Source organism: Saccostrea cucullata, unplaced genomic scaffold (assembly GCF_032062105.1).
Source record: "Saccostrea cucullata isolate Sc308-1 unplaced genomic scaffold, CSIRO_AGI_Scuc_v1 ctg1281, whole genome shotgun sequence".
Lineage (NCBI taxonomy): Eukaryota > Metazoa > Mollusca > Bivalvia > Ostreida > Ostreidae > Saccostrea > Saccostrea cuccullata.
This window is the reverse complement of record NW_026927343.1, coordinates 96,948-236,756: the sequence shown is the minus strand read 5'-3', so window position 1 is coordinate 236,756 and position 139,809 is coordinate 96,948. Positions and strand designations below refer to the sequence as shown.

The 139,809-nt window shown below is 34.7% G+C and overlaps 7 protein-coding genes and 2 long non-coding RNA genes across 12 annotated transcripts; 6 read left to right on the top strand and 3 right to left on the bottom strand.

The window, feature by feature from the left end:
* The first annotated feature begins 5,733 nt into the window (after positions 1 to 5,733).
* Positions 5,734 to 6,474, top strand: LOC134274154 (uncharacterized). The gene has a single exon (XM_062756409.1). It carries the CDS (start codon positions 5,734 to 5,736, stop codon positions 6,472 to 6,474), a length of 741 nt encoding a protein of 246 aa, XP_062612393.1.
* A 7,286-nt stretch (positions 6,475 to 13,760) lies between these two features.
* LOC134274149 (galactoside alpha-(1,2)-fucosyltransferase 2-like) lies at positions 13,761 to 14,725 on the top strand. The gene has a single exon (XM_062756402.1). It carries the CDS (start codon positions 13,855 to 13,857, stop codon positions 14,521 to 14,523), a length of 669 nt encoding a protein of 222 aa, XP_062612386.1. The 5' UTR covers positions 13,761 to 13,854; the 3' UTR covers positions 14,524 to 14,725.
* Positions 14,726 to 23,089: 8,364 nt separating this feature from the next.
* Positions 23,090 to 32,355, top strand: LOC134274148 (uncharacterized). 3 transcript variants are annotated; one of them, XR_009993556.1, is made up of 6 exons: positions 23,090 to 23,372; positions 24,296 to 24,384; positions 31,587 to 31,640; positions 31,770 to 31,878; positions 31,975 to 32,028; positions 32,245 to 32,355. It is a non-coding gene; the product is annotated as an uncharacterized LOC134274148 (long non-coding RNA). The 3 variants fall into 3 exon arrangements; XR_009993558.1 differs by having other exon boundaries at positions 31,975 to 32,074; positions 32,245 to 32,301; XR_009993557.1 differs by lacking the exon at positions 24,296 to 24,384 and having other exon boundaries at positions 23,090 to 23,197.
* A 4,882-nt stretch (positions 32,356 to 37,237) lies between these two features.
* Positions 37,238 to 85,665, top strand: LOC134274161 (uncharacterized). The gene is made up of 6 exons (XM_062756416.1): positions 37,238 to 38,055; positions 38,917 to 39,156; positions 70,985 to 71,482; positions 74,896 to 74,993; positions 83,215 to 84,420; positions 84,771 to 85,665. Exons 1-6 carry the CDS (start codon positions 37,572 to 37,574, stop codon positions 85,455 to 85,457), a joined length of 3,213 nt encoding a protein of 1,070 aa, XP_062612400.1. The 5' UTR covers positions 37,238 to 37,571; the 3' UTR covers positions 85,458 to 85,665.
* Positions 85,666 to 87,909: 2,244 nt separating this feature from the next.
* On the bottom strand, positions 87,910 to 93,322 carry LOC134274160 (dystroglycan 1-like). The gene is made up of 4 exons (XM_062756415.1): positions 93,238 to 93,322; positions 90,713 to 90,902; positions 90,298 to 90,490; positions 87,910 to 89,054 (listed from the first exon to the last, which is right to left on the bottom strand). The coding sequence occupies exons 2-4, from the start codon at positions 90,899 to 90,901 to the stop codon at positions 87,976 to 87,978; spliced, it is 1,461 nt and encodes a 486-aa protein (XP_062612399.1). The 5' UTR covers position 90,902; positions 93,238 to 93,322; the 3' UTR covers positions 87,910 to 87,975.
* Positions 93,323 to 95,440: 2,118 nt separating this feature from the next.
* LOC134274158 (pseudouridylate synthase RPUSD4, mitochondrial-like) lies at positions 95,441 to 102,389 on the bottom strand. Its single transcript, XM_062756411.1, is given in 10 exon segments — positions 95,441 to 95,606; positions 95,608 to 95,777; positions 96,437 to 96,585; positions 97,597 to 97,732; positions 98,420 to 98,513; positions 98,625 to 98,735; positions 99,679 to 99,805; positions 100,243 to 100,287; positions 100,428 to 100,729; positions 102,223 to 102,389. Coding segments are annotated over 10 exon segments (1,293 nt in total). The 5' UTR covers positions 102,225 to 102,389; the 3' UTR covers positions 95,441 to 95,449.
* Positions 102,279 to 105,869, top strand: LOC134274159 (18 kDa learning-associated protein of slug-like). Of its 2 annotated transcripts, none has more exons than XM_062756413.1 (4): positions 102,279 to 102,326; positions 104,373 to 104,522; positions 104,681 to 104,728; positions 105,077 to 105,869. In XM_062756413.1, exons 2-4 carry the CDS (start codon positions 104,375 to 104,377, stop codon positions 105,241 to 105,243), a joined length of 363 nt encoding a protein of 120 aa, XP_062612397.1. In that variant the 5' UTR covers positions 102,279 to 102,326; positions 104,373 to 104,374; the 3' UTR covers positions 105,244 to 105,869. The 2 variants fall into 2 exon arrangements, with proteins under 2 accessions (XP_062612397.1, XP_062612396.1); XM_062756412.1 differs by lacking the exon at positions 102,279 to 102,326 and adding an exon at positions 102,534 to 102,589.
* A 9,214-nt stretch (positions 105,870 to 115,083) lies between these two features.
* On the bottom strand, positions 115,084 to 133,083 carry LOC134274155 (actin-related protein 8-like). The gene is made up of 12 exons (XM_062756410.1): positions 132,965 to 133,083; positions 131,631 to 131,795; positions 130,774 to 130,884; positions 130,534 to 130,638; positions 130,202 to 130,375; positions 118,726 to 118,836; positions 118,187 to 118,302; positions 117,562 to 117,715; positions 117,105 to 117,329; positions 116,541 to 116,796; positions 115,876 to 116,039; positions 115,084 to 115,309 (listed from the first exon to the last, which is right to left on the bottom strand). Exons 1-12 carry the CDS (start codon positions 133,019 to 133,021, stop codon positions 115,166 to 115,168), a joined length of 1,782 nt encoding a protein of 593 aa, XP_062612394.1. The 5' UTR covers positions 133,022 to 133,083; the 3' UTR covers positions 115,084 to 115,165.
* On the top strand, positions 118,859 to 130,349 carry LOC134274157 (uncharacterized). The gene is made up of 3 exons (XR_009993559.1): positions 118,859 to 118,927; positions 129,341 to 129,373; positions 130,229 to 130,349. It is a non-coding gene; the product is annotated as an uncharacterized LOC134274157 (long non-coding RNA).
* Positions 133,084 to 139,809: the final 6,726 nt, after the last annotated feature.

Sequence of the window (139,809 nt, the reverse complement as noted above, 5' to 3'; positions counted from 1 at the left end):
TTTCATTTAATATAGTATGCAAAAAGGGTTAGAATGTACACAAGGGGAGGGACAAGCAAATAAAAGCAGTACTATTTAGATTACCAAACACTACCGAAAAAAAATCAAAGAGGATGATTTTATGAATTCATTCCAAAATGCACACAGCATAACTATATATGTTCATATGAGATGCTCTAGTGTCAAATGAATACACGCAGTATCGTCTATATCGTAAAAACGAGACATCTAATGTTTGAACTTATGTTATTATTATGTAAACAGAAAGTGCGAGTGCAAACAAATACAGTTTTATTATATCTTATCAAGGTCCCTATCCTACGATAACATGTCATTGAGTGAATAATAAACACGTATTTGAATCAAAAAGCTAACACTTAATGTTATCGACAACAAAATTAAACAATCTACTGATAAAGAATACTGTGCACAGTACCATCCTTATACTGTAATTGTATTACATATTAAAAGTAAACTTAAATATATATCTGCACTTCCATGCAAATCTACTAAACACTCTACATACAAATTTATCTGATCATAGCCCGCAGTAAAGATATTGTGGGATTTCGATGCATGAAACATATATGGAGATAACCAACAGTATTCCAGATCAAAGTCAATAATACAAATTATTATTTTTCTTTATTGTTCCAATTATCAGATTGGCTCAAACTGGATCACATGATCCAGTATAAAAAGTGTTACAGACTGGATGTTTCTATTTTAAAAATTTATAGACTTGCTGTTTCTAAAATTAGAAACGTTCTCTGTGAAGCCACAATAGTGCTGACGTCACAATAGTCTTTATAGACTGGATGTTTCTAAAAACAGATACTGCAGATGGTTTTCATTACTGTGACGTCATAATGCAATGACATAACAATGCCTTGTATGAGAAGGTACTGAGTATTATAAAGAAGGATTTTAAGACATTTCCTATTAACTGATAAAAAATAATAAAACAATTGTAGCCTTTTGATTCGGTACAATCCCTAGATATATAGACCTTAGAGAAAGCATATCGACCTCGCACTTCGTGCTCGGTCGATATGCTTCTCTAAGGTCTATATATCGAGGGATTGACCTCATCAAAAGGCTATAATTGTATAACAAAAAGGAGCAGAGTAACAAAGACCTCCAAAACATCAGAGGTGTGATCAGGTGCCATGTGATTAGTACGTACAGTACTGATAAATGCATGACTACATCATTGATATCCTTTAGCTTGACAGTAAGTGCATGTCCTATGTCTTAGAAATTTCAAGCAATTAAGAAATATTCAAAGCGAAATAATTCATCAATATATCCTCCCGATAAAGACTTTCTGTTTCAAACGGAAAGTAAACATTACGGGTTTGTTGGAAGTTCTGTACAATTAAAATTAAGCTCGTTTTACTAGCTCTGTTCTGGGGACACATATTTCAATGAGGTTAATATTTTAATTAGGTTATTAAAGGGCAAATATTTTGATGCCACCATGCGTTTGCAATATTTCAAGAAATAGAAAGAATTTTACAAGACACAATCATATGTAAAAATTAAATGTACCGTGTATGACATCTTGGCTCTACCGTGGGGTCTCCATTCCAGACCTATACGGGGGACTCAAATATCATTATCTTGAGAGACAGCTTCTTGATTATTACAATATTTGTATGATGCAGATATTTTTTTTATTTCTGCTACATGTATACGTCCACATTTAGAAAAAAAAAATTTCAAACTTGTGCATACATGTATTTTTTATCTTAATTGTGACCAACTGTGCCCCATAATTAAATATTTCTCCTTCAAAGTTTGGTTTGGGGGGCAAATATCGGTTATTACCGAATACAGTTCTTTATAGTTTAAACATATTTTATTGAGAAATTCAATCAGGATTGGGCAACAAGCAATGCCTATGTACACCTTCTCCTTGTATAAATGGTCAAGATAGAATAGTAGGTAATAATACATGAACATGATAATCAATAAAATTACAATGAAAAATAAAGATTCACAATCAAGTATTATTTATCAATATTATATCTCCAAAAAAATGACAACCCGTTCTTTGCAGTTCTTTAAAATCACCATCAAACTTTAAAGTTGGCACCTTACTAAAAACTGCCTGTTGACTAAGCATCGCCGTCTACATTTTTTAATAAGGTGGCATCTTTCGCCTATTTTCTAGAGGTCATTTAGAGGCCTGTTTGAGTCGACACTAAAAGTAATGTATCCATCAACTGTTAATTGATAAAACGTCGTCCATTATCAAAATCTTAATGTGAAGGCCACTGTTTTATATTTTCTTAAAGTATAAGGTATTTGAAAAAAAGTACCGATAAAAGGAATATTAAAACATGTCTGATGATCAAAGAGCAAAATTAAGGCCTATTGAAAATTCAACTGTTTATTAGAAGACCCTGTAATCCAAATACAAGAAAGATATTGTCAATGAAAAAAAATCCAAATTCTTTTAGTTATCAGTCCGATATTACTTGTGTGTAGAATCAAGGTGATCCAAATATACAAAAATGCACAGTTTACAGACTGTTGATTATGTCATCAATGCCCATGTGTTCAACATGTTTAAGGTAACGATACGATTTAATCACTCAAATACATGTTGTACTTCTTAGATAACGGATCAAATAGTATCATACATGCATTAACTAAAATCAATTTCGGACATGTTTATCTTGTTAAGGATTTATAAAAGATCCATTTACAACATACCAACCAAAAAACTCAGCGAGGTGCTTACATGCAATTGATATTTGAAGACAATTTTGACCAGAGTTTAAGCACCAATTTTAGGCAGTAGGAACAACGTTTCGATAAGTCTTTTAAATCTTTTACTTCAAATTTTATGTTATCTCTAATATGGCAGAAAAAAACCATCAGTGTCATTGCAATGAAATAAAGATAATTATTAAGTTTTTGGGTACTCTTATGAAGCAGAATTTATTTAAAACTTCTACATAAAAAAAGTCGTTACATAAATTGAAATAAAAACCTTCATTTTCACTAAAGTAGAGGAATCTCAAGAGGCGCTGATTTATTTGATTTATATGGGGAAGTTTTTAAAGACACGTTGAAGACGTAAATTGCAAACTAACAACTAAACTTAAAGCAAATTGTAATTTATTAGTTTCCGTTGTCAAATGATTTATGTGGAAATGCATCTAATAACCTGTATATTGTGCTGATGTCGAATGTTGATTTGATATGTAAGAGCCTTTCCTACCTTTAAGTATGCTAGTATGTGTGCACGCTATTGACATATAAGTTGATGCAGAAAATATAACAAGTGGATGAGTGTTGACATTTGTCAGATAGTCAATTGGTGTATTTTACTTTTACTTTGATGTGCCAGCATCTGTGTTATATTTATCAATTTTGACATCTTTCAACCTCCTGTCCCACAGTATCAATGACGAATTGTGAGTTTTACATTCAGCGTAGAGATAAAAGGTTGAACATTTTCCTGTCTTGAGAATTCTGCTTAAATCAATACCCTTTCAGTCTTCATCTTTAGAAATGTAGGAAGTGTGTGATAGTTTAGTATTACAGTAGAGTTTTATAGAACTTTTAGAAATTCATGAATAAAGATTGAAAACATGTTATGACAAGTTTTTTGAAAGACTAAATAACATCGTCACATGTTGTTGAAATTGCACGTATGATTACGTATTTTGTATTGTTTATGGACTTTTGATCTTGAATACTGTTTTAAATCTTCATATGTTTCATTACCATGATGTTATATTCATTGTGGTGGTAGGAGGAATATTATAATCTGTACCGGTGATTATTCGCTGTAAGAAGGTGGTATAAACCCATGGACCTAATGGAGTAATGGTTATGGTTATATACCCCCCCCCCCCCCACACACTTTAGAAAGTTTTTACATATGCACACAAACGTATATAGTAGAGTAAGGAAATATTAATAAAATAGGAGCTGTCAAATGACATTATGTGATCAAGATTCTCTGAAAGTTTCATCAAATTTCATTCTGTGGTATAAGAGAACTTGCTGATAAGAGATGGGAACCCCAAAGCGTAACAGACGGACGAACGGACATCCCTATTACTTTATACCTTCCCGCTTTTGAGGCGGGGGTATAAGTGATTGGAGAGGGGCGTGGATAACTTTTATTAGGCAAGGGGTCTGGGGGCCGCCTTAAGACCCCCATTGGGTCCAGGGGCCAAAGCCGCCGGAGGCTCGAGATCTGTTTTTTTGTGTATTTTTTTTAGAGTAAATTAAAACAATGCACAAATATATTTGTATCAATTGGTTAGTTATGTATGTTTGAATAATTTCGTATGCGAGAATTACCATTTTATTTACATTAATATTAGTCATGTCATACTAACTTATAAAAGTTTTAGGGAAGCGTGGGTGGCCTAGCTCTTCCCTTAAATCCGACAGAGAAATCTAGCATCAACTGTTCTAGCCAAAGTTAAAGTTTAATACTTTCTCGAGAAACTGGGTAGAAGAAGGATATGAATATAACGAACAGTGTTCAATCTCAAAGTCCATAAAACAATACAAAATAAGAACATAGCAAACAAAGACCTCCGAAACATCAGAGGTGGGATCACGTGCCATGGAGGAGTGAGCATCCCCTGTCGACCGGTCACACCAGCCGTGTGCTCCTTGTCATGATCAGGAAATAACGGAAAAAATCCGTTATCAATTCAGTGTATAAATAATGGACTAACAATTGGTATGAAAGGCGCCAGTCAGCATTTGACTCAATGATAAATTGTATTTGCTGACAAGGTCATTGTATCGACCATAGAACTTACGAAATAATGACTCTAAACGAGACTGTTGATATTCTTGTTTCATCAACCTGTTTGTCAATAATTTACCTCTTTTTAGAAATTGTTCATTCCAAGATCAAGGCCAAGAGGTCAAACATTTTGAACTGTTCACGGTAGCTCAGTCGGTAGAGCGCTCGCTCCGGGATCCGTGATCGGGAGGTCGTGAGTTCGTATCTCTGCCGCGACTGACCTAAGTCGATATAAATGTATGAAAATGGATAGCAACTGTTCCTTCGCCATGTGCTCGGCACTTTGAAGTGAAAGTTGCGGGTCCTTCGGATGAAACCTTAAAAACCGAAGCCCCGTGTTGTTACATTATTTTGCTAATTTTGTTATAAGAGTTATTGCCGTTTATTTGATTGATTGATTTTACATACACTTTGTTTGAGTATGCGCAAGGCGCCATTTTTGTGATTTCCGATCTACAGAATAGAGAGTGAAAAACGTGCTCATTGTCTTCTCGTCATTTCACTGGATCTTTGCATTCAGAAAACATAACATGGTGTCAGAATTTACAGAAGTCTCGTAAAAATGGATCTTACAGGCATACCTACGCCATCTATGGATTGGACATCGACAAATTTGGTCGATAGCTGGAAAAAATTCCAGCAGCACGTGCAACTGATATTTGATGGCCCCTTGAAAGAGAAAGATGAGACTGTTCAGATAAGTTATTTACTTATTTGGGTAGGCGACAAAGGTCGTGATGTGTATAATTTACGTGGACTCTGACGAACGACAAGAAAAAGCTCGACACTTACTACAAGCGTTTCAAGGCGTACGTGCAACCTAAGCTCAACCCTGTGTTTAGCAGATTCAAGTTCAATAACGAGGTTCAAGGTCAACAGTGGATTGAAAGTTTGTCACCAGAATCCGTTTGTTAGCTAAAGACTGTCAGTATCACGATGCAGATGAGATGATCCGTGATAGAATTGTGTTTGGGAAAAATTCTGCCAAGATTCGCGAAAAGCTTATCAATGAAGGTGACAAGCTTACTCTGGATAAAGCCATCCAAATCGCCCAGAACCACGAATACTCACAGGAGCAGCTTAAGTCGATGGGTACCACGTCACAGGAAGTTCACGCGGTTACATCTAGCCTACCGCCTGGAAATCGTGATTCCCACAAGACTTTCAAGACCGGAAATAGCACCAGTCAAACTGAACCGAAACGGTATAATGACGCAGCCGCAAGCCATGCATCCAGTAAACCTGTATGTCCGAACTGTGGATACAAACATACTAAAAAGGAAAAGTACCCTGCGTACGGAAAAACCTACAAGCTTTGCAATAAACGGAACCATTTCGCCAAAGTTTGCTGTAGCAAGAAAGTTCATGAAGTTCGCGAGCCGCATACAGCTGGAGCAGAATATCCTTTATACAGTCACAGTTCTAATGACAATTTTACTGATTTGTTTGTTGATTTTATCAGTGTAGTTCATGCTCTTAACAAATCTGATGCGCGATATGAACAAAATCAAGCATTTACACATGTTACAATAGGTCCAAATAATGTACCAGTCAAATGTAAGCTTGACACTGGCTCACACGTTAACTTTATACCAATATCTACTTATAAACAACTAGGTGTTGCTGATCAGTTGAGTCCGTCGTCTGATTTGTCTGGTTATGCTGGGTCACTAGTTAAGACAAAGTAGCTGTTAAGGTTGGGGACAAGATATTTCACACACAGTTTCATGTTGTTGACCCTGACAGTAGACATGCCCCACCTATCCTCGGACTCGCATCATGTATGAATATGGGACTGGTTAGGTTTGTTAATTCCTTGACAGTTAAGTCGACTTTAACAGACCCAATTGCAGCCAGTGTACTCGACAGAGAGACTGTCTTGACACATGCACAGTTGAGATTGAATACTGTTCGTTATCTCCATATCCTTCTTGACACAGTTTAAGGATATCTTTGAAGGATTAGATTATTCCCAGGGGAATGTACTATCCATATAGATCCCGATGCTATACCTGCTGTCCACCCCACTCGTAGAATACCACAGGCTTTGGGTGACAGAGTAAAAACTTAGTTAGACCGGATGGAGAAGTTACAGGTCATTGCTAAGGTCGACACCCCCACACGTTGGGTAAACTCCATGGTTGTTGTCGAGAAGCCGTCTGGAGCTTTACGAATCTGCTTTGACCCCTGGGATCTAAACAAGGTCATTCATCGACCCCATTACCCCTTGAAAACTCTCAATGACATTTTACCTGAGTTATCCGGTGCACGTTATTTCACCAAGCTTGATGCGCGCTCAGGTTATTGGACTATTAAGCTTGACGACGATTCGAGCTATCTTACCACTTTCAATACCCCCTATGGTGGGTATCGTTTCCTCAGATTGCCCTTTGGCCTGAAATCTGCACAGGATGAATTTCAGCGCAAGATTGACTACTGTTATGCAGGTCTCAAAGGTGTTGTTGCTATATTCGACGACATTCTTGTGTATGGGAAGACCCGTGCTGAGAACGATAGCAATTTTAAAGCCGCTCTTCAGCGCACAAGAGAAATGGGCATTAAGCTCAATGATGAGAAGCTTGAAGTAGGTCAGACACAAGTCGAGTACTTTGGTCACTTACTTTCTGCAGATGGCGTCAAGCCAGACCCTAACAAGGTCTCAGCTGTCAAAGACATGAAACCATCGGAAAATCGTAACGAACTCGAGACGGTACTGGGTATGGTAAACTACCTATCCAAATTTGCACCAAACTTGGCTGGCTGATACTACTAGCCCCATGCGACAATTGTTGTCAAAAAGGTCTGAATTTGTTTCGGGCCCAGCCCAAGAAGAGTCTTTTGCTAAGGTCAAGGACATAATCACAAGGTCACCAGGCCCAGTATTGGCCTATTTTGATCCTTGCAAAGATACTGTATTGCAAGTTGATGCCTCCAAATTTGGCTACTCTCTTACAAGAAGGCAAGCCTGTGTCTTATGCCTCTAAATTTCTTACCCCATCAGAAATTAACTACGCACAAATTGAAAAGGAAATGCTAGCTATTCTGTTTGGGTGTAAGCATTTTCATCATTATGTTTATGGGCGTGAGGTGTGCGTCCAAACAGACCACAAGCCATTAGTGTCTATTATGCAGAAGTCTATACTTACTGTCCCTGCCCGCTTACAGCGCATGATTCTGCAACTGCAGAGATACAACCTTAAGCTTGTTCATGTTCCAGGAAAACAGATTCCTGTAGCAGATACACTTTCTAGGTAGTACTTACCTCACACAATGCCAGAGCTCTCCAAGGGCATTCACTGAGGCCCAGGTACATTTGGTTCATAAAAACATACAGGTCAGTGACCGTCATCTAGAACAGATTAGGTTGTCTACAGAATCAGACCCTAAGTTTCAAACCTTAACCAAATTTATTTTGCAAGGTTGTCCAGACTTGCGCAGAGATTGCCCAGACCCCATTAAGGAATACTGGAACTTCCGAGATGAATTGTCAGTAGAGAATGTGATCATTATGAAGGGTCTTAGAATAGTTATTCCCCATGACCTCAGGACAGAGCTCTTGAAAATTTTACATGTGGGTCACATTGGTGTTGAAAAACTTCCTGAGACGAGCGCGTGACATAGTTTTCTGGCCAGGACTTACGAAGGACATTACAGACCTAATACTGAACTGTAATGTTTGTTTAGAATTTAGGAATTCCAACTCTAAGGAACCTTTGCAATCTCATGAAATTCCTTCATACCCATGGCAGACAATTGCCTCAGATCTCTCCCTATGGGATGACAAGGACTATGTTCTGTTTGTTGACTACTATAGTAGGTATTTTGAAGTCTTCAGATCTCAAAATGCAAAGAAGTCTTTGCAAGGTATGGTATACCTGAAAAGTTTGTCTCGGACAATGGTCCACAATATTCAAGTTATGAATTTGCTGATTTTTCCAAAGAGTGGAATTTTCAGCATGTCACTTCAAGCCCAAGATACCCTAGATCTAATGGTCTTGCTGAAAGGACAGTACAAACCATAAAGGACATTCTTACTAAGTGTAAGGCTGACCGACAAGACATTAATTTGGCCCTTCTGACATATAGGACTACTCCCTTGGACATGGGACTTTCCCCATCACAACTGTTGATGTCCAGAAGACTTAGGTGTCAAACATCCCTACTGTTCAGGAAAGCCTTTAGCCCTTTCATCATGACACAGACAAGATAAGGGTAAAGTTACAAGTCATTCATGACAAGTCAAAGGTCTACTATGATAGATCAGCTCGACCTCTGAAGCCTCTCAACTCGGGTGATTCAGTAAGGGTTCAGCTGAATGATAAAAAATGGACCCCAGCCATTATAATGCAACCACATGGGAATAGGTCATATTTGGTCAAGACACCTGCTGGTTCTTTGTATAGGCGCAACATGAGATTTCTCCATAAAACAAATGATGCTCCCCAGCCAGAAGAGCTTGCTCTTCCCCAGTATGATGTTTTCAAACATGAGCCTTTGCCAGATGATACCCCTAATATGAATTCTGGTAATGATGTGCAACATGGAGAAAATCCTGACAAAGGTAACTCACCTAAGCCCCCAGAGCAATCAAAGCCATATGTAACTAGGTCTGGAAGAGTTGTAAAACAAAAAATCATTCCTTCTATGTAATCAAATTGTCAATCAATTGTTACTTAAATCATCATATCAGTCTACATTATTTGCATATGTATGTCCATTAAACATGGTTTATATGTTCATTGTGAATCAGAATTTATATACAGATATGGACACTTATGATTTTCAATTTGACAGTGTTAAATGTAGTATGATGATTGTACATGAATCAAGTGACTTTGATTTTTTTGTTAAAACGGGAAATGTTAAATTATCTTGCTAATTGTGTGATAAGAGTTATTTCCCTTTGATTGTTTGATTTTACATACACTATGTTTGAGTATGCGCAAGGCGCCACTTTTGTGATTTCCGTTCTACAGAATAGAGAGTCAAAAAGCGTGCTCGTTGTCTTGTCGTCATTTCACTGGATCTTTGCATTCAGAAAACATAACAGGTGTTGGCACGATAAAGATCCCTCACTTCTCAATGGCCTTGAGTGCCGAGTAAAGATCAAAATTTGAAGCCTTTCAACGGCATACGGTGACGTCTCCATATGAGTGAAAAATTCTCGAGAGGGACGATAAACAATAAACAATCAATCAATCAAATATTTTGGTACAAAAGAAAGCTCTCGACACAAATATATATGTGAAGTATGAATGCCATAGCTCCAACCAATCAAAAGTTTTATGGACATGATTAAAGTTTTTTTGAAAAACAGACTGACGGACACATATGTGCACTACTTGAACTTTATAGGACTATTCCTGCGTATTGGAACCTCTTTAAAAAAATCATAATTCGAATTTTTGCTGTGTCCCAATCAGTCCATATCTGTTTATTTAGAATCATCGAAGAATTAATCAAATAGTGGATAAAATTTATTGCTCTCTCTCTTCTCGATGCAACAGTTATGATTAAAGTAGCCATGTAAATGGTGAATCATAAATATTCAATCAATTACGAGACTTTTCTTACATTTCTCTTTTACTTGTGATTTTTATTTCAATTTTTATTTATTTTTTTATGTTTTAATTTTGACGAAAGTTGAATAATTTGTTTGTGAAACACTGATGTCCCGTATGGCAACATAGCGAAGATCAAACTTTTCTTAATGCAAATTCAATATATTGGTATACCTAAATACAATTGTGAAACATGAAATAGGCCAAGGTTAAAGTACGAAAATTTTCAAGGTCAAGGTACTTGATATCCAATGAAGCTTTTACCACAAGCATTACTTTTGTGGAGTATGGTAGCCTTAGCACTAACCCTCTAAAAGTTATGGTCAAGGTTAAACATTTTAAAAGGTTGGTTTAACTCCAAGGTCAAAGAATTCTTGATATCAAATGAAAGGTTTTGTTACAAGGATTAAATATGTAAAGCATGGAAGCGGTAGTCCTAACTCTTTAAAAGTTATTTTCAAGGTCATACTCCAAGGCCAAAAGGTCAAAGTTTATGGTATCCAATAAAGGGATTTTTAACAAGGATTTCATATGTGAAGTATAAAAGCACCAGCCCTTACTGTTCAAAAGTTATGGCAAAGGTTAAATAACTTTCATTAGTACGGACATCTAAAAGATCAGGGTCAAAAGGTCAAAGTAATTGGTATCCAAAGAAAGGTCTTAGCACAAAGAATATATACAATAAGTATAAAAGTCCTGGTATCTACTGTTCAAAAGATATAGCCAAAGTAAATTTCTTTGGAATTTTTATGTTAAGTGGGTCTAACACCAAGGTCAAAACAAATTTGGTGGTACCCAAAGAAAGGTATTGTCGCAAGGAATAAACATGTAAAATATGAACGTCATAGCTCCACTACATCAAATGTTATGGGCAACGTTAAAGTTTTTGCGGAAAAACAGATGTAGAGAGCTAGACAGACGGACGGACGCGGCAAAAACTATATACCCCCGAAAAGTCGTGTACGTCGGCATAAAAAGTTAAAATACCTATACCTCACAAAGATTATAACTTTCTAAACCTTAATTGCAACAATTAGAAACTTCCTACATTGTACATCAATTGAATTTTATAAAAATCATTTAACAAAATCAAACCAAGGTTTAAAAAACAATTCTTATCTTTACGCTACAAGATGCTGGTTTTTTTGACATCATACTTCAGTGTTTTGTACCATGAAATCTATATTTTTATTTCCTTTGTCATCATTTTCCATGTTGGTTGGTTGTTATTTATATTTACACCAAAAGGAAAACAGAGTCATTACTTTTGCTTCACAAACTCCTCTGATACAGAAACCCCGATTAGTGGGTGATTTACCTGAATATAAGGAGTTATATCAGTTCCTTTGTGTCCAGATAAAAATGTATTGAATTCAAGACTGCACAGATATTCACTTACTACAATATCATCTGACAAAATTTTGGTGTAATGTTCTTCAATGGGAATCAGGTGTTTTGGACAGGAAATGAATAATGAGGCTTTTGCGGAAATTATCAAAATATCTCCTGAGTACGTAGAGGAATAGAACTCAATTTGTTGATATACTCTCAGCGTCAAAAAATTATCTCCTCTAGACAATACAGCATAATTTTAAGCAATTAAGTCGAATAGTAAAAGTAAGCTATATATTAATTTCGAATACCTTAACAGTTAAAGGTATATATCAACTTCATGTTAATTATAATAATTAAGATGAAGTCAATATATTGCAGCTCGCCTGAGTGGTGAGTACAGTAAATTTAGTGTTTGATATACTGTAAAACGAGAATATTTGGCGCACTACTAATTTTAGCGCCTTTGGCACAAGAGCCCCTGAGCGCTAAAATTTATTGTGCGCTAAAGGATTTCTAAATATCATTTTTTTTGTGTGTGTTCAAAGCTTTTACATAAGTACATGTAAACCGGAACGCGCGCTTTCGTAATGTCGAAGGGACATTGGAATTTTTATACACACTAGTTCTGCACATGTTCGGAAGACAGAAAGTTCTGCCAAATTATAATTTAATTAATAAAACTATTGTTACCCCGGTAGTTGTTACATGATTATTATCATTAGGACCTTCAAAGTTTGGCTTCTCGGCGTGTCAATCATCAATAGCCTCGAGGTAAAGAATGCAATCAAGCATGGCGATTGAGCTTGCAGACAATATCTAATTAGGATTACCGTTTTATCGAAGTAATTTTCTGTCGATGCATGTATTGTTTTTATATGATTTTAAATGAGTAAATACTCCATTTCTTTTAATAGAAAATAGAAATAAAATTAATAATTAACATTGTGCCACGTCCATGTGATAGCAACACGTACCGTGGTAAAGTTAACGAATATTTACTGATGTACGGGAGTACTAATGTGTTTCCGTGCTTGACTAACCAAAAGGTCAAATACGGGTGTGGATAAAAACAAAACAAAACAAAATATCAAATTTATATATTTTACTGACAAGTGCAAGCGCTAAAATATATTTGCGCTAATGCATTCCCACTTGCGTTTGCGCTAAAATTTGTATGCGCCAAATTTTCTCGTTTTACAGTATCCGAATGTAGTGTTTGTAGGAAACAAATTCAATGCTAAAACATTGCCATTTTGATTACATTTGATTCGTTTACTTAATGTATGAGGCTTTTGTTAATAAAAAACCGTCACTGATCTTTTTCCCCGCTTTAGTTTACATTTAGAAAATACCGAAAAAGCAAAATATGTTTAAAATGAAGATTTAGCAGTCATTTTTGCTGTAGATAATTCCAATATAATGATCAACCACTCCCCTCAAGTTCCATTGAAGGAAGAGTCATCTAAATTAAATAAGGTCAACAGAGGTCACAGGAATCTCTGTGTACAAATTGATCACCAAGGTCTGATGTAAAATATACAAATTCTCTTTTTTTCCTCCCTGATCTTGCTATTGCAACACTGCATGCAAAGGGTAAAAAAAAAAAAAAAAACATTTTTGACTCTTTATAGCCTGACTGCTTTTGGATAATTTTCTTATCTATAGAGTGACAACAAACACAGTTATAATATATGCGTTTCGACATAACTTACACATTTACAAAAGACTTTGTTGTGACTTTAAACTTTTTTTCTAGCTATTCATTATACTTGATATCAATTCCAGTTTCATAGTTTGATAATTTTGTTCTCGATGCTTTATTTGCTTTCAATTTTGAACAAAAAATGGAACAATGAAACGAGATACCACCGGAAAATATCAGGGTCATACATCGTATATCAAACTTTATTTTGATCGGTATTTATTTATTTCAAGAATGTTTGACACATCTTTGTAACAGATCAAGAGCATGCAGCGATAACCTAATCTTACTCAAATAAATAGGAGATTCAGTGCATTGAATTTTTACTACTCTTTACTTCTTTTTGCAGAAAGAGGATGCCTTCGATTGCTGCTTTGGTGATCATTTCCAAATTACTTTCCATAAATAGAATACCACATCAACGTTTGCCGAAAGCTTGTATAGGTTTCCGTGGAAAACTAGGGAACCTGATGTTTCAGTACGCTTTTCTATACAGTGTTTCTAAATCTAAAGGATTGTATCCTTTAATCTCCGAAAACTTTGAGCTCGGCGATGTTTTCAAAATTAATAAAACGACGTTGAAACAAATGGGTGAAGAAAGCGGTGCTTGTGATAACACCCCGATCTATTCCGAGAAATGGGCTTGTTCATTCGATGACCAACTTATAAATGTGCCAATATTTCAGGGTGCTAAATTTAATGGGTATTTCCAGTCCTGGAAATACTGGATCCAGCATGAAAACGGTCTTCGTCAGACATTTAAATTCCAAGATAAAATAACAGAGAGAGCCAGGAAGCAGCTAGCAGACATCATAGGAACATCAGGGTTTACTTGTTGTTCCAAATATTTCACGCTAGTGGGAGTGCAAGTAAGACGTGGGGACTACACCTCTAAACCTGTGAATGACTACGGTCAAATAACTCCTAATGCTAGCTATTATGAAAACGCAATGGATTACTTTGAAAATTTGTATCCAAACGTTTTATTCATCGTGGCGTCGAATGACCTCATGTGGACCAAGGACGCGTTTAAGAACAAAACAAATGTGCACATATCATTGGGTAATTCTGGAATGGAGGATATGGCGCTGTTGTCCTTAATAAACCACACGATTATATCCGTGGGGACCTTCGGATGATGGGTGGCGTGGTTGACAGGGGAAACAACTCTGTATTATAAACCCGTATTTGCCCCGGGTTTGAGGTTTGCAAAAGACTTTAATAATGACGTCAGTAGTTTTATCTATCTGGGGTGGATACCAATGGATTGAACTTCGTGAAACTTTAGCGACAACTTTACATGTTATTAAAATTGCATAATAATGTTGTATGTTCGACATATCTTTTTAACTTTCTTTGAACAGCGTTCCATTGTTTGCAAATAAATTTATTATTTCATTTTTCCCCCCTAAAGTTATGTTTTTATAAAAACTGTGTTTGTAAAACAAGAAAAGAAAACTGCTGAATCATTAGTTATGAGGCCAGGTCTTCCAACAATCTATTGGGATTCCCATGGGTACGAATTGCGCGCCGTTATTAGCAGACATATTTTTGTATTCATATGAAGCAGAATTTGTGCAAAAAAGGGATGCTTATTCCTCTACGGCATCTAATCCCATTTTTGATGTTTTTGGGGTCCGTGTTTGTTCTGCTCCTATATTGTATTGTTTTATGGACTTTTGATCTTGAATACTGTTCGTTATTTCCATATGTTTCATTTAATATAGTATGCAAAAAGGGTTAGAATGTACACAAGGGGAGGGACAAGCAAATAAAACCAGTACTTTTTAGATTACCAAACACTACCAATAAAAATTAAAAGAGGATGATTTTAAAAATCAAGATTAATGCATTTTGAATTCATTCAAAAATGCACACAGCATTACTATAATATATTATATGTTCACATGAAATGCTCTAGTGTCAAATGAATACACGCAGTATCGTCTATATCGTAAAAACGAGACATCTAATGTTTGAACTTATGTTATTATTATGTAATCAGAAAGTGCGAGTGCAATCAAATACAGTTTTATTTATCTTATCAAGGTCCCTATCCTACGATAACATGAGTGAATAATAAACACGCATTTGAATCAGAAAGCTAACACTTATATAATGTTACCGCCAACAAAATTAAACAATCTACTGATAAGAAATACTGTGCACAGTACCATCCTTATACTGTCATTGTATTGCATATTCAAAATAAAGTTAATATATATCTGCACTTCCATGCAAACCTGCTAAACACTCTACGTACAAATTTATCTGATCAAAGCACGCAATAAAGATATTGTAGGATTTAAATGCATGAAACATATATGGAGATAACCAACAGTATTCCAGATCAAAGTCAATAATACAATACAAAAAGGAGCAGAGTAAACACGGACCTCCAAAACATCAGAGGTGATATCAGATGCCATGTGATTATTACAGTCCTGATAATTGCATGACTACATCATTGATATTCTTTAGCTTGACAGTAAGTGTATGTCCTATGTCTTAGAAATTTCAGATTTTGGTATATAATACAGAGTTATAATTAAAATATTTCAAGCAATTAAAAAAATTCAAAGCGAAATTATTTATCAATACGTTCTCCCGATAAAGACTTTCTGTTTCAAACGGAAAGTAAACATTACGCTTTTGTTGGAAGTTCTGTACAATTAAGCTCGTTTTACTCTGTTCTGGGGATACACATTTCAATAATAAGGTTATCAAAGGGCAAATACATGTAACTTGATGCCACCATGCGTTTGCAATATGTCAAGAAATAGAAAGAATTTTACAAGACACAATCATGTTTAAAAATTAAATATACCGTGTATGAAATCTTGGCTCTACCATGGGGTCTCCATTCCAGACCTATACGGGAAACTCAAATATCATTATCTTGATAGACAGATTCCTGATTATTACAATATATGTATGATGCAGATTTTTCTTTTATTTTATTTCTGCTATACGTCCACTTTCAGAAAAAATGGAATTTCAAAAATGAGCATATTTTTTATCTTGTGACCAACTGTGCCTCACCCCTGATTTTTAAACCATGGATCCCTTTTACAAATTAAAAAAAATTGTGAGAGAGCTTATTAAATGCAAATTATTATCCTAAAAAAGAAGGTCGGGGACAAAAGTTTATGAAATGAACGATTTATTACCGTCTTTACGTTTACAACTGTAAATGAAAGATTGATCGGTATAAAAACTAATTGTGAAAATAAATTTCATTTTTGTAAGTCGAATAAGTTTGGATTAAAATACGATATTCAGTAGATGTTGGGGTATTACTACATATTCTTTTACATGTTCTATAGGAAACATTGACGACATAAAAGATGAAGCCGTCTCATTTATCAAACATTTAAGTTGTCATTATTAGGACACAAATAAAACAAACTCTGTTGTGATTTCGTTTATTTCACTGGGATCCTATGGCGACTAATTTTTTTTTTTAATGTTTAAGGCTTTTGAAAAAAAATACTGCTAAAGGAATATTAAAATAAAGTGGAAGATAAAATAGCAAAATTAAGGCCTTTGCCATGGAAAATCCAACTGATTGTTCGAAAACCTTGCAATTCAATTGATACAAAGATGTTGTCAATGAAAAAATCCAGAATCCTTTAAATATTAACCTGATATTACTTGTGTGTAGAATCAGAGTGATCCAAATATTCAAAAATGCACAGTTTACTGACTGTTGATTATGTCATCAATATCCCTGTGTTTAAGGTAACGACATGAGTTTATCACACGAATCCATGTTGTACTTCTTAGATAACGGATCAAATAGTATTATACATGTATTAACTAAAATCAATTTCTAACATTTTTTTTTTATCTTGTTACAGATTTATAACAGATCCATTTACAACATAACAACCAAAAATCTCAGCGAGGTGTTTGCATGCAATTTATATTTTAAGATAACTTAGACCAGAGTTTGAGCACCAATTTAAGGCCCGGCAAAACGTTTTGAAAAGTCGTTTCAAACTTTTAATTATACTTCAGTTTTTTCTGATACACAGTAAATGCAATGGTATCAAAATATAAAGTTTTTCGTACCCTAATGAAGCAGAATTTATTCATACCTTCTATATAAAAAAAATTGTTACATGAATTGATAACCTTCATTTTCACTCAACTTAAAATGAAAGAATCTAAATAGGGCTGATATATCTGATTTATGTTGGGAAGTTTTTAAGCACGAACAAGACGTTTATTGCAAATTGACAACTGAATTGAATGGAAAATGTGAATAACTACTTCCTGTTGTCAATTATTTCATGTGACAATACACTTAATTACCTATTATAAACTGTGTTGATGTGTCACGGTTGACTCAATAAGTCAATATGCAAGAGGCTTTCCTACGTTTAAATACTTGTTTTCAAGCTATTGACATATAAGTTGATACAGAAAAATATACATGTGTAACATTATTACATACCGTATAAGTAGAAATTTTAGCGAGGATTTAATTTTGGCATTATTAGCGAGGGTGCTGACATCGCTAAAATTGACTATCGCTAAAAATTAATTGCGTGTTATTTGTGATAGCGTCTTTAGTTAGCACTTTAAAATCGCTAAAATTACTTCTCGCTAAAAATAAAATACCAGATTTTAAGTAGAAATCGCTAAATTTGCGTCTCGCTAAAATTTCCACTTTTACGGTATATAATCGCAGAAGCTTACTTAAGTCAGCTAATAAAGATTAAAATGATATATTTTGTTTAAGTGTTTGTATATATAAAACAAATATGCATAAATATAAATGTCTGTCTATAAGCAGCAAACTACTAAGTAATAGAGATATTAACTAATGCTATTCTATGTGGATTTGAATATCAATACATAAGGTAAATAACAATAAATATTACCAGTACTGAAAGTTTCAATTTCGGGTGACAATGAAGACGGAGGCGAGGGTATCAGCACTGAAATAATTAATTTCGATAGAATTGGTTCATACAGGGATAGGGGTCTATCTTAGCATTAAGGGAATAGGTTTTTGTTATTTAGAACTACTAGCATTGGGACTATACGGGACAAGACAGAATCTTTATGTAAGGGCTTGTTTGGTTCAGAAGTTACTTGTGGACACTTACATGTACCATTACCAATACCCAGGATTCACGTTGATTTGTAAGGAGGGTGAGTGTTCTTCAGTGTTGACATTGTTGAGTTTGTACAAACGTCCAAATTGGACAATTTGTACAAATTAGTAGAAATAAAAAAATACATGTGTACATTATATTACAATAGGAAAGATCAAGGTTGCTGACTATAGCGATATACAAGGTAGAAAGAAAGAACTAGGTTGCTAACGGAGTTTTATGAAGAGACTTACTTTTACATTCGACAGTTGACTTTTACATTTTAGTAATTGGAGTTTGTCACTGTTTAAATTGTAGAAGTCAGTCGTCGATTGTAAAAGTAAGTCTCTTCATAAAACTCTAACAGTATGTATAGACAGGGCACTCTGTTCTCCTACGCAACTGCCTGTTAAACCATCCTGCAATATCCTCGAGGAAACGAAAATTCAAGTTATGTAAACTTGGCCCATCAAAATGAGATCGCTTGAGAATGATCTAGCACCTAGTAGAAAAAGGTATAGGTCATATGGACTGAGACCGGAAAGTTCGGCATTTAATATAATGTCAAAGTCTTCACTCATTGTATCCCACCATACTTCGCGGATGGCGGTGTGCCCAAGCAGGTTGTAGATATGTGCTCAAAAATGTTCCTGAAGTTTCCTTCGCAGAAGGGACAAGGTTCTGGAGGATAGTCTGAAAGAGACCATAGCTTGGCAATAAATTTACAAATTTCTATTTCGTGGATGTTGCTTGGAATTTCCCAGATAGTTTGCGGAATTTCCCTGCCGTTGTTGTATTGAAAAGAAGAAAGGATGGTTCTGAGTACATCCGTTGAAGTCTTGATTCCAGATGTACGTTGGTGACTTCTGCTTTAACACATCTTTTCCACAGGTATTTTGGGGGGAAGTAACCATCTTGTAAGTATATAAGGAGGTACTGATGGAGGTCATACTTATAAAAAGAGCCATGACGTCATTGATCAAGCCATAATGTTTAAGTTCGGGAGACTGTAAGGAAGAAAAAGCCGGTGGAGAAAAATCTGTTCAGTTAGAGTTTTGGTATTCAGTTCACACAATCGGCCGAAAAAATGCAGTTTTCTTTTGTCAATTTCATACGAAATCGGAAGAAGTCCAAGTAAGGATTCACAGATATCAGATCTAGTGTCTTTTGGTAGACCAACAGCATGCTGAAAGGTGCTAAGGGTTTGCAGATCTCTTTGATGTAAGTTGGACCAAAGTTCACATCCGTACAAAGTCGAAGGGAGTACAATTCTGGTGTAAAGCTGTGATATGGTGACTGGGTTAAGATGTTCTTGTATTTGGAGGGCAAAGTATGCCTGTCGTCCTTTCCTGCATGCATTTTCAATTTTCTCGGTATGGATGAGTTTGGATTGAAGAAGAATTCCTAAATGGTTATAGGTTTTAGATATATAGACAGAGTCTGGACCAAGAAACCATACTGGGGACTCGTAATAATTGGTAGATGTTTTGGAAAATCAAAGAACACTTGACTTGTCTGACAACATTGAACTTATATCTCCAATTTTTAGAATAGTCATAAGCTGTGGAGAGAATGATTTGGGTAGCTGCAGGATATAACCCTAGACAGGAAATGTCATCTGCAAGGGCAGGATTAGAACTTGTAATGCTGTAGATACCCATATTGGGACATTTATCTTGAATGTCTAGAAGTAGATCATTTAATAAAAACCAAATAAAGAAATGTCAAGAGTACCCCTCCTTGACGAAATCTCTACATACTGGAAGCATGTTCGAATTAACGTTATTTACCACAACAGAACAGGTAGTTTTTCGTATTGAAGTCCAAAGAGTCCAAAGCCTACCAGGTACTCCCAGGCGGTGCAGCTTAAGACATAAGACCATGTCGCCACACTGTGTCAAATGCTTTCTGGGTATCCAAGAAAGCAACGCATGCCGGATTACCAAGTTTTATATTGTGATATATAGTTTCTTGGAGGTTGAAAGATGCAGTGAGGCAGCCGAGCTTCTGCTGGAATCCCTGTTGTTGTGTGTTTGGAAAATGAATAGCGGATAGAACATGAGATTTTATCCTGCCTAATAACAATTTTTCAAAAAATCTTAAGAAGGCATGGAAGTAAGGCTATTGGTCTATAACTGTCTGGGGATTTCCGTGGTTTGTTGCTTCCCTCGTGTATAGGGACAATAATGTCTTTTTCTCAGGAGTCTGGGATTTGACCAGTTTTTATGATAGAGTTAAAAAGGTGCCGTATACACAGTTTAAGTTCTAAGCCTCCGTAGACAATATGTTTGTTCTGAATTATGTCTAACCCAGAAGCTTTTCTGTTTTTTAACTCACTTATGATTATGGAAATTTCGTCAATGGTGACATCTCCGCCTGGGAAAAATTTTTCAGTTAGAACTTTGGTAGTTGTTTTCAGATTGTTGTAAGAATTTTCAATAAATTGGAAGAAGTCAGAGTTAAAGGTTCCGTCATCCTGTGGGTTGTGTATACGTTCAAAGTGATGTGCGAAACAGTTGGCTATATCCTTTGGGTTTGAGTATGTAACACCATCAAGTTCTATTTCAGGATTTATTCGAGAGCTACGAGGTCTTTGACGTTTGATGAACTTCCAGAATAATTGCACATCACACTATGAGGCTTCGTCAATGTCCTTAATTAAATACTTTGGTTTGGAAACCGTCGTGCGCACATTGAAGCTCTTTACGATTTAAAGTACCTTTTGGCGCGCTTGTTGCTAGCGCTAGTCCACATTCCTTGAATACGCATGCTCGGCTTCACGGTCGTGCATTCTGGGAAAACTACTATAGATAGACCGTACGATAACAATTTCGTTGTATCATGTTTTAGCATTAAATAACTGCATTGTGTAGCTTACACTTAAAAGATAACTACATATTTGTAATACTTCAAATTTTACGGGTTTTTCTCTGATGGAAAAGCCCGGGTCATTATCTGATTGTCCTAAACAAAGACAAGGGAGGTTTTTTTTTACGTCTAATTACCACCAAAGATAATTCGGCCAATCTTACATCTTACATATCCCAAAAACAAGAATTTACACTGAAAATAACGAATAAATCCATTATTCGTAAAAAAAAATCATTATGTGTATGGTTTTAAACCTAACATTTCTTAATTGACAAAGACGACCCAAAGAACCATGCAACTACTTCGCATCTTCACATTCGGAACTTTGGATTTCTTTATACAACATACACTTTGAGGTAATTTCTAGATTCCTTTTAACTCCCCTGTATTTTCTTTGCTACATTGCCAAGAAAGTCTATTCTAAATCCAGCTAAGACAATGCCTCAATCGACATCTTCTCCATATTATATAGAGTCTCCCCTTCTCCAGTAAAGGTCATAAATGTTTCGTTGCGTAAAAACTCCAATAGGTCAACAACCCCCCCCCACCCCCCCCCCCCCCCGACCCGTTTCTTTACCTATGTGTCTATAAAATACACTTCACAAAACAACTCCCCTGTATTTTCTTTGCTATATTGCCAAGAAAGTCTATTCTAAATCCAGCTAAGACAATGCCTCAATCGACATCTTCTCCATATTATATAGAGTCTCCCCCTCTCCAGTAAAGGTCATAAATGTTTCGTTGCGTAAAAACTCCAATAGGTCAACCCCCCCCCCCCCACCACCACCCGTTTCTTTACCTATGTGTCTATACAATACACTGCACAAAACAATTATAATTTTATCACTCTCCAGCCGCGATAAAACTTAAAGAATTCAGCAAAATAAATCACTTGATCACGGATCCTCCTTTCTGTGTTTAAAAATTGCTACGGCGCTAGCTCACCTATCTTTTTTAAAAGATAATCTTGTAGTTCCTATAGGATTCGTGGCCCATACCACGTTGTCGACCTTCACTCATCCAAATCCTGCGTTTCTCACGTTCTCCGTCATGAAATTGTTTAACTTTTGGGGTTCATTCTGGTTTAAGTTTTTTTTATATTTAGACACAGGTATAAACTGGGATGCAGCATTGTGTAACAGACAGTTGAGATCAGAACAAAAAATATCAATATATCATTACCACAATCAAATTTCAAAACCTTCTTGGGAGGAAGGAAAAAATAAAACAAAATCTTCAAACAAACGTGTATTTACTCATTTAAATTTGTCACTTTGAATGATAGAATAGACTCATAGAGGGTTCAAATATTGTCTATTTCTATGGAATGTATAGGTTTTTTTTTTTGGGGGGGGGGGGGGATGTTAAAAGTAAAAGCAAACCGAGACAGAAACTGTTCATCTTGTTTTTTTTTAATAAGTTTTTTTAAGAGTGCCAATATCTCCGAAACCTACGCGTGCTGGTGACGTTTAACGTACTTTTACTTCGAGTAGCCTAATGTTAGTGTAAAAAATGTACTGAAAGAAGTTAATTGGAACTTAATAATCCCCCCTTCCGAATAAAAAAAATGTCTTTTTTTCGCTAGTCAGGATCTTTTCAGACGCTCGACTGACTGTCTCCGTAAATCTCCCACCAGCAGAGATAGGAGATTTACGGAGACAGCCGAGCGTCTGGTTGAATGAGACCTACTTCAGAAATTATTTATGGCGCAATCGGTGAGCCATATATGTGAGCCACTGGTAGCACTACTTTAAGAAACCGAAAGTTGCCACCGAAAGTCGAAGGAAGAACTGATTGCTGGCTTTTGCAACTCAGAAAGGCAAAATCCAAGTAAAAGGTAAGAAAATGTTGATATACAAGTGATGGAATGGAGAGTTTTCTCTACTTAAGGAATGACACGACAATAAAATTGTGAATGAGGAAGTAGTTGACGCCATTTTAGGAATATTCAACTTAAGAACAAGGTGAAGGGTGTGTGAAGCCGTTTTAAAAAATAACAAGAATGGATATGGGTTACCCCATATCCAAAGATATTCGACTTTTAGATTTAATATGTTTAACAGTGTTTAATGACGTTTATAAAAATAAAACTGCACTGTCTAGTTATAGTTATAGAACTTGTGTAAATTTCGTGAGTCAGTAGCATTACGGTCACCCAGTCTCCTAACCGTGCTAACAAACAGTACACATACCTATGTCCGCAAGACCAGTTAGCCTTGGTCTATACACACGTGCGATGGAGTTGTCAAACGGACTCCCGCTCACAGAGAAGTTACGATGGCAGACAGAACTTTTTTTCATAATTAGATCACATGAATACAAATTCTGATTCATAAAAATTAAACGATTGTCAGTTTAGAAATCCCCCGGCCAGTTCGGGTTTTGTTACACATTTCATACGTACTCTCCCTATGTGTAGTTTGTCTACACACGTGCAGGAATCAGCTCAGGGATTGAAAATTCCGTCATTTAACATTCTACACACAGAATGATTATTTTTTTTCTCTTAAAGGAAACTTTATGATAATTAACGAACAATTAACATGATTTTACTACAGTTGTTGATATAGTATAATCAATTCATCAGTGAAAAAATATCAAACGAAGAATGACCTAGATATTCTCTGTTATCAAACATGTTTAAAAAAAAGCTGAGGAGGGAGCGAGCGTAGGAATATCAACATTTTTTATTTGCATTTAGGGGGGAAAGTTATCTTTGGAGGAAAAATTAACATTAATTTTGGTTTCTTTTACGTATGATATACACAACATTATTTTTATCATGAACAATTATATTGTAATATCTACTTATTAATGATGGAACTATTTTCGTCGGAACGATTTGTGTGAGTCGCCGCTGAATACAGTAATATATCTTGCATTAATAGTATGCACTGATCGAATATATTAAAAAAAAACAAACCAGAAAAGGTAGAAAGAATCTGAAAAATTATTGACAGAGTAGAGACTGAGATCACTCGGCATTAATTCGCCTTGCGAACAGATTGGGACCACCCAAAAAGGGTATGATAGCCCGTTTGAGTAATATAATTATTTTTTCTATAACAATTTATTTTGTTTGTATTCTCGCCTCTGATTGGTTAATATCTAAAAAGGAACACAAATTATTTCTGTATAACCTAGTTTGGTGTAGGGACACACCTAGTTAGAATAATCTTACCAGGTCCAGCACAATACCTCGATAAAGGTATACAGCTTGATAACGCTTTTTCTTATCAGTAAATTCACCCATGCATGTAAAGTACTCAAACACAAACAAATCAGCAGAAAAACGTGTCGTGTGAGGAGACGTTATTTTATGCTTTTGTTTTTGATACCAGAGTGTTTTTCATGCACGAGTAGACACACTGACAAAAACTCAGAACTCGACTTTCAGCATGTTCAGTAATTAAGTTTTAAAGAATTTTTTTGAATTTTCATTTACATAAAATACCTTCATCAAGGTATTTTAAATACCTTGATAAAGCTATATAGCTTTATCAAGCTGTATATACCTTTATCGGGGTATTGTGCTGGACCTGCTTACTGTGTCTTGGGACAAGCCCTTGCCACGTACAGTTAGAATTCCTACCAATACTCATAATGTAGCAAATAATTGCAGAATCGCTCCGAAACGATTTTGAAGGATACATATGGATTTGCTCTGAAAATAACTTATAAATTAATTGTAACAAATATTTTTGAGATTTTTTATGCCTTTTATCCCAAAAAGTAATGCATAAAAAGACGAAATTTCAACAAATTTTCTCAACGATTTTTCTCACTTCAAATTTACCTGCCATGTTTACATTCAGAACTCTCGGGATTGTTCGTAGTAAATACACTAGTGCGAGTTATTGCCCATGTTTACTTTGCTACATTGTGAATACACGGAACAAATTCTATAGTTTAACCGGGTCGATAGGACATTTATCATTTTAACGATAGAACATTCTGTTTAGGACACATCCCCTTGACAACCAGCTGAATCATCTTTATCTATGCAATCCTCTCATTCCAGTCATTGTGATTCATGGAAAATTCCAGATTTAATAAATGTACCTTTAACTTCAGACAGTAACAATCTTACAACGTACATGTAAACAAACAACATTGCTGCTAGGTCTTTGTATCAGTTTTCACCTCCCCTCGCTTCCCATCATTTCTGTTACTACGGTTGTATTATTGAGCGGCAAATTTGAACTCAAATTAAGCAACAAAACTTTACACCCATAGTTGTTTAATGCATGATTTTAAAATTAAATTATAAGGACTGAATGACTCTAATTCTTGGCCAAATTATTCTAATATAACCTGGTTTGGATCAGTTTATGCTGTCTTATAATGCACTTTGCGGATTACAAAACAACGTAAACTGATCCTAACCGGGTTATACTCAAATAATTTGCAGACATGCCTACCCTTCCGCTTTTGGCGTAATTCATCAACTTTTTACTACAAAATTTTGCTATCACGCCACTTATATTAATTTTACGCTTTCGATATTTTGGTTTAAAATCCATTATGAACGTCTAAATTTAGAATTTAAGTACGACTTGTTGAAATGAAATGATAAGTTCTAATAAAAGTATATAATAAAGGACGGGTTCAATAGCATACGTAATATACTACTACCTAGTAGTCACATGTAAACTGGTATTGCTAAGATTCGGAAGAAGACGAGAAGGTAACTACAGTTTACGTTAACTATTGCAATAAGTACTGCCATTTTTAAACAATTAAAGAATGCCCCGTTTGTTTTTGTATACTAACCTGCTTATGCAAAAATCCAGCTATTTTAACATTGATTAGAACAAGATAGAGAAATGTGAGTGTTAAAAAATACAAGAGGCCCACGGGCCTTATAGGTCACCTGAGTATCATGCGACAACTTTCCAACTATTGAATTTGATTCATGTTTTAAACTAGAGGCCATGAAATTCACAATTTTGAAAGAGGCACCATTGCTTATCATAATTATACACTCAGCATGTTTATTTTGGTTACTTAAAACCCAGAGGCAGATCAGAGTAAGAGAAAATGCATTTCAACTTTTAGTGAATTTCAGAGCCCCTGGGTCAGGGCTTCTTGTGTTAGGGCGGGTCCACAGTTGAGCTCCCCATCCTACAGGAACCAGTGACCCTGGGGCCACATCTTTCAAAATTTTGGAAATTTTTAAAATTTTCTTTCATCATGCTGTTGATTAATACCAAAGTGCAGACTTCAAAGCATTAAATCATTTCAGACTATGTTACCCCTACCCCTACCCCCCACCCCCCAACCAAAGTATCTCTGTCCCAGGGGACAGGAAATTAACCATTTTTGGAAGAAGCAGATTTTTTTTTCATAAATATATACTAAGATCATTGGTATTATACCCAATAACAAAGGAAATGATTTTCAAAGAATTCAAGCATTTTCACTATATACAATGTAAACATTAGAGCCTCCCCCCCCCCTCCCCCCAACACAAGAATTTCTAACCCAGGGACCCTGAAATTCAAAAATCTCAAAGAGGCATCCTTCCCATACATGCCAACTTTCCCGATTTTTTCGGGAGTCTACCGATTTTTAACCCTCTCTACTGCTTGTCTACCGATTAACTTTTTTTTCCCCATTTCTACCGATTTTTCGAAAATCCGGAATTTTTACCGATTCGCTTTGAATAATACAGTATTTCCGTGTGCAGAAACATGGCTGTTTCAATGTTTATCGGTAGGATATCTGTTTATTGCCGCTGATAACAGGTAATCAACTAGGTGTCAACTGTGCTACCAGTCATTACAGAGGTTTTTATTGCTCCTGAACCTCATTAACAGTGTATTTTAACCGAGACAATTATGCCAGATGTGGAAATTTTAGAAATACACACGACACTGGATACAAACTGACAAACTTGTGAGAGTTCACACTTTACAGCAAACTTCGACAATATACGTATAAACCGTTTTTAAAAGGTGTTCAAGTTTTGGAATATTGCATTCCTCATTAAATTATGATCTACTTCATGGAAAAGACACTGCCAAAAATCCAACATGGAAAAAATGTGCCTGCAAGTGAAAACCATTAGGACTGCCCAGAGTGATCAAAATAAAAAAGAAAGGAAAAGACCATGCCTTTTGCAGACTTTGATTGAAAAGTTAAAATGACTTAATATTCCCTCTGATTAAAAAAAATAATTTAACAATATTTGTATAACAGTAACCTTATAAACTTTGTAATTTACCAACACACAATGAACAGTTCAGCTTATTTGTAAAGTTTAACATCCTTATTTATGTACTAATATGTTATCTTTGAGTATCACATTCTTCAAGAAAGAGGGTATATTTATCTTAATATGAAATAAATTTGAATAAAATTGCTTTTTTAAAATTATAAATGATATATAATAAATATATATTTAAATGATATAAATATTGTATTTGTGCTTTTCTTTAAGTTGATAGAGAAGAAAACACTTTTTGAAGTAGTAATAATACATGATAATATAATTAATGTAGTACTAGATTGATAATTTAGAAAAAACAACCTTCAAAAAGTTATTTCACGACAAAACGCCGCGAATTAGGAACTTTAAAAAATGTCGTTACGCGCAATCTCCCCCAAGAAAATTTTCAAAAGTTGGCATGTATGCCTTCCTCCTCATAACTATGTACATAGTTCATTGGTTAAATACTCAGGTGCAGAAAAGAAGAGTTTTAAAGAATTTATGCATTTTCACTATATATTCAAAAAAGCCCCGCCCTAACACCAGAACCCCCAACCCAGGGGTCATGAAATTCACAATATTGGAAGAGGTAGCCTTATTCAACATAACAATGTACTTGGTTAGTTTATTTAATAATCAGGAGCAAAGAAGAAGATTTTCAAAAGAAATAATTCATTTTTTACAAAATAATCTATGTAGCCCCGCCCTACCACTAGAACCCCTGACCCTGGGGCCATGAAATTTCACAATTTTGGAAGAGGCAGTCTTATTCAACATAGCCATAAACTTGGTTAGTTTATTTAATGCTCATGAACAGAGAAGAAGAATTTCAAAGAATTTTTGCATTTTCACTATATAATCTATATAGCCCCATCCTACCACTAGAACCCCTGACCCTGGGGCCAATAAATTCACAATTTGAGAAGAGGCAGTCTTATTCAATATAACTATGCACTTGGTTAGTTTATTTTAAATGCTCACAAACAGAAAAGAAGAATTTCAAAGAATTTGTGCATTTTCACTATATAATCTATATAGCCCCACCCTACCACTAGAACCCCTGGCCCTGGGGCCATGAAATTCACAATTTTGGAAAAGCGGTCATTTTCAACTTACCTATGCACTTGGTTAGTTAGGGCCCCGCAAGGATTTGCGGGTGCCCTATAGTAATCACTCTGTCTGTCCGTCTGTCCGTCTGTCATTCGTCCGTCCACAAATTTTCTGTTTTTTCCTAATAACTTTTTTTATGGTTGCCCGATTAAGATCAAATTTGGTATGGTAGTTCAATAGGCAGAAAGACATATTTTGATGCTAAGTTTGTTTCTCTATGTCCCCTGGTTTGGAGCTGGGGTGGTGGGGTATATTCCTTAACTTTATATAAGAATGCTTTGGCAAAGAGAGATAACTGCTGAAGATGTTTCCATTGTAAGCTTTCCTCCTGAAGAAAATCCAAAGCATTATCTTTATCTGTCACATTGAGATTAATTACCACCTCTGTCTGCAAATGAAGTTTGTTTTGAAGTTCAGTCAATTTGGAATGCTGTGAACACTCTGAAATGTGGATTTAGATATAAATGTTTATACTTTATTTTGGTTAAAATACCTACACAATGAGTTATGATTTCATTCTAATATTAATACTGAAAAAGTTCTTATTGTAACTTTAGAAGAAAATGATGAGAGAGGTACAATTAATCCCTTGGGATTAATTATCTAGCCTGCTGAAGAAAATTTAGTAGGCCTATCTTTATCTGTCATTTTAAGATTAATGAAAACCTTTGTCTGCAACTGCTGTTTGTTTTGAAGTTAAGGTCAAGCCTTCATGACACATGTATTTGCATTCTTTGAAGACTGGCATTTTATATAACACTAACACAAACTTCATTATTGTTTATATATACATTCAATGTTAGGTTGTTCTTTACTGCCTAATGTAAATATACAAGGATATTATTTGCAGGTTTTGGGATATTCAGGAATTATGTTGAAAATTTTAAGAATACAGTTGCTGTTTGCTTATTTCTTCATATATTTTTTAATCATTCCGTAAGCTGCATCCTTATAATTCCACCCCATGGCGGGGCCCTTGCTGACTGGTCAGTTTTCTGGTTTATTTAATGCCCACAAACAGAAAAGAAGAATTTGAAAGAAATAATGCATTTTCACTGTATAACCTGTTTAGCCCCACCCTAGCACTAGAACCCCTGACCCTGGGGTCATGAATTTCACAATTTTGGTAGAGGACTCAATGCTGATTACTATCATACCAACAGTTTAACTGCTTGATGTCCAGGAGTAAAGAAGAAGATTTTTAAAGTTTGCACTAATTTTAGTGGTTTTTGCCCCACCCCCCAGGCCCAAGTGGGGCAGGGACTATGAAATTCACAATTTTTGTTCCCCTTCACACATAAATGCTATATGCCAAATTTGGTTGAAATTGGTTCAGTGGTTTCAGAGAAGAAGCTAAAAATGTTCAAATGTTAACGAACGACGCACGACGAACGACGACGGACGAAAACAGATAGCAATAGGTCACCTGAGTTTACTCAGGTGACCTAAAAATACAATGTTATAGTGGGCGACTTGTGTAAACATGCAAACTCGAGCCTTCAATTAAGTGATTTGATACAAATTGACCAAATGCTTCATTTAGGGTGTATGGTTGAATTGATTGATTGATTGTATACTGTTTTAACATCCCTCTCAAGAATATTTCACTGATGTGGAGACGTCACCATTGCCGGTGAAGGGCTGCAAATTTAGGCCTATGCTCGGCACTTACGGCCTTTGAGCAGGGAGGGATCTTTATCATGCCACACCTGCTGTGACACGAGGCCTTGGTTTATACTGTCTCATCCGAAGGACCACCCCATTTAGTCGCTTTTTACAACAAGCAAGGGGATACTGAGGACCTATTCTAACCCGGATCCCCATGGGCCAGTTGAATTGAGTGTGATATGGTATGCTGGTATTTTACAACATTTTTGCCAATAGAGACTCGAAAAAGAAAAGTTTATGCCAGCTTATTAATGTACAAATTTGGTTGTTTTGAAAGAAAATAAAGTATTATAGTAAACAACAAAATAAAGTATTATAGTAAACAACAAAATAGGAATATTAACATTATTGATTACGCTTTTACCTTGGAAATTCCACCAAAAATGTACTTACACCCTTTCAACATGTTCAATGAAAAGGGTAGGCAGGTCTGAATTTGGCCAATAATTAGAGTCATTCCTAAAATATTTGAAGTTAATTATGTATATATATCTAGAAATGGGCAAAAAATTAGAGCTACTCTCTAAGTCAGAGTATTACAATGTTTAGGCATGCCAGGCAGGTTTTAAGATTAAATTCTGTGATCTAAATCATTGCACATTAGTCTCCTAAACCTTTAGAAGACAAACTCAATGAAATGATAATAATTCAATTCAAAATTATAATAATACTTTTGTTATGTATGAGCCTATGAGGAAAGGAGAAATGCATGAAGAAAATATATGGCTGAACCCGGGGACCCTACATTACTAGTCAGGTGCTCTACCACTGAGCTACTCAGGCCAATATCCATGATCCGTATAGTCCAAACTGCTACAGTTATATTTGTATAAATCTGTCAAGTAGAGCTACAATCTCTTCAGAGGCTTCTGATTCCCATCGTACCTTTAGAGAAGTGACTAATCTATTACTCTTTGATACCAAAAAGTTTTCACATGCAAAATAAGTTGCAACTATTTTAACAAGTTCAAAATGATAGTAATTGTAATCTTGACAGAAAATACCCCCCCCCCCCCCCCCCGACTCAAAATTCAAACCATTAATAACAGACATATATATGATGACCACAGTTAGGGGTCTGTTTACCTTCATGTGCATGTGTAAGCAAAATGAAACACAGTTAAGCAATGTGGTACATGGGGCCTCTTGTAATACTTGAGTACCAATGCACCGGTAAATGTACTTTTTATGGTATTGTGCAAAGCCTGCATCTCAAATATAAATCTTTTTTATACAGAGTCCTAATGATTTGCTGCATGCCTGTGTAAAAGAAGAAACCACCACCATACAGGTAACTCAGTAATAGTTTATTATAAAAAATATATATAGTTAACTGAATATGTTATATAGATAATAAAAGAAAATAATGTTTATGTTCATGCTGAAAAGTAACAATTAAACCCTTTGTTTTTCTTTACAGACAAATCACAGAGACAAGACAATTTAACTGCAAAGAGAGGGATATCAGTACACCTTTAGAGAGGGGGACAATTTAACTGTATACAGAGGATATCAGTGTGGTATATTAGGTACATCTTTAGATGATATTTTATTTTGAGGTGTATGCAAAGTCATTACAAATAAAAATCTATTTTCACTTTTTCAATAACAATGTTTTTATATAGATTCCTAATGATTTGCTGCATGACTGTTTAAAGGAAGATGTCTCCATCATGCAGGTTCCTTGTTTCACTCACTTTAAGAAAATGCCCAATTTATTTATAAGTAATTTCATGTATATATACGTAAACTAAGTATTTGTAAACAAATATTCACAGAGAAAATAAAAAAATATGGGGAAATATTTTTTTTAATTCAATCAAGTTACTATAGCTAAAGAAATGTTTACCTTCATGCTGAAATGTAATGAAGACTTTGTTTTTTCTGCCTTACAGACGTGTCAGAGACAGAACAATTCAACTGTGAGCAGAGCGATACTGGTGTTGTATAAGGTACATTTGTTTTAAGTACTTTGAAATTCTTATTAGAATACTACAAAGTTCTTGCGGGTATAGGAATCACATTTTTAACTCTTCCGAGCCTTCATGACTCAAGTGAACAGAAGGCTCAAGTCAGCTTTTCTGATCACATTTTCTCCGTAGTCTGTCTGGCGTCCGTTTGTCTGTAAACTTTTCACATTTTCGACTTTTTCTCAAGAACTACAAGGCCAATTTTAACCAAACATGGTACAAAGCATCCTTGGGTAAAGGAGTTTAAATTTTATCACTGAAGGACCAAGGGGAGATAATCAATAAATGATAAAAATAGAGTGAGGTCTTCTTCTTAAGAACCACTTGGCCAGAAAAGCTGAATCTTGTGTGGAAGCATCCTTGGATAGTGTAGATTTGAAATTGTTCAAATCATAACCCCTGGGGGTAGGGTGGGGCCACTATTTGGAATCCAAGTTTTACATTGACATATATAGGCAAAATCTTTAAAAATTTTCTTAGGCTTAAAAAAAAAAATATGTTTGATTTCTGTAACATTCCCAAAAAATTAAGGGTCGGTAGGTCGGAAATTCTTATATTTACAGTGGAGACCCAACATGGCATCCAAAATGGCTGCCTAGCAGCAGAAAACGAACTTCAGAAAGTTGTAGGGGGAAATTGTTGTTATAATAATGATTACTCTTTATAACTAAGGTAAATGTAAACTAGGTTGACATATTTTATGTCTCAAGTTAAGCTACAAGCTCATTTTCTTTTTTTGATAAATGGAATCAGCTGATTGATGAAACGAAGTTTTGCCATTTGTCAGAAAAAAAAAGTCCACCGGGGGGTAATTTGAATGGGTCGGTCAGGTTACAAGAAGCAAACATATATTTTTTTTAGGCCTTGTCAAGAACCATTTGGTTTAAAAAGCTGAAACTTATATGGAAGCATCCTGGGGTAGTGTAAATTCTAAATTGTTCAAATCATGACCCCAAGGGATAGGGCGGGGCTGCAATAGGAAATCCAAGTTTTACATTGAAATACATAGGAAAAATCTTCTTAAGAACTACTGTGCCAGAAAATCTTAAACTTATGTGGAAGTATCTTGGGGTAGTGTAGATTCTTAATTGTACAAACCATGACCCTTGGGGGTAGAGCTGTGCCACAATAGGGAATCCAAGTTTTATATTGAAATATATAGGAAAAATCTTTAAAATCTTCTTCTCAAGAACTACAGGGCCTGAAATGCTGAAACTTGTATGAAAGTATCTTTCGACTTTGGGTAGTGTAAATTTTAAATTGTACAAACCATGAACCCTTGGGATTGGGGGGGGGGGGGCGGTAATAGGCAATACAATTTTACATTGATATATAGTAAAAATCTTCTCAAGAATCATTGGGCTAAAAAAGCTGAAACTGATGTGAAAGCATCCTTAGGTAGTGAGATTCTAAATTGTTTAAATCAAGACACCTTGGGGTAGGATGAGGTCACAATAGGTATTACAAGAGGGGGGCATCTGGTAAAAAAGAGCAATGGCCAGATGTACTCAGGTGAGCGTTGAGGCCCATGGGCTTCTTGTTTGATCAAGTTTTGTAAGGTGTCCGTCTGTTTTTTTTTTTTAATTTCCAAGAACGGTGCTGCCATGGTTACTAAAAATAGAAATTTCTTTGAAATATTTCCAAAATACAATCCTCCTACAGTTTTGATCTGATTTGAATATAACTTGGCACGTGAGTAGATTAAAAAGTTCATAAATGCACAAAAAAGCAGCCACACATATTTAAAACTGCGATTGAGTCTGTCAAATAAATATTATTCTTAAGCCTTAAATGAAAAAATAAGTTGAAATAATTATATATAGGATCTTCCATGGTTTGTGGTGGTAGATTCTTTTTATCACATATTTTTGTTCACTATAAATGTGTATTCTGTCTTTCTTTCTAATTCAAAGTTCCTTTTCGGTTACCTTGGACCAAATAATGTAATAAATAATATAAGGCTGTATGAAATAGTTCATACAAAAATGAAAGAAAATATTTCAGCGCTTATTTTTTTCAATTTATGAATGAAAACTTAAGATATATCAAATAAAGTGAAATGTGACAAAGTAAGTCATTCTCTCCATCATATACATGTATTTGTTTATTAAATTTTACATTACGTCACACGGCGTAGGAGTACTGTATGATAGTGTTGATACGAAAACAATATCACATAAAAATCACATCCAACTACAAATCATGTGAGATTCTTTTTATCCAATGTTTTTTACACCACTAACAATGTTTGACACTGTTTATATAGAGGACTCCATTTCATTAAAATAATTATTGTCATTTTACATGTGTTAATACATGTTTCAAAATCTTTACACCAATTTTCACTCAACGCAATATTCTTTGGGATACCGATCCTGATGTATTTTCATAATATTTAAATATCAGTTTGTGTGGTAACTGAATACATGTAAAAGCTCATGAACACATATACATGATAAAAAGAGTATAATTTGAGTCTGGTCCATAACTTTGAGTATAGCATTCAATAAAAAGAAATCAAAATTTTGTGAGCTGGCTCAGCTTGCTCTTTATATATTATTATTAAGGTCTTCCGTTTCAGACGGAAGACCTTATAGTGATTCTACTGTTTCTTCTTTTTCTTTTTCTTTTTCTTCTTATTTTTTTTTCCCTTTTTGTTTTTGACGATTTCTCAGAGATGCCTGGACAGATTCTCATGAAATTTTCAGAGATGAAAGAAAGTAAAAATATCCTTCAAATGCAGTTTTCAGTTTTTCAAAAGTCACTTCCGGTCGTCAGATATGTCCGATTTCCGCTTTTTTCAGAAAAGTTTTGTCCGAGTCATATCTCAGAAACAGTAAGAGATTAAGACACCAAACTTATATGAGTAATAGATCTTGATAAGTAGGCAAAACCAATTGGGTTAAGATTGTCCGCCGTCACTTCCGGTCGTCACAGGAAGTGATCAAAGAAATCGAAAATTTGAACTTTTTCTTTTTTGAAAGTTTTTTGCATCACCTTATAGCATTTTATTTTTTGTTTCGAAATATGTCAGTCCCACCGGAAACAAAAACGACAACTTCCGGTTATAAGAGAAAAACTGCATAATTTAAGTATTTTTCTTTCCCATAAATATTTTTTATATTATATAGTATTTGTAATCATTTTTGGATATGTTATTTAGACTGCAATTGTCTACTAGTACGTCAAATATTTTTGTAAAATTCACTTCCGGTCGCGTGATTTCCTGTCCTCAAAATGAAAAGTTATCATACCTAGATCTCGTAAACGGTAAAAGATGAAGACACCAAACTTTTACAAGTGATAGATCTTGATGAGTAGGCAAAAGCAGTTGGAATAAGATTGTCCGCCGTCACTTCCGGTTGTCACAGGAAGTGATCAAATAAATTTTAAAAAACCAACTTTTCTTTATGGAAACTTTTTTGCATCACATTATAGCATCTAATTTGAAATTTCGAAATATGTCAGTCCCATTGGAAACAAAAACGACAACTTCCGGTTATTAAAGAAAAACTACATAATTTGTGTATATTTCTTTCCTATTAATATTTTTTGTAGATAAAGCATTTGTAATGATTTTTGGATATGTTATTCAGACTGCAACTGTCTACAGTAACGTAAAATATCTTTGTAAAATTCACTTCCGGTTGCGTGATTTCCTGTCCTCAAAACGAAAATTTATCATAGATAGATCTCGTAAACGGTAAAAGATTAAGACACCAAACTTATAAGAGTGATAGATCTTGCTGAGTAGGCAAATTCATTTGGGTTAACATTGTCCGCCGTTACTTCCGTTTGTCACAGGAAGTGAACAAATAAATAAAAAATTTCTGCTTCCGACGTCACTTCCGGTCGTCACAGAAAGTGATTAAAAAATTGAAAATGTTCTATATAAATGTTATTAAGACTATAATATTGTCTAAAGTAACGTCGAGAATCGAATCTTAGTAAGTTACACCTCCGGCTGTTTGTTTTCCAGAAATCATTTAAAATAATATATGCCTTTTTACATAGATAAAAGCTCATTCATGCACATAAATAGAGGAGAACGGAAGACCTTCTTTGTTGCTGTAGCAACAAGAGTTTCTAGTATATTTATATTGTTATCATCATTTTATTATGTGTTAAACACAAAGCTAGCTATATATGTAGTGTACATGTTAAGAGTGTCATAATGACCTTTTATCTCTTTACAGAATACTTACCAACAAGAACACATATCCTATATACACTGGACACCAAAGGAAATCAGTATAGTAAACATTTTTATCATGTTGCTTTATAAGTTACATGAATGTTATATACATGTACTGTATCATGTGTTATTATATTAATATAATCTTTAATTATTTGACAGAAATAATAGAAAATTACACACAGTGAAATTTTGGTTTATTGAATGTGTTTAAACAGTTGTGAGATTTGTAATTCATTTTAATAATATGACAGTATTAAAATGTTAATTCTGATACATATACGTGATGATACAATGTAAAATATTGTTTTTTAGCAGATTTCTGTCCATTAATATAGAGGCCTCCACATCACCTTGCCTACAGCCGGTAGGACCTAAGGATTCTACATGTGTGTACAGGTAAATGTATAACATGATGTTTATCTATGATTTAAAATGACATAATTGTAATGACCTAAATAATTTAAAAGGAGACAATTTATGATATAAATAGGATTGTTTACAAAATATTTTAAAGGAATCTGTAAGAGAACTTAACAGTTAGTTTCATAAATTATGTAAAGAGAAAATCATTACACAGAATGTGAAGATGGAAATATTATTAAGATTGCATGACCAATGTAATTTACAGAGAAATCTCCCTGACTGAATGAAATCAACATTGGATTCTGAAAACACAGGAAAAAGAAATAGAAGTCTGGTGTCAGTGATGTTTAGACTGGTGTTACAAAAATCTGTCACATTGTCTGGTGTTGGTCAGTGTTATCACATTACCCACGTGTCAACAGACCGGGCCTGGATCAGTGATAGAGAAGGCAATCTCATCTTAACAAACACGAGAGGTGACATACTAGATCATGTGACGGATTTATATAAATATAGTGGTGGAGTACATACTGTGACTCGTGATAATGATGTGATTTATATAGACAGTGACCATAACATCATTAAACTGTCTACAGATAAAGTAAAGACCATAGTGATACCCTATAACACATCACCATGGACACCATGGAGTGTCTACAGCTCCCCCTCCACTGGAGACCTGCTGGTCGGGATGTATAATACTGATACAGTGACAGGCCAGGTAAACCGTTACACCAACACAGGAGAACACATACAGACCATACAGCACGACAACACAGGTCAGGGACTGTATAGATATCCTATATACATCACAGAGAACTGCAATGGAGATGTTATTGTGTCTGACTTCCTCCATGATGCTGTAGTGGTGACAGACAGAAGAGGGAGACATCGCTTCTCCTACACTGGTTCTCCATCAGGATCAGGACTAGAACCACGTGGAATCTGTACTGATGCGCTGTCACACATCCTGCTGTGTGATTATAAAACCCACACAGTACATATCATTGACCAGGACGGTCTCATTCTGACACAGATAGAGACCAAACAACACGGGATAGTCGTACCGTACGGCCTGAGTTATGATTGTGATACACAGCTTCTCTGGGTTGGATCATACAACAACAACACAGTAAACATTTACAGACTTATCTATGAAGGGGATGATCAGACTAGTAAGTTAATTTACTGTATATTAATTAATTGTTAAAACAAAGTAATAAATAAAACAAGGTGAATACTGAATATTAATGAGGGTCTGGACATCAACATGATCAATTAAGTCTTTGTTGTTTGTATTTTTTTTACCATGTTTACTTTTGATTGAGATATTTTAAACAAAATGTTGATTGTATAAAAAATATAAATAAACAGATTATCAGGTACATTATCCTGATTATGTTGATGTATAATTATTTATGAATAATTAACCAATTGCAATAAAATTTGCCAATATCAGATTGAGTCAGGAATTACATAAAAAGAGAGCTTAACTTGATCAAGTGTAACAATAGGAATACCAATAGGAATTACTTGAGATGTAATAATGCTGTTCCTGTTAGCTCTGAACCAACGTATAAAAATCCTCCCAATGTGATTTAAAAAAGTTTTTTGTTTATTCAGAGAATGTTTTAGTGAGTTGAGTGAGGTGAAAGTCTGAAAGAATCATTGAGTGATTGCTTAATAAAATCCGCAATGATTATATAAATGTACCAGTATACTGTTAATTGAAGTGTGGAAATAAAAAAAAAGGAGGGGGGGGGGGGGGGTTAGTAGACTTGTTGATTCCAGTAAGTCCCCAGTATAACAGACTGATGGTAAAGATTTCATATTCAAAACCTTTTCTTAGAAACAAATGATTATCTTATACTTTTCTCTACATAAAAGTTAAGGAAAAGGATGATCTTCTATTAAATAACCTTAATATTTAAAACATGATTTAGTTATTTTTGATTATTTAGTCTGGTTGGTTTTTGAAAAAACGGGGGCAGGGGTAATCTAATTATGATAAGTATATATGACTTTATTGTTTTCAGGTGCAAGCAATGATGATTTGGATACGGTTTATATGGATGAGTTGAAGAAGTTTCTGAGGAAGGAGAAGACAACTGTTTCCCATGCCAGAGGAATACTTGTTGGATGTGCTGAGGCTGGAAAAACAACGCTACTGAAGCGATTAAGAGGTCAAAGTCAAAATATCAGTGAAGTTACAGAGTCCACCAGGGGACTGGAAGTCCATCAACATCTCTTTATTGTTAGAGACGGAATTCTGGAAGGTTAGAAAGTATTTCTAATGAATACATATAGGGTAGATAGACAGAATTTCAATTTGGCTGTGCAACAGCCTATCCAGCTTATGATTTTTAAAATTATGATTATGTATGAAATATGAAAAATGGAAAACACTTATGAAAGGGAGATTACTCTCAAAACATTATTACTCTTTAAATTCTGTTGAAGAGTTATCTTTCCTTTTTCCTTTTATACAATGAATAAAACCAATCAATGGCAAAAATCTCCTATAAATCAATAATTTACATCTTATGTACATATGATGTTACCTGAATATAATTGATAATTCAGAATTTTTTCTTTATAAATAGATTTATCATATTTTCAGCTCACCTGAGCCGAAGGCTCAAGTGAGCTTTTCTGATCAAAATTTGTCCGTTGTCTGTCGTTGTTGTTGTCGTTGTTGTCGTCGTAAACTTTTCACATTTTCATCTTCTTCTAAAGAACCACTGGACCAATTTCAACCAACTTGGCACAAAGTATCCTTGGGGGAAGGGGATCCAAGTTTGTTCAAATGAAGGGCCACACCCTTATTCAAGGGGAGATAATTGGGAATTAATGAAAATTTGGAGGCATATTTTAAAAATCTTCTTCTCAAGAACCACTGTGCCAGGAAAGATGAAACTTATGGAGAATCATTCTCAGGTAGTGTAGATTCAAGTTTGTTCAAATTATGACCCCTTGGGGGTAGGGCGGGGCCAAAATGGCTGACCAAAGTTTTATATAGAAATATATAAGAAAATTCTTTAAAAATCTTCTTCTCAAGAATGACAAAGCCATAATTCATCATATTTATATGGAAGCATGCTCAGGTAGTGTAGATTCAAGTTTGTTCAAATCATGACCCCCGGGGGTAGGGCGGGGCCAAAATGGCCGACCAAGGTTTTTACATAGAAATATATAGGAAAATTCTTTAAAAATCTTCTTCTCAAGAATGACAAAGCCATTATTCATCATATTTATATGGAAGCATGCTCAGGTAGTGTAGATTCAACTTTGTTCAAATCATGACCCCCGGGGGTATGGCGGGGCCAAAATGGCCGACCAATGTTTTACAAAGAAATATATAGGAAAATTCTTTAAAAATCTTCTTCTCAAGAATGACAAAGCCATAATGCATCATATACAAATATGGAAGCATGCTCAGGTAGTGTAGGTTCAAGTTTGTTCAAATCATGCCCCCCCCCCCCCCCCCCCCCCCCCCCCCCCCGGATAGGGCGGGGCAAAAATGGCCGACCAAAGTTTTACATAGAAATATATAAGAAAATTCTTTGAACATTTTCTTCTCAAGAATGACAAAGCCATAATTCACCATATTTATATGGAAGCATGCTCAAGTAGTTTAGATTCAAATTTGTTCAAATCATGACCCCCAGGGGTAGGGCGGGGTCAAAATGGCCGACCAAATTTTTTAAGGATATATCAGATATATATAGGAAAGTTTTTTAAAAATTATTTTCGAAAAAATAGCAAATCCATGACTGGTCATGGGACTACTTTTGGATTTAAACTTTACAATAAAAAGCCATTTTCTACTTTTTCCTACCTTTAGTGCTCAGGTGAGCGATGTGGCCCATGGGCCTCTTGTTGTTTATTTTTATCTTTATCAGAATAAATCTACAAATGCCCATATACCTATTTACATGTTATACAAATAGTATTAGGTGGATTCAAAGATTTTTACAAAGGAATCCATATGCATGTAGAAAAAAGAAAGAACAAAACAAAAAAAAAAAACATGATTTTCAAGGAATATATATACATTGTACATCTAGCCAGGTTATTAGAAATTTTAAAAACAAATAATAGAAACAATACACAAAATCAGTCCTTTTATTTAGAATTATCCTTAGATAGTGGTTGATTAAGGAAGGCCCATACTTTTATGGACCTGGTTTTAATTTTATACACCAATATGAAATTCTGATTTTTACTTGTCCATTGAAATAAAATCTTTTTGGCTGATTCAAAATGATTAAGCAAGTATATCTTTGTTTATTATAGCCTTATTGTACATACAAAGCATTAATATACCTTGTTTATGGAAATTAACACTGCACAACATGTTTGTTCATAGAATCTATATGTCATCTGGTACATACACAGGCACAAAACTCTTTATTGCTTTTATGGACCTAAAGCTTTTTAAGGTCTTCCGTTTCCAACGGAAGTCCTTCTACTGATTCTGTTGGTAAAGATTATTATTCTTTTTTAGCTCACCTGAGCCGAAGGCTCAAGTGAGCTTTTCTGATCAAAATTTGTCCGTTGTCTGTCGTCGTCGTCGTCGGTGTTGTCGGCGTCGTCGGTGTCGGCGTAAACTTTTCACATTTTCATCTTCTTCTCAAGAACCACTGGGCCAATTTCAACCAAACTTGGCACAAAGTATCTTTGGGTGAAGGGAAATCAAGTTTGTTCAAATGAAGGGCCACGCCCCCTTCCAAGGGGAGATAATTATGAATTTGTGAAAAATTTATGGCATTTTTAAAAAATCTTCTTCTCCAGAACAGCTGGGCCAGGAAAGATGAAACTCATGTGGAAGCATCCTCAGGTAGTGTAGATTCAAGTTTGTTCAAATCATGACCCACGGGGCAAGGGTGGGGCCAAAATGGCCGACCCTAGTTTTACATAGGAATATATAGGAAAAAATCTTTAAAAATCTTCTTCTCCAGTACCACTTGGCCAGGAAAGATGAAACTCATGTGGAATCATCCTCAGGTAGTGTGGATTCAAGTTTGTTCAAATCATGACCCCCGGGGCTAGGGTGGGGCCAAAATGGCCGACCCAAGTTTTACATAGGAATATATAGGAAAAATCTTTAAAAATCTTTTTCTCCAGAACCACTGGGCCAGGAAAGATGAAACTCATGTGGAATCATCCTCAGGTAAAGCAGATTTAAGTTTGTTCAAATCATGACCCCCCGGGGCAAAGGTGGGGCCAAATGGCCGACCCAAGTTTTACATAGGAATATATATAGGGAAAATCTTTAAAAATCTTCTTCTCCAGAACCACTGGACCAGGAAAGATGAAACTCATGTGGAATCATCCTCAGGTAGTGTAGATTCAAATTTGTTCAAATCATGACCTCCGGGGCAAGGGTGGGGCCAAAATGGCCAACCCGTTTCAGGGCTCTCTATTCTCTATATCTGAGGCCGATATTCGGCCCCGTTCCCAATGCAAAAAAGGTACCTTTTTTCCCAAAAGAAAGGTGTAAATTTCCCAATTTCCATAGCAAAATATTTAATTAAAAAATAAAAGTCCATGAAACTTAATCGAAAAAAAACCCCAAACTCAATAAACTTGCAAATGAAAGTGAAACTGTACTACTATTTTAATAGTTTGTGTACTACTACTTTAATAGTTAGCGCTAAATGCATTCTTAAACTGGTTCAGGGAACCAGGTTATTGTTTTTTACAAAAATAAGTACTAACTATGAAAGCAGAGTATCTTGTCATGTAGTTTCAACAAAAAAATCATATTGGTTTCAAAAATAGACATTTCATTTAAACATTAGTAAGCTGCACCTAGAAACATACGATCACAATTTGTCCGTTGTCTGTCGTTGTTGTCGTCGTCGTTGTCGTCGTCGTCGTCGTTGTAAACTTTTCACATTTTCATCTTCTTCTCAAGAACCACTGGACCAATTTCAACCAAACTTGCCATAAAGTATCCTTAGGTGATGGGGATTCAGGTTTGTTCAAATGAAGGGCCATACCCTCTTTCAAGGGGAGATAATTAAGAATTAGTGAAAAATTAATGGTGTATTTTAAAAATCTTCTTCTCAAGAACCACTTGGCCAGGAAAGATGAAACTCATAGTGAAGTATCCTCAGGTGGTGTAGACTCAAATTTGTTCAAATCATGACCCCTGGGGCAAGGGTGGGGCCGTAATGGATGAGTAAATTTTACTTAAGAATCCATCATAAAACCTTAAAAATTTCAAAATCTTCTTCTCCAGATCCCATAAGCAACAGAGCTGTGTTTAGTAACATTAATATGCAAGCAATCCTCTGTAGTGCGCATTCAATTTTGTCTAACTTATGGCCGTACGAAATTATATCAACATATTAGGTTTACCTTTGTTTATTTTTTTTTCGATCGGGCGCGGTGTACCAAATAAATGAAAACGAGGCTTCAGCCATTTTTCATGTGGACGGCGAAGAAGTACTTGAAGTTTGGTGTTATACAGTCTGAAACAAAAGTATTCATTGCTGATTGTTATTTTCATTATGTAAGGTTTGAAGAGTAAATGATTTTGCTGAATAAATACAACCTTGCGTATATTTGTTCATGTAGCATTAATTTGTTATATGCAGTGTTTAGGCACATACTGCGCAGTTGAAGTTTCTCGGAGAAAAGTCACACGGAGAAAAACAAGTCCATTTAGATACTGCTACATTTTACTAGTATAAAAGAAGATTGAGAAGATGATCTTTTTTAAAATTTACTTAGTAGATTGAAGCGTAATAGTTTGTCATTGCATAATACAAATAGACGAATTTTACATTCATAAGAGTTAACTCCCGTTGTCGGCGTAACACTACTTTTCCCTCTGTCTTTGTCATTTGTAAGTTAGGCCACTTGTTAATATTTTTAATCTTCAAATGTTATTTGACAATTTTGATCTGTACCTGTATTGCAAGAGTATGTTTACATGTAAATTATGAACATATTCATACAGATTTTATTACTAAGATACTGTCCTATAAAGTTGGTAAGGTTATAAAGGGAAAACAGTGTCTACCCCGGTTGACCCCGGATGGTCCCAACAAAGGGGATTAATTTTTGTAAATGTGAAAGTCATCAACAGGGACAAGACTTGCATATAGGTACACCTGTCATCAGGACGTGTTTACAAAGGATAACTTATTGTTAGTAAAAGTAGCAGTACATATAAAATACATGGTTTCTGTCTTGAAATATAAGCGATATTTGGGCGAGGGTAAGAAAACATGATAGAGGGCGTGCTTGCCGAGCCCTCTTACGTTTTCGACCCGAGCCCAAATGTTGCTTATATTTCAAGACAGAAACCATGTATTTTGTTAATCCTGCAACAAAATTTTACATTTGAGCGTCCAAAACAAGCTAATTCCGACAGATTTAGGCACATCTCTGCAGTTGAAACTATGATGCCATGGCGTAAACACTGCAGTATACGTGACGTCACAATGCTTTTGAATGTCGGAATACATGAACGAGGCTTTATTAGGGCAGTGACTGGATAAAGCTTTGGTTTTAAATATTAGGTTACCTTTATTAGGTCAATGCAAGGGGTGGTTGCAGGATAAAAAGTGTTTAAGTTTGCAGAAAGAAAACTCATACATAAATCGTGATTTTGTGTCAATCCCGGAGATGAGGAAGGAATATCACCTACACAGGTTCCCGAGTAACAATTGGCTAAAATAAAGCTTAGTAGTGTGTTTAAAATGATTTTAAAAAAAGACAACAGTAGAATAAAAAGACTATAGATTTACATGCAGTGCATTATTGTTTGATGGGCATTTTTCATAAAAAAAAAAAATTAAAAGGAAGGTTTTATTTTCATACCATATATGATTTTACTATTCTGCCTTTTACAAAGCACTTGTTCTTTGTTTTATATTGTACATTGTACTTGTTTTTGTTTTTTTACATGTAAAGTGCTTTAGGGCAATTACATTATTAGATAAGGTGCTATATAAAAGTAGAATAATGATGATGTGGTATATTGGTATATATAATTAGCAGTCTGATTCAAGTTCTAGAGATGGGAAATGAGAAAAAAAAAATAGAATCAAATATCGGTAATAATCTGCTGTGCATAATTGTTTAATAATGAACTATAATCGAAATTTTTAAATTCAAATAAACACAGAAAAGTTAAACTTAATCTTAAATGTTTGTTAATTTTTCTTTTAATAATTGAAAGTTGGAAATAGTATTTTGTTAACTTTAAACAACATTATATATGTATATATGTATGTATATATATCATGATGTATTGAATCAGAATGGGAATTAATATTTTTGAAAAATTGCATTCAATGGGTATATTACTGATATTAGTCCCATCTTTCATTAGTATGACTACATGTATTAATTTTTTGGGATTACAAGGTTTAAAAGTAGTTATCCAGAAATAAGACTTGTATTTTTCACAAATGTGTTTGACGGTGTGACCATTTGGGCGAGCGCAGTTGTACCTTAAAAATACCATTGATTCAGAAATGTTGATCTGCCACTTCAAATCTCAAGTGTGTGAGACATCTAGATTATGTCACACGAGAGATTGTCAGGGTTAACGGAAACAGCCAAGCGTCTAGTTGAAACTAATAGACCTAGTCGAAAGACATTGATGAGTTATTATTTCTTTTTAAGATTTCTATATACTGGAAGTCTTTTATGCCTTATGTTATAATTTATTTGTGCAAAGAGTATTGGGTAGCAAAGGAATTTTGGGAAGGTGTCACAACATATGCTTGACATATGCACAGATTTAATTCCAAATTTCCTCTGTTCTTACACATTAGTCTGTTGAGCTTGCTTTGCGACCCTTGCTGCACTCACTATAATTACATTTACAGATTGTCTAGACTAATAATGTTTTCTTTTGTATTAAAACCTTGCACTGGCTTGCAGTATTGTCCATTTCCTGTTATTAGACTGACCCCATATTCAATCCTAGCAGTATAAAATTTAATACAGAATAAAGTGTTCATTTAGGACCTAAATCGAACTTCATACATTTAAACAAGAGTCAAAATATTTACCCTAAATAGCAAAGTAATAAACATATTTTTATGCAAATTTTTGATATTGTTTTTGTCCAACTGTTTGTCTGTTTATCTGTTTGTCTGTTGTCAACTTTAAATTCGCCAAAACTTTTGAACCGTATTTGAGATAGAGACTTCATATTTGGTATGCATACTCCTAAATAAAGTTCTTTCAAATGGATTTCAAGGTCAATGACCTTGTACACTTGACTGTGACCTATATGCAAAAAATAGCTTTTTCCACTGTTTGCCATAACTTTTGAACCATACCAGATAGGGACTTTTATTTAGTATGCATACTCCTCTAATAAAGTTCTTTCAAATGACATCAAGGTCAATGACCTTGTGACTTTGACTGTGACCTATATACTAAAAATAGCTTTTTCAACTGATTTTATAACTTTTTAACCATAAGAGATAGAAACTTCATTTTTAGTATGCATACTCCACTGAGAAAGTTCCTTCAAATGACATCAAGGCCAATGACCTTGTGACCTACGGTATATGCTAAAAATAGCTTTTTCCACTTTTTGAACCATAGGAGATAGGGACTTCATATGTAGTATGCATACTCCACTAATGAAGTTCTTTCAATCAACACCAAGGTTAATGACCATGTGACCTTGACTGTGACCTATATGCTAAAAATAGCTTTTTCCACTTTTTGCCATAACTTTTGAACCATAGGAGATAGGGACTTCATATTTAGTATGCATACCCCACTAATTAAGTTCTTACAAACAACACAAAGGTCAATGACCTTGTGACCTTGACTGTGACCTTTATACTAAAAATAGCTTTTTCGAAATTTGTTGACGCCAGGTGTAATGTTTCACAAACACATCTTGTTCATTATTGAAGACTTCCAACTTTCTGAGTGGTTGACTATAAAAACAAAAAATTAGCATATTTTACAGCGATATTTGAACGAGTTTGCACATGGGTGATAAGTAAAGACAAGATCACCTGTGGATTTCCGACGATGATGTACACACAGTTCTTGATAAACAAGATAAAAAAATTCTATAAAACTTAATGAAATACCACAATGGTTATTTATTTAATATGGATTATTGCACAAAAATTATGCCAGTAAATGTTGTATACATTTATATGGTACATATAATTTCTGGAAATGTGTGACACATGTTCAAGGTAAGTCTTGAGTGAAAATGGTTTACAAATTGCATGTAACTTGCGCCTCTCTTAAAATGATTGATTGATTGTTATTTAACAACCCTCTAAATTTTTCACTCATATGAGATGCCACCACTTGCAGGTGGAGATTTACAAATTTTGTCCTATGCTTGGCACTCAGGGCCATTGAGAGTAGTGAGGGATCTTTTTCATTCCTGCACTTACAGAGAAATAAGACCTCTGTTTATTCGGTCTTGTCCAAAGGACCAGTGTCCACATTCCACAGTGGGATTCAACCAGCGAACTAAGGATAAACTCCCTAGTTTGTGCCTCTAGAGCAGACGCTTGTACCACTGCGCAACATGAGTGACCTCTTTGAATGAATGTTGTCATATGTTTTGCATGTAATTTTGAATTTAACTTTCAGGTTTTAAATTTTTTTAACTTTCTGCTTTTTAAAATTTGATTTGTGCTTCAAACTTAAATTAAGTATATATTTTTAAAAGTATCTGCATTGTAGTTTCCAACAACTGCTCTCTAATCTGAAAGTGTCAGTGATGGCAGCATTATTAATTTGGGAATGAACATTGTTCTATATTTTGTAGATCAGAGAATGCCTAGGAAGAAGAGCTGGAAGAAAGCTGCGGTAAAGAAGAACGCATGTAAGGCAGATGTGGGTGACAAGTACCCCACAGATGTTGGCCACGTCCAACTGTCTGTGCCTCTGGGTGTAGGCCACGTCCTAACACCTATGACATCTGTACCGGCAGGGGTGATCTCTACCACCCCTGTGACAGTGGTCTCTGCGGCTCTCCCTGAGACCACTTTGACTCAAATTTTGCCTCTGGCTCAAACTATGCCTCAAATGTTGCCTCTGGCTCAAACTGTACCTCAAATGTTGCCTCTGGCTCAAACTATGCCTCAAGTGTTGCCTCTGGCTCAAACTATGCCTCAAACGATTACTCAGAATTCATCTCAGTTGCTTACTCAGAATATCTCTCAGATTACAACCCAGAATATTACTCCGTTTACAATGAACAATATACCAAATGAAACAACACATGCACTGCAAGGTAATTGTATGCATCAGAATTTAGATAATCTGGTGTTTGGATCTTTCCATCAGGGAAGCATGAGGTTTTCGTCATTTTCAAGAGGTAATCAGTGTACATGCAATTCACTTATGATGTTGTCAAATTCATATGAAAATTTTTCATTTACTAGTTCCTTTTTAGATCAGACTCTGCTCAAGGGAGATAATTTGTACAACACAGTTGTGAAGAATCTTCAGAGTGCTGGAAAACTTAAAAGTAGATTACTGATGTTTGATGAATTACCAATTCATATTGATTCTGGTGAAAATCACCACATGGTTGATAAGTTTGATACATTGTTTGGCTTATTAGTTACAGATGATAAGAACAATCAAATTCAAACTCTACATGAATGTCTGCGACAGGCATTGGGGTTATCTAGGTATGTATTAATAATGATTGGCTCAATATGTTCAGCACTGTACAAAGATTCAGACAATGATTTTTATTTTTTTGACTCACATTCTCATGGGGAAAATGGTTTGTCTGCATGTGATGGAAAGTCTCTGATGAGACACAGTTGCTGCTTAGATGATTTGTTAGGATTTTTGTATGCTATGTATGAAAGTATGCACATTGAATTTGCAACTGAATTTGAAGTGATGCCTGTTGCATTTCGAACACTTATTCATAGCTTCCCTAGTAATAATCAAAGTACACATCAATATTGTAGATTAGATCAGTTAACAACAAATGCTCTCACAAACAAACAGTCTACTGGTACCAATACTGGTCACTTAAAAACAACAGCGTTAAAGAAAGATAAAAAGGATTACATGAGAGAATATATGAGAAACAAGAGACAAAATCCAGAGTTTAAAAGCAAGGAAATGATCAGTATGAGAAACAAGAGACAAGATCCAGAGTTTAAAGACAAGGAAAGAGACAGTAAGAGAAACAAACGACAGGATGCAGAGTTTAAAGTCAAGGAAAGGGACAGTAAGAGGAACAAGAGACAAGATGCAGAGTTTAAAGGAAAAGAGAGGGACAGTCAAGAGACAAGATCAAGAGTTTAAAGTCAAGGAAAGGGACAGTAAGAGAAATAAGAGACAGGATCCAGAGTTTAAAGACAAGGAAAGGGACAGTAAGAGAAACAAGAGACAGGATCCAGAGTTTAAAGACAACGAAAGAGACCGTATGCGAAACAAACGACAAGATGCAGAGTTTAAAGGAAAAGAGAGGGACAGTAAGAGAAACAAGAGACAAGATCCAGAGTTTAAAGTCAAGGAAAGGGACAGTAAAAGAGACAAAAGACAAAATCCAGTGTTTAAAGACAAGGAAAGGGACAGTAAAAGAAACAAGAGACAGGATACAGAGTTTAAAGTCAACGAAAGAGACCGTATGAGAAACAAACGGCAAGATGTAAAGTTTAAAGGAAAAGAGAGGGACAGTATGAGAAACAAGAGACAAGATACAGAGTTTAAAGACAAGGAAAGGGACAGTAAGAGAATTAAAAGGCAAGAAGAAGAGTATAGGCATGATGAGCAAAAAAAGGATTTAAAAAAGAAAAAAGAAATGAGACAAAATCCTACCCAGTTAGACAAAGAGAGATTGAAGATGAAAGAAAAGAGAAAAAATGAAGAGTTTAGATCATCAGAAAACATTGCTGCAAAACAATCAAAAGCACACTCACGGGGGAATTTGGACTATATTGAAACTGAAAAACAAAGATACAGAAAAAGTAAATTTGGAGTTGATGCAATTGAGTGTGTTGACAATTTTCACAACAATGTAAGATTGGGTCCTGTGTTTGTATGCACATGTTGCCAACAGACATGGTTTCATGAAAGTGTTTCAAATGTAGATAATGTTTTGTTGGATGCTGAAATCAAAAGGAAGTATTTTACTAATACAAAGTCTGTAAACGGGCATGAATGGATATGCAACACATGTAATTCAAGTTTAAAAGAAAGTCGAACTCCAAAACTCTCTATTGCAAATGGAATGATATGGATTCAAAAACCAAGTGAATTGAATCTGTTACCATTGGAAGAAAGACTTGTATCCTTAAGAATTCCTTTCATGCAGATAAGAGAATTACCAAGAGGAGGGCAGTATTCTGTAAAAGGAAATGTTGTAAATGTGCCAGTTGACATTCAACCAACAATCAATAGTCTTCCCAGGAGACTTGATGAAAATATTACAATACCTGTGAAGTTAAAAAGAAAACTATCTTTTCAGCACTCTTATTGTCATGAAAATATCCGACCTACAAAGGTTCTGATAGCTTTACATTGGTTAATGAAAAACAGTGAATTTTATCAGAATTCAAACATAAATGTAGATGACAACTGGTTCCATGAGGTCACCAATTCCGCAAACGAATTAATGAGAGAGTTTATAGAGGGTCACACCAATGAAGATTCAGCAATGCTTGACCAATCAGATGAATCAGACTCTGATGAATTCTGTGAAGTTGATAGCAGTGGTAAGGATGGAAATTGTGATACTCTACTAGACAGTGACTCATATGATATGAATCAGATCTTCACATTTGCTCCAGGAGAGGGACAACGTCCACTTAGTTTGTATCAAGATCAAATGGCTGAGTATTTGTCATTTCCAACAATATTTTGTGGTAAAGGAAGAGTAGAAAATGATCAGCGTCAAGTACCTGTTTCATATGCTGATATTGCCAAGTGGGAATTACGAAGTGTTGATAGACGTGCTGCACAGTCGGTACCAAATTTGTTTTTCAAATTGAAAAAGATTCAACTAAAACAGGTAACAGACAAATGCAATTTAGCTCTAAGGAAGTGCAAAACAAAGGGGAAAACCTTTACTGCAAATGAAATAAGAAATCCTGATCAAATTAACAGCATTGTCAGACACAATGAGGGATTTTATGTTTTCAAACAGTTGAGAAATTCTCCTCCTTATCTTGAAACAAGAAAGAAAGATGTTTTTGCAATGATACGACAGCTTGGTCTACCAACTTGGTTTATGTCCTTTTCTGCTGCAGATACACGTTGGAATGATCTGATCAGAGCACTAGGAATTTTAAACGATGACAAACAGTACACAGATTCTGAAATTGAGAGCATGACATGGACTGAAAAGTCAAAGTTAGTTCAGAAAGACCCAATTACATGTACAAGGTATTTTGATCATCGTTTTCGGACTTTTTTAAATACTGTGCTTAAGAGTGATCATCATCCTATTGGCAAGATACAAGACTTTTTCTATAGAGTTGAATTTCAACAAAGGGGATCACCACATGTTCACATGATTGTTTGGATTGAAAATGCTCCAAAATACTTAGAAAATGATAACAAGGAAATTGTTGCATTTGTTGACAGCTACTTGAAGTGTGAAAGGAATACAGAAGACAATTTGACAGAATTGCAAGTACATAAACACTCGCAAACATGCAAAAAGAAAGGAAAGGCTGTTTGTAGATTTGGATTTCCACTTCCACCACTCCAAGCTACTAGAATATTGGAACCTTTGGACAGTGACATTGAGAAATACAAGAAAATGTATAAGACTATGCAAGACAAAGTGAATGACTTAAAAAATGGATGTGACATAAGCTGCACTTTCCAAGACTTTTTGCAGAATGTACTACAGCTATCTGAAGATGATTATATAAAATGCATCAGAAGTTCTTTGAGAACACCCAAGGTATTTTTAAAACGTAAACCATGTGACTTGAGAGTGAATGCTTACAACAGTACTCTTCTTCATGCATGGGCAGCAAACATTGATATTCAGTATGTTTTGGATCCCTATGCTTGTGCAATGTACATTGTCTCATACATAAGTAAATCCCAAAGGGGCATGAGTGATCTGCTGAGTAGAGCTGCAAAAGAAGCAAGAGAGGGCAATCTTGACATTAAAAGACAAGTTAGACACATTGGAAATCAATTTCTTAACAGTGTTGAAGTTGGAGCACAAGAAGCAGCATATCTAGTTTTGCAAATGCCCCTTACAAAAGCATCAAGAGATGTAATGTTCATAAACACATCTCCAGTTGATGACCGTGTAATACTTGTCAAACCTGATTCAGAACTCGAAAAGTTGAATGCTAATTCCACAGACATAGAATGCAGTAACATAGTCAAAAGATATGCAAAACGTCCAAAACAACTTGAAAACTGGTGTTTAGCTGACTATGTGTCACAGTTAGATGTTGTTTTTCCAAAGGAAAGTAGAACTGAGCTGTCTGAAATGGAAACAAATGATGATGACAGGTACCAGTCAGAAAATGAAGAAAGTGGAACTGATACTGAGGATGAATTTAAAGATGACAGCACATTAGTTGTTTTGAGAAATGGAATTAAAATTAAGCGTAGAAAAACACCAAGAGTTATAAGATATGTGCGTTATAGCCTAAAGACAAACCCAGAAAATTACTATAGAGAAAAACTAATGCTCTTCACTCCATGGCGAAATGAATGTTCTGATCTTTTGTGTGGACATCAGAGCTTTGAGCAGTCATTTAACCAGAAAATTTTTTTCGTAGCTCAGAAAATCAAACAGTATGAACACAATGCTGATATGCTTGAGCAGGCAGAACAGATGGCACATGATGATTTGACAGAAGCATATGATGAATTAGCTCCTGGTGCTCAACAAACTGATGCAGATGATGAATATGAAGGAAATGTTGATTCTGAAACATTTGTTCACTTTAATCCAGAAAGACCAATTGAACAGAGAGAGTATGATATAGGAAGTGATGTTGGAATTCCATCAACAAGACAACTGAATGAGCAGAGTTCTGTTAGATTACCTGATGATGAGTATTTAAAGCTTGTAGCCAGTTTAAATTTGAAGCAACGTGAATTCTTCAATCATGTTATGCAATGGATCAAGTCTAAAAAGGAACCTATTCATGCATATCTGTCAGGAGGTGCAGGAGTTGGGAAGTCGGTGTTAATCAGAGCACTTTATCAAGCTTTACATCGGTATTTATGTGCTAAGGAGGGTGAAAATCCAGATGATATACGAATTCTTCTTTGTGCATTCACTGGTAAAGCCGCATTTAACATCGGTGGTCAAACAATTGCTTCTGCATTTCACCAGAAAATTAACCAAAGGCAGCAAAATATGCATTGTGATGAACTCAACACATTTAGAACTAAATATAGAAATTTGTCAGTAGTCATCATAGATGAAATTTCAATGGTTGGCAATGCAAAGTTGGAATTTATCAATGACAGACTTCAGCTTCTTACTGGTTTGAAGAGGCCATTTGGAGACATTAGTATTATTGCTGTTGGAGATTTCTTTCAACTTAAACCAATCATGGATGGCTGGATTTTTCAAGATTTAAAACAAAATGCCCAAGCACTTGCATGTAATCTTTGGAAAGAAAACTTCACCTTATTTGAGTTAGATGAAGTAATGCGACAAAAGGATGATTTAGAATTTGCTCAGCTTTTGAACCGTCTTCGTCACAATGAGATGACTTCTGAGGACTTGGATATAATTCACAGGTGCATCATTGCTGAAAATAGTCCAAATTATCCAAACAATGCTCCCCATCTTTTCACAATGAATGCGAAAGTAGATGAATATAACAATAAACTTATAGAGCAACTTCCTGGTGAAAAAGTCATTGTAAAAGCTGTTGACAGTGTCCTCCAAGACCACAGTAAGACTGTGAAAGACCGACTACTCAGATCATTGCAAAATCAAGATGATGTAAGCAAAACTGCAAATCTCATGACAAGACTAACTCTAGCCATTGGAATGATATATGATATTACAGTTAATATTGATGTTACTGATGGCTTGACAAATGGTTCATCATGTACTGTATTTCTTGTTGAAAACAGATTACCTGGTGTATCAAGGCCAAGTATAGTGTGGGTGAAGTTTTTAGATTCTGCAGTAGGGAGAATTGCTCGACAGAAATACAGACATCTTTTCCATGATGATGTTATGGATGATTGGACACCAATATTTGACTGTCAGCGATCTTTTGTTTTCAATTCAACTACATATCAAAGAATACAGTTTCCTTTAAGACCAGCTGCTGGTAAGACAATTCATAAGGCACAGGGCTGCACTGTTGATGAAATTGTAGTAGATTTGTCTCAGTCAAGGATAAGGAAAACACCCCACATTCATTATGTAGCTCTTAGTAGAGTTAGATCTGTTGACAAGTTGCATATTCTGAATTTCAATGAGCAAGCATTAACTGTTGATGAAAAAGTTGTAGAAGAAATGGAAAGAATGAGGAAGGAAGCACCTCTAAAACTGTGTTATCTTCCATTGTACAAAACAGAGCAGAACAAACTAAAAATTATGTTTCATAATGCAAGATCTCTTCACAAACATTTCAATGAAATTAAAAATGAACCCAATGTTGTAGCATCAGATGTTATTGGTTTTTCAGAAACAAGATTAACCATCAACGATGAACAGAATTTTATGATGGAAGGTTACTTGACTTTGTTCAATCATGAAAAGAGAAGTGACAGCAATCGTCCTTATCATGGAACAGCATTATACGTTAAACAAGACCATTTGATGACATGTATCTCAAAATTCAGCAACACTTTGCTTGAATTCATCATAGCTTTAATAAATTTCAGAGACCTTGGAGAAGTGCAAATAGTTGTTTTATACAAGTTCCCAGCATGTTCTTTTAAAGAATTTGAACGTGAAGTTATGTTGCACTTAAAACCTTTTGTAGACACAGAGAAAAAATTCATAATTCTTGGAGATTTCAATTTTGATTTGTTTACAGGTCACAAAGAATTTCTGAACTTTATGAATTTGAATTTAAAATGCACACAATTGGTAAAAAAGGTAACTCATGATTCAGGTTCACAACTTGATTTGATTTTCACAAACTTCCCTCATTGTGAAACTGATGTGATTGAGGCATATTGGTCAGACCATAAAATGATTTACTGTACATATACTTTATAAATTTGATATAAGGGACGCATGAGAACTTATTTGGGGGAGATATATCATCTTGTCCCCTCTCCCACCTACCAATGTGCCAGTGTCACTTAGTGACATTTGGTACATTGATTACTGTATACAGGGTTATATTCGCCCTGGCTGTGTTATTTTCAGCCTTTCACACAATTTTGCAACATTTTAAATTCTCCCCAGTCACAGTTTTATTGAAGAAATCATACTGTGTTCTTTAAATTTACCCCGTTTTAAATTTGTCTATACCTTTAGCAGTGGGAAAAATAAAATGGGGCGAATATTTCCCTGTATACAGTATCTTATAGGCACCAATTACTTGATGCAAAATCTTTGTTTTAGGCATTTGTATACTTTAAACTGTTTTTTGTATGCATGCATGGAATAGCCAATAAAATTTGCAAACAACTCATTAATGATCACAAAACAATTGTACTAAACAGGAATCCTTCATTATGACTTTTTATTGTGGATTAATTTTCAACAGACAATTAATAAATGTACAAAATAATTGAATGTTGCATATTAAGGAAAATTCATGTACCATCAATGACAATTATTCATGTAAAAAAAAAGTGATGATCATTTTAACATGTTATGTGTCAATTAATATTTATATAAATTATGAATATACTGTATTGATGTTTGTGAGTTAGTTTTACCCTATACTGTTTAGATTCTTTTCTCTAATGATGCATGAATATCATGAACTTGATATTTGGAATATACATGAAATATTTTACATGAAATTTATGAGATTATATGAATTGTTTACAAAGTTTAATCTAAAGAAATTAATGAGAAGTGCTATATAATGATTGGAGTTGTACTAGAAATATACACTTCGTTGCATCAAGTAATTGGTATCTTTGATATACATTCAACACTGTATTCTATAGTTTTATGAAGTAAATTCACGAATATTATCTGTTCATGAAAAAATTGCTGTATATAAATATTGTAAGTTTATTAATGTTACTCATGTCTTGTGTCATTTAGTCCCTGCACAACAATACTGGAGTACATGAGAGTATAAACTTTTACAGTGTATATATGAATTAATATTTTTTCCAGAGCAAATGTAATAAAACAATTTCAGTATCAATATTCTTATCATACATGTAATCCAAGTCTTCATGTAATTTATCATATATGTAATCCAAGTCTTCATGTAATTACTTTATAATCAAGCTTATGCAGTATTCTAGATATCACAATTGTTAAGGCTTTAAACAAGCTGACCAATAAATGCAACAAAAAATGAAATACTTGCAAGTGTTTATACAGATCTCCCAGAAATTAGATTACTGATCATGACCATCCAGCATACTTACTGATTTTTGTTTAGAATGACTTAAATGTTTATATTTGTAGATGAAATGGAATTTGATACATGAATTTTGAAAGCACAGCTCTGTTAGAGATTTTTTTTATGCATATCATTTACATCATTTTGTTTTGAAATAATGTTCATTGTATATATGAAAATTTGTGTTGAAATATTTTGACTTGATTATTTATCTTTTTTGATTTTTGTCTTAAAATGTTTAAGTTAATTGTATTTTTGTATTTCAAAACATTCAGAAATTGCTGTAAACATTAAATTTTACTAGCTTTAGTTACCTGTGTAGAATAGGAAAGCAATAACCTGCATAATCAGAGAGAAACTCCAGTTACCTCTATATTAATTGAATCATTTCATTTTCTCCAGCATTGAGATATTTAATATGTGACCACCATTATAAAATAATCTAATGAGAATCGACTATATATTAAAAACTTATACCCAGGTAAGTATGAAAAGAGGGGGTCAATGGACAGCCCGTAAAGGGAGGTAAACCTACCTCTTTATAACATTACAATTTTTCCTATAAAAGAGAGGGAAAAAAAGGTGGATCACTATAACTTCTCATGACTGGTCTTTAAAATCAAAATTATTGATTTCAAAAAGATGGTAATCATTCCATTTTGGAATATTACCATCAAGTTTAGGTAATCTGATTCCTGCAGGTACTGCAAGTAAATGTTACTTATTAAAAATCCTTAAAAATTAATAGTTGATATTCAAAGTCAGAGTCTGTTGACCATCATATAATTATTCACTTTTGGTTGCAATCTTTGCAGTTTTTGCTTTCGTTATGTATAGGAAAGATTCACTATTAAGTGAACTTAAACATAAATACAGTGTATTTCGTATTTTCCAAATGATTACTTTGATGTAATGAACTCTCCTCTAAACAAATGTTTTCACTGTTTACAATTTGCACCCATGTTTACATGTAATGTTATTTTGCATTTCTGTCACAAAATTGTTGCAATATTGCATATTTGATACTGTATGCATATATCTCTGTTGAAGTCTTATGAAATTTAGATAGTTGATTGTTATTAATGCTTCTAGTTTTTATTATATTATCTACTAATTGTCTGATAAATTTTTACTAAATCTGTTGAATTTTTTTAAAGAAATAAAAGTAAAATCTTACTCACATTTTCTGTTTTTATTATAACTATCATAGCTAATGTTACATCCCCCAAAAAGGAGAGAAATGTTATTGTTCAATAAAAGCATATTAGAGTTCAGAGTTGACGGTACAAGTGTTATATTCTGCAAAAAAACTGAGATTAACTTCTTTATGACTAAATTGATAATGAGGTAGGCATTAAGCACTGGTTGAAAAGAAAGCCATTCTTGGCAATTTTATGCTTACATCAAGGCTCAAGCCTAATTAAAGTAAATGAATAAAAAGAGGAAGTCCGTACTCTAACATCTACATGCATAATTCTTGCAAGTAAAGGTCTTTCACTCAGGTGAGCGATGTGGCCCCTGGGCCTCTTGTTCATGCCAGCACTTACTGCGACACGGGGCCTCGGTTTAAACAGTCTCATCCGAAGGACCGGTTTCCACGTCCCACAGTGGGACTCGAACCCGCGAGGTAAGGATTGACTCCTTACTTTGCAACTCTAGAGCAGACGCTCTAACCACTGCGCCACGCAGGCGACGACAAAGCTAATGTACTTTTATAAATAGCCTACGTACCCATGTTTGTTCTGTTTAACTGTTTATTCAAAACCAGAAAGCAATATTTGAGGATTTTTTTTTAATGAATTTTGGTAATCCAACTTTTCCCAAAATGAGGATAATTTTCCCAATTTGAATGGCCCCGGCCCCAGTCCCAAAAAGTGGTGTGAGAGCCCTGTGTTTTACATAGGAATATATAAGAAAAATCTTTAAAAATCTTCTTCTCAAGAACCACTAGGATAGGAAAGATAAAACGAATGTGGAATCATCCTCAGGTAGTGTAGATTCAAGTTTGTTCAAATCATGACCCCTGGGGCAAGGGTGGGGCCAAAATGGCCGACCCAAGTTTTTCAAAGGAATATATAGGAAAAATCTTTAAAAATCTTCTTCTCAAGAACCGCTTGGCCAGGAGAGATGAAACTAATGTGGAATCATCTTCAGGTAGTGTAGATTCAAGTTTGTTCAAATCATGATCCCCGGGGCTAGGGTGGGGCCGAAATGGCCGACCCTAGTTTTACATAGGAATATATAGGGAAAATCTTTAAAAATCTTCTTCTCAAGAACCACTGGGCCAGGAGAGATGAAACTAATGTGGAATCATCCTCAGGTAGTGTAGATTCAAGTTTGTTCAAATCATGACCCCTGGGGCAAGGGTGGGGCCAAAATGGCCGACCCAAGTTTTACAAAGGAATATATAGGAAAAATCTTTAAAAATCTTCTTCTCAAGAACCACTGGGCCAGGAGAGATGAAACTAATGTGGAATCATCCTCAGGTAGTGTAGATTAAAATTTGTTCAAATTATGATCTCCGGGGCTAGGGTGGGGCCAAAATGGCAGACCCAAGTTTTACATAGGGATATATAGGGAAACCTTTTAAAATCTTCTTTTCAAGTACTTCAAAGCTATGATTTGTGATATTTATATGGAATCATCCTCAGGTAGTGTAGATTCAAGTTTGTTCAAATGATGGAACGCCTGGAAGGGGGGGGGGGGGGGTGTGGAGTACATTCAAGTCTGATGTGCTCAGGTGAGCGCTGTGGCCCCTGGGCCTCTTGTTTTCTCCTGCTTCCTAGACCGCAACTTTGAGGTCTCACATCTCGCTCATTTCTCAACGGATTTCGCTCAAAGGACAAGATAGGATAAGAACAGTATTTGGCCCCCGATTGGGGGTCTCTTTCAGAATGATGCAACAGTTTATCCATGAAAACCTGTTTTTACCCCTGCCACAAAATGAGTGTTGGTTTTAAGATTTAAGAAATACAGGGGTCACAGTGAGGTCAGGAAATAGGTCAATTTTTTAAATTTCTCATTTTTATGCATTTTTTCACTAATTTTAAAGCACATTTTCTTTCGGAAAACATAGAGCACACGATTGCCTATCTACTAAATTTATATATTTTATACACTGATATTAGATGCAGCATATATGTAAAAATCTCAGATAGGCAAGCGTGTGCTCTATGTTTTCCGAAGAGAAATGTATCCCAAATATGATAAAATTCCACCAGAATTGAGGAAATTTGGGAAAATGCCCAATTTCTGCACCCTCTAGTGGCTGCCAAGTAGGCTTTGAATCAAAATTAGTGCTTGTCTTGGAGTAACCATCATTTTAACTTCTTAACTACAAACTATCATCGTTTTACCAGTGTTCTAATTCTTATATCAAATAAGGGGCCAGATTCGGTTGCTACCCTATCTTCTCCTTTTCAGACGTTATAGACGTTGATAAACTCTATCAGAATGATGTCTAAAATTACAAAAATCCACTTCCGGTTTTGAGTTATTTCCCTTTAAACAAAAATTTTTAGGCTTTCGTTTCGAGATAAAGGCTCAGAGACGGCTAAAGCTGGAGCAGAAATTCTACTGATTTTAGATAATAGAAGGATTGAAGTTGTGCACATCGGTTTTTGTTTTTCGATTTCTGTATTCAAAATGACGCTATAAAGGGGTCAAAAATTAGATCGCTTAAAAGAACCAAAAATTACTCATATTTTCTTTTAATCTTCAAAACTAAAAATATTTTTTTAAAATATATAGAACATAATTTGTGCAGAATTAGAAGATCTTTCAAATGATATGTCGAAAAAAGGGCTGACCCCTAAATTAAGGGACCTAGAGGGGCCAAATGTTTTTTCCAGATATCTCATAAAGTATTGAGAATTGGTTATGCATCAAAGAAGCAAAGTTGTTCAAAATATCAAGCTTTATCCATTGGGGTCGTCAAAATACGTCTGGCGACGTCACTTCCGGTCGAACCGGAAGTAGTCAGAAAATGCATATTTTTGCCGTTTTTGACAGGTTTTTGGGTAACATACGGAAGCGTATTGCTGCCACTTGAAAAAAAAAATATTGTAAGTCGTACGTACGACATAATAAGTCGTACGTACGGCATAATAAGTCGTACGTACGACATAGTAAGTCGCACGTACGAGAAACTAAGTCGTACGAACGATATACTATGTCGTACGTACGACATAATAAGTCGTACGTACGACATAATAAGTCGTACAAACGACATAATAAGTCGTACGTACGACATAATATTAAGTCGTACGAACGACATAATAAGTCGTACGTACAACATAATAAGTCGTACGAACGAGATAATAAGTCGTACGAACGAGATAATAAGTCGTACAAACGAGATACTATGTCGTACGTACGACATAATAAGTCGTACGTACGACATACTAAGTCGTACGAACGAGATACTATGTCGTACGTACGACATAGTAAGTCGTACGTACGACATAATAAGTCATACAAACGAGATACTAAGTCGTACGTACGACATAATAAGTCGTACGTACGAGATACTAAGTCGTACGAACGAGATACTATGTCGTACGTACGAGATACTATGTCGTACGTACGAGATACTATGTCGTACGTACGACATAATAAGTCGTACGAACGAGATACTAAGTCGTACGTACGACATAATAAGTCGTACGTACGACATAAGAAGTCGTACGTACGACATAATAAGTCGTACGTACGACATAATAAGTCGTACGAACGAGATACTAAGTCGTACGTACGACATACTAAGTCGTACGAACGAGATAATATGTCGTACATACGAGATACTCAGAACGTAGCTGCAGCTTTATGGTTTTGTATTTTAGTCTTTGATCATATATTAAATGCAAATAATAGGCAATCTATGGCGCAAGATTTGAACGCACTTTTGGGAAGAATTTTCACACTTTCCAGCATTGGTCAATCCCTAATTCTAAACACATTTTTTAACCAATATGTTTGTTTTATCAACCTTCTAGCCCTTTATATTCGCTTCTACAGGCAATAAACTCGCTTGATTTGAATTGTCTGTTGGATTACAGAAAATTCAAATCAAGCATGTTTATCACCTCTGCCCGATTCGAACTTGGGATTTTACATTGTTTATTTCATATTTATCTGCAAAACTGTTTATTACAATTCATAAATTATAGACTAGGAAGGATAAAGATGTTATTCAATATGATATATTTATTCTACCCGTGACCCTGCATATTTTCAAAGCCTTATTAATTTCGGGTTTAAAATGGCATGATCAAGAGTAAATGGCTATTAAGGATATCGTCTAGAAAGTCTGAAAGAGTGTTTAAATGTAGAGAGAAATTATAAATTACTTTTATAACAACAAGTTGCGAGTGGTATAATGTCTTTGGCACGTCAGTTAGTCCGTCAGTCCTTTTTTTTATTTCTTTATTTTTTTATAAGCATAATTATTCTTAAACAGCTGCATAAAATTTCATGAAAAATTGTAGATAATTAGGACACAATGTATAGATATGCATATTCCTAAAACAGGCAGGTAGCAATATTATTGTTTAAATTTTGCATTGAAAGGCCGGGTGCCCCTTCCCCCACTTTGTGATACAGTAAAGTGAAATAAGGGTAATGTACATGTAGTATTATATGGGGGAAAATTGTACTGAAAGAAGTTGGAACTTTAAAAAGACCCCCCCCCCCTCCCCAAAATAATATTTTCTTGTTAGGGCAATTTTTTACTTGTCAACTTTTTCAGGTAAGTTTTTTTTTATCTGGCTGCCCCCTTTCCCCTTTCAAAAACGATGCTATGTCACTGCAAGAAATCTTAATTTCTTTATTTTTCTGGGTGAGCACTTTGTATGCGCAACCCTGCTTAAGAGGGCGAGGGGGGGGGGGGGGGGTGTCGTGGCCATTTTAGACAATATTGCTCTCCTTTAGAAGAAGAGCTCCATATGAAAATGATCAAATTTAACAGCTGAAATAAATCAATTTTTTTCTTATCATATTATAGTTTACGGCTTATTTATTTGATAAAGAAACATTTCATGTATACAATGTATATAATAATTTTAGGGTGGCAACTTTGCTTAAAGTCATTTAAAATCTAAATAGCATGCTTTCTGTTACGGCCCCGGGTCTTCAAGCTGATCATATACGTAAAACCTGTTAGAAAAATTTTATCTTCGCTTAATAGATAAATAATCTTCTTAAAATCAAATCTAGAAGATATTCTGTCCCTCACATCATGATCATTTACTACTTCTGCGATTTCATTTTAATTTATTCGTTTGGAAACTTTTCCGAGATTAAATGTATTAGATTATTCACGCATTTATTGTTTTTGTTTGTTTGTTTGTTTGTTTTTTTTTGGGGGGGGGGTGGGGGGGTGGATACTATAGGATCAACCGCATGTCATTCATGTTTTGTGTTTTTTTCTGTTTTTTTTTTTGGTGGGGGGGGGGGGGGGGGGGGGCGTTTGTGTGTGACTCCTTCATCGTGAGGAAGAATGAATAATTCTTGTCCTCAAACAGTGAATGCTTACACTGTGGGATAATTTTTAGAGAATAATATTTCTGGTCTACATTCTCATAAATGTCGTTTATCTCTAAAGAAAAATAAATCATTTATAGAGGAAAATGAAGTGAAATATACAAGTTTGTTTTTATAGAAGTAAACGTGTGCCACCAGGTGATTCGAACCAGGCCACAGTAAAAATGTTGAATGTCAGTCTCAAAACATCCGAGCTTTTCTAATTAAAAGGACATTAAACATAAATATAAACCATATAATTAAAGAAATATTTTTCATTTTCGGGATTTTTGTACTTTTCACCCACATCGGTACCCCCTGAAAAGCTTAATAAATTTATAATATTCTTTCGATAAAAACGTATCAAATTATCAGATTCTTTGAGGGGTGGAGGGGGGCTGCTTTGGATAGGACTTCTTAGTCAAAGTGTAAAATTGACTTTTTTTTAACTGTTAAATAGATTGAAGTTACATGTGTATATGAAATTTAGGTTGTTCCGTTTTAGTAATCAAAAGCACAACTATTGGCACACCCGTCTACTCATGATATTATAAAGAAAACCCGAATAACTACATATTATATCGTATAAGTAACATAAACACATGGCTACAAGGGGTTTATGTTATCTCGTTCGTACGACTTAGTATCTCGTACGTACGACTTAGTATCTCGTACGTACGACTTAGTATCTCGTTCGTACGACTTATTATGTCGTACGTACGACATAGTATCTCGTTCATACGACTTAGTATCTCGTTCGTACGACTTATTATGTCGTACGTACGACATAGTATCTCGTTCATACGACTTAGTATCTCGTACGTACGACTTATTATGTCGTACGTACGACATAGTATCTCGTTCGTACGACTTATTATGTCGTACGTACGACTTAGTATCTCGTTCGTACGACTTAGTATCTCGTTCGTACGACTTATTATGTCGTACGTACGACTTAGTATGTCGTACGTACGACATAGTATCTCGTTCGTACGACTTAGTATGTCGTACGTACGACTTATTATGTCGTTTGTACGACTTAATATTATCTCGTACGTACGACTTATTATGTCGTTCGTACGACTTATTATGTCGTACGTACGACTTATTATGTCGTACGTACGACTTAGTATGTCGTATGTACGACAAAGTATATCGTTCGTACGACTTAGTATCTCGTACGTACAACTTACTATGTCGTACGTACGACTTATTATGTCGTACGTACGACTTACAATATTTTTTTTTCAAGTGGCAGCAATACGCTTCCGTAGTAACATGTCTCACTAGAAGCTTAAATATTAATTTTCCGTCCGTCGTCGTCACTTCCGGTCAAACCGGAAGTACCAAAGTATGGCTTAATTTTGCTATACTTAACATTGATTTCGAGGATTAACCCATTTTTGGACTTCATTACTCAAACAGGACGGAAGACCTACTCGTTGCTTTGCAACGAGCTCAGCTCTAGTTTATTTTCTTTTTTTGAAGTAAACTTACTTGAGATTTATTTATATTGATTTTAAGTCTTATTTCATCCACTTGATTTTTCGTTTTTAAAATTTTTTTTCAATAAATAATTGAAAAAAATTGATATTCCAAAAAAAGGGGATTTTCATCTTCAAAAGACTGTTTTGTTAAGGATATACGATCCTCAGCCAGGAAGGATAACTCTTTAATTTACAATTTTATTCAGAAAGTCCCAAAATAAAGCTCGACATTTTTTCATGCAACAATTTTCATTTTATGCCTCTACGTATGATTCAATGTTCTTTAAAGTTTTAACAAACGGTATTAAAAAAATTGACATTTGTACCTCATAAAATTAAGTAAACCTTGCATATTTAAAAAAAAATCAAATTTCTTTTAATTTAGCCTTAGTTACCAATGTTTATAAGCGTGATTTGAAATTAGAAGTGATATACGGTGTTTTCTTTAAAAGGAGACACTTCATACACTATGCATTATGAAACGATGGAAGTAAGCAGGAGAAAGTAAAGTACTAAATAAGTGTAAAATTCATGCAATTTTCTTTAAAAGCCTGGATACCTATGGTTTTTATTCCTAAAATATATTTCTTGATCAATTATCAATTAAAAAATATGCAATAGGTAGTTCAAATCGCATTTCCTGAACAATTATTTTAAATTTACTAATTTTCCCTATATAATATGATTAAAATTAAAGATGAAGTTTAAAGAAACAACATGGGTAAATACATTTTTATTTGAGAATTTAGAAACATCTTTGTGAGCATTTTCAATTACTCACTGCCTAATTTCCAGAACCTGAGGATCGGATAACCTTAAAACTCTCTGGTCAATCATAATAATGTTTGTATTTTTGTTAACTTTTGGTATAATTATTAATAGTTTTAAAGAAAAATGGCATCTGAACAGTTTAGATTTTGAGAATTATAACAAAGATATTTTGAGATTTTTTTAAAGACATGGACAGATAGATTCAACATCAATTTGTTAATGTTTTGCAATAAAGATTTCAAATATTCTTTTAGGAAATAAATATTTTTGATTTTCATATGTTTAAACATAAATTTGATGTGATTTTGTGCCTAACTAAATAAAATATGATATCATACTTCTTTATGTTCCATTTTGACTGTTTTTTTTAGCTCACCTGAGCCAAAGGCTCAAGTGAGCTTTTCTGATCAAAATTTGTCTGTTGCCTGTCGTTGTCGTCGTTGTTGTTGTCGGCGTTGTCGTTGTAAACTTTTCACATTTTCATCTTCTTCTCAAGTAACCACTGGGCCAATTTCAACCAAACTTGCTACAAAGTATCCTGGGGTGAAGGGGATTCAAGTTTGTTCAAATGAAGGGCCACACCATTTTCCAAGGGGAGATAATCATGAATTAGAGAAAAAACTAGAAAGGATCTCGTTGCGAGCAACGAGAGGTCTTCCATCCGATTCTGGAAAGAAAAAAAAACTCGTAAAGTCGAGCTGAGAAGTGATTAAAAAATTTGGTCACAAATTGAATCCAGGTCGCCAGCGTGAAAATCCAATCCGCTTTTTCCCCTTTTATCCCCAAAGCGCTAACCATTACCCTATTGGGAGTACTGCTCTAAATGTACTTGTGTATACTTTTGCTACAGTACACCTGTCTAAGAATTATAAAAGACAGGCCATTATTCATAATTTCGCGCCAAACGCCACATTAAATCTTCGCGCCTTTTCATTGGACTGATCTATTAAATAGGTGTGATAGCTTCAATGAAATTAAGAAAAAAGAATGTTCTCATAGCCTACATTTCGAGGTTTAGAAAATATTTTTAACACATTGTACACATTCTATAGAAAAGTAACACAAAAGCAGTGAAATGACTATAATTTTAATTTTCTTTTATTTCCCGTCTCTGAAATGTACTATACCGATTAGTTATACTTTCATAAAAAGGTTGAAATGTTTCGCCGAAAAACATGCCTCGCTCTACGACAGTCAAGGAATCTGATACCATTTACTAGTATGTTCAGTAACTTGATTCAGATCTTTGAGAAAAGAATGTTAATATAAACTCCATTAGACGATCTTATTAAAATGGTTTTCTTATTTTTATCTTTTCTATTTGTTTAATATCACACAAGTGTGCATGGGAAAAACAGTGGTTATACGTTTTATACTTACTATATACATGCATCGATATTGTTTCTTGAAAAACTATAACTTATAACAATGATTTAAGATCTGTTTTTCCGTCTTGCAAAACAAATGATAATATAAGTATCTCTCATTTGCACATTTAGTCTTTTCTTTTTCTACTATGAGAACCAACCAAAACCAGTTACAGAAGACGTTTGAGAAGACCCTGGAATAAATCTTTCGTTTGACACAGAATTGTAACATAATTACTACGTGATCTATTAACGCGCAAACCATTAAGCTATTGGGAGCACTGCTCTAAATATACTTGTGTATACATTTCCAACAGTACACCTGTCTAAGAATTATAAAAGGCGGGCCACTATTGATAATTTCGCGCCAAACGCCACGAGTAAATATTCGCGCCTTTTCTTTGGACTGGGCTATTAAATAGGTTTGATAGTTTCAATGAAATTAGATAAATAAAACGTTCTTATCGCCTTCATTTTATTTCGACGTTAAGAAGGTATATTTAACACATTGTACACATTACATATCGTATCTAGCCCAGTGAAACTAAAGCAGTGAAACGGAAATTAAGTTTTAAGATTGACACGTAATTACAACGTACCACTACGTGAAAGTCCAAGTTGTTTTTTTGCATTTCATGTATCCTTATGTCAGAATGGTTTAATCAAACGCTCAGCTGCCTCCATAAGCCCCTACTCGCGAAATGGCGGAGTTGACAGAGGCAGACGCCATCTTGGACCCGCTTCAGATTTTCAAATATTAATATCTAGAGTTCAGATTAACCAATATTCAAACAATCCCAAATGAAAAAGAAATCTAACAAAATACTTTCAAAATATCTTCAAAACACTACCAAATCATACTTTTATATTTTCTTAGTATGTTTTGAAAGTGTTGCATTTAACGAAACATCAATGCTATACTTTACAGGATGGGGTGGCATGGTATTTTGTTAATGTTTCATTACAATGTTGGTGTTTTATTAATGTTTCATTACACTCTGCAGAATGAAATTGCATTTTGAAAGTGTTTCATTATACTTGTCTGCATCAAATTAATATTTTGTTAGCATTTCATTTGATTAACAGACATGTTAAGGGTTGACTTATCTAAGAGCAGTAAAATCTTCCAAGAACAACTTATCTATTTATATCCTGTGTTACTAGTTTTGCGCCAATTTTCAAACCACCAGCACTAGGTCAGAGAGAAACAAAGAGATTGGTGAAGGGACATGTAAAGTGTTAGTATATATATTGATCCCTGATTGGAAAAAGCAAAATCAGGATGAATCTGGATATAACAGAGGTATTTATTTATTGCATGACATAAAGTTCTTTTAAACTGGACTACAGTTACCAGGTAAACCTTCAATCTGTGAATGTGGATGTGTATATGGCCTGTTTTTATTGGGTTTTTGTTCATTTTAAGATTGATCGACCTTTAATCCATATACTACCCAGCTTAGATCAGTTTTAAGCACTGGGTTAAATGAATTATAATTATACTTGAAAATTCTGTGAAAATGTATGTGAATGGAGAAATGGTCAATGGATTGAGAATTATATCTCTTACACCAAAGGATTTCACTGCAGAGAATGATTGATATAAGAGAGTGATCATGAATCGAACTTGGTGTTTTTTAATGTTGGAATGGTGTGCTATTGTCTATTGAACAATAATGTCAAACCTGGAATTCAAAATACTGTGAAACAAGATGTTTATAATGTTTCAATATGAGACTGTGTTTAGATGTTTTCAAAGACTTGTGAATTTGCTAATTATAATTTTAAAAATTCAAATTTAGTGGTTTATTGATGATTTGTTACTTATGCTTTGTTAGTATTTTGTTAGAGTGTTTTGTTAGCCTCATTTGCTTGTGATTTTCTATACTAATGGAATACTATCAAAACACAGTGTTTTGTTAGTAGTTTGTTAGAGTGTTTCGTAAGTATTTTGTTACAGCGTTTTGTTAGTAGTTTGTTACAGTGTTTTCAAAGTAACTTGTTATAGTGTTTTGTTAGCTCATTTGCATGTGATTTGCTATACTATCAAAACACTTTCAAAACATATGTTTTGTAAGTAGTTTGTTATAGTATTTTGTTTCCCCCTTTTTTTCATTTAACTTATATAGTAAGCATCAATAGAAGGGTCTCTATTAATATTCCAAAAATAAATAAAAAATTTTTAAAAACAAAAAAGTTAGAAAATCCGATTTTTTCAATTCGCTTCTCCTAACGACAGGAAGTACCGACGACTCACAAAAAGTCGCGTCCTGGATAGTACATATCACGATCTATAATCCCTGAAAGTCTCATGTTGATATCTTTTACCGTTTTTGAGTTTAATCGTGGACAAAATGTCATTTTAATTTCAGAGAATTGACCGTAACTTGGCACCGAACGAGAGTTTCTATATTTTCTCTCAGATATACTAAATTCATGTTATAACACATCTGTCCTGGAAATTTCATGTAATTTCATCCAGTAGTCTTCGAGAAATCGCGTGCACAAAATTAGAAAGTCAAAAAAATAAGAATAATAATAATAATAATAATAAGAAACAATAGAATCACTATAAGGTCTTCCGTGAAGACGGAAGACCTTAATAATGGCATTATTAAAAATTCTTCTTCTCAAGAACCATTGGGCCAGGAAAGATGAAACTCATGTAGAATCATCTTCAGGTAGTGTAGATTCAAGTTTGTTCAAATCATGACCCCTGGGGGTAGGGTGGGGCCAACATGGCCGATCAAAGTTTTACATACTAGGAATATATAGGAAAAATCTTTAAAAATCTTCTTCTCAAGAACCATTGGGCCAGGAAAGATGAAACTCATGTGGAATCATCCTCAGATAGTGTAGATTCAAGTTTGTTCAAATCATGACCCCCGGGGTAGGGTGGGGCCAAAATGGCCGATCAAAGTTTTACATAGGAATATACAGGTGACTCTCGATGGCTCGAGCTCTGATCTCTCGAAGTTCTCGATCTCTCGAAGTGAACCTTCGGTCCCGTTTTTTTCTCTATATAACTAAGCAAATTTACTCCTGATCTCTCGAACTTCTATCTCTCGAAGTTCTCTATCTCTCGAACCAAAACATGGGTCCCGTTACACATATTTCATTGAATTTTACTCTCTATCTCTCGAAGTTTTGATTGCGGGTGTATACAAGCCAATCAAGCGTAAAATTGATGCAGCCTGAACTTACCTGGAAAACAGTGAACGCATGTGGCTTACTCTCTATATCTCGAAGTTTTGATTGCGTGTGTATACAGGCCAATCAAGCGTAAAATTGATGCAGCCTCATCTCACCTGGAAAACAGTGAACTCCTGGGGCTTGGCATTGAGGTGTTAATTGGGTGTTTACATAGATGACACTTCACCTGTGGGTAGTCCGTGTATTGATATAATTAATTGATTATTATTGGTAAATTATAAATTGTTTTTAAATTCAGTACTTATTTTGACTTGAACATGTTGAAAAGGAGACGATAATTTTTAGAAAATAATTTATATTCAAATCGATTAGTTCCCATAGACTATTAACTTTTATTAGAGTCGACATAATCCCAGTAGGTTTGGCAAATATTGCACAAGAAATTCTTTTCTGAAGGACTAAATACCGATTAAGAAAAATCTTGTGAACATTGGTGAACAGGTGAAGGACCCGATCAAGCCGCGAAATAGTCAAACCGACAATTGCAATTCGGATTTCATGTAATCATTAAATAAGATCAAATAAGAATTGAAACTTTAGGAATTGGTTTTATTTAGTCGAAGTACGATCATTGTTGTTGATATCAAGTAAATATTACCTGTAAAATACATAGAAAATGTGCAATGACTTTATTTACAAATACTCCCAGTATCTATAAAATTAGAACTTCGATGATCGGAACTGAAAATTCCGGATTTTATTTACTTTCTATCTCTCGAACCCTTCGATCTCTCAAACTTTTCTTGCAGTCCCTTGAACTTCGAGAGATTGAGAGTCATCTGTATAGGAGAAATCTTTAAAAATCTTTTTCTCAAGAACAACTGGGCCAGGAAAGATGAAACTCATGTGGAATCATTGTCAGGTAGTGTAAATTCAAGTTTGTTCATATCAAGACCCCCTGGAGAGTTGAAGTTCAAGCTCCCTCCCCCCCCCCCCCCCCCCAACACCCAGTAAACTTTCAGTTCTGATCTGATATGTGCTTTTTCCTAGCCAATTGCTCAGGTGAGCGATGTGGCCCCTGGGCCTCTTGTTAGAGGCATGTGCTCTGGGACATGTTGTAAGAGAATTGACCTTTTTATGGGTGTTTTAGTTAGTTTAAGACTTATTGAAGGTATTTAAATAAAAAAAAATATCAGTTTTACAGAAAATTCTAAAAGTACGGACCCACCTTAAATCATACTCCAGCCCCATGGGCCTCATGTTTTCCTAATAAAAAAAAAATGTTGAAATTAAATGTGTTTACAAACGGGAAATTATTTTTTTATTTAATAGTTGCTGATGAGGACTCGGCATTAAGGACATTCATAAGAATACACTCCGCAGATTTGAAACCAGACACCAGCAGTGGAGTTGACAGTTCTGATGATAATAAAGACAATTTGGAACAGAAAAATATAAATAAAGGCACGGAAGTAATTTATAGCCGAGAAGAAAAGGAAGAAGAGAATGTAGAAATACAAAGTTTGCCAAATGAAGACCCAGAAGAAGAATGCACTATAGAGAAAATGGCGGCTGTTCTCTCTTCAGAAGCACAAGCAGTGGTAAAAGATGAAATTTTTCAGAATATTTTGTCTGAAAAAGAAAAATTACCAACTGTCAGCATGCTTGATTTTGCTGGTCAATTAGCATATTATGCCTGTCACCAGATTTACGTCACACCAAAGGCTTTCTTTATCCTTGTGTTGGACATGACTAAGAAGTTTGAGGATGTTGTCAGTAAAGAGAAAGATAACCAAGAAGGATCAATCTTCTCAGTGTGGACTTACAAAGGTAAAAGTTGTTTAAACAATCATAGAATTCTATCGGGTAAACTCTTTGCTAGATAAAAAAAATAATTCTCGTACATATCTTGAGGCAGTTGGAAATTAGTGATCCATTAAAATGATTAAACAAGGGTTCAAATACATTGGTTTGCTATACATAATAAATTTTCTATTGAAATATACACTTTTAATCTCACCTGAGCAGAAGGCTCAAGTAAGCTTTTCTGATCAATTTTTGTCTGTCGTACATCTGTCCGTCTATTTTTAGTGCACCTGAGCCGAAGGCTCAAGTGAGCTTTTCTGACCACATTTTGTCCGTAGTCCGTCCGTTCGTCTGTCTGTAAACTTTTCACATTTTCAACTTCTTCTCAAGAACCACTAGACTAATTTTAACCAAACTAGGTGCAAAGCATCCTTGGGGGATGGGTAGTTTAAATTGTTAAAATAAAGGGCCAGGTCCCCTTCCAAGGGGAGATAATCAAGAAAAGACAAAAATAGGGTAGGATCATTAAAAAATCTTCTTCGTAAGAACCTCTGGACGAGGAAAGCTGAAACTTATTTGAAGCATCCTTGGGTAGTGTAGATTCTAAATTGTTCAAATCATGACCCCCGGGGGTAGGGCGGGGCCACAATAGGAAATCCAAATTTTACATAGAAATATATAGGAAAATCTTTCAAAAGTCTTCTTCTCGAGAACCATTAGGCCAGAAAAGCTGAAACATATACGGAAGCATCCTTGCGTAGTGTAGATTTTAAATTTTAAAATCATGACCCCTGGGGGTAGGGCGGGTTACAATAGGAAATCCAAGTTTACATAGAAATATATAGGAAAAATCTTTTAAAATCTTCTTCTCAAGAACCAGTGGGCCAGAAAAGCTGAAACTTATGTAGAAGCATCCTGGGATAGTGTAGATTCTAAATTGTAAAAATCATGACCCCCTGGAGTATGGCGGGGCCACAATAGGAAATCCAAGTTTTACATAGAAATATATAGGAAAAATCTTAAAAAATCTTCTTCTCAAGAACCAGGGGGCCGGAAAAGCTTAAAATAATATGGTAGCATCCTGGGGTAGAGAAGATACTAAATTGTAAAAATCATGATACCCGTGGGTAAGGGCGGGGCCACAATAGGGAATCCACGTTTTACATAGAAATATATAGGAGAAATCATTTATGAAACTCATGTGCAATCATCCTCAGGTACATGTAGTGTAGATAGATTGAAGTTTGTTCACATCATGACCCCAGGGGGTAGGGTGGGGTCAAAGTGGCATATCAAAGTTTTACATAGAAATATATGGGAAATTAAAAAATCTACTTCTCAAGAACCAGTGGGCCAGAAAAGCTGAAACTAATTTGGAAGTATCTTGGGGTAGTGAAGAATCTAAATTGTAAAAATCATTTCTCTGGGATTAGGGAGGGGCCACAATAGGAAATCCAAGTTTTACAAAGAAATATATAGGAAAAATCTTTAAATATCTTCTTCTCAAGAACTTTTTGGCCAGAAAAGCTAAAACTTATGTGAAGGCATCTTTGGGTAGTGTAGAATCTTAATTGTAAAAATCCTGACCCCCCGGGGTAGGACGGGGTCACAGTAGGAAATTCAAGTTTTACATAGACTGAAATACATAGGAACAATCTTTTAAAATCTTCTTAAGAACCAGTGGGCGAGGATAGCTGAAACATATGTGAAATCATCCTGGGGTAGTGCAGATTTTAATTTGTTAAAATCATGACCACCAAGGTAGGGCGGGGTCACACTAGGGAATCCGATTTTTATAGAAATATAAAGGAAAAATCTTCTTGTCAAGAACCAGAGGGCCAGGAAAGCTGAAACTTAGGTGGAAGCATCATTGGGTAGTGTAGATTCTAAATTATTAAAATCAAGACAGAAAGAGGGGGGGGGGGGTAAGGGACCACAATAGATATAAAAAGAGGGAAAATTTGGTAAAGAACTGCATCACAAAAGTTACTCAGGTGAGTGATGTGGCCCATGGGCCTCATGTTCTGTCTGTTTGTCAACTTTTCACGTTTTTAACTTCTAGTCAAGAACGGCTGAGCCAATTTTAACCAAACTTGGTACAAAGCATTCTTGGGTGAAGGGAATTTGAAATTATTAAAATGAAGGGCTGGGTCCTCTTCCAATGGGATATTATTAAGAAAATACAAAACTAAGGTGGGTTCTTGAAAAATAATCTTCTTCTCAAGAACCACTGTGCCAGAAAAGCAGAAACTTATGTGGAAGCATTTTGGGATAGTGTAGATTCTAAATCTTAAAAATAATTACCCCCAGGAGTAGGGCGGGATTACAATAGGGAATCAAAGTTTTATATAGAAATATATAGGATTTAAAAAAAATTCTTCTAAAGAACCACTGGGCCAGAAAAGCTAAAACGTATGAGAAAGGATTCTGGGGGTAGTGTAGATTCTAAATTGTACAAATTCTGACCCCCAGGGTTGGATGGGACGATAGTAAGGAGTCCAAGTTTCACATTGAAATATATACAAAATTTCTTTAAAAATCCTTTTCTCAAGATCAACTTGGCCAGAAAAGCTTAATCTTATGTGAAAGCATTCTGGGGTAGTGTAGATTCTAAATTATTCAATTCATGACCCCTGAGGTAGGAAGGGGCCATAATTTGGAATCGTAATAGGTTTTTAAAAAGGGGAATATCTGTTAAAAAGAAACAAACACCATGGTCAAAGCTACTCAGGTGAGCGATGAGGCCCATGGGCCTCTTGTTAGTTAAACTGGCTAATTTGACTTCTTTTTAAATAAATCTGATTTTTTACTGTTGTATTAAAATAAGCTATGAGAACATATTGCACTTCTTTAAAAGAAATACATTATACAAACTACCAGAATAATTAAAAGATTAACATTTATTTTGTTTTGACAGTTATTATCACATAGTAAGATAGGTAATTCAAGTACACAATTACAATTTATTTAGTAGAAAGAAGGCAAAATGTCAATATACAATGTACTAATGTATTGTGTTTTCGTCATTTAATAAACAGTAAAAGCCTGAAGTCTGAACTCCTGTCGTTTAGGAACTCAACAGTAGAGCTCCAGACTTATCAGAGACTGCTGGTTTTCTTTCCTTCAAATCTCAACAGGAAAATGTGTTCTGCTTAAAAAAAATGTGACACATGCTCTCTTTTACTGAAACAGGCGTTGAATAAATTCAAAGTATCTGAAGTGTACAAAAGCTATCCAATTTGTCACATCATTTTATTGTTCATTCTTCTTTGAAAAAATCTCTTTAAATCTCTTTAAAATCCTCCCCCTTTTTGCATTTCAATAAGACTTGGTATACAAGTAAACTTTTCTCAGGTACACTGAGTACACACCAGTAGAGCTTCAGTCTCATCAGAGAAACACTAGTTCCTAATTATAATGAAGTCGTTTTCTTGTAGATTACCTGAAGTTTTGGATAACCTCAATCAAGACATTTGGAGGCAAAAAGGCACCTTTGCTTCTTGTTGTTACACATACAGAAAGAAAATCTAGAGATGTAAGTATTTAGGCTATCATAATTTTATTTCATGTGATCTGAAAGCACTTGTGAAATCATTTTTCTTTTCATTATCAATTTTTATATCTCCATATTTTTTTTTGTGCAAATTTCAAGACAAGGCAGGGTTGTTTTTAAAAAGAGAGTTTTTATGTGTCCACATCCATAGCTTGAGGCCGCATAATATTTTTTCCTGTATGTTTGTCTGTGTCTGACTGTTGTCAACTTCAGCCTTTTCCATTATTTATAAATTGCGAGAGGTAGAAACTTCATATTTCTAATTTGATATGAATATTCAACTAAATACGCTCTTTCAAATGACCTTGACTTTGACCTTATGCTGAATATGTCTTTTTGAACCTGTGCTATAACTTTTGAACTTTATGAGATAGAGAATTCATGTTTTGTTAGCATACTCCACTTTTATGTAATATCGTGAGTACTAGGGGTTATCAAAAAGTTCATGGACTGAGGCTATAAAATCAGTACTTTGTAGTTTGAGCTTACAAAATTTATATGGAGCATAAAAAAACAAACAATAAAGAAATGTTGAAAATTTTAGCTTGATATGATTATTATTTCCCAAATTATTATAAAATAAAAACGACATTACATCATCACTCAGCGCCGTTGCCTTTTAAGTTTTATGACGTCCGACAACGTTTTTTTTTTCAATGTTTGTTTCTTCTACCTCGTACACTTATTTTGATGATATTCCCTGGAGCTGAGCTAGGACTTCAATCAGTTTTGTTTATATGACTTAACAATGCCATGAACATCGGCTTTCAATGCATATACTATTGCAAATGAATTTATACAATGGCGGAAATCCTTGCTTGATTGTGCCAGCATATTTTGCGTTTTGGAGTTTAAAATCTGCAAAACATGATCAATGTCATTTTTTGACGTGATTGATTTTTCACACCTTGACTACAAATTGACATAAAATGTGCATTCCTTTTCTCTCTGCATCTATTTTGGCAGTAAAAAACAAGGAATCTGGATGCATATTATTTCTCCTTAGCCAGTTTAAACATTTCCTAGGTGTATACCAGTTTTTATACACCCGTCTTAAGACGGGACGTATTATGTTATAGGCTTCGTGTCCGTCCGTCTGTTAGCTTTTTTGTTTCCGGCTCATAACTTTAATACTACTAGGCCTAGGATTATCAAACTTTGTCATCTTATGCGTCTTGGGTAGAAGGTGTGTCGCGCACAAAAAGTAGGTCGCTCTGACCTTTAATTAAGAAGTTATAGCCAAATATGGAAAAATCCTTTCCGGCCAATAACTAGAAAACCATAAGACCTACAATCATCAAACTTGGCCAGTTTATGCATCTTAGGAAAAAGGTATGTCGCGACCTATTTCAAGGTCACTGTTACCTTTAATTTAAGTGAATTTTTTTTTTTAAATTTGTCTTTTTACTATTCATTTACACATCCCAAATAATGTAAGAGTATTTCACTGTCCTTATTAAAAAAGTGTTAAATTAAGAAAATACTTATTTTTTTTAAGCATATACTTGACAGCAATCTATAACAAGTATAATGTATGTCAGGGAAATCCTAACTCTCCCATGAGTGTAATTATCAAGCACTGGTCAAGAAGAATTTTGATAGCAGAAAATTGCATGTCAAATTAGAGAGAAATTAATGGGTTTTGAGTGCAAGGAGCTTACTGACAGAGCATTGGTGTTATCTATATCCCTTGAGTATTGGGCAAATTGGTAAGCCTGTTTGATTAAAAATAGCTCTTGTTGACTAGCTTAAGTTTTAAAATGAATTTGATGAAAAGTAATTAAAACTAATTTGATATTGCATAATTATAGACTAATCTGATATTATGTAATATTATTAATTTAAAAACTAATTTCATTTTATGGGGTGGAATCAGCATGTCCATATGAATTACATATTAAAAACCTGTCGGACATTTAATCTCAACCAAAAAAATCTTTGAATATTTTGTATGTTTTAAAAAAAAAATTATAATGGATAGTGCAGACCCATTCATCTCTTGGTAGTAATGAGTAGACAAGCATCCAGTTAAAGATTAATTAATGAGTTCAACGTAGGAAGGCTAGCTGTCTCAGTCGCTCACCCTTTGGGGATTAGACAGAAGAACTGCTGGTCAGTTTATAACATATGTCATTTGATGGCCAGCCTTTTCTTTTCAAAATTAATTTGGTATAGATTAAGTTGTTAAGACTAATTTGATGATGGGCATTTGACAAGGTCTAACAAAACCAGCACAGAAATCTATCAGTGATGTAATATTTATTATAATAATTGATGCCTACATCACAGGGGATGGATAAAGATTTAAGGAATGGAAAAATCATCGGTATCTTAGAATCAAGGTTGATGTGATTTTCTTGCACCTAAACTGTTCAAGAAAATTGTATTTTTTTGACGGGTGTATCGTGCTGTGGCGCAGCACTTTATTTTCAGTGGCAAAACTTAATAGAATGTTGGGAAAGGAAACCCGCCCCTCCTTTTGACGTACGTCATTTTCAAGGCAACATTTGTTTGGATACTTCATGTAAAATTTACGATAACATTTCATAAAAATTCAAGAATGAGGTAAACATTTAAGATTTTATGGAACCATAGTGTCCAAACACATTCCTGAATTAACAGGATTTTTGGATGTCAAATCTTCATATCACAATAGTTTTTCTTAGTAACACTTAGGTCGAAAAAACGTCAGTTTCGAGGTTGCGCCGCATGCACATACCACTGCTTACAAACACATTACTTATTCATTAAAAAATAAAATTTATGATTTGTGATTTTTTTAATAGATAGAAAAGATGATGATAACTAGATATTTATAAATTCATTTATGTACCTAAGGCAGTTTTAATTTCTTGGCGCTAGTCCACGAACTTTTTGTTAGTCCTTCGTACTTCGCAGTTACCTAACTTACTACTGCTCTTTTGCGGGAGAGTCAATAAAGCTTGAATCTCATGACATTACTGTTGCACATGGCATATATAGTTTACAAAAGCAGTGCTCCAAGTTGCGACTAAAACGGTCGCATTTGCGACCCAAAAATTGGATTTGCGACTAGAAATTAAAACCAAGTCGCATTTTTGCGACTGAGAAAATTTGTGCTGGCAACGTCCATCTTTTAATGATCGGGATTAATATTTACGTTTTTAAGATTCTCTATCAAGACAACGTTTGAAGATAAATACTTTAACACATTTTAAAAAGCGTCTATAGACTTAGAACACATAATGTTATGACAGCATGCTGTAATAGTAAAGTTAGATAGAACCAGAAACGTTTCTGAGAGAATGGCATCCAAACATCGTAAACTTTCTAGAGTTTCCCTGACTTTGTTATGTGAGCATTTGGTCAATGGCTTGCTTATCACAATTAAGTGTTTTGGTGGCATTGATAACGACTGAGTTACGGTTAAGATACGTAGTTGTAAGTAAACAGGTAAACATGATAAACAACTGTCAAAGTTTTATTTTATTTAGATTAAACTCTAATTCTAGGATCAGATTACTTGTGTTCGTCTGTGTACATGTACTATACAAAGGGTGGTTGTATTTAATAAAAATTTATCCTTCAACCAGCAAAAGATTTCTAGTCACAGTAATTATTAATCTTTGATTTAATAAAAACATAACAGATGTGGAAGTTAGTTCATTGTTTTAATGGTGTTATTTACATGTTTTAATCATGGCGAGTGAAAAATTTGGTTATGGCGACCAGAAATTCTGAAATGGCGACCAAAAAAGAATTTTAGGTCGCCATTTAGCAACCTAAAAGTAAGTGTGACTTGTAGCACTGAAAAGTGAAAATCGAATGATTTGAAAAATTTCATGCTGAATGTACAATGCATTGCCAAGAATTGAATTTCAAACAGAAGGCTGTCAAATAAGGAAATATTATTTTATCAGCTTTAAATTGTTACGATTTTTAATGAAAATTTAATGAGAAGAGCCCGCATAGTTAAAAATGTCATTGAAATGTAACAAAGTGATCTAGGATAAACTCCTCTCAAAAATTAATTAAGATGGTTCAGCAATTGTTTAAGCTAAACATGGATATTTTACTTAATTTTATCTGTCCTTAAAAATTCTACAATTATCGTTGCACATTTGTCCCTATCCAACAGACGTTTCCTACCTCCACTGACAAAATTTCCAGTAAGTTAAGTTATTGTGGTATCAAATGTTAAAAGTTGATCAATGGACTTCAGTGACCTGGTGACCTTGACTTTGTTCAATTTATAATAAAAATAGCTTTTTTCAAACCTTTACCATAACTTTAACAATTGGTGATGGAAACTTCATATTTGGTATGCTTACTCCACTAATTAAGTGCTACCAAATGATTTCAAGGTCAATGACCTTGTGACTTTTACCTTTATGCTAAAAAAGCTTTTCTAACTTTGTTTCTGCTAGGCATGCACAAACACAGAATTCATGGCATGATTGTCTATCAACTTGTCTGTAAACAATGAATTTAGGAATGTACTCTAACAAATATCTATCTGATCTAAATCTGACTCTCTTTGACCCAATCAGTGACCATTTTAAAGTTTTTAGAATTTTTTGATTTTTTCGTAACTACAAAGCCTTTTCGAAACTTGTATGGGTAATTCATTTTGGGATGTTCACTACCAAATTTGCTAAAGATGATGGTATTATGTAGAATTTCTTGAAAAAAGAATAGCTTAAAAATAATTGAGCAATTTATTCCAATGAAAAACATAAAGGATGTAAGAATTAGTGGTTATATAAAATGAAAAAAAAAATTAAATTTATGTAATTTAAAGTTGTCTTATAAGAAAACCTCAGAGTAAATTTCGGCACATCAGAGTAGAGAAGATTGAAAATAATTATATCAAAGTTTTTGTTTGTTTGTTTGTTTTGTTTTGTTTTGTTTTGTTTTGTTTTTTTTTTGGGGGGGGGGGGGGGTTGGCATGTAAAAAAATATTTCCTTACCTTAATTTGTGCATTTGTAAATTCAACACTTCATTTATTTGAAAATCTGATATAAAGGGAATTCAGAACTACAGTAAGGCCATACCAATTTGTAACATAGTTCTTCGGATTTTCAAAAATAAAAAGTGAGGCGAGCGAGCGAAAATATTTTACAAATATTATTTTTTTTATTTCAGGTTTCAAAATTATGAGGCGAGCGAATATAATTAATATTAGTGGCAAAAATTTCTAAGTTCTTTTCTTTTTTCTATTATTTTTCTGGACAAGAATACATTTTCAATACACTCAAAAGACGTGAAAACTTGTCTTTCTTTTGTTTCTTGTAACATTGCAATTTTGACATAGTTTCATTTTTACAAATTTTCTGTTTAATTCTTTGCAGATTGTTAAGGTCATGTCAGGTTTTGAAATCACAATTCAGTTGCATTGCTTTTTGAATTTTATTTAATATTAATTGAACAAATATTGTCAATATTTCCTTAATCTTGTGTGTACTGTATTTTTCATATGTTGATGATGTTCTCTTTATCGTTTCATAAAACAAAGCTTCAAACATCCCCTCTGATTCCATATATATTGCTGTGTGTGCAACTACATGTACTTTGTACCCAATGTTTTTAACTATAGTACACAGGGGTATGCAATTAAAAAAAAAATCAAGTACTTTCCCATTGGCTAGTGGCAGCTTTCAAGTTACTAGCCCCAAGTAAAAAGTTAACCCATGCAAATAGAGGGGCAAAAATTAAATTAAATATTAATGCTGAGAAGAAATTAGTCAGGGTACTGAGGCCAATCTTTTTAAAAAAAAAAATTAAAGTTAAAAGTTTTAACTGTCAATATTAATCATGCATAAATTATTATGAAAAAAATTAAAATTAATTTAAATAAATAAATTATCATCCTTTTTCTGATCATTGCCCTAACTCATTTAGAATACGAAAATTAATTTAAATAAATAAATTATCTTCCCTTAATTTTTCTGATCATTGCCCTAACTCATTTAGAATACGATCAAATTCATTTTGTTTTCATCTTAAATCATTAAATTCACTGGAATTATTTTTTATGTGAGTCACAAAACACCTATCTTTCAGTTAATTGGGTGACCGTAAATAATTTAATGAGATATCTGCATGTATAAATTACCATAAATAGAAGAATAGAGGAAATTCGGATAAGGAAAAAACGATCGTTTTTGGAAGTAAATAAGTCAGATAGAACTATAAAACAGATAAGATTATGGAGATTTATTGACAATAGGAGCATGTTGTCTGGAAAATTTTAACTAGTTTGGAAATTTATATAAGAAAAATTAAGTGAAAATACCGATTGTGCTTGTCATGTATTGCGAGTGTACTTATAGTCATATTTTTTCCTAGCCCGATGGGCTAGGGCCTGCCTCCTCACCGAAAACAACTAGCCCGATCCCCCAAAATGGTAGTCCAGGGTGTTTGGAGATGCTAATTGCTCACCCCTGGTACATACGAACAGTTACAAAGGCATCTTGCAAAACTTCACAGACTGCTTCAAAGTACAAGAAAACTAACTAAATCCCGCGCATCTGTCATACAAATGCGTTTTGTGTAAAAAAAAAAATTGTATTCGGATATTTTTGGATGCGGGCGCGAATTTTATTTTTATAATATTATAATTTGGATTTGTTAAAAATAGAAGCGGCGAATCCGACGAACTATATCGTCATTTGAAATTGGTATGGCCTAAACACTGTTATCATCTCATGTACTAGGGGTTATCAAAAAGTTCGTGGACTGGCGCCATAAAATTAAAACCGCTATAGGTATATCAATGAATTTTTAAATATCTGGTTAGCATAATCTTTTCTATCTATAGAATAAACCGCAGATCATAAATTTAATTTTTAAATAAATCAGTAATGTTTTCGTAAGCTATGGTATGTCCAGGCGGCACAAGCTCGAATACGGCGTTTTTTTTTTTTACCGAAGCATAACTAAGAAAAACTCTTTTGATATGAACAATCTTATTAATACAGGTATATGTTGGGACACTATTGCTTTATAAAATATCAAGTTTTCAATTCATTCTGAAAGTTCTATTTTAATTTATTGTGAATTTGACATGAAGTGTCTAAACAAATAAGTCCTTGAAAATGATGTCAAAAGGGGGAGGGGTTTCATTTTCCAACATTCTTTAAAGTTTTGGCCCTGAAAAAAGTGGTATAGACCTAGGAAATGTTTAAACTAGCTATGGAGAAATTAAATGCATGCAGAGTACTTGTTTTTTAACGCAAAAGAGGTTCAGAGGAAAAAGGGATGCACAGTTAATGTCGATTCTTAGTCAAGGTGTGAAATGACGTTGCTCATATGTTGTAGATATTAAACTCCCAAAAGCAAAATATTCTGGCACAATCGAGCGAGGATCTCTCCCAATGTATCAATCCATTTGCAGTATTACATGCATTTAAAGCCACTGTTCTTGACATTGTAAAGTCATAAAAACAAGACGGGTTTAAGTCCTTAATCAACTCCAGGGAATCTCATCAAATTAAATGTATAAGGTAGATGAAGTGGACATTGAAAAACAATGACTTTGTGGGATGTCATGAAACTAAACGGCGACGGCGCCAGGTTACCATATAATGTCTTTTTTATTTTATCATATTTTAGCAAAAAATGAACGAATCAAGCTAAATAAAATTTTCAATATTTCTTTATTTTTTGTTGCTCTATGTCCCTTATAAATTTTGAAAGTACAAACTACATACTACTAATTTTATAGCCTTAGTCCACGAACTTTTTGATAACCCCTCGTATATAAGCCTATAATTGAATTCTGTTGTATTGATTGAAAAGAAAATATTATATTGAAAAAGAAAAGAAGAGATAACAAAAAGAAAAGAAAACATGCAAAAAAAATTTACATTTTACATTCCTTTAAAAATGATTGTAACAGCACCATCATGCACAATTAAGACAACAAACGATTGAATCCGATGCATGCACGATCTCTCCAGTTACACTAACCGTCACACAATTTCGTGAACGATCCTGCACAATTGGTTTGCCAACAGTAACTTTGAAACCTCTTAAACTGTACCTGGTGCGTCTAGCCATGCACATTTTGGTGATTTCACCTTTTAAAAATAAGTCTGTTTCTGAGTTAGTTAAAGTCATACCATGTCATACATGCATAAGTGTTATTAATAAGGAATGCTCATCATTCTAACATACTTTTGATGTCACCTTAACACTCAATTATTTTGTTATCCTTTTCAGGAAATAGAGAAGTATTTTGAGGAGTTTTGGAAAGCTGTACCAGACGAGGACAGAGATTGGTTAAGTGAGTCTCTGAATGATCGGGAATACTCTGTGGGTCTATTGGAACTTAATGAGAAAACAACGGAAACGCTGGAATCAATTAAAAAGTCTGTAGTCCAACTATTTGCCGATGAGGTCAATACAAAAATTGAAATGCCTTCTTCGTGGGCTCTTATGGAACAATTATTATATGAAGGAGGCTGGAAGGTTTTGTCCCTTGATGAAATAAGAAGGCTCAACTCATCCCTTCCTGAAGAATACCAAATTAAAAGTGATGAGGAAATGTCTAAGTTTTTGAAGTGTTTCCATGATAATGGGCTTCTTTTGTATTTCAAAGAAGGGAAATTAAGGGAACATGCAATACTGGACATTCAGTGGTTTGCTAATGCTTTCAGTAAGATAATCGCTGATGAAAACCACATCAATAAAGATTGTAAAAGGAGATTAATCAAAGAATGGAAATCCTTCAACAAAACGGGGGAACTCAAAGACAAAGTGGTAGATGCACTGTGGAAAGATGAACCTTCATACCTGGAACACAAAATTGAAATTATGTCTTACATGGAGAAGCTTCAAATGCTTGTATCTTTGGAGACTTCCGGTAACATGACATGGTATGTCCCAAGTATGAACAAAAAACAGTTTAAAGCTGACTTTTGCGAGGAAATGTGGGAATGCTCATCCATTTTGTGCTTCCGATTCACTTCCTTTGCCATGTTTGTGTTCTACAGACTGGTAGCATTTTGCATAAGTTCTCTTGGATGGAGTGTTGCTAAAGACGATGATAATGAAGGAGATTTATGTCTTTATCAAACAGCGGCAGTGTTTGATCACAAAGAACACACTGTTGTTGTAGGCATTTGTAACGATGATATTCAGTTGCAAGTGCTACGTCACAGCCGCTTAGCGGTAGACAAAGACGTATCAAATGAAATTGGAGACTGCATTGAACAGGCCTTAGGAAAATTGACGGAAATATTTCTTATGGAAAAAATATTCCATAGAGGATTCAAATGTCAAAACATTATTTGTAATGAGAAAGATATATCGTTTACCCTTGCTAGTGAGCTCTCCAAAATTAAGGCTGAAGAAACACAATGCAAGTGTCGAATTCAAGAGAAACATGTGATAAATGTACCAAGGACTCTTAGTTTCTGGGAAAAGGTAATCCTCTTTCTACCATTATACCCCCTCCCACCAGCCTTCACGAACAAATAGTTTACTAGTATCAGAGCACGCATGAAAGAATCACCTTATCTGTTCATTTGTATATTCGTGACAGGCCTTTAAGAAAATTTTGTTTCTCATTCTTTTAAGCTCAATAATATTATCTGAATAGCATTAAATTTAACATATTTTAAAACAAAAACAATTACGACGTCATCTGATCTATGTTAATTTATATCTTTATGATAAAATTTATTTATTTTATTTGGGAGCTTTTTTTTTCTCTTTGTAAAGACCTAAAATTTTATTTTAAGTTTGCTTAATAAATTCAGGTTCATTTTTTTCAGAAAGAGGCGAAAAATTCCAGCACTGGACAACTTCTGGCAGACCGATCTAGATTCGCAAAACTCGGAATGGCAACAAACGACGTGTTAAATCAAGCATATCGAGATGTGCTTGAGTGGGAAATACACCCTTCCCTTCTTTACAACAAAGTAAAGACATCATCAATTTATAAAACATTACGCTCAGATCAAGAAGATCTCTTGAAAAGAGCTATAAACTCTGGATATATGAATTTTGATATTTCATTAATCTATATGTTGATCAGGAACATTTGCTCAAAGATCCCTAAGCCAACAAAAGGAAAATGGGGAGGAAACAGTTTGCCTACAGCAGGAGAGATAAGGGTGGGTGATGATGTGGAGCGAATCAGGATAATCCGAAACTCTTTGACTGCACACGTGAGCTCAGCCTCCACCCCTCAGACAGAATTCGATGACACGTGGTTGATGATGTCAGATATCTGCCAAAGATTGGAAAACTTCACAAAGAAGAAGTATTCAGATAATCTTAATTTGATTAAAAAACTTACCTTAAAAGAAGAAGATGAAGACGCTATTATAGAAAAGGTTAAAATGGAAAGTCAGTATGAAATGGTGAAGACACTTATGTCAAATGTGCAAGACGTCGTGTCAGAAGTGCATGAAATCAAAAACATATTGAAGCCTGAAAGGAAAGATGCAGCAAATTGAACTTCTTAACTTCAGAATTCTTTGTACAATATTCAAAGTGAAACTATATCAAATTTACAGTCTAAACAGATTGATTTTACATATTGGATATGATTCATGTAATTAAAATAATGTCGATACGATTTTTTTTTACAATATACAGGACATGGGGTTGTTGTAATTTAAGATAACTGTTTTTGAACCACTGTTAAAATGAGTTTTCATTCAAGTATTTTGTTTTGATGCATTAACACATGTTGCAAGGACAACTGGTTTAAATGTTGACTATACTTGAGCAAAATTTTGTTGAACCATTTTCAAGATATGGAGGTGTTTTGACAATATTTTAATGGCAACTTATTAAATATCTAAGTTTTCATGATTTTATTAGAATTTTTCATTCTTCAGTCTGTTTGACCAGTCGACAGGAGATGCTCATTCCTCCATGGCACTTGATCCCACTTCTGATGTTTTAGAGGTCTGTGTTTGTTCTGCTCCTGTTATGTATTGTTTTATGGACTTTGATATTAAATACTGTGCGTTATCTCCATATCCTTCTGTTTTAATTTTAACTTTAATTAAGTTACCTGAGTCACACAAGTAGACAATTGCTTTCAGTTTTCATCGTCTGTCGTGCATTATGGTAACATTTTAACATTTTCAGCATCTTGAACTTTTAACTTATAAAAATCATGTGCTTTCTTTGTTTTCACAGGAATTAATGTTGTAGCTATTGCAGAAAAAATGCATATTAAACAGCGAAAGCGGGTTATTTTTTCTATAATAGCAGCAATATTAATTTTCGTACTAACAAACTTTTAAAGATATTTTATTGTAGCTCACCTAAACGAAGCCTGGGGTCCCAGGAAGCCCTACATTAGTCAGAAATGCATGCAAGATGCTTCTGATGTGTTGTTGTGTCATTGTATCAGACAAGGTTTCAGATGCTGCAATTCTAGCTGCAGATTTGTAGCGTTATGGTTTTGACCACAACGCTACAGATTTTGGGGGAGAATTTCTCCACTTCAAGCATTGGTCAATCAACTACCTTTCACTCCCTAATTCTAGACACAATATGTAGCCAGTATGTATATTTTATCCACCTCCCAACCATTTATGATGTCTCTACAGGCAATGAACTTGCTTGAAGTGAATTTTCAGCAATCTTACAAATAATTTTAATCAAGCGAGTTTATCACTTGTAGAGACGACTATAAAGGGTTGGGAGATAGAAAAAGTAAACAGATTAGATTAAATAATGTGCCTAGGATTTATCATTAAATATAAAACAAAATGTAAGAAAGGTCGCTTTTAAGAGAAACATTATGTATACATGGTAATGGGTGTAATGTATTTCTACTATTTCAGAGCATAGATGTATTAAAATCACAGTTTTGTACATTCTGCGTGTATTATATTAAAGTTATACATAACGCAATACAGTTAAAATATATAATATATATATATATTGCAATTTGAAATCTTTGGCCAATACCTAGCTCTATTATTTATCAGCAATGAAACTGAATAATGATGCTTAGTACATGTATTTAAAAAGTGTGACACAATAGAAAAGAAGAATAAAATTTCAGTTTAACACTGCCAGTGAAGCAGCTAGAAAGTATACAGGCTTCACTGCATATTTTGATGACATATTCTATGCAAATTTTAAATATCCTAGTACAAATTATGGGAGATGCATAGTCACTCAATATTCATCATCGCCATGGTATATTTAAGGAATCACTGTCTAGTTAGGAGAGTATGCCAGGGCATCAACAATAGTGGGAAACATGGGATAATTTGCATAACGGGCGAAGCCCGTTATGCTAAAATTATCCCATGTTTCCCACTATTGTTGATGTCCCTGGCATACTCTCAAAACTAAACAGTGATTCCTTATATTTCCATTTCATTGTGAAATAAAATTGTAGACTTAGACATTAAGAATGTAGACTTATCGATTTAAATTACACGAGGACGTCCATGCCAATTTCAATAGTCCTCACACACTGACGTCAAACACAAAGGCAGCCGCACAAGATTTACATGCATATTTGGCCTCCTTAGCGTCAGACACAGAGACAGATGCGCACGAGATTTGCAAGCGTATTAGGCCTCCTTAGCTGCTGACCTATCGACCTGCCTTATTTACATTCCGACAGAATTATCAGGAAATCAACTCCGCTTACTTTCAAAGGGTTATTATAGAGAAAAAATTTAGAAATGGAAATATTATCACATTATTACATCATATATTCCACATATCCACACTTCACATAAAGTCAAGCTACCACATTCTCTAGGTTTTCCCTCCTAGCATAACTAATCAACAAAGCTTGTAAATGACAAGAGTTTTGCTTAATAATTCAACAAATTTAACAATGGCATTTAAAATAAATTTAAGCTTGGTCGTTGTCTTATCATCAACATTACTGGTGATTATTGCTTAATCATAGGCATAGGCATGAAATGGCTGGATATTAAATAAGCATTATCAGACCCTTGAAGCAGGCGTTGACTTTGTATTGAGTTAGCGTTACCAGTATTGATGATTATTGGTGTAGGGAGGGGGTACCCTATAGACAGGAGGTGGTATTGTACTGAGTGGGTTGTAGTCGGGGGTGGAGGGAAGTGACCTTTGATCGATGAGGTCCACCTCAGATGAAGGTAACTCGTCATCACGTGACAAAATGGTCGGGTTCCTGGGACAAAGAGAGGGGTCCTCCACGGGGACTTCAGTCTGAAAAATGACGGGTCTCCTCTCCTCCAGAAACGTGGGCTTCTCTGAGTGGAGTAAGTACAGCTTCCTCCTCCTTGTACAACAGACATATACAATGACGATCATCACAAGGAGGACAGAGAGTAGGATTATAACAGGGAGCACAATCTCAAACCAAAGGTTGATGTCTGATTTAAATGGAATCAATGGAATATCTGTGGCTTCTTCCACTTGTGAATGATTTTGAATGAAATTTTCAAATTTTGAGATCCTGAACCCTGGCAGAAAGAAGCATAAAAATTCTCTGCTAAGTTCTCCTTTCTCATCTAAAATTTTGCTTCCCTCAGCAGAAATGATATCTATTGCTTCACTCTCTAGATCTTCCTTCATTAACAATACAAGTGAACAATTTTCTCTTTTAGTTATAAATATTTCTCTGCTGATGTTGAACCAGGTTTTAAGTTCCTCTACAAAAACATACAAGTTTTTCAGATCCTTTACAGGACAAATAGGGTCATCTGAAAAATCCACCACAAATCCATATTTGGCTCTGGTGTACACTTCATTAAATATCCCAGATACCTCAACTCCAACTGCATCATGGGTAGACTGTCCACAAGAATCATCTGCCACCACTAGTAACACTTCATTTCTCACAGCTGATTCATTCAAGACTAAGCCGTAAATCACCTGATCATCAGAATTAAATTGTACCCAATGGTTGCTAGGTAATGGATTGCCATAACCTGTTGTCATGGTAACAGTTAACTGTCTTGTGTCTCCATCCTCTGGATCAGAGAAATATTCCGGATCCAGCTTCGTGTGAAAAAGTTTGCCTGGCGTCAGAGAGATGTAGTCTATAGGTTTCCTCAGAGCAGGAGGCTCTCCACATAACCCTAAAACATTTAGATTTGATTTAGAGTGTTTTATATAATTTGTCTATACAGAAAGTATCATTGATGAGCAAAAGAATAACATAAACAAATAATCTTAGAGATATTATAAATTAGTTCCTTTGCAGAGTTTTGAAATGTCTGATAATAAAAGTATAATGAATAGTAAAATCAGTTCCATCACTTACTTTAATTGTGATGAGTTTTCTGTTTCATACATTTACATTTGGGCCAACGTCATGCCAGTAAATCACCATTCACACACATGATTTTTTATCCAAATCTTTATCTAACCATTCTTGTCATGCAACATGCAGAGACACTGTGACAAATCTACAATCAATATATACTAATCACGCTAAAATAAAAGTGTGTAGGCCACTTTTGCAGAACAATATTTCTGTATGTACTATATACTTATTGATTAATGACTGCTGCAGCCATGCAAATGTTTATCATAAAAATTCAACCTTTCTTAACTTTATGACGAGTTTTACACATATTTATCTTGTTATAACCATTTTCAATCAAGCTGGTGTAACAGTTAATAACTTTAAACAAGACAATGCCATTCAATGAGCCATATATTTCTTTCCTTTTGGAACACATTAAAAATTTCAAAATCTTTTTCACCATTTGGACATGAAGAGTAATTGCAGATATGTCAATTTAAGGAATAAAAGCATAATTCACTTTCAAAAGCACTAAATAAAAAGCTAGGTCATCTCTTAAAAAATGTTTGGTTGCCCTCTCCTGGCCGACTGGTTGAAATAGCAAGACTCGAAACTTTTTTTTAAGAATTTAAGGGGTACATTATTTTGTTTTTCATTTCCCGGATATTAGATTTTAAAAAAAAAAGTAACCATTGAAAATGAAATTTTCTTAGGAAAATAAATTTTCACCTGCTTACCTACTCAATGTTTTCATTCTTAATTCATTCAAAAGCAAACATACATTTTAAGTTGGCTCTACAGTTATTCAATAATTTCATTTAACTAACATTTGAAATCCTATGTACACAGGATAAGAGAAATATATTCCAAGTATACAAGAGACACCTACTATTAAGGGTAACTCATCATGAAGGAATAAGATTTAATCTTGAACATTGCAAAATATTTGTCAAGTAGCATGTTAGTCTGAACACTTCATATATTGTATATGATATCTCATTCATTAGAGGAACCAGCATTGTTAAATGTGGAGTATTTTTAGCTCATCAACAATGACATGTCTGTACCTGTACTTGTAGATTTCTTCTGTGTGATGTGAAGATAAATGTCTGTGTTTAACGTAGGACAATGTGTGGTGATGTTGGGGTCTGTAAAGTTCCGTAGTTCCTGTACAGCTACAGTGAGATGTTGTGTCCCAGGACGGGGGGACTTTATCTCAATGTGCCCGTCCTCTGTTACAGATACATCTGGATCTGAACTATTTATCTACAAAGTTAAATGCAATATCCTGTATGGTAAATTAAACCCCTATATCAATTCATATCTCTTAAAACATGCAATAGTTAAAGTTTTTGTACATCAGAGTCAATAAAAGATTTCCATACATTTCTAAGCTGTAAAAAATTCTAAAAATCAAGAACCATTTTGTCTGACTTAGAACTTTTGACTGATCTTGCCGTTTATGAATTAAGTACATGTATTTACTACCAGAGCAGTCTGGTATCCTGTAGGTAACAATATGGTGTAGTTTAACTGCTGGGTATCTTTATCCACTCGTTCCGTGAGATGAGCCTCTGCCCTAGACGGAGTTAATATTATGGTTTTCTGTTCCGTCTCTGATACACTGCTGATCAATACACACCCAAACACAGTCATGTAAATCACACAGAGGTTCATTCTAAAATTAAAAAAAAAAAAACATTTCTAACACTTATGTGTAATTTATAATTTCTATTATCAAGAAAATTCTTAAGAGTTAAGAGATACAGTAGAGTGTGTTTATAAAAAGGATGAGCAATTTTGTTTTCATTTATACATGTAATTCAATACAATAAATAATTTATTTGTAAACATGTTTTACTTCATATACAGTGGCTGGAACGTTATTGTTGACAACTTACACGAACGATCACGTTACACGAACGATTCCGCACGATTAACGCACGATTAAACCTGTTACACGAACGATCTTTCACGTTCACGATTCTACACGATCCTAAACGATTGTTAACGCAAACGCACGATTCTTCACTCAAAATAGTTCAAAATATTTAGGAATCAATATTTTCAAAACGAAATACGGCTTAATACTTATTTAAGATTTCAAACAATTATCAATATTATTTTATAGACTTTGAAAAAAAACGGAAATTGACATTTCTGTAACTAAATATATGAAAGACTTCATATTTTAGATTAAAAAAAATATTTCTAAGGTAATTCTCCGATCAAAGAGAACGGATTTTGTTCATTCTATTAGACGATGTACATGTATGTGGGTCATAGAATTTGAATGAATTTGATATCATGATATGCAGAAAGGGGGATACGATTGAACAAAAATGGCAGCATGGAATGACTTAAATTATAATTACAAATTTTATCCTTATGTTTCCAATGACTCAATGTCTGATAAACTTGCCAATTATTCAACTTTTTTATTTGCAGAAATTTTAAATTAATTAATTACAAATAGGCTCAATAGATAAACACAGATAATCAAAACTCCAGAAAATCATGCCGTGTCCACGTTTATTTGTCGACTAACTAGTTATGTAAGCATTGAGAAATGTTTATTTCTTTGTAAAAAAAAAAAATATTTATTTTCAGTGATTTGATTTCAAGATTATCTTGACCAAAATAAAAATTAAATAATAATTAAAATCAGATTCAAAAAGGCGTTAAAGATCTAAGTACGGTTTATCACAATATTGATCGCGCTATTTGACGAGAACTTAATATAGTACGACTTACTATATTGCTTGTCTACGGGCGATAATTAGTTCGTTCTGCATTCTATTATGTAAACTGCGCTTTTTCATTTTATTTGGATTTTAATTAATAAATTAAAAAAACAAACATGGGAAATGCTTATTTTACAAATAACATTCCGATAAAAACTTACAAAACGAAATTTGCACGATTCTAAATGCACGATCTCGCACGATTAAAAACGCACACGATTGAGTCTGATACACTAACGATCTTGCACGTTACACGAACGATCACTCACGATACACGAACGATTCTACATGATTGGTTTGTCAACAATAACGTTCCAGCCACTGTATTAATTAGTATCTTTCCCGATCATATTTAATAAATAAGAAGGATATAGTGACAGTAATGCATATACCAACCCTTTCTACCTTTAGTTAACTTACTGTTGTATAATCTCCCAAGCAGAATTGTAGTTTGTTCCTCTCTCAGATATCTCTGCAATTGGCTCACATCAAGATTTTTGATATAACGTATAAAAAGTAATATTTGCAGGATTGTTTCAAATTAACATTATTAAATTAATTGTTTTGGATTGATTTAGTAAATATCTATCTCAAAACTCAGATATATAAGTTTCTCGTGTTTATCACTGTGATATACGCGAGCCAACGACAGACTGAGGTGACTGTATGAGCAGATGGTAGGCAGTGCATGACTGTAGTAATGTAATACAGTTTATATTCACATGAATTCACTCGATAAATACATCTTTTCATAAGTCTGCTAAACGTAACAAATACCTCTCAATGGAAAACTAAATATTCTTCATAAAATATATTAGATTAGTTAATTGTCAATGTCAATGATAAATTATAAGCCTCCAAAAAATATAATTTTTATGATACTCACACATGCATGTACTGATCATGTCTTCTAGAATGGAATGAATCTAAATCTATTGATTAATCAAAAGGCTGTTTGAAATTAGAAATGATATCTCCAATTCCTGTTAGAGACCATAACTTTTATACTGCAGGTGCAACCCCATTTCAAGTTGAATGAAACCTCAGTGTGCCTAATACAGAGCATCACATGACAGAGAGATCATAGTCAGGGTGAGGATTGAAGACTGTGGTAGGCTAATGGTAAACATGACTAAGGCACAGGAGTCGACAGGTTATGTTTACCATGGGTTATTGATAAAACTGCCGAGAGTATCAGAAAATGTAGGTATTTTTTATTCACGCGTCTGGACTGTTTACGTATATTCAATCTCACGTTTACCAACTTACCTGTGTATTTTGAATGTCTCGTTATGCCTACTGCTTTGTTTGAAACAACTCAAGAAACAAAGAATAAAGTTTTCTTTGTCAGCATCAGCAGCCACCAACCGGAGATTATTAAGGGTAACTAAATTTAAAATGATGAAGGAGACAATTTAAAATTCCGGATAAATAGTTTGCATATTTAAACCATCTTCGCTAGCCAAAACCCTTCGTTTGCAAAGATGCATTTAAACAATTAACTTATAAATGGATTTAAATAAATGAATGTTTTTTAAGCGAAAGGGAAAATAAACGATATGTCCTCATTTGCCACCCCCTTTGCAATGCCTGTCATAATGCTACATGTACACATGGTACATGTATCCCCTAACTCAAAACATTGCCATGGGACCCTAGCCATAGTCGTCCAAAAGTTCAAGGGCTGACTGTAGAAAAATTAACAAGATATGTTTTTAAAACATGTACTCAAATATGCCCCCTTCCCCCAAATTAGAATTTTTTCCAAGTCCAAAGAGGCATAAAGTTCTCTGTCAAAAATGGTGCAATATTGTAACCCAAAATAGAACATCACTTAGATATTTGCTTGATGAATCTGTATACTAAATTTCATTTCAGTATGTGCAACCTCTCTGAAGAAAATGATCGTGAACTGCAAATAACTGAAATTTTTCTAAATCCAAGGGGCATAACTCTGTCAAAAATAGTGCAATCATACCCAAAACAGAACTTGGCCTAGATATTCATCTGATACACCTGTATACCGAATTTCATTTCAGTATGTGCAGCGGTTGTGAAGAAAATGAACGGAAACTAAATGGAACGACAGACAGCAGCAAAGCAATTAATATGCCCTCCCTTCTTTGAAGGGGGCAAATTTTTTTTTTTTCATTAACTCGAGAACTATTTATGCATCGTCACAAAGACACAAACCACGGCCAAAATGTATGATCTACTCCCATTCTGGCCATGGTTGAACAAGGAAAGAATTCTTCTTAATTCATTAAAATATTGACTAATGCAAGTAAAGCATAGTCGGATGATGAACTTTATCGCAACCTTTCAAAATCCAATCGCAGGATACGAAATATGTCTTATATACTGTTGATGTCAATTGTTATGATGGAAACAAAACTTGCCACTGACTGAATATGACGTCACAATAGAGAGGCGTAAATATTCAAGATTACGACACATTTTCTGATCAAGCAGCGATGGGTAGGAGAGAGCTACATGCGGACTCCAGACCGTGGTTTGAGACAATATACAATTATTGCTGTTTTTTGAGGTCAATACAATGATTTAGCCATCTGAGGAGTACAATATTCACCGAGCCCGAAGGGCGAGGTGAATATTGTACTTCGAAGATGGCTAAATCATTGTATTGACCGAAAAAACAGCAATAATTGTTTTATTATATGATTCACTGATAAAATAATACAGCTCATTACTTGTTTGCATTTAATTAATTAAGTCCTAGCCAAATACAAGAGAGAAGCAGAATTAAAATGTGAATAAACCTTACCAGTCGTATCAATTTGAAATGTTTTTTTTTTAATCAATTTTAGTTGCAAAAAAATGCAAAATGAGATGAAAAAAATATGTATCAGGTCAGTCTTTTTTATAGGATAGATTTTGAAAGGAAGCAGTATTATCAGGAAAAATGACTGCCAAAAAGTTAAAAAAAATTGTTGTTCAGTAAAAGTGTTGGAGGGGGGTCCCTGCATCCCCTCTTACCACCCTCACCCTAAAATATATATTCGTTTATGTTTTGTTCACATGAAAAAAAAAATCATAGTCGTTTAAATAGCTTTCCAAAACAATTTGCATCAATTTGGAATTTCCCAATCTATTTTTAGATCAATGTAGAGGAAATAAATCCTTGTATTGACCTGGAACGTCACGTGCAGGTCAATACAACGTAGTATTTTTCTAACATAGTTGGATCTCAGCCAATCAGAGAGATGGAAATTATTCGATCATATAATAATGCAATTTATGAGGCTTTAATTTAGTTGATTGATGCTTCTCAGTGATATACAAGTAAGCCCTAAAATCAAAGAGAACTCAATTGCCCAAGGGTCTGGTTATTTGATGCCCCCCTCCCCCCAAATCATATGATTGTCTCCTTACATAGTAGTACACCTTCAGAAAAACATAAACAACCGATAGTCACAGGTGACGTAATTAAAGGAACTACAAGACATTTTTCAAACAAATTTTATTCAAGAATCTTTTCATTCCGTTCAGTTAAATTTCCTTCCCATCCCTCAGTGTTAACTTTATCAGAGTTTCTCTCTTCCTTTGAAGGACCAGCTTTTTTGCTGACATAACTGAACCTTTCAGAAAATTCTGTCCTGGACCGTTGGTCTCTCACTATATTTAGTAACAAGGAAGAAGTCTGGTAATGGCGTCTGTATTGTGAACGGCTCCTTCTTGGCCTTTTTTAGATGGACTATGTCGACTGCGGACCTGTGGAGAAATGGGGGCAGGTTCTGTACATGGCCCTGATTGATTTCTAGATTCTGTAGGATTCCCTTTGACAGCTCCTGGAAAAAATAAACTTTGGTGTTTAATATGATTAGTATCTGACAACTAGGGATATTTGTCGACATACATGTAACTACAATGTACTACTAAGCCCCAACCAGTTTAATATGCATGTTCATATAATATTGATATTGACATCTTAAATTTTTGGACACCTCTTTTTCATTGTACAGAACTCAATACCTGAGGCCTGGGGGCCATAAAACTTAGACGAGCTCACTTTTGATCTCAGTCTCATATTCCACTATTGATTCCTTTAGAAAATGTGAGAATGAGATCAAAAGTGAGCTCATCTAAGTTCCAGGCCAGAATCTGGAATTTGTTTCAATATCATAACATTCTGCCCTCCCTTACATTAACAACCGTCTAGATACATACCTGGGGCCTGGGGATACATGCAGATGGAATTTGTTCTAATATTGTAACATTCTATCTCCCTCCCCCCAACACTACCGGCCCTCCAGATACATATCTAAGGCCTGGGGATACCAGCAGATAGAATTTGTTTTAATATCATGACATTCTGTCTCCCCCCCTACACTACCGGCCCTCCAGATACATACCTGAGGTCTTGGGATACCAGCTGATGGAATTTGTTTTAATATCATAACATTCTATCCTCCCCCCCCCCCACACTAACGGCCCTCCAGATACATACCTGAGGCCTGGGGATACCTGCAGATGGGATTTGTTTTAATATCATGATATTCTGTCTCCCCACCGTAACGGCCCTCCAGAAATACTCCTGGTCCCCCAACACCGGGGCGAACCGCTCACTGAGGTAGGCTGGGATCACGTGGTTTGTTGCTGTTCAGAGAAAGGTGTTACAGACCTGTCATTTTTCATGTGAAATGTTTGTCAAGGGCTTTCAAAAAGATTAGGCTATCTAAATTTAATTCTCTGGTTCTCAGGCCAATTTTCTCCAAAACAGATGCGGCAGGGCAGCATTTTATTTATCATTTTATTAGCAATAAAGTAGATGAGGGAGGTATTTTTTTAATTTAAATTTTCGAATTTTCTTTCACATAAAGTTATTTTTTTTAATCACAGATATACTTTCCATTTCTTGTCAAAATTTCTGCTTTATCCATTGCTTATCAGCGTGTAAACATCGTAGGTAATGTCCTCGAATGTATTTTCAAACGAAGTAGCCAAAATCTCATTGCAAATGACTACCGGAAGTGATATTTGAATACTAAACTACGAAACAAATTCGGTCGGAATTTTTTTTCCGGATTGGTCTACGCAATACCAACTTTTTATTTTATCAAAAATACAATAAAATTAGCAATGCGGCTACCTCAAAACGGATGCGCGCGGGCCTAAAACCAGAATTTCAATTCTATATGGCCTTAGAAAAGAAATATAGATTCAACTACACAGATCAATATTTATTTCTTCTTTTTCATAATAAATCAAAACAACATAACTTTATCTACGAAGGAAAACGTTTTAAAAACAGCATAGTTATATACAAATGTACCCATCTAACTAAAATTAGATGTTAGATATACCTGCATACTCACTACACTAACAACTAACAACATCCCATTGAGGTCAAATTCTATCAACAGATCAAACTGTCACCTGCAAAATAATCGTATATTCTTGTTCAGTGAGTAAGTCTAGAGCTATTCTGAATTTGACCTCTGACATCATCCTCTATGGGAATTTATTAGATTTTGGGGTAGCGAGTATGCGAGCGGATCTAACATCTTATTTTAATTACCAGGTAGATTGACAAATGTACAAGCAAAGTTACAGAAAATATCAATTATCAATATTCATTTTAAAAAGTTCTAGTAATAATTTACAGACCAGAGGTGACTGAGATCCTGACATGACTACTTCTGGCCCCCTTCTCCTCATTCCTCCCGATGACCTCCCCACACAAGGTCGTGCTGTATACCTGGCCTTTCTTCCGGTCGTTTTTACTGGGCTTACAGAAAACTGTCTGTAAAATCATAAGTAGGGAAACATGCAGTGTAAAACATCTGGACAGCGGGTATTACCGGGTATATGTCCTATACAGATTATGTGTAAATTGTGTGTTAACTTATCAACTCAAGGATCAAAATTTAAACTTGCTAATGGGGTGAAGTGCATTAACATCTTCAAAATATAGATTCAAAGAAATGTCATGAGAAGGTAAATGACAGTGTACATGACCCGTGTCAGGTACTGTAGATTCCTGAATATACACAAGAAATTTAGTATCTCATAATTTCGTGAGAAGCACCACTCCCTAGATAAAATTACTCTCTTTAATTTTTATGGTAAAATCTTTTGATCAATGGTCCACTTGAGAGTTATTGTTCTTGCGATTTAACATTTAAGAGCCAGTTTACTCTAATATGTACCCGCAAAAGTCAGCTAATCTACAATAATGGAGTACTTGTAAAGGGTAACTAAGTGATATACAGGTTTCTGTGACAGGTACATGTAACTGAGTGATTTTTTTGTACAAAGTAAACAAACTATATTTCTGTACAAGGTAAATAAGTGTTACACCTTTGGAAGGTAAATAAGTGTTTCACCTTTGGAAGGTAAATAAGTGTTATACCTGTGGAAGGTAAATGAGTGATATTTCTGTACAAGGTAAATAAGTGTTACACCTTTGGAAGGTAAATAAGTGTTATACCTGTGGCAGGTAAATGTCTTTATACTTCTCCTTGCTATAGTAAAGCTTCTCCTTTTCTTTTGAAAGCTTGTCAGGAATTCCCACACACAAGACACTGAAAAACATATCAATTAAAAATTGATAGGTTACTTACTCCCAGTAATAAAGAATCTGATTGGCAATGGTTACTTATTCCCAGTGATAAGAAATTTGATTGGCTACTTACTCCCAGTGTTGATAGGGAAGCTGATCCGTCACTTTTAAGCTGAAAAATCTTTTCCGCAGGTATTGGTTGTACTCCTCAGACTTTGTTAGAATAATGACACCACTACACATCCTGAAACACGTACATCATCAAAGAATCGCAATGCAAACTATTCACTTAATAAAATCATCATTACAATAAGAAGAAATATCAAGGTTACATGATTTCGTTTTAAAAGACACCAAAATGTGAAACCGGAGGGGAAATCCATATAAATTTAAAATAAATGCTACAAATCATTCGTCCGTCCTTTTGGAAATTGTCCGTCTGGAAGTCCCCGTCAGTCTGTCCATTAGCTTGGTTTTCCGCACTTTTTTTCTTGTTAAACGCTTGCAGATATTGAGCTGAATTTTGGTACATGAGTGTATCTTAATGAGTTACAGATCAAGTTTGAATTTCCTTTTGCTTCATTGATTTTTGACAGAACAATGGCATTTTGAATATTTTTCATTCCCACTTGGTTTTCCGCACTTTTTTTCTAAACGCTTGCAGATATTGAGCTGAATTTTGGTATGTGAGTGTATCTTAATGAGTTAAAGATCAAGTTTGAATTTCGTTACGCTTCATTGATTTTTGACATAATTATGGCATTTTGAATATTTTCGGACAAAAATATGAAGCGGGGAAAAGACGATGTATAAATGAGTTGAACTGGCGTCTTAATGTTTATTATTTTATTAGATTTAAGGAATTTACAACTTGAAAATCTTTCAGTTTAACCTTGGACATGACTTTTGCACATTAAAAAATGACATCCTGAAGAAAAAGGGGAACCCGGTAGGGGACATGTATTGCTTATGCAATACTCTCAGAATGCTTGTTGATTTTTAAAATAAGTGAATATTTGTCTACTGCTGTACATGCCATATACAGTATCACATTTTTGTAACTCAATTCTTGTCACTGAGTAATCACATCACATATTGACAAACATTCTCAGACTGATTTTAACTTTTTTTGGCGTATGATGAACAATCTAAACAAGACAAACACAGACAGTGGAGATCACACTCACCTGTCCACGGGGAGAGACACGTAGAGTTTGGAACAGAACAGACGCTTCGCCAGCTCCGGTAGCAGCCCGTCTAAGTTTACCACAGGTTCTGTCAGATCAGAGTTCCTCAGACTCTTTGGAGGGTTATCTGAATTCACATCAAACAGAGCTGGGTCATTGATATCTCTTAATCTCTATGTATTGATATGGAAACAAAGCAGAATGAATTACATTCCTTTGGGTAAATGCAGGATGATAGTAAAAATAACTTAGTATGAAAATGTTGGGCAAACAATTTGTACTTATTTAAATAATTTGATTTTTTTTTTTTTTTGCAAAAATGTCATGTAGTTCTAAGCTTAGATACTGTAACTGCAGAATCTGTTAAATAAAAGTCTGACAATTTAAAACAATAAAATTAAAGTAAACTACATTTTCATATTTAAGCACCTTTTTGTGCTTTTTTGTGTGCTTTTTTGTCAGAATACTTAATATGTATAAATTACTTTTTCATGCTAATGATTCAAATAAATGTATAGAAAATTTGGTTCTTAATTAAACCCTGATAACGCTAATGGTACTCACATGTCAGTGGCAATCCCATCGGTTTGTTGAAGGCAACCATATTTTCTAAATGAAATAAAACACACACAAATTTGATTTCATAATTAAATGTACAGAACATACAAGTTTATAAGAAAGAGATCAAGGCAAAGAAGTGATCCATCATACAGAGCTATAGATAACACTGTAAACACAGAGAGGCCTACCATCCTCGTATAAAATGTTGTTCATGAAGTGGTCCATTACGTAGAATGGGTCCTTGTTGTTCACCATTTGTTTGTTGAGGTTCAGTAGTTGCAGCAGCAGGTTGTCTTGGGGTGAGGACTTCTGGGTAAGGCGTGACTTCTGGGGCACCTGTTTTTCCTCCCTCACCTCTCCCCACCCCTGGTGCCTCAGCCTTCTCTGTGTAAATGATAAAGGACTGTTGTGTGTGATCGTTTTCTCCTGCTTCAGTAAATGACAGCAACCAAGGAGTCGGCAGGTCTTTCTGGATATTGAAGTCATTGTCCTAAAAAAAAAATTGTTATGGACTATAGTCAAAAATTCATGCCAGGCTCTATCTATGCTGTTGAACTGAAGTGATTCTTTAGAGGACAAGATAGGCAAATACCAATTTTTGATCCCCTAGCTAATTGAAGTTAGGTGTTAAATGATTGATATATTGTATATTTTTTAATTTCCCCCTTGTGAATTATTCACTCATATGGGCTGGAATTGTATGGAGAGGCCACCACTTGCAGGTGGAGAGCTACAATATTGTCCTATGCTCAGTACTCAGGGCAATTGAGCAGAAAGGAATCTTTTTCCTGCCAGCACTACTGTGACACAGTTTATACAGTCTCATCCGAAGGACCAGTCTCCACATACCACAGCAGAATTCGAACCTGCGACATAAAGATTGACTCCTTACTTTGCGACTCTAAAGCAGATGCTCTAACCACCGTGCCACGCAGGGTTATCTCGGTGAGATGTCATCTCACTGAGCTTACATGCGAGCTACTAATAGAAGTTTTAAATATATTTACATGTATTTTTCTATCTTCAATTTTTTTTAAACACAAATGCATACAGGTGTAGTTTTCAACTTATAGCGAGCGCAGCGAGCTCAATAGACTAACGTGTATGAACAGAGGAAATTCGGATTGAAATCTGTACATACGTCAGCGAAATTTCTCTGTTCCACATTCCCAGAATTCCTGCACTACCCAATGTCCTTTGCTTGAATAAATCAAAAATAGTAAAAAAATTAAAGGAACATTGTTTCTTACCGAAATCTTAACGAAATGATTTTGCCCTACCTTATTCAAAAAAATACCCCCATGCCACAACACCGGCCTTCACCTTGCCCTTCGGAAACGATACAAATGAGTTCACCGGAAACTTACGAATTTTGACGAAGTTATGTCGGTTGCTTCCGTGAAACTCCGATAAAACAGAGCAAAATCTTATATGAAAAGAACGATTTAATGCAATCTCTTTTCCATAAAACTAGCGTTTGCGTTCTAAGTCAACAGAACTTTTTATCTCATTCTGACGTCAGACTTTCGTCACTTCTACGGTTCGGGTATTTCCGATTTTGTCGGACATTTCCGAGGAGTTTGGAATCTCGATCCCGATGCTTGGGAAATGATTTCTTTTAATTGTTTTGTTTTATTCTTTTTGCTTTCTTTTTTTGAATGATAGACAGTACATGTGTAGGTTTCTGACAGTAAATGAACTGCGCTCGCCCCAACGGTCACACCGTAAAACATATTAAGTCATCAACTGTACTGTGGCCCTTTTAACTTATCTTACTATCTAAGCTCTGAAATTTAATGTATATTTTTTTTTAATTTAATCTTTAACATTGTTAAATGATTAAAATGTTATTTGTTATCATTGTTATCATGAATATCTTTATCAGATAAAATATACAATGTGGTGAAGCTTAAGTATTAGTCGTAAGATTTTTTTTTTTTGTAATGGAAAAAGTCACTAGCCACTTTTAATAGTTCCACTCACATGTTTTACCGTTTCAACTCTGTCCCCTCAATGTCAAAAAAGCGCTTGAAGTAGGTGTACAGGTGTCGCCTCGTTTCGACTTTAGACATATTTGGTTTATACAGGTACTTGGGCACAAAAACTAGACAGGGAGCCTGGGGCCGTCTTGAAGCCTCAGTTAGTCTAAGGTGAAACCCTATTGGCGGATATTATGTATTCTCTAACGTTAGAGGGCTAAACCCATAAATTTCTTAGGGGTGGGGTGGGGGTGAAGTTATATGGAAGCGAAACGACCCAGTAGTCAAAACAAACACACCAAAGACCAAGATATTTAACATAAACTTCCGGTGCATTGACAGACACGTGCATTACTTGAAAACAAAACCAGGTAATGTTAAGATTTTACATGAAGGGTTTGTTAAAAACTGAAATCATCACATGGTCAGCATGTAGCACAATATTTCACAATGCCTTGATTCAGCTACATTACATATAGTTTCACAGGCACCTGAATTTTTATCAGTAAGTCGCTAAATAAGCCAAATATCGAAAAATTCTACCCCCTCTATATATAGAATTTTTTGATATTTGGCTTATTTAGCGACTTACTGATAAAAATTCAAGTGCCTGTGATAGTTTGAAAAACTTTCATGAAAAAAATTCTTTAATAAAGCTTTTCAAAATATACTGAAAGGAAAAAGAAACGCAGGGTAAACTTTTGAGGTGAATTAAATTTGTTTTTCTTAAAATACTTTTAAGTTTTCTTATCTAACTTTTAAAATCATCATTCAAAAAGATATAACCAAATTCTCAAATGATTTTGTATGGTTATTCATGAGTTATTGAAGCTCAAATGACGATACCCCCCAAAAGGGAAAATCGAAAACTCTCATTATCTTCAATATCCATCTCGTGCATCTATCACAGTCTTATTTCTCCTTTCCATAGAATTTCATCAGAGTTTTTATCTTTTAAACCCTGGCTATATTTAGCATGGGTAACCACGCAAAAAAATAAGTCAAACGCCGCGCGCATGCGCCAGCGAGAGGAATACAACAGTAAGTTGACTGGCTCAAAAAACCAAACTGCGGAGTTGTTTTCTTTCAAATTTCGTATGAATGTAATGATTATAATCGTGTACACTATAAATGGCTGTTTTTGTGGTAGTAAGGTGGCGATTTAAGAGATGGCAGGATGAATAACCCGCTCGTAACATGGCTCTGTTTCGCGTTAACGTCATCGTCACGGTTGATTAAAATCCACTCCAGACCCTCTCTGACAACGGCTAAAACGTTTTATTGGGGAAAATTTACAAGAGACTGCTTAGTAAATTGTTGTTGCCTTTTTCATTAATTAGGCAATTCAAAAACAAGACCCCATTGAACATCCGTAAACTGTGCCAAGATTGCAATAAATTCATAATGTCTATTAATATTGAAAAACGATTTGCATACCTCATATGCATCAAATAATGCAACAAGATTTGTGAACAAACACGTCGTTATCAAATTTCACGTGTTTTGGGCTTTTTAGCGTTTTCCCTACGTGAAGTCATAAATTTTACGCTTGAGTAATTCTGCATACTGAATTTATTGTACAGTAACTAAATTTCCCATCTTACCAATTTTTGTAATTTTCGGTCAAGTGGTCAAATTTTTATCGACAATTATGCTACCCTGCGTTTCTTTTTCCTCTCAGTATAGGTTCAAAATGAAAAGACTACAGTATTTCAGGCTGAGGGACCTATATACTAGTAGTAGTATAAACGTTCCTGGGTATTTTAAAAATTTTTTATTTTTTTTTATTTGAAAGGACCAAAAAGTTTTGAATTGGTGATCTACATCTAAGTCCTCGATAAAGATCATAGGCACTCCCCATCTTAATTGTTAAAAAAATATATCTCTACTAGTACTATACTATAAGCAAAACTTATAGTATAGTAGAGAAATATTTTTTTAACAATTAAGATGGAAAACTTAAAGTATAGTAGAGATATATTTTTTTTAACAATTAAGATGGGGAGTGCCTATGATAAAGATGGGTTAACTTTAATTTTTTATTGTATAGCAGTAAACTTAAATACGCTGTATGAAACAAGCACCTGTAAGTCAGGTCATGAGTTTCTGACTGTGTTATTCTGTTATTGAACCTGTTATCTGTATTTTCTTTAGACATGGCTAAGAGCATCAGAAGCAAGCGGAAGCGAATGTTGAGGAACATAAAGAGAGAGAGGTACGCCAAAAAGGAACTGGAGAAACTGAAGCAAATCGTGGCATTAGCTGAAAAAGATAAAGATACGGAAATGAAAGACCTGTATACTGGTAAGCTTTTATCAGGGAGAAGGCCACACATTGTGTCTAACAATGTTCTTGTGAATACAGCCGAAAATTGAAACTTAATTTATTTTTGCACAATATATCATCATTAAAAAGTGGGTTCTAAACTATTTAAAATTATGTCCCTTTATTCTTGCTTTCAGTGACAAAACCCCTTGGAAGCAAAGACGATGCAGCAGCTGAACCCTCAGGTAATTAAAGGTTTTATTCCAGTTAAAAGTTATCTAATTATGATGCCTTCAATTTTTAAATCAGTGTCTGGTTATTTCATATTTTTTTCTCGTTTCATTTTAACTGACAAATTTTAGCTAATTTTCTTTTTCTTTAAGTTTTATTTTAAATTCATGTGGTGAATTTTCAATTGTCCCAGCTTATTCTTAAATTGTTTTACCTATTAAAAGCTGTTTCTTAATTTACTTCATGAGGAATTAGAACTTTAGTTCCAGGACATGTTGGATAGAAAGTGAAGTGATGTCCTTAATATATTAACCTTTATATTAACTTATATTAACTTGTCGCTATTTATGAACTTTTTGTAGGTGATGGTATGGAAGTGGACTCGAAAGCTAGAGATTCCAAAACTCTGCGTGATGAGAACGGACATTATCCGGTGTGGATGAATTCTCGACGCGTCAAAAAACACAAAAAGAGACTCCAGGCCATCTCTAAGAAAAAAGAAAAGAAGCAGAAGGCCAAGAAGAAGTGAAGATCACTACAAGATTGTATATTGTGTTTGCAAATGGGGGCAGAATTCTTTGTGTGAATATAATTGAATGTATTTTTTTAGTGGCAATTATTACCGGTAAATTGTCATATTTTTTCTTCAAAAATTGATTTTTTTTAACCTATTTCACTGGGAAGAGGGGGCAGTTTGAGGAGTGATGTAAGACTTGGACTCTCTTTGCTAAGGTGTGGGCAATTTGAGGGTGATGTTGTGGAACTTTGACAATAAAATGCTTCCCTTGGTTGTAAAGCATTGGAATTAATATTACAAGTGTTGGAAAATACACAACCCACCAAATTGTCTGCAGTATAACTGTGATTCTGGTGAATTCCTATACTTACAAAGAAAGAATTTCATCATTATTTGTGTATTTATGTCCATGTAGAAAATCATATAAAGTACATTCGTTTATGTAAGTGTGTTAGATATTGGATTATTGAAGATAATTTATGTACTTTGTCATTTGTGTACCGATTAAAAGCTCATCACTAAACAAATCTACACAGGTAGCTTGAAAAACTGCTTACCATAGATTAAGCATTTACAGTTTGATAAATGACTTGTAAATATTTTCTTCACAAATAAAGATAATATCTGATGAATGTAAATATTTCTGTGTTATCATTGAATGATTTCTTTATATAGTTACTGTAAATCTATTATATTTGGTGTGTACAATATTTGGCAGAAATTATTTTTTCAACAAGTTAGCATAGATTTGATTTACATGTAGCATTATCTGAATGTGCAAGATAATATTGTATGATATAAACATAACATGTAGCTGTAACAAAAAGGATTCTTTTTCCGTCGAAATTGCTTTTAGAATACATTGCTACAGTACAGCTCACGAGTTTTTGCCACCCCACGGTGGAAAATACACGGTGTAAAATACTCCGTGTTACACCGTGTACACGGTGTTCCACGGTGTGTGTATATTGCGATCGTTCCAAAGACGCACCGTGTAACACCGTGGACATCACCATTTCCTTTGGGGACCCTCCGTGTTCCGCCGTGTGAGAAAATTACGGAAGTTAATAGTTTGTTTATAAAAATCATTTCAGTTATAGAATTTTGAAATTATAAATAATGATTATTTGATAGCTAGAAAAAAAAACATCAAAAATAAAGATTGACTTAATACAAACAGTTCGTTAACAAACATGTGAGATCATACTATAAGAGCTCCGAGGTGTTAACTTTGGTTCGCCATTGACGGTATGATTGCCAAGTATATTGAATAAATTTAAATTCTGTTGAATTCATATTTCATATTTATTTGAAAACAAGAACAATTAATATATATCTATTGCGCAAATTGTTATGTTTCCGATATAAGCGATAAATCGCATGTACAAATCCAAGTACAAGACAGTACGTTGCCGTTTAACTAATTCAGTGCGAAACATAGATAATTTTAGCGATTATTTTCTCTGTAAAATAATTATTATAAAGGATATTTACAAATATTTGATGTATCAGATAGCTAATTCAACATAATTTGATTACTACTTCTTAAATAAAAATAGTGAAATAAAAAAAAAATGTCGAGTCAATATACATGCAGATTATGAATACATGTATACCCTTATTTTGTAGAAATATTATAGTTTAAATAGATTAACCACATATCAATGAAGATACTAGCTGTAAGTTGCTACGTGCGAGGAAGAAAAAATGCATGCAAGAAAAATAAACCCTAGTATTCACGATAATTTCTTATACGTAGTTTGGGAGTTGACTAGTTGTATACATTCACACAAAAAAAAAAATCTGGCAGTTGTATGTACTCATTGATTTAACCTGACATTTTGAGACAGAAAAATTCAATTTCTTTCGAATATGTGGAAGTATTTCTACCTGAGTATCGGGTATTCTTTTCTTGTTTATTAATCGTCTGCCATTAGTACGAAAACTTTTTTTTAATATAAAAAATTGCTTGAATTGCTAAAGCAGCATTCTAAATATTCCTCTACAAATCATATATAATTTACTTTTTAGCTCACCTGAGCCAAAGGCTCAAGTGAGCTTTTCTGATCACAATCTGTCCGTTGTCTGTCGTCGTCGTCGTTGTTGTCGTCGTCGTCGTCGTAAACTTTTCACATTTTCATCTTCTTCTCAAGAACCACTGGGCCATTTTCAACCAAACTTGGCACAAAGTATCCTTGGGTAAAGGGGATTCAAGTTTGTTCAAATGAAGGGCCATGCCCTTTTCCAAGGGGAGATAATCATGAATTTGTTAAAAATTTATGGCATTTTAAAAAAATCTTCTTCTCCAGAACCGCTGGGCCAGGAAAGATGAAACTCATGTGGAAGCATCCTCAGGTAGTGTAAATTCAAGTTTGTTCAAATCATAACCCCTGGGGCAAGGATGGGGCCAAAATGGCCGACCCAAGTTTGACATAGGAATATATATAGGAAAATTTTTTTAAAAATCTTCTTCTCAAGAACCACTGGGCCAGGAAAGATGAAACTCATGTTGAATCATCCTCAGGTAGTGTAGGTTCAAGTTTGTTCAAATGATGACCCCTGGGGCAAGGGTGGGGCCAAATTGGCCGACCCAAGTTTTACATAGGAATATATAGGAAAAATCTTTAAAAATCTTATTCTCAAGAACCACTGGGCCAGGAAAGATGAAACTCATGTGGAATCATCCTCAGGTAGTGTAAATTCAAGTTTTTTCAAATCATGAGCCCCGGGGCTAGGGCGGGGCCAAAATGGCCGACCCAAGTTTGACATAGGAATATATAGGAAATATTTTTAAAAATCTTCTTCTCAAGAACCACTGGGCCAGGAAAGATGAAACTCATGTGGAATCATCCTGAGGTAGTGTAGATGCAAATTTGTTCAAATGATGACCCCTGGGGCAAAGGTGGGGCCAAAATTGCCAATTAAAATTTTACATATGAAGATATAGGAAAAATCTTTAAAAATCGTCTCCTCAAGAACCATCGAGACAGGAAAGATAAAACTCATCTGAAATTATCCTTAGGCTTCTTTTCAAGTACTTCAAAGCCATGATTAGTGATATTTATATGGAATCATCCTAAGGTAGTGTAGATTCTAGTTCAAATCATGAACCCCTGGGGGGATAAAATTCAAGCCCCCCTCCCCCCACCATCACCTCAGTAAACTTTCAGTTCTGATCTGATATGTGCTTTTTCCTAGCCGATGTGCTCAGGTGAGCGCTGTGGCCCCTGGGCCTCTTGTTTCATAATAATTTAACTGATTTTAATTCATTTCTACATTTTAGAATGTTCAGAGAGAGAGAGAGAGAGAGAGAGAGAGAGAGAGAGAGAGTTAACTTTCAAGTTCATCTATCCGGGTTTTTTTCACATTCTCACATACATAATATTTGTACCTCTATTATTTTTCTTCTAGAAAAAAAATTTACTGGATATCGATGAATTGCAAATTCTCTTGTTAATTAGTGTACAGAGTCACTTCTTCGTCAATATATTTAATACCTGTTCAGAAATGCAGTAATTTCTAAAGTATAATGTATTTCTCATAACAGCAAACATTATTTTCAAAGACTAGTTTTTACTACTTTATGTTATTGCAGGTAATTATTTCATTTTTTTTTTTTTATTTTAATCAGTTTTTCTTTTCTTGTCAAGTGTGACTGTAAAAAGCAATACGAGTGAGAGAGAGAGAGAGAGAGAGAACTCCCTCTGACATAGTCTGTTATTATTTTCTTTATTTCTTCGTTTTACTTAGGTTATGGAAGTCAAAATTAATCATTCTAAAATTCTAATTAATTTCCACAACTTTGGTTCATATTTAACCCATTTCATGCAATGGATCATGTATATGCTGTACGCACGAGATTCTTTTCCATCAACTCATTCACCTGTCAATCAAAATCGTATGTCGCTAGGTGACCTTGAGAGTCTGTTTACGCGGAAAGAATTTCTCTCGTGATTTGAAACATTCTCATGGTCAGTTCCGAGTTCACACCTGTTTAAAAATATATTGGGTCCCTGCCGGTGGGCCAGGGGCGCCGTATGTTTATCACACCTTTCACATTCTTTAGTTCTGATCACAGCAAGTGTATACATGTAACACACTCAATTGATATCAAACGAAATTCATCTTCCAGGTTTCACTACAACAATGAATATAAAGTTACATGTACTATATTAATTTTTTTTATCCTTTTTCAGACACAAATAAGCATGTATTCAGATTTTTAAAAACTTAAATAAATTTGCTGACTTTTGATAAAGTTAATTAGCCGATTCGTATCACTTTCTAGAAGGGGTACAATTGTAGGGGGGGTGGGTTAAAACCATTTCTAAAATTGCTAAATGTCTATGTTTTCGCCGCAAACTGTTTTTTTTTTCTTTTCATACGATATACATTTCTGAATGAATAATCCTTATCTTAACCAATGATTTGCCGAGTAATAATCATTTCAAAGAAATTGATAAACTTTGATTTCGGTAAATGATAGGACATGGCAACTGCGCAAATTTAAGATATTAACCGTCTCTTTTGATGAAAAATTACGTATTTTTAAAAATAATCATACCTTATTTACCGAACACTTTCTGAAGTTTAGTTTAAATATGTCAATCATTAACATTGTATAAATGAGTACATGTACGAAGCAGTAGTAATACACAATACACACATTGTTGAAATTATATAAATTTTTGAAAGTGGGGGGGGGGGGGGGGGTTTAAAGGTTTATAAAAAATGGGATTGAAGGGAAAAGATTTTTAATTATAATGCACGTTTTACATATACATGTAATTAAACAACTCGATGGGATAAAGGATGAAGTATGGTTTTTAAACGTGGTACATGTAGGTTGATCAACCTCGGAAAAAGTATTTGTATGGATTAATACCTGAAAGTTTTTGAAAAAGAAAGGAAAATATATCTCCGAACCCGAAAATCCTATTTTGTTAAGGGGGTGGGATTTCATTTTGTTTTCGCAACCAAATTTCTTTATATAATACAACAGTTAACATATCTATATTTCTATAGTAAAAACACAACAAAAAATTGGGACTTCCTTCTTTCTGTTTCTTTTTTTTTGCAAATCCAAGGGTGGTGTGTGTGTTTGTTTGTGTACCCCCCTCTGAATCCGCCACTGGTATCCGAGAGAGATAGAGATAAAGAGAGATTTATAAAAGGGGGCTTTATGTTTCATACTGTCTTTTTAATAACCCCACAAGTAATTTTAAAATGAATTATTTTTCGTCTGTTTTTGTTACATAATTATAGAATTTTTGTTATTATATACATTGTATTTAAATATGTAACAGGTACTTGTATATAGAAATCGCAGTGAATTTGTGACACAGGAATCTTAAAAGAACTGAACCATGCAAATTTATGATATTAAAAAAAATCATGGAGGGATGTACATTAATAGTGAAAATGGGGGGAGAGTCAACAATAATATGTGGGTTACGTCAGGACCAGGCACGTGTGTTTACAGGTGTGTCATCTTGTGTTCAATCGCCTACGGGTGTAACTAATACAGGGTTCAGGCCTAAAGGCCGGTATACACGGTAAGATTTGTATTATAAGATTTGTATTATAATACAAAATCTTACTGTGTATACACTCTTAATACAATGTATCATAAGATTTTTCGAATCTTATAAGACTGTATTAAGAATAGAGCAATGCTCTATTTCCTAATACAAGTCTTAACTCACCTTTCACTTTCAACCAATCAAATGTACTCACATTGGGGGTCATCCTATTTATATCATTACTAAATAAAGCACATGGTAAATAATAAAGGCCGACTTTTCGAGTAAATATATCGAAAAACTCGTGGTCTTATGGGAAGGGGAAGAGGGCTTGTGGAATATATCAAGCTGTAGCTACCACAAAAAAGATGCTAGAAGCAGAGCTTATTATTATCGTTTTTATTATTTTGACAGAGAGAGAGAGATATGGCAGGAGAAAACACGTGGAAATAATAGTTTATTTACAATCTAATAAGATATGTATTAGCGTGTGTACAAGAAAGTATTATAATACAAAAGTATTATAATACTCGTATTATACTACAAATCTCATCGTGTATACCGGCCTTAAGACGTTATACGCTACCGACGTATTAAGACGATGGAATTCTTTTGACATTATTATATTCTGTCTGTTTCAGTAATTATAATAATCTTTATTGCATATTACACCCATATTGGTCAAGCAATACAAAAAGAAACAAAATCAATGAGAACAATGAATTATATACAATATCCATATAGAAATTTATTCCCTAAATGTTACACCGATGTGGACCTTTTGGTTCTCAATTCTAATGATTGTTTTATAAAAGTGCAAACAGCCGGTATAACTTCAAGTTTTGGACTTAGTATATATTCAAGTTTCTGAGTAGGTGATTTTAGGTAGAATGAAGAACAATTATCTAACATAACTTTTATAAGTATATTCCTTGCTTGTATATTCAAGCTACACTGTAGAAAAAAATGTGATTCATCATCAATAGTATTACATGAAGAACATAATCTATGTTCTCGAGGTATTTTCCTATGTCTACCAGTTTCTATCATTAGGCAGTGGTCACTTGTTCGAAATTTAGTTAGGTTTTGTCTATTTCTAAAACTATTTTCAAGCTTAAGATACTCTTCCATATCCACACTGTGTTTTATTTTACTGTACAAGTATAGTTTTGAATTTTCTGTAAATTTAGATATTTTTACCATAGTTTTCTCTTTATAATTATCTAGTACAATTTTCTTCAACTTCTTTTTCACTGAATTTCTAATTTTGTCAAAATTTTTGATCTTTTTTGTTGTAGTCATTGTTATTTAAATTATTTTCTTCAAATATAGACATTGCAAGGGTATGCCAGGAGTAAAATCCTTCTTCATGCATAGATATATTAAAATTATGTGATTCTTTAATCAAAGGGTTTACATTTTGAGAGTTTAGCCGCACAAAATACATCATGACTTGAGTTTTAATAAAAGAAGAAACTGGAAGTCTGCCTAGTTCACACAAAGTTGAAATATTGCATGCTGTCTTATTGAGTCCTAGAACTGTTTTACAATATCTAGTATGTACTTTTTCATAAACTGATTTTTCTTGTAAAGCAAGTGTATCACATAAACTGTTATTCTTTATAGCTCGGAGCATTGCTCTGTATGAAGGAAGATAATCATCCATAAACCATATTTCACTATTAAAGCATAAAATAGGACGAACAAGAGTGTCAAATAATTTACAAGACAAATTTACAGGTAGTTGTGTAAAGTTGTTGAAGATTTTTCTTAAGGAGAATATTACTTTTAAGCCCTTCTTAGACAGTTCTTGTATTCCTTTGTGTAAACTTCCTTTATGGTCAATTATTGTTCCCAGAAAATTATATTCTTTTACTTCTTCAAGAGGGTGATTATCATAATATAAAACAGGGGTTGGTTTATGTACTTTTTGAAAAGTTAAAACTTTTGTTTTTGTAGTATTCACAGATAATTGCCAATTTAAGCAATAATTGTGCAGTTTGTTCAGTGTATTCTGTAAACCACTATGAGTCTCTGAAAGCAGAATAAGGTCATCTGCAAAGCTTAAACTAGATACATGTGTGTGTTTAAGTATGAGTGGATCACATGACTGATCAAAAGTGTCATGTAGGTCATTTATAAAACAGTTAAATAAAGTTAGAATCAGAATAAATTGGAAATAGAAGTATAAAGTAAACACATTAGAATAATGTATTATCCATTACTATACTATCTATTAGAAATAAATTAATAAAAACAATATCCTTTCTTAGAACATGTCTTCAAAAAACGTGCATTTAACATTTGAATATTACTTTGATTTTATATATGTATGGACCTGCTTTGAGTGATGTGTTCGAAGAATTGAAAAATTATACATTTTAAGTAGAATTGGAAGAATTGGAAAAAAAATGCCGTTTAACACCGTGCTGAAACACCGACTCGCACCGTGGATTAACTCCGTGTCGCACCGTGGACGAACATTACTGCACTTTCTAGGCACCGTGTCACACCGTGTCGCACCGTGGAGGAACATTATTGCAATTTTTAGGCACCGTGTCACACCGTGGATAGGAGACCGAACTTCAAAGACGCCGACGTTTCTAAAGTTCCACGGAAAAGCGTGGAATTTAGGTCCACCATGGCCGGTGGAATCCGGAAGAAACTCGTGAGCTGTACTGTAAATGTAATAAGTTTACTGTATACAACAAACAAATTCAATGAATGTTTTTATGGCGAAATGTCAGTTTTTATTGCATATTGTGTCACATATGTACACCTTATCATATGTCACTGAAATTTATCGTCAAAGTCGATTTTTTGCAATTTAGTCATACAAGAAGATCAAGGTCAAAGGGTCAGAAATCATAGCTTGCTCGGAAATATATTGTCACAGGTAATATAAATGTCAAATATGAAAGCCTTATCTTTTCTCTATCAAAAGTTAAAAGGAAAACATAAAATTTTGAAAAGTAGGACAAACTCAAAGGTCAAGTGCAGGGGTAAAAAATCATAGTGCATTTTGAAAGTTCTTGTCACAAGTACATCATGTACATGTAATAGACATTAGAAAGGTGAAGGCCATATATCAATCCTCTCAACCAAAAGTTACGACCAAGGTTAAAGTTTTTAAAAAGTACAAGGTTCAAGGTCACAGAGTCAAATATCATAGCGTATGATCTACAAACTTGAAGGTATTGTCACAATACTCAATGACATATTAAGTACAATGTATGAAAGCCCTATCTCTTCTCATTCAAATGTTTTAAGTAATGTTTAAATTTTTGAAAAGCTGGTAAAATGCACATATGACAGTCCTATCTCTTCTCATTCAAAGGATATGACCAAGGTTAGTTTTTGTGAAAGACGTTTGACATTTGAGATTTAATGTCCCCTTGCTTTCATGAAAGCGGGGGTCAAATATTGGAATATTATATCCCAACACACTGGTATTTTTGTAAAAGTGATGTACTGTGAAGATCATATGGCATTTTAAATAAAATGATACCTTGAGCTTTTCTTGGAAACTCCGTGTCAATTTCCATTATGTCAGGAATACTGTATACAGGAAAATTTTCATCCCTTTCTGCTTCGCCCTACCTTAATTTGGGTGAATTCAAAATGGAGCCAAATTAAAGAATACAGTATAATTGTTTTTAATAAAACTATGATTGGATGAAATTTAAATGGGGCAAAATTGTCTGCACGTATGAAAGGGCGAAAATAACCCTGCATACAGTAAACATCCTTATGAAATATATGGCCTCTTATTACCTATAATAACTATAATTTTATAAAGATATTGAATTTGACCTTATTATCCCCCTTACAATACCAGTCACATATGGTGATGTCTCCATATTAATGAAAAATCCTAGAGAGGGAGACTATTTAAATAAACAATATACAATCAATCAACATACCCCTTACATGTAAAACTGAGAAAATGCTGAAATAAAACCCTCATAGACATACATGTATTTTCGTTTTATACAATTAAACATTTACTCAAGACAACTGACTCGGTGATAAATTTATTACAAATCATTACATGTTACAATCTGTCATCAGTTTAGGTCTGCATTTACTTGATCATTGGCTACCCATTCTATATAATGTCTTTGCTGTAATTATTCTGTCAGAAAAAGTACTTCTCCAATCATCAAACACTTGGAATGTTTTCCTAAGAGTTTAAATGTCAAAGCCTACGTAATTCACTTGATCACTCACTCTGAGAGAGATTTAACTGTTGTATCACAGCTTCAGATAATTTAATTAGCCGACAAGTGTCATCACATACAAATGGCCAGCACCTTGCTTCTCCTCTCAATTACATTTATCTGGTTAGAGTGGCGCCTTCTCCCTCAACGTTGGTCTGTATGGTATGTGTCACATATCTGTCTGTTTTACTGTCACCACATGAATGGTGCCCTCTCTCTCAGCATCCGTACGCTGTACTGTCTCCACTCCCGCTGTGTGATCCACAATTCCTGGGTCGTGTCCAGACAAGCCAAGATGGCCGCTCCTTTCCAGCAAACCATGCAGGGATCCATGTCCTGAAAGAATCACAAGGAGATAATTAGTAACCTGTATATCGGGGTAACCCTACACAGAAGGTCATGAACAGAATACGTCCTTCACAACCAATTGATTCCTAGACATTTGTTTCCATATAATTATACATAAATCAAACGTAAAGGTCAAACACACTGCCATCCTTTCATCCACTTACAATATTGTGTGCAGTTTTAGCATTATGCTGTAGCTTACTCAGGACAACTAAACAAAATTTTGGACCCAGACTGGACCTATAGGTCGGATTGTTCTCAATGTACTTAAAATTAGATGTTAGATCCGCTCGCATACTTGTTACACTAACATATAACAACATCCCATTGAGGGTCACGACAGAGGTCAAATTTGGAACATGCAGCTATATATTTATTTGCTTCAACAATAAACAACGATTTTGCAGACTACGATTCGATTGGTTGAAAGAATTGGATCTCTGATGTGCCCTCAATGGGATGTTGTTAGAATTTAGTGTAGCAAGTATGCAAGCGGATCTAACATCTAATTTTAATTAGATTGGATTGTTCTTTGTTGTTTATAGAGGACTTACCTTTGGTCTGGTGAAGACGTCCATGGTTTCCAGCATGAGTCGGTACTGGGGGGGCATCCCCACCCACACCCGGTACTGCAGCCACTGCTGGGCCCCCTCAAACATCATCCCACCCCCCACCACCACCATACAGCTGTACATCTTCTTCTTAGTCTCATCATTGTCTGAAATGGAATCAGGGTCAATCATAAAAGAATGCTGGATCTTTTATTTGTTGTTCTTTTAAGGGAAATGTAAAAAGTATTCTGTACATGTAGTGATATTTGGTTTCTTATTGGAAAAAAGAAAAAGATTATGATGTGCAAATGATATACTACAATTTCATGCATAAAGAACAGCTCAATTTCACAATAAGCATACAGTAACATGCAGAGAAAAATGCTAACTTTTCACAAAGTGAATACTGAAAAAGATTTCATCATACATCTATATATTAATCCACAAGTTTTGCATCTTTTTTAGTATGAAAATATTACTTGCTGCATACCATGATTTTCTTGAGTGTTTACATCAAGTTCTTTCTCAGTCACAAATACATTTAATTAGTAGTTATAAATTGATTTCAAGCTAACAAAATGCAAATTAAGAATGGCACAAATAATAGTTGGTTTACACAGGTATGCACATTACTAAGTACAATGTACATGTATTTCATCCATACTGACCACATTTATCTATACTGTGAAGGATGGCCTGGTCGACGCCCATCAGTTGTACGACAGGATCTGACTCCGCCTCTAGCTCCTCCTCCATCTCTAAGCCCCGCCCACCCTTCTGTATGTCCGTAACCTGTAGAGATTCCGCGTTGTCGTTCGAGTCCTCGTCTATCTGAGGTTGAAAGGTCGAATCGTCAAACTGACCTATGTTGCTCTCGTTAGCGTCTTTGTTATCTGAGTTGTCTTTCTTTTTTGCCAGTTTTGTCTGAAATTGAAGATTTAATATCTAACCCATTAACTAGATTTGTTTTCTGAGATTAACTTGTTCTGATTTATAAAATGTACAATAAAACGTCATGGTTAAAGTGAATGATGCTTATAATAAATTGCAATTTACACATACAGAAAAGTGATTTTCCTAACCTGTGACTTTATTGTTATATTGCAAACTCGAATGAATTTCATATATAACAAAGTAAATATGTCTGTCTCTGGCCTTTCTCTATAAGGGTGTTTTGTACAGTATTTGGGTGTGTGTTTGTTTAGTACTTTCAGTGTACTGCTATGACTTACCTCCCTTGTGGTCATTTTGAGGTAGAATTCATCATGTGGATCCTCCGGATCTCCCTCGCTCCTTTTCTGGACATGTGCCAAGTCTCCATGTAAGGTCAATAGGTCAGGGAAGAAGAGGCTCATGGGAGTGAGAATGACTTCCTCTCCGAGCCTGATGGGATACTTCACAATGTGCTGCTCGGGCTTCTTAATCAGGATGGAGTGTTCCTTTACTCCACTGTCATCCTACAAAACAACAACATTCTCCTGAAAGTCTTCAAATTGATTTTCAGCCTGCACTAACATGCACATTGCTCTAACAGAGGTTGGAGTAATTAACGAAGTTTTTTTTATTACTTAGTAATTAGTTTGACATTACAAATCAGTAGCCTGTATCTTATCAGTTTCTCTTGACTTCATTGAAAAAGATCCATAGTCTATGCTGTCCAAATCTAGTCAGCATAAACTCTTCACACACCTGGTCCAGGGTGCAGTAAGTCTCCTTCATTTCCTGCAGCAGGAGACAGTCTACTGTATTCTGAGCGTCTAACTCCCTCAGGTTAATTCCTGATCTCTGAATCATGTGATGGAAACACCTAGTGATGTCACTTCCTCCATAATCCATCGTCACCCTAAATAAAACATTCTGTCATTTTACATTGAGTTCTGCAACTTGTGTGTTTTTCTGTTAGTGGTAAAGGCACGGCACAGTTGGCGGGAGATCTCGAGTTCATTAATTTCAGAGTGGCCAACACTGTACCCACCTGATACATTTGGTGCCCAAAAACTAAAACCCATATATGATTTAGAAGAGTCTAAATGAAGTTTTCAGGATGGAAAATCTCAAGAAAATAAGGGAAGAACGGGAATTGGGTATGTTGACCTGGTAGCTCAGGTTGTGTTTAGAGCACCAGTACAGTTACACATCTTTTACACAACACACACTGGTTGTCTTTACTGGTTCCCTACCTTGTGTTCCTGTGAGATATTCCGTCTTCTTCACAACACACACTGGTTGTCTTTACTGGTTCCCTACCTTGTGTTCCTGTGAGATATTCCGTCTTCTACACAACACACACTGGTTGTCTTTACTGGTTCCCTACCTTGTGTTCCTGTGAGATATTCCGTCTTCTACACAACACACGCTGGTTTTCTGATCTCCAATGTCTACCACACAAGCACTGCTGACCCCTGACCCAAAGGTCGCGCATACTGACTCCTAGGAGATAAACAGGTTTTTGTGACAATAGTCTATTCCAGAAGCATTAAATCCCTTCATATTGTGATGACTCCAAGGAAAATAAATTAAAAATATGACTAAGCTAGAATACCAATAGACTTAGTAGTATGATATTGTTTACGGTTAACCAACAATTAAATACAACTTTTTAGCTTTCAAATCAAGAACTGAAAGCTGGTCTGCACTAATATAGAAAATATTCAGGTTTCTTGTTTCCAACACCTGTACATGTCTTTAGCTTTCCCAATCATACATATCAGATAGCTGGAGTTGCTTAATGTTATTTCTCAAAAGTGTATAAGAGTAAGTTTACAATCTTTACAATATTGCAGTATTGTACATGCAGTGGTTGGTTTACAATATTGCAGTATTGTAGTGCAGTGGTTGGTGACTTTTACTAACCTGATGGAGAATAGCGCTTCCAAATCCCAGTCTGTCCAACAACAGGGTCATCAGGTGCTTAGTGTGTCTGTGACTGAATACGTCAGGAATCAACAGCATGGCCTTATACATCTAAAATATCAACATCAAATATCAACAACAGGGTCATCAGGTGCTTAGTGTGTCTGTGACTGAATACATCAGGAATCAACAGCATGGCCTTGTACATCTGAAATATCAACATCAGAAATCAACATCAGCAATCAACAGCATGGCCTTGTACATCTAAAATATCAACATCAGAAATCAACATCAGCAATCAACAGCATGGCCTTATACATCTAAAATATCAACATCAGCAATCAACAGCATGGCCTTATACATCTGAAAATCAACATCAAAAATTAACAGCACGGCTTTATACATCTGAAACATCAACAAGATGTGTCTGTTGAGTGGTATATTTAGATGTGTCTGTTGAGTGGTATATCTAGATGTTTCTGTTGAGTGGTATATCTAGGTGTTACTGTAGTTAAGTTTTACCTTGAGATCTTTCAGTGGTATATCTAGGTGTTACTGTAGTTAAGTTTTACCTTGAGATCTTTGAGTGGTATATCTAAGTGTTTTTGTAGTTTTACTTTGAGATCTTTCAGTGGTATATCTAGGTGTTTCTGTAGTTAAGTTTTACCTTGAGGTCTTTGAGTGGTATATCTAGGTGTTTCTGTAGTTTTACCTTGAGATCTTTGAGTGGTATATCAAGGTGTTTCTGTAGTTATGATTTACCTTGAGATCTTTGAGTGGTATATCTAGGTGTTTCTGTAGTTATGATTTACCTTGAGATCTTTGAGTGGTATATCTAGGTGTTTCTGTAGTTATGATTTACCTTGAGGTCTTTGAGTTGTATATCTAGGTGTTTCTGTAGTTTTACCTTGAGATCTTTGAGTGGTATATCTAGGTGTTTCTGTAGTTAAGATTTACCTTGAGATCTTTCAGTGGTATATCTAGGTGTTTCTGTAGTTTTACCTTGAGGTCTTTGAGTGGTATATCTAAGTGTTTCTGTAGTTTTACCTTGAGATCTTTGAGTGGTATATCTAGGTGTTTCTGTAGTTTTACCTTGAGATCTTTGAGTGGTATATCTAGGTGTTTCTGTAGTTTTACCTTGAGGTCTTTGAGTGGTATATCTAGGTGTTTCTGTAGTTTTACCTTGAGGTCTTTCAGTGGTATATCTAGGTGTTTTTGTAGTTTTACCTTGAGATCTTTGAGTGGTATATCTAGGTGTTTCTGTAGTTTTACCTTGAGATCTTTCAGTGGTATATCTAGGTGTTTCTGTAGTTATGATTTACCTTGAGATCTTTGAGTGGTATATCTAAGTGTTTCTGTAGTTTTACCTTGAGGTCTTTGAGTGGTATATCTAGGTGTTTCTGTAGTTTTACCTTGAGGTCTTTCAGTAGTATATCTAGGTGTTTCTGTAGTTTTACCTTGAGATCTTTCAGTGGTATATCTAGGTGTTTCTGTAGTTTTACCTTGAGATCTTTGAGTGGTATATCTAAGTGTTTCTGTAGTTTTACCTTGAGGTCTTTGAGTGGTATATCTAGGTGTTTCTGTAGTTTTACCTTGAGGTCTTTCAGTGGTATATCTAGGTGTTTTTGTAGTTTTACCTTGAGATCTTTCAGTGGTATATCTAGGTGTTTCTGTAGTTTTACCTTGAGATCTTTGAGTGGTATATCTAAGTGTTTCTGTAGTTTTACCTTGAGGTCTTTGAGTGGTATATCTAGGTGTTTCTGTAGTTTTACCTTGAGATCTTTGAGTGGTATATCTAAGTGTTTTTGTAGTTTTACCTTGAGATCTTTGAGTGGTATATCTAGGTGTTTCTGTAGTTTTACCTTGAGATCTTTGTGTGGTATATCTAGGTGTTTCTGTAGTTTTACCTTGAGATCTTTCAGTGGTATATCTAGGTGTTTCTGTAGATTTACCTTGAGATCTTTCAGCGGTATATCTAGGTGTTTCTGTAGTTTTACCTTGAGGTCTTTGAATGGTATATCTAGGTGTTTCTGTAGTTTTACCTTGAGATCTTTGAGTGGTATATCTAGGTGTTTCTGTAGTTTTACCTTGAGATCTTTCAGTGGTATATCTAGGTGTTTCTGTAGATTTACCTTGAGATCTTTCAGTGGTATATCTAGGTGTTTCTGTAGTTTTACCTTGAGGTCTTTGAGTGGTATATCTAGGTGTTTCTGTAGTTTTACCTTGAGATCTTTGAGTAGTATATCTAGGTTTTCTGTAGTTTTACCTTGAGATCTTTCAGTGGTATATCTAAGTGTTTCTGTAGATTTACATTGAGATCTTTGAGTGGTATATCTAGGTGTTTCTGTAGTTTTACCTTGAGATCTTTGAGTGGTATATCTAGGTGTTTCTGTAGTTTTACCTTGAGATCTTTGAGTGGTATATCTAGGTGTTTCTGTAGTTTTACCTTGAGATCTTTGAGTGGTATATCTAGGTGTTTCTGTAGTTTTACCTTGAGATCTTTGAGTGGTATATCTAAGTGTTTTTGTAGTTTTACCTTGAGATCTTTCAGTTGTATATCTAGGTGTTTCTGTAGGTTTACCTTGAGATCTTTGAGTGGTATATCTAGGTGTTTCTGTAGTTTTACCTTGAGATCTTTGAGTGGTATATCTAGGTGTTTCTGTAGTTTTACCTTGAGATCTTTGAGTGGTATATCTAGGTGTTTCTGTAGTTTTACCTTGAGGTCTTTGAGTGGTATATCTAGGTGTTTCTGTAGTTTTACCTTGAGGTCTTTGAGTGGTTAATCGAGGTGTTTCTGTAGTTTTACCTTGAGGTCTTTGAGTGGTATATCTAGGTGTTTCTGTAGTTTTACCTTGAGATCTTTGAGTGGTATATCTAAGTGTTTTTGTAGTTTTACCTTGAGATCTTTCAGTTGTATATCTAAGTGTTTCTGTAGTTTTACCTTGAGATCTTTGAGTGGTATATCTAGGTGTTTCTGTAGTTTTACCTTGAGGTCTTTGAGTGGTATATCTAGGTGTTTCTGTAGTTTTACCTTGAGGTCTTTGAGTGGTATATCTAGGTGTTTCTGTAGTTTTACCTTGAGGTCTTTGAGTGGTATATCTAAGTGTTTCTGTAGTTTTACCTTGAGATCTTTGAGTGGTATATCTAGGTGTTTCTGTAGTTTTACCTTGAGATCTTTGAGTGGTATATCTAGGTGTTTCTGTAGTTTTACCTTGAGGTCTTTGAGTGGTATATCTAGGTGTTTCTGTAGTTTTACCTTGAGGTCTTTCAGTGGTATATCTAGGTGTTTTTGTAGTTTTACCTTGAGATCTTTGAGTGGTATATCTAGGTGTTTCTGTAGTTTTACCTTGAGATCTTTCAGTGGTATATCTAGGTGTTTCTGTAGTTATGATTTACCTTGAGATCTTTGAGTGGTATATCTAAGTGTTTCTGTAGTTTTACCTTGAGGTCTTTGAGTGGTATATCTAGGTGTTTCTGTAGTTTTACCTTGAGGTCTTTCAGTAGTATATCTAGGTGTTTCTGTAGTTTTACCTTGAGATCTTTCAGTGGTATATCTAGGTGTTTCTGTAGTTATGATTTACCTTGAGATCTTTGAGTGGTATATCTAAGTGTTTCTGTAGTTTTACCTTGAGGTCTTTGAGTGGTATATCTAGGTGTTTCTGTAGTTTTACCTTGAGGTCTTTCAGTGGTATATCTAGGTGTTTTTGTAGTTTTACCTTGAGATCTTTCAGTGGTATATCTAGGTGTTTCTGTAGTTTTACCTTGAGATCTTTGAGTGGTATATCTAAGTGTTTCTGTAGTTTTACCTTGAGGTCTTTGAGTGGTATATCTAGGTGTTTCTGTAGTTTTACTTTGAGGTCTTTGAGTGGTATATCTAGGTGTTTCTGTAGTTTTACTTTGAGGTCTTTGAGTGGTATATCTAGGTGTTTCTGTAGTTTTACCTTGAGGTCTTTCAGTGGTATATCTAGGTGTTTCTGTAGTTTTACCTTGAGATCTTTCAGTGGTATATCTAGGTGTTTCTGTAGTTTTAACTTGAGTTCTTTGAGTGGTATATCTAGGTGTTTCTGTAGTTTTACCTTGAGGTCTTTGAGTGGTATATCTAGGTGTTTCTGTAGTTTTACCTTGAGGTCTTTCAGTGGTATATCTAGGTGTTTTTGTAGTTTTACCTTGAGATCTTTCAGTGGTATATCTAGGTGTTTCTGTAGTTTTACCTTTGAGTGGTATATCTAAGTGTTTCTGTAGTTTTACCTTGAGGTCTTTGAGTGGTATATCTAGGTGTTTCTGTAGTTTTACCTTGAGATCTTTGAGTGGTATATCTAAGTGTTTTTGTAGTTTTACCTTGAGATCTTTGAGTGGTATATCTAGGTGTTTCTGTAGTTTTACCTTGAGATCTTTGTGTGGTATATCTAGGTGTTTCTGTAGTTTTACCTTGAGATCTTTCAGTGGTATATCTAGGTGTTTCTGTAGATTTACCTTGAGATCTTTCAGCGGTATATCTAGGTGTTTCTGTAGTTTTACCTTGAGGTCTTTGAATGGTATATCTAGGTGTTTCTGTAGTTTTACCTTGAGATCTTTGAGTGGTATATCTAGGTGTTTCTGTAGTTTTACCTTGAGATCTTTCAGTGGTATATCTAGGTGTTTCTGTAGATTTACCTTGAGATCTTTCAGTGGTATATCTAGGTGTTTCTGTAGTTTTACCTTGAGGTCTTTGAGTGGTATATCTAGGTGTTTCTGTAGTTTTACCTTGAGATCTTTGAGTAGTATATCTAGGTTTTCTGTAGTTTTACCTTGAGATCTTTCAGTGGTATATCTAAGTGTTTCTGTAGATTTACTTTGAGATCTTTGAGTGGTATATCTAGGTGTTTCTGTAGTTTTACCTTGAGATCTTTGAGTGGTATATCTAGGTGTTTCTGTAGTTTTACCTTGAGATCTTTGAGTGGTATATCTAGGTGTTTCTGTAGTTTTACCTTGAGATCTTTGAGTGGTATATCTAGGTGTTTCTGTAGTTTTACCTTGAGATCTTTGAGTGGTATATCTAAGTGTTTTTGTAGTTTTACCTTGAGATCTTTCAGTTGTATATCTAAGTGTTTCTGTAGGTTTACCTTGAGATCTTTGAGTGGTATATCTAGGTGTTTCTGTAGTTTTACCTTGAGATCTTTGAGTGGTATATCTAGGTGTTTCTGTAGTTTTACCTTGAGGTCTTTGAGTGGTATATCTAGGTGTTTCTGTAGTTTTACCTTGAGGTCTTTGAGTGGTTAATCGAGGTGTTTCTGTAGTTTTACCTTGAGGTCTTTGAGTGGTATATCTAGGTGTTTCTGTAGTTTTACCTTGAGATCTTTGAGTGGTATATCTAAGTGTTTTTGTAGTTTTACCTTGAGATCTTTCAGTTGTATATCTAAGTGTTTCTGTAGTTTTACCTTGAGATCTTTGAGTGGTATATCTAGGTGTTTCTGTAGTTTTACCTTGAGATCTTTGAGTGGTATATCTAGGTGTTTCTGTAGTTTTACCTTGAGGTCTTTGAGTGGTATATCTAGGTGTTTCTGTAGTTTTACCTTGAGGTCTTTGAGTGGTATATCTAAGTGTTTCTGTAGTTTTACCTTGAGGTCTTTGAGTGGTATATCTAGGTGTTTCTGTAGTTTTACTTTGAGGTCTTTTAGTGGTATATCTAGGTGTTTCTGTAGTTTTACCTTGAGGTTTTTCAGTGGTATATCTAGGTGTTTCTGTAGTTTTACCTTGAGATCTTTGAGTGGTATATCTAGGTGTTTCTGTAGTTTTACCTTGAGGTCTTTGAGTGGTATATCTAGGTGTTTCTGTAGTTTACCTTGAGATCTTTGAGTGGTATATCTAGGTGTTTCTGTAGTTTTACCTTGAGATCTTTGAGTGGTATATCTAAGTGTTTTTGTAGTTTTACCTTGAGATCTTTCAGTTGTATATCTAAGTGTTTCTGTAGTTTTACCTTGAGATCTTTTGTATATCTAAGTGTTTCTGTAGTTTTACCTTGAGATCTTTGAGTGGTATATCTAGGTGTTTCTGTAGTTTTACCTTGAGATCTTTGAGTGGTATATCTAAGTGTTTTTGTAGTTTTACCTTGAGATCTTTCAGTTGCATATCTAAGTGTTTCTGTAGTTTTACCTTGAGATCTTTGAGTGGTATATCTAGGTGTTTCTGTAGTTTTACCTTGAGGTCTTTGAGTGGTATATCTAGGTGTTTCTGTAGTTTTACCTTGAGGTCTTTGAGTGGTATATCTAAGTGTTTCTGTAGTTTTACCTTGAGGTCTTTCAGTGGTATATCTAGGTGTCTCTGTAGTTTACCTTGAGGTCTTTGAGTGGTATATCTAGGTGTTTCTGTAGTTTTACCTTGAGATCTTTGAGTGGTATATCTAAGTGTTTCTGTAGTTTTACCTTGAGGTCTTTGAGGGGTATATCTAGGTGTTTCTGTAGTTTTACCTTGAGATCTTTGAGTGGTATATCTAGGTGTTTCTGTAGTTTTACCTTGAGGTCTTTGAGTGGTATATCTAGGTGTTTCTGTAGTTTTACCTTGAGGTCTTTCAGTGGTATATCTAGGTGTTTCTGTAGTTTTACCTTGAGGCCTTTGAGTGGTATATCTAGGTGTTTCTGCAGTTTTACCTTGAGATCTTTGAGTGGTATATCTAGGTGTTTCTGTAGTTTTACCTTGAGGTCTTTGAGTGGTATATCTAGGTGTTTCTGTAGTTTTACCTTGAGGTCTTTGAGTGGTATATCTAGGTGTTTCTGTAGTTTTACCTTGAGATCTTTGAGTGGTATATCTAGGTGTTTCTGTAGTTTTACCTTGAGGTCTTTGAGTGGTATATCTAGGTGTTTCTGTAGTTTTACCTTGAGGCCTTTGAGTGGTATATCTAGGTGTTTCTGTAGTTTTACCTTGAGATCTTTGAGTGGTATATCTAGGTGTTTCTGTAGTTTTACCTTGAGGTCTTTGAGTGGTATATCTAGGTGTTTCTGTAGTTTTACCTTGAGATCTTTCAGTGGTATATCTAGGTATTTCTGTAGTTTTACCTTGAGATCTTTCAGTGGTATATCTAGGTGTTTCTGTAGTTTTACCTTGAGATCTTTCAGTGGTATATCTAGGTGTTTCTGTAGTTTTACCTTGAGATCTTTCAGTGGTATATCTAGGTGTTTCTGTAGTTTTACCTTGAGATCTTTGAGTGGTATATCTAGGTGTTACTGTAGTTAAGTTTTACCTTGAGGTCTTTGAGTGGTATATCTAGGTGTTTCTGTAGTTTTACCTTGAGGTCTTTGAGTGGTAAATCTAGGTGTTACTGTAGTTAAGCTTTACCTTGAGGTCTTTGAGTGGTATATCTAGGTGTTTCTGTAGTTTTACCTTGAGATCTTTGAGTGGTATATCTAGGTGTTTCTGTAGTTTTACCTTGAGATCTTTGAGTGGTATATCTAGGTGTTTCTGTAGTTTTACCTTGAGATCTTTGAGTGGTATATCTAGGTGTTACTGTAGTTAAGTTTTACCTTGAGATCTTTGAGTGGTTTATCTAGGTGTTTTTGTAGTTTTACCTTGAGATCTTTGGGTGGTATATCTAGGTGTTTCTGTAGTTTTACCTTAAAATCTTTGAGTGGTATATCTAGGTGTTTCTGTAGTTTTACCTTGAGATCTTTGAGTGGTATATCTAGGTGTTACTGTAGTTAAGTTTTACCTTGAGATCTTTGAGTGGTTTATCTAGGTGTTTTTGTAGTTTTACCTTGAGATCTTTGAGTGGTATATCTAGGTGTTTCTGTAGTTTTACCTTAAAATCTTTGAGTGGTATATCTAGGTGTTTCTGTAGTTTTACCTTGAGATCTTTGAGTGGTATATCTAGGTGTTTCTGTAGTTTTCCCTTGAGGTCTTTGAGTGGTATATCTAGGTGTTTCTGTATTTTTACCTTGAGATCTTTCAGTGGTATATCTAGGTGTTTCTGTAGTTTTACCTTGAGGTCTTTCAGTGGTATATCTAGGTGTTTCTGTAGTTTTACCTTGAGATCTTTGAGTGGTATATCTAGGTGTTTCTGTAGTTTTACCTTGAGGTCTTTCAGTGGTATATCTAGGTGTTTCTGTAGTTTTACCTTGAGGTCTTTAAGTGGTATATCTAGGTGTTTCTGTAGTTTTACCTTGAGGTCTTTCAGTGGTATATCTAGGTGTTTCTGTAGTTTTACCTTGAGGTCTTTGAGTGGTATATCTAGGTGTTTCTGTAGTTTTACCTTGAGGTCTTTCAGTGGTATATCTAGGTGTTTCTGTAGTTTTACCTTGAGATCTTTGAGTGGTATATCTAGGTGTTTCTGTAGTTTAACCTTGAGGTCTTTGAGTGGTATATCTAGGTGTTTCTGTAGTTTTACCTTGAGATCTTTGAGTGGTATATCTAGGTGTTTCTGTAGTTTTACCTTGAGATCTTTGAGTGGTATATCTAGGTGTTTCTGTAGTTTTACCTTGAGATCTTTGAGTGGTATATCTAGGTGTTTCTGTAGTTTTACCTTGAGGTCTTTGAGTGGTATATCTAGGTGTTTCTGTAGTTTTACCTTGAGATCTTTGAGTGGTATATCTAGGTGTTTCTGTAGTTTAACCTTGAGGTCTTTGAGTGGTATATCTAGGTGTTTCTGTAGTTTTACCTTGAGATCTTTGAGTGGTATATCTAGGTGTTTCTGTAGTTTTACCTTGAGATCTTTGAGTGGTATATCTAGGTGTTTCTGTAGTTTTACCTTGAGATCTTTGAGTGGTATATCTAGGTGTTTCTGTAGTTTTACCTTGAGGTCTTTGAGTGGTATATCTAGGTGTTTCTGTAGTTTTACCTTGAGATCTTTGAGTGGTATATCTAGGTGTTTCTGTAGTTTTACCTTGAGATCTTTGAGTGGTATATCTAGGTGTTTCTGTAGTTTTACCTTGAGGTCTTTGAGTGGTATATCTAGGTGTTTCTGTAGTTTTACCTTGAGATCTTTGAGTGGTATATCTAGGTGTTTCTGTAGTTTTACCTTGAGGTCTTTGAGTGGTATATCTAGGTGTTTCTGTAGTTTTACCTTGAGGTCTTTGAGTGGTATATCTAGGTGTTTCTGTAGTTTTACCTTGAGGTCTTTGAGTGGTAAATCTAGGTGTTACTGTAGTTAAGCTTTACCTTGAGGTCTTTGAGTGGTATATCTAGGTGTTTCTGTAGTTTTACCTTGAGATCTTTGAGTGGTATATCTAGGTGTTTCTGTAGTTTTACCTTGAGATCTTTGAGTGGTATATCTAGGTGTTTCTGTAGTTTTACCTTGAGATCTTTGAGTGGTATATCTAGGTGTTACTGTAGTTAAGTTTTACCTTGAGATCTTTGAGTGGTTTATCTAGGTGTTTTTGTAGTTTTACCTTGAGATCTTTGGGTGGTATATCTAGGTGTTTCTGTAGTTTTACCTTAAAATCTTTGAGTGGTATATCTAGGTGTTTCTGTAGTTTTACCTTGAGATCTTTGAGTGGTATATCTAGGTGTTACTGTAGTTAAGTTTTACCTTGAGATCTTTGAGTGGTTTATCTAGGTGTTTTTGTAGTTTTACCTTGAGATCTTTGAGTGGTATATCTAGGTGTTTCTGTAGTTTTACCTTAAAATCTTTGAGTGGTATATCTAGGTGTTTCTGTAGTTTTACCTTGAGATCTTTGAGTGGTATATCTAGGTGTTTCTGTAGTTTTCCCTTGAGGTCTTTGAGTGGTATATCTAGGTGTTTCTGTATTTTTACCTTGAGATCTTTCAGTGGTATATCTAGGTGTTTCTGTAGTTTTACCTTGAGGTCTTTCAGTGGTATATCTAGGTGTTTCTGTAGTTTTACCTTGAGATCTTTGAGTGGTATATCTAGGTGTTTCTGTAGTTTTACCTTGAGGTCTTTCAGTGGTATATCTAGGTGTTTCTGTAGTTTTACCTTGAGGTCTTTAAGTGGTATATCTAGGTGTTTCTGTAGTTTTACCTTGAGGTCTTTCAGTGGTATATCTAGGTGTTTCTGTAGTTTTACCTTGAGGTCTTTCAGTGGTATATCTAGGTGTTTCTGTAGTTTTACCTTGAGGTCTTTCAGTGGTATATCTAGGTGTTTCTGTAGTTTTACCTTGAGATCTTTGAGTGGTATATCTAGGTGTTTCTGTAGTTTAACCTTGAGGTCTTTGAGTGGTATATCTAGGTGTTTCTGTAGTTTTACCTTGAGATCTTTGAGTGGTATATCTAGGTGTTTCTGTAGTTTTACCTTGAGATCTTTGAGTGGTATATCTAGGTGTTTCTGTAGTTTTACCTTGAGATCTTTGAGTGGTATATCTAGGTGTTTCTGTAGTTTTACCTTGAGGTCTTTGAGTGGTATATCTAGGTGTTTCTGTAGTTTTACCTTGAGATCTTTGAGTGGTATATCTAGGTGTTTCTGTAGTTTTACCTTGAGATCTTTGAGTGGTATATCTAGGTGTTTCTGTAGTTTTACCTTGAGGTCTTTGAGTGGTATATCTAGGTGTTTCTGTAGTTTTACCTTGAGATCTTTGAGTGGTATATCTAGGTGTTTCTGTAGTTTTACCTTGAGGTCTTTGAGTGGTATATCTAGGTGTTTCTGTAGTTTTACCTTGAGGTCTTTCAGTGGTATATCTAGGTGTTTCTGTAGTTTTATCTTGAGGTCTTTGAGTGGTATATCTAAGTGTTTCTGTAGTTTTACCTTGAGATCTTTGAGTGGTATATCTAGGTGTTTCTATAGTTTTACCTTGAGGTCTTTGAGTGGTATATCTAGGTGTTTCTGTAGTTTTACCTTGAGGTCTTTGAGTGGTATATCTAGGTGTTTCTGTAGTTTTACCTTGAGGTCTTTGAGTGGTATATCTAGGTGTTTCTGTAGTTTTACCTTGAGATCTTTCAGTGGTATATCTAGGTGTTTCTGTAGTTTTACTTTGAGGTCTTTGAGTGGTATATCTAGGTGTTTCTGTAGTTTTACCTTGAGATCTTTCAGTGGTATATCTAGGTGTTTCTGTAGTTTTACCTTGAGATCTTTCAGTGGTATATCTAGGTGTTTCTGTAGTTTTACTTTGAGGTTTTTGAGTGGTATATCTAAGTGTTTCTGTAGTTTTACCTTGAGGTCTTTGAGTGGTATATCTAGGTGTTTCTATAGTTTTACCTTGAGGTCTTTTAGTGGTATATCTAGGTGTTTCTGTAGTTTTACCTTGAGGTCTTTGAGTGGTATATCTAGGTGTTTCTGTAGTTTTACCTTGAGATCTTTCAGTGGTATATATAGGTGTTTCTGTAGTTTTACTTTGAGGTCTTTTAGTGGTATATCTAGGTGTTTCTGTAGTTTTACCTTGAGATCTTTCAGTGGTATATCTAGGTGTTTCTGTAGTTTTACCTTGAGATCTTTCAGTGGTATATCTAGGTGTTTCTGTAGTTTTACCTTGAGATCTTTGAGTGGTATATCTAGGTGTTTCTGTAGTTTTACCTTGAGATCTTTGAGTGGTATATCTAGGTGTTTCTGTAGTTTTACCTTGAGGTCTTTGAGTGGTATATCTAGGTGTTTCTGCAGTGCTGTGGCCCAGATGACCTCTATATCTGCCAGCACGGCTGTCAGGGTGCCTCCCGGACGATCATGAATGTTAAGTCTCCCCCTCCTCATTGGCCAGTGTAGATTGTAATTGTCCGCTGGGTTCACATACATGGCCTAGTTAAGAGATTCTAATAGTCAAGTCCTGGCTTAAACTATTTTATAATTGGTTTATACTGTACAGTGATGGAAGAGTCAACGTTTAAAAAAAATTTCTATAGAAAGCTTTATTAATTGAGATAACTACAGAATTGCGAACAGCTATGAACTCTAACCTCTTGACCCACAATGAAGGGTGGCTGGCTTTCAGTCCTCGTCCACATCTGTTGACATGTGACCTCTGTCCTCTGACCTTTGACCCCATGGTTATGATTATATAACTACAGCGTAAGAAAACCAAGAATCAAGAAAATTAGTGTGGTCAGGATAACATAAACTAAGTTAGCTTTCTTCTAGCCTGTGTAGAACATCTCACGCTTGTCCTTTGGCTAGAGTTTTGTCCAGTGTATACACACCTGTTTGACTGATGGGGTCTGCCTGTATTCTCCAGTGGACATAGGCCTGGCCCCCACAGCCTCCTCTGCCTGTTTTAGTCCAACCTTGAACTGTGGCTTGGCCTCGGAATGCTGTTAATATAGATATAAAAGACTTGTGTTGAAATGAGGACTTTCTATATATACAGATATTGAGCAGTATTTTCAAGTACTAAAACTGATTAAAAATCATTTCAGTTACACATGCAACTTGATTTAAAATAGAAGTTTATAGATCTGTGACAAGTAGTAATGAAAATGCATGCATGATAAAGTATTTTAACATCAGTAACATTTTAAATGTAACAGAAAAGAAGAGAATGTATGGTATTGGACCACTACTACACTGTAAATGCTGTAGGCAGGTGCTCTATTGACTAATCTAGCCTGGTCATAAAACTTTAAATAAATCAAAGTATACGTACGTCAAAAAAGTGTTATTTATAACACTTTTTATAAGCAATGTAATTATAAACATGATAAGGCCAAAGTTATTTTATTTTTTGGTTTACGGATTTTTTCAACCAAAATGTCCACTTGGTGGTGACAAATTAAAATAAAAATAATTTGAAACTTCTTTCAAACAGAACATTGCTAAAAATAATTCATAATCTTGTAAACTTTATTATATTAATTATCAAGTAACAGATTATCTTTACTTATTTTAGTTGCCTTTTTCCTTTTATTAGCATGACCTTATGTCTACTAATATTTATTTTCTAAAACCTGAAAAAATTGGGTAAGCGGATCCGTAAACCGAAAAATGTAAAAACTGTGGCCTAACCAGAAGGAAAGAACCAAAACCGATTAAGATCACTTTATGTGACAGAGCTACTTACAACACATTCTGGTCTCAGTATGAGAGAGCTGGAGGTCCTGGTCTGTGAGATTCTCTTCCTGGCTATACACTGGGGGATGGTCACTGGCAGGGGGTCAGAGGCTCGACCAATCCGCAGGTTCAAAGAACCTGGGTGAATGATGACAATAGTGGAGGTCTGAACGGGCTAATGTAACACAACAAAGCAAGCATTGTTAAAAATTTACAGACTACTGTAAACCAACTATTATTTATGTTATCTTTTATTCGATATTCATCAATTTGAAATCAATCCGCGACAATTAATTTTCCAAAGACTATTTCTACCTACTTAGCTATTAAAACCTACCCAAAGTAGCTATTTTACCTTCTTTCTGCTTTACTCGCATTTTGTGGCCAAATGCAGGAACAGCACAACATGGTGAGCACTGAATTTCTTAATACAGTCACAATGGTGATGGATTTGATAAAAATTTCACCAGAAAATGATTACTTCATATATAATCAATTTTGCATAGAAACTAATGTAAAATTGCCACTTCAGGAAGTAAACATTTTTTGGCCAAAATTTTGTGGTATTCATCAACAGTGTGACAGATACAGGTACACATTTATTCACTATGTTGTGCCATTCAGTCTTTTGGCCACAAAATGTAGGTAATACAAAAGTAGGTAAAAATAGCTACTTTGGGTAGGAAAAAATACCCACGTAGCTATTAATAGCTAGGTAGGTGGAAATAGTCAATGGACTGGAACTGTTGAAGTGAATTTTCAGCAATCCAACAAATAATTCTAATCATGGGAGTTTACCTCCACTAGAGACGACTATAAAAGGTTGGAACTTGGGAGGTGAATAAAATATACAAATAATAAATTACAGAATCATGTGTCTAGAATTAGGGAGTGAAAAGTAGCTGAAAGAACAAAGCTGGAAAGTGGATATATTCAAGAACATTTAGAACAGTCTGTACGCAGTAGATTGACACAACTTATATAAAAAGCTTATATCAAAGTATTCCAAAGAGAATAAGAGTCGTAATCAAAGCAAAAGGATACATAACGAAATACTAGTAGTTTAAGGTAAGTGTGTTTTATTGTTTGCATGCTATTCAAGTTTTGCTTTGCAACAGGATAGTCCAATATTTAACTAAGGCGGCCATTTTGGGAGCTAAATTATGGCCAACTACTGTTATTTAATTTGCCTTCTATTTATTTGACCACCCATTTGATTTACTATATTAAAGTGTATTTCACTGTATAGGGGTGGTCCAATTTACATTAGAAAAATAAGTCGTGACGAGCCCCTTGGGACTGTACAGAGATTCCAGGGATTTTAATGTATCTAGTCTGTCTTACCTCGGTTATGGGTTCTGGATTTTGAATATACAACCTTTTTGTTGCATTTGATGGCATATTGTATACATAAAATTACCAAAACAACCCGGGAATGGAACCCTTAATCTGGTCAAACAATGAAACATGAGAAAAATTCTACTTTTGTTTTAAAATGAAACTTGCACGGAGATATGGTTAACTCTTACTTTATAAACTCGGATTTTTCTTCAGATATTTTCAATTAAAAGTGAAAAGTGTACATATATTCGCTTATTTGAAAAAAAAAAATGCTGTGAAAGTGTTTAACTATGGAATGCCATATACGACAGCCAACTGTTTACTGTCAACTGCTGACTGCTTACTGCCAACTGTCAGCTGCTTACTGCCTACTGCCACACATATTTGTATAAATTTTATATTTTTTTATTGATATCTATATGAATTTTCACAAAAAGGGAAAAAGAAGGCACGGATCCAGGAAATTTTTTCCAAGGGGGTCACCCAGGTCAAATTGAATTGAATTAAATGTCCAATATGTTTTATCTCATGTAATTTTCAATATGCAGTTGATAAAGTACATTGTTTTTTAGGGTAATAAAATGAATATTTTCTGCCTTTAATCTTTAAAGACAACAAAACCTTTGAAGAGCGAATAATAATAAAAAAAATTGTCGTTTCGCAGAGAAAGATGTTTTGAAAATAAATTTCCGTTTTCCATTATATTCTATAGTTAAAAATTTCCTAAAATTAAAAATGTATATATCTCTGTGTGTTATAATGTTTCACATGCATAGATCGGGGGGGGGTTAAATTTGTACAGCAGGGACGTAGCAACCGGGGGGGGGGGCAGGGTTGCCTCCCCCCACTTTTTCCTCAACATTACTTTACTATAGAAAATGTTCATTGCATTGAAAGGATGTTTGCACACACACCCCCCTCACACTTTTTATCAAAATATAGTGATCTGAAAGAATTGTAGGAAGAAATAAGAAGTGAAAGTAACTTGGCTTTGAAAAATTTGGTCAATTTTCTCCCTCTAACCCCCCGCCCCGCCCCTGCCCCTTGAAATGTGATTTTTGAGTTTGAGCAACTTTTAATTTCCCTTTATTTTAAGTATGTTTTACATGCAAAGATCTAGCGAGAGAGATCTGGAACACCCCTCTGAAATTTGTATTTAGTTATTTAACGCACAAACTAAACCAAGTAAACATTATTTAATGTATAAAATAAATCATCTAAAAGGCACCTTAGAACCACCCTCCCTTTCCCCCTCCCCTACCGAAAATGTGGATTCGTGTTAAGTTAGTATGAAAAATGTCATACACATGAAGATATGACGCATAAGAACCCCCTATCTCCGGCCGAAATAAATTTTCACATTTAGGAAAGGACACGTATTTTTTTTCTTGTCAAGAAATTCTGGGTTGGATTTTTTTTTCTCACCAGAGTGACCCTCTTGGAAAAAAGGTCCTAAAGATCCGCACCTTTGTTTTAAATTTACATAAATATCAATATAAAAATAAAATTTATTCAAATATGTGTGGCATTTGGCAGTAAGCAGCTGACAGTTAGCAGTAAGCAGTCAGCAGTTGGCAGTAAGCAGTTGGCTGTCGTATATGGCATTCCATATTTAACTGATCTTTAGAGATCCATTTTTTTTTTATAAGAGCAACACAAAGAAAATTTTACAAATTTCATTTTTTTTTTGTTTCCTTTTTTTCAAATAGGTATGGAATGCCATATACGACAGCCAACTGCTAGTTCTGCCAATTGCTGACTGCTTCCTCATTCCTGCCAACTGTCAGCTGCTTACTGCCAACTGCCACACATATTTGAATAAATCTTATATCTATATTGATATTTATGTAAATTTTCAAAAAAAAAAAAAAAAAAAAAAAAAACAGGCGCGTATGGAATGCCATATACGACAGCCAACTGTTTACTGTCAACTGCTGACTGCTTACTGCCAACTGTCAGCTGCTTACTGCCTACTGCCACACATATTTGTATAAATTTTATATTTTTTTATTGATATCTATATGAATTTTCACAAAAAGGGAAAAAGAAGGCACGGATCCAGGAAATTTTTTCCAAGGGGGTCACCCAGGTCAAATTGAATTGAATTAAATGTCCAATATGTTTTATCTCATGTAATTTTCAATATGCAGTTGATAAAGTACATTGTTTTTTAGGGTAATAAAATGAATATTTTCTGCCTTTAATCTTTAAAGACAACAAAACCTTTGAAGAGCGAATAATAATAAAAAAAATTGTCGTTTCGCAGAGAAAGATGTTTTGAAAATAAATTTCCGTTTTCCATTATATTCTATAGTTAAAAATTTCCTAAAATTAAAAATGTTTATCTCTGTGTGTTATAATGTTTCACATGCATAGATCGGGGGGGGGTTAAATTTGTACAGCAGGGACGTAGCAACAAGGGGGGGGGGGGCAGGGTTGCCTCCCCCCACTTTTTCCTCAACATTACTTTACTATAGAAAATGTTCATTGCATTGAAAGGATGTTTGCACACACACCCCCCTCACACTTTTTATCAAAATATAGTGATCTGAAAGAATTGTAGGAAGAAATAAGAAGTGAAAGTAACTTGGCTTTGAAAAATTTGGTCAATTTTCTCCCTCTAACCCCCCGCCCCGCCCCTGCCCCTTGAAATGTGATTTTTGAGTTTGAGCAACTTTTAATTTCCCTTTATTTTAAGTATGTTTTACATGCAAAGATCTAGCGAGAGAGATCTGGAACACCCCTCTGAAATTTGTATTTAGTTATTTAACGCACAAACTAAACCAAGTAAACATTATTTAATGTATAAAATAAATCATCTAAAAGGCACCTTAGAACCACCCTCCCTTTCCCCCTCCCCTACCGAAAATGTGGATTCGTGTTAAGTTAGTATGAAAAATGTCATACACATGAAGATATGACGCATAAGAACCCCCTATCTCCGGCCAAAATAAATTTTCACATTTAGGAAAGGACACGTATTTTTTTTCTTGTCAAGAAATTCTGGGTTGGATTTTTTTTTCTCACCAGAGTGACCCTCTTGGAAAAAAGGTCCTAAAGATCCGCACCTTTGTTTTAAATTTACATAAATATCAATATAAAAATAAAATTTATTCAAATATGTGTGGCATTTGGCAGTAAGCAGCTGACAGTTAGCAGTAAGCAGTCAGCAGTTGGCAGTAAGCAGTTGGCTGTCGTATATGGCATTCCATAGGCGCGGATCCAGAGACATTTTTTCCAAGAGGTCACCCTGGAAAAATTAAATTGACTAAATGACCATTATGTTTCAATTTATGTAATATTCAATATACAGTGTATGCCATTGATAAATACATTGTTTATTTTTATTTTCTTATTTGAAATATGTTATAAAATGATTATTTTCTGTTTTTAATCTTAAAAGAAGAAACCCCCCATCCCCCACCCCCACCCCCGGAGACAACACAACCTTTGAAGAGAGAAAATTTAAAAAATACTCGTCGTTTCGCAGATAAAGATGTTTTGAAAATATTAGGTTTTTTTTTATATTTTCCATTATTTTCTACAGTTAAAAATTTCCTCAAATTAAACATGTATATAATATATCTCTGTGTGTTATATTGTTTCACAAATATCTTGGGGGGGGGGGCATATAAATTTGTACAGTTATGGGTTAATGTATAAACTAAACGAAATAAAACTAATCTTGGACCCTCCACGTAGAAAACGCCAATCAAACATGTATATATCTCTTTGTTTTTACAAATAAGATTTGTTTTACATGCATAGATCTAGAGAGAGAGAGGTCCGGACCACCCTTCTGAAATTTGTAAAGTTATTTAATGCACAAACTTAACCAACTAAAAGTTATTCAATGTATAATAAATCTATCACCGTGTGAAAATGACTGATTTACATATAATTCATTTTGGACTCTAAATGTTATATTTAATTTTATTTTTTTTGCATTCTAAATTTATTTTATGTGAAAGTTTGTATTTTGACAAATATTTCTCATGTGTAATTTCTGATTCTTTACTTAATTACTAAGTGACACTTGTCGGACACCAAAGGGGCAGAGTGTTTATGCCCAAGGACCTTTTTATCACTTAAACAAACATTATGCAATTATTTAATTATCGACCTTCTTTATGTCCATGCCATCAAAGTATTTCCTTAATTGTTCACTGAATCACTTTTACTCATTGTCAACACCTGTCATTTTTAACTCATTGTACATTTTCCCATAAATACAATTGTCAAATTTTACTAAAGCAGTTCGGAGGCCAGGTGTACTAACGGCCACACGTCCGACTCGTTCCCCATCATCATGTTTTAACTATTTTAATATTTAACAGTTTGGAGGCTTCGGCCATATCCAACTGGTTGCTGTTTTTGTTGTTCCATGTTTGTCATTTCCATCGTTGGGACTTATTGTTAATAAATTCGGAAACCATACTTATTCCTCGTCATTTGGACTTTTATATGTGTCATTGGGAAGAGTCCTTGGAATACGGCATTACTACTTCCGGCCAACGACGCCACTCACTTTCCCTGCCAACATTCCCTCTTGCCCGATCAACGACACATCTTCTAGACCCAAATTACGCGGTCATAAATCAACTAAAAGGGACCTTAGAACACCCCCCTCTCCCCGAAAATGCGGTTTAGTGTTAAGTTGGTATAAAAAAAAGTCATAGACATGAAGGTATGACGCATGAGAACATCCTCTTCCCGACTGAACTTAATTTTCACATTAAGGAAAGGACTTTACTTTTTTATTTTCTTGTCAAGAAATTTCTGAATTGGATTTTTTTAACAAGAGTGACCCTCTTGGATAAAATGTTCTAGATCCGCGCCCCCTTTTTTTTGAAAATTCACTTAAATATCAATATAAAAATAAATTTTTTTTCAAATATGTGTGGCAATTAGCATTTAGCAGCTGACAGTTGGCAGTAAGCAGTCAGCAGTTGGCAGTAAGCAGTTGGCTGTCGTATATGGCATTCCTATGGAATGCCATATACGACAGCCAACTGCTTACTGCCAACTGTCAGCTGCTTGCTGCCAACTGCAACACATATCTGAATACGTTTTATATTTGTTTTAATATTTATATGAATTTTCACAAGAAAGGCACGGATCCAGGACATTTTTTCCAAGGGGGTCGGTCACCTTGGTAAAATTGAATTGAATAATGACCAATATGTTTTATCTTATGTAATATTCAATATATTAAAAAGCGGTTGATAAAGTACATTGATTATTTTTTTTTTATTTGTTTTCCTATTCGAAATAGGTAATAAAATGACTTTTTTATGCTTTTAGTCTTTAAAGACACCCCCCCCCCCCCGGAAACAAAAAAAAAAAACTTTGAAGAGAGAATAATAATGAAAAAGATTCGTTATATCGCAGAAAAAGATGTTTTGAAAATAAATTCCGTTTTCCATTATATTCTATAGTCAAAAATTTCCTCAAATAGAAGATGTATATCTCTATATCTCTGTGTTATAATGTTTCACAATTCAATTCAATTCTTTATTGACACTAAAGCACATATCTATATACAGGAATATAGATATTCACACGCATAGATCTCGGGGGGGGGGGGTAAATTTGTACAGTCATACGTTAAATAAAATTAACGAACTACCGGCTGACCTTTGACCCTCCACTTAGAAAACACCGATCAAACATTTACATCTCCTTGTTTGCACAAATAAAATATGTTTTACATGTATAGATCTAGAGAGAGGGGTCCGGAACACCCCTTTGAAATTTCTGGAAAAGTTATTTAATGCATAAACTAAACTAACTAAAAGTTATTTAATGTATAAAACAAATCAACTAAAAGGGACCTTACCCCCCCCCCCCCCCCGAAAATGTGGATTCGTGTTAAATTGTTATGAAAAAATGTCATACACATGAAGGTATGATGCATAAGAACCCCCTCTCTCCGGCCGAAATAAATTTTCGCATTTAGGAAAGGACTTTATGTCTTTTATTTCTTGTCAAGATATTTCTGGGTTGGATTTTTTTTTTTACCAGAGTGACCCTTTGGAAAAAAAAATGTCCTATAGATCCGCGCCTTTTTTTTTAAATTGACATAAATATCAATATAAAAATAAGATTTATTCAAATATATGTGGCAGTTGGCAGTAAGCAGCTGACAGTTGGCAGTTAGCTGTTGGCTGTCGTATATGGCATTCCATACATTCCATAAATAGGCTTATTTGTAAACGATGATAGCGGAGTTACTTTTCTTTGCTTGTCACAAGGTATGTTTTGTGCTGGTTAAATAAATAAATTAATAAATCAATCAAATAATCAATTAAATAAATTAATTGATTTAAAAAATAATCAAAAAAGAACAAATAAAAATATGTTGTTTTGAGCATATTTTTGACAAGCAAAAGGATAATTAAGAAACAAGTAAAAACACATAATAATTGTCATGCAAAATAGTAGCAAAAACATGTACAAATGAGAGTCAATAATATATCTAACTAAGATTCATTTATAAATTTATGAACAGCGGCAAAATGCCATCTGTCTGTTTATCTGTTTGTCTGCAAATATTGAAAGATTGATAAGTAGAAGACGAGATCACCCGTGCCCCATAGCAAACTGTAACCTTCGCTATACTTTTGAACCATGAATAAAAGAGACTATAAGATAAGATAAGATGAGATTTATTGATACCAATTTGAGGCCCATCAGGGCATATATACAAGTAATGATAAAAAAAACATACAAGAAGAAAATCAAAATTGGTAGTAGCAACTAACAGAAGATTAAAGATGATACAGCAGTTGGGGATTACAACATAAATAATCTACATACTGTAAATACAAGGCTTTTTTTTTTTTACT

Coding starts and splice junctions, on each gene's coding strand:
- LOC134274154 (XM_062756409.1), top strand. CDS start 5,734: ATGATCCGTGATAGAATTGTGTTTGGGAAAAATTCTGCCAAGATTCGC.
- LOC134274149 (XM_062756402.1), top strand. CDS start 13,855: ATGTTTCAGTACGCTTTTCTATACAGTGTTTCTAAATCTAAAGGATTG.
- LOC134274161 (XM_062756416.1), top strand. CDS start 37,572: ATGTATAATACTGATACAGTGACAGGCCAGGTAAACCGTTACACCAAC. Junction 74,994..83,214: donor CAGAAAGAAAATCTAGAGAT/GTAAGTATTTAG, acceptor TATCCTTTTCAG/GAAATAGAGAAGTATTTTGA. Junction 84,421..84,770: donor CTCTTAGTTTCTGGGAAAAG/GTAATCCTCTTT, acceptor CATTTTTTTCAG/AAAGAGGCGAAAAATTCCAG.
- LOC134274160 (XM_062756415.1), bottom strand. CDS start 90,901: ATGAACCTCTGTGTGATTTACATGACTGTGTTTGGGTGTGTATTGATC. Junction 90,491..90,712: donor CAGGATACCAGACTGCTCTG/GTAGTAAATACA, acceptor TTAACTTTGTAG/ATAAATAGTTCAGATCCAGA. Junction 89,055..90,297: donor CACACAGAAGAAATCTACAA/GTACAGGTACAG, acceptor TAAATGTTTTAG/GGTTATGTGGAGAGCCTCCT.
- LOC134274159 (XM_062756413.1), top strand. CDS start 104,375: ATGGCTAAGAGCATCAGAAGCAAGCGGAAGCGAATGTTGAGGAACATA. Junction 104,523..104,680: donor AATGAAAGACCTGTATACTG/GTAAGCTTTTAT, acceptor TCTTGCTTTCAG/TGACAAAACCCCTTGGAAGC. Junction 104,729..105,076: donor TGCAGCAGCTGAACCCTCAG/GTAATTAAAGGT, acceptor AACTTTTTGTAG/GTGATGGTATGGAAGTGGAC.
- LOC134274155 (XM_062756410.1), bottom strand. CDS start 133,021: ATGCCATCAAATGCAACAAAAAGGTTGTATATTCAAAATCCAGAACCC. Junction 131,796..132,964: donor ATCCAGAACCCATAACCGAG/GTAAGACAGACT, acceptor GTGTTACATTAG/CCCGTTCAGACCTCCACTAT. Junction 130,376..130,533: donor CCTTCATTGTGGGTCAAGAG/GTTAGAGTTCAT, acceptor TCTCTTAACTAG/GCCATGTATGTGAACCCAGC.